Below are 121,896 nucleotides of genomic sequence, written 5' to 3'. Positions count from 1 at the left end.
TAGCCCTAGGTTAGTGTGACTTGGCAAATTATTTACCTCACCCTCTGTATCTGTTAAGACGAGGGCATTGGCCTACATAATTCTGAACATCCAGTTTCATTCAAGTCACCAGTGAATCTGGGATATCATGCTTAGTTCATAGAATCTTAAACAGAGCTGAGTCACTTGAAATTTGATGAACATGCAGTAATTTTTTTTTTGTATGCATTTTTTCCCCCCTGGAAGGTGTACCTATAGCTTTCATCAGAGTCTCAAAGGGGTCCGTGATACAGAACATCTAGCGTCTAAGGATTTTTTTCTTTTTCTCTTTTTGGCAGATATGCTGGGGAATCATATTTCTCCTTAGGGAGGGGGCTAAAGTTATAAGAATGGTGTGAGAAAGCTATTTGGAGAAAGGAAACAAGGGAAACTTATGAAGACAAGCAAAGCTAAAAGATGAAAGCTATATCAATGAGTAAGAGCCTGTGAGCAAGTGGGCAGTACTATTTAAGCTCCTGGATCCAGCCATGCCTGATACCCCAACACTTTTCAGCTAAATAAATGACTGCTCCTCCCTTCTTAAGGCATTTTCTATTTCAATCATCTATAGGATAAATAACTGATGTGCTAATATTATTGGAAGAAGCTATTGCCATTTAAAAAATTAATGAATCACAACATAGAAAAAGCAAAACAGGAAGAGAAAGGGATTGAGGGGGTTTCCTCTTAGGTTTTTTGTTTTCAATTTCAGGGAAGAAGAATGCTCCTTATTTTGATCCCCATCCTTTATTCTTTTAGCAAACCAGTGCCTTTTAGAGGCAGAAAAGACCTTAGAATCAATCTTGACATTACACAGATGGGAAACCAAGATCCAGAAGAGATGTGACTTTCTCAAGGTCATATACTAAATTGGAAGCAGCACTGAGAGTCGAACAGAAGTTACCTTCTGCAAGGTATGCTCCTCCTCTCCGCAAATCTTTCCTCAGTGATTCTTTTCCAGGCAGGCTTTTCAGCTAGCAGAGCTTAGGAAAGTTCTTACACCCACACGTGTTGTATCCACACATGGATCCTTATCTTGTCCAAAAAATTCTGCAGTCTGGCTTTCTTTTTCCAGTTCCATGGGCACAGGTGAACAATGCAGTGTTTTGTCCAAAGATGTTGGAGGAGGTAAGGGACCCAAGCCCTCACAGGTGACAGGCCCACCTAGGTAGCCCCAGCTAGGATTGGGGTCCTGGGGATCTGGACCAGGGCAGGCATTGCCCATGGCAGGAGGATTTACAACTGCTAAGGGTCAAAAGGAGACAAGCGGGATTTATGGGACAAGTCCAGGGGTCACTTTCAGCCGCAGGGTTAGATTAATGCAGCCCTTAAAGGCAGGAATAGCAAAGGCACAAACCCGGGCCAAGCCAGGGCCAGTACAGCCATTACCCATAGGGTCGGCAGGAGAGAGGGGCATACCTGAACGCGAAGGTAAACGAAAGTCAAGGGCCTACCTGTCACTGCATTCACAAACCACTCAAAGCTGCACAGGAGAAATGACCTTTAATGTCCAACTTTTGTTTCCAACCCCGCCAAAGTGACACCCTTCAGGGAAGTACAGGAGGGGCTTGAGAGGTAAGAAATCAGGAGACAGACAGCGCCCCGGCGCCTCCTGGGCGCACGCACACTCGCTCTGCCCCCCTCGCGGGCGGCCCCACACACGCACACACGCAATACACGCACATCGTACAGACACACGCACGTGACCCCACAGTTAAATACATGTACAGAGGGACTCGTTTAGATATATACAGAGAGAGACGGAAATCCCGGCCGGCGTCGGGTCCCCCAGGCTCTCAGCATGCTCGGCCCAGCTCTCCGCGCTGTACCTGGCACCCATGCCCCTGCCAGAAAAGCAGCTGCCCCTCTTCCCGCCCCCCTCCCCCCGTTTCCCGGTGGGGCCCCGCGTCTACCGGGCACCGACACTCCCCTCCCCCCGCCACCCGCCCTCCCCCCGATGATGGGCTCCCCAGGGAAAGGAAGCGGTGCGCGGGGACCCTAAAACTGCCCGGGCGCCAGGGGCATGTTGCTTTTGAAGCCGGGCTGCCCGTTGGCCACGTCGGCTGCGGCCTCGTGGCCGGCGTCCCCGTCAGTCCCGGGGCTCTCGGGCTCGGCAAGGAGCTTGAAGGTGAAGAGCGGACCCGAGTCGCGGCGGCCGCGGCGGCCCGGGGGCTCGGGCGCGGGCAGGCTCAGGAGGGCGCCGGGCGCCTTCCACTCCGGGAAGGCGCACAGCTCGACGGGCGGCGGCGCGCCGCGGCCCAGGTAGCCGGGGCTCGGCGAGGCCGAGGGCAGGGTCCGCTGGCTGCCGCTCAGGCAGCTGCCGCTGTCGTCCAGCGAGTCCTTGCGCGACTGCGAGCGCTCCAGCGAGCCGCCGCGCGTCCACGGCCGGTAGGTGTAGCCGCAGCCGCCCAGGCGCCGCCGACGGCGGCGGCGGCGGCGGCCGCGGCACTGGCACCCGAGGATGCGCACGAAGGCGCGCTTGAACTCCTTGCTGGAGCACGGGTAGATGATGGGGTTGAGGCAGCTGTTGAAGTAGCCCAGCCAGAAGACCACCTTGAACACGGCGTCGGGGGCCTTCAGGGTGGAGAACAGGGAGCCTGCAGGGGGAAGGGGTGGGGTGGGCACGGGCAGAAAGACAAATAATCGGTGAGCAATCAGACCCTCTCTTCCGCGTGATTTGCCCACAACTGTTAACCGGTGGTATTCCTGTCTCCTGCCTCCTTTGCCCAGGCCAGTTCCTCTGCCCGGAATACTGCCTTTCCATCTCAAAACACATGACTCCTACATGCTTTTTTAAAGTCCAACCTCCATCTCTTCACCTTCGCCCATAAAATCTTTCCTGATTTAGCTAAACAGGATTCAAACAACCGCATCTATAACGTTCTTAGGACAGCGCTTACCCCTTTCTTCGTGAATGATAATAATAACCACACACAGCTCTTGTACAGCTGTTGGAACGGCACTGTGTTGGTTCTTCACCTATTTTATCCTTCACAGAATGCTATGAAATATGAGATGTGTTAAAGACCTAAAGGTGAAACCTTTATAAGGTAAAAGAAGACAAGGTAAACGACAGTCTTCGATGGAGAGGTGAAGAAAAACGACTTAACACTTCAAAAAGATAAACTATGGGGCAAGAGTCGCAGAAGATATTTACAATGTCTTAAGACTAAGGTCCATCTAGTCAAGGCTATGGTTTTTCCAGTAGTCATGTGTGGATGTGAGAGTTGGACTGTGAAGAAGGCTGAGCGCTGAAGAATTGATGCTTTTGAACTGTGGTGTTGGAGAAGACTCTTGAGAGTCCCTTGGACTGCAAGGAGATCCAACCCGTCCATTCTGAAGGAGATCAGCCCTGGGATTTCTTTGGAAGGAATGATGCTAAAGCTGAAACTCCCGTACTTTGGCCACCTCATGCGAAGAGTTGACTCATTGGAAAAGACTGTGATGCTGGGAGGGATTGGGGGCAGGAGGAGAAGGGGACGACAGAGGATGAGATGGCTGGATGGCATCACGGAGTCGATGGATGTGAGTCTGAGTGAACTCCGGGAGTTGGTGATGGACAGGGAGGCCTGGCGTGCTGCAATTCATGGGGTCGCAAAGAGTCAGACACGACTGAGTGACTGAACTGAACTGAAGACTGTCAAGAGATTGGTATTTAGAGTATATTAGGACTCCTGAAAGTCAACAAGAAAAAGCATTCCTAGTAGAAACGTGGGCAAAGAAAAGGAACAGGCAATTTACAAAATAGAAAACTTGAGGGCTAATGAGCATATGCCAAGGTGCTCAAAATATTAGGCAGTCAAATACAGTGAGAGCCACAAAGTGAGAGAACATATTTGTTACATTGGCAAAAATTAGAAAGCTTGATAGTGCCAAGTGCAGACAGGGGTGTGGAAACATGGGGAGTCTCCTGCTGGTGGCAGATACAGGCTGTGAAGACCTGATCCCATTAAGTATACAGATACCTCCTGACCCAGCAATTTTGCTCCAGGGCAGGGATCTGAAAGAATTTTCACACAGGTCATCAGGGGCCATGTGTGACTATGCTCAGGGTGATGATGTTTATGGTGTTTATGGTGACAGAGTTGGAAAACACTTGGGTGCCCCTCACTGGGAATTATGGAAAAGTAGAGTTTGGACATGCATAGCAGAGCAATTACGCAGTACCTAAAAGTCCAAATAGCAATATGGAAAGATCTCAAATACCTTGTTCTTTGTAACAACAACAACACAAAGTAGGAAACAGAATGAGCTTTATAACATAACATCTTTTAAGTAACACACCAAACGACCAAACTCATTTGCAAAAACACTTTCAAGTTAAAAAATACATATCAAATGCAAAATGGGTGTCTGTGGGTGAGGCAAGAGGGTAAGGGGAATAGGGGATAGGAAAAAAAGGAAAATGAATCAATAAAATAAGAGAGACGCCAGACTTAGACCTATGATGATGGGGTGCTGATAACTGAGAAACATGACTAACTCACGCGTCTGAATCGAGGTCCAAAAGCATTTAATGCAAAATTAAGTTCAAAACTATTTCCATTTAAAATACAAGACAACTGAGACTTGGAGAGGTTAAATAACTTGCCCCAGGCCACATAACATGTTTGTAATATAGCTGGGAATTAAACTCAATTCTGTTTGAAGATGAAACATTTTTGTTTGTTTGTTTTGAATGCTCTTAATTTCCCTTTGTGGAAAAATGAGAAGCTATTAGAAAGCAAAAAGAAAAGAAGAAATATTTTAAAAGCACAAATAAACCAACAATGTAGAGATACCACATTTTGGTATATAAACTTCCAGATTTTTTTTCCTGTTGTATATACTATACACGTAAATACATACGTAAATGTTTGCATATGTACATGTAAATGTTGTAGATACATATACATATGTAAATGAATATATTTGTTGTATATACATATGTAAATGTTTTAAAAATGCAGTTATACTTCACAGAACATTCTGTAACTTCAAACCATGTCCCTAAACCAGCCACTCCACCTGTAGCACAGTGACTTCCATATTCCTGTCTAACCTCCCCTGTTACCCTGTGAGCTTCCTAAGAGCCTGGTCTTTGGGATCACCTTTTCATCCATTTGAAAGAAGAGCGTATGAGTGGGAGAAATCTTAGCAAATCTCGGAATCCAACTTCCTCACTTGATCCATGGAGACACTGAGACCCAGAAAGTGGCTGAAGATCCCACAGTTGTTGCATAGATGCCGTAAGAATCCCAACTTTGGATTGCACTTGAGTTTCCCCCCTGCAGTACTTGACCTTCTTGATTATTGAGCTCTGGCTTGTTGTTACAGGGAGCCTCCTGATTCTCTGCTTGGTGATAGAGGGATGGTGGCTGGCCAGGGTTCCTGCTGCAGGGTTAAGTCAGAGAGGGCTTAAACTTGGAAAGGTTATCCATACTTGTTGCATGCGCGCCAAGCTGCTTCAGTCGTGACTGACTCTCTGTGAGCCTATGGACTTGTAGCTCACCAGGCTCCTCTGTCCATACGATTCTCCAGGCAAGAACACTAGAGTGGGTTGCCATGCCATCCTCCAAGGGATCTTCCCCGACCCAGGGATCAAGCCCGAGTCGGCTACGTCTCCTACTTTGGCAGGCGGGTTCTTTACCACTAGTGCCATCTAGTGTTAACTATAAGTATGCTGACTTCTCAACTCTGGGTTAGGGCTAGGTGAGGCCAATGAGGGCGCCACCTCGTGGTCTGATTCGTGAAAAGGTCTGCACCGTTGGGTTTTTGTCCCAATGTTGGCATCACCGACTCGATGGATGTGAGATTGAGCAAGCTCTGAGAGTTGGTGATGGATAGGGAAGCCTGGGATGCTGCAGTCCATGGGATCGCAAAGAGTTGAACACGACTGAGCGACTGAACTGACTGTCCAGGATTATCCTTTGGTTAGAAGGCTCCAGTGGAAATGCAAATATGACGTGTGGACCTCAGATATGCAGATGACACCACCCTTATGGCAGAAAGTGAAGAGAAACTAAAAAGCCTCTTGATGAAAGTGAAAGAGGGGAGTGAAAAAGTTGGCTTAAAGCTCAACATTCAGAAAACGAAGATCATGGCATCTAGTCCCATCACTTCATGGGAGATAAATGGGGAAACAGTGGAAATAGTAATAGACTTTATTTTGGGGGGCTCCAAAATCACTGCAGATGGTGATTGCAGCCATGAAATTAAAAGACGCTTACTCCTTGGAAGGAAAGTTATGACTAACCTAGATAGCATATTCAAAAGCAGAGAAATTACTTTGCCAACAAAGGTCCATCTAGTCAAGGCTATGGTTTTTCCAGTAGTCATGTATGGATGTGAGAGTTGGACTGTGAAGAAAGCTGAGCACCGAAGAATTGATGCTTTTGAACTGTGGTGTTGGAGAAGACTCTTGAGAGTCCCTTGGACTGCAAGGAGATCCAACCAGTCCATTCTGAAGGAGATCAGTCCTAGGTGTTCTTTGGAAGGAGGGATGCTAAAGCTGAAACTCCAGTACTTTGGCCACCTGATGCGAAGAGTTGACTCATTGGAAAAGACTGTGATGCTGGGAGGGATTGCGGGCAGGAGGAGAAGGGGACAACAGAGGATGAGATGGCTGGATGGCATCACCAACTCGATGGACGTGAGTTTGAGTGAACTCCGGGAGTTGATGATGGACAGAGAAGCCTGGCGTGCTATGATTCATGGGGTCGCAAAGAGTTGGACACAACTGAGCGACTGAACTGAACTGAACTGGACACCTAGTATCCAAGATGGGGCGAGTTCTTTCTGCCCATGCAGATGGTCTTGTTTCTGTCACAGAGTCTAAAGGGAATAGTTAAAATGGTCTTGACAAAAATGGGAAACTGGAGAATAAATCTGGGAAGTGGAGAGAGGGAGCTAACAGTTGGAAACCTTGTGCATTATTCTGGAGGGTAAATGTTGGTGAGCATGTGCACAGGTAGGCACATCATCCATGAGGACATGTTAAGGCCTGGGACTGAGCTAGGGGGAGGGCACAGACAACTGTGGCAAAGGCGGGGAGGGTCCAGAGCAGGAGAGCATCCTTGCTGAAAACAGACTTGCAACTCTGCTTGCCAACCCTGTTGAAGATGGTAGTAAAATGGCCTAAAGGGGGTGTATCCTGAAGGACCAGCTTTTAAAGGATACACGAATTACAATAATACTAATAGCTAATGTTCATCAGAACCATCAGTCACATTGTGTGTGCTTTATGCACATCCTGCACTAACCCCTTTACCCCATTCACCTGTTTAATGATCACAATAGTCTCTAGATGAAGGGACTATAGTTGGTCCCATATTATGGATCAGGACACCAGCATATGAGTGGTAGCTTTTTACATTTTTATACATTCTTTCATTTGTTCATTCATTCATTCCACAAATATGGAGCTCTGCTAAGTGTCAGGCATGAGGCCAACCTGTGGGGATACAATTAGGGGTGTTTCTGTCCTGTGGCGGTCCACAGGCTTCTGAGGAGGCAGTTCATTGCACCGGAACACAAACAGCATTGTGATAGGGGCATAGATGCCATTCTCTCCTTTTGTGCCATACGGCATTTCTCCCTTCTTCTTCACCTGCATCACACTGAAAGCACCTTGTTAGGGATAAAGATGGGCTGGAAGTTTTTATTTTTTCACAAAGCACTCTCCAAGGACCAGTGGGCTGAGATGTGCTCAGCCAAAGGGAAGGGGGATGATGTTGATTTTCTTATGGCGTTCACTTACAGCCACAATTTGAGCTTGGGCTCCCTGAGATGCCTGTTCCTCTGAGAAGAAGGTCATTCTTTGCCTTTAGCCAATTTAGGCAATGTGGCCTGGTGAATTGAGCTCAGAGTTTGGGATCACAGAGGCCTGGTTTTGCATCCCTTTTTTTGGAGTATTGGCTGTTTGACTTTTGAAAAGTTAATTGGCTCTCTCAGGCTAAATTTTCTTATCCATAAATTGGGGATAACATCTGCTTCATAGGATTATTCTGAATACATGAAAATATCCATGTGAAAATACTTGATATGGGGTCTGGCACCTTGAAAATTGATAAATGGTGGCCATTTTCCAAATATACATTATATCCTGGCCCATTCATTGCCATCCTCCAGGAACTCTGCTGATTAACCCTACCCGACTCAGAGTGACTCCTTTATTCTGTACCCCTCAGAACATATACAATCAGATCTTATTCTGTTATTTTATTGTTTGTCTGTTAATGTTGCTGAGCCATCCCAGGGCTGACTAAGTCCTTGTTTACCACCCAGACTGTAAACTCCTTCTGGGCAGAAACCATATCTTTATCTCTTTTCCATTCCAGGAAAAGAATATTTTTATTACATTTTATTAATATTTTATATTTTTATTATAAAAGTGACACAATGGAGAATGAATAGGGGGAGCACAGAGAATTTTTAGGGCAGTGAAATTTTTGGTATGATACTATATTGGTTGATATATGTCAAACCCATAAACTGTACAACACTAAGATTGATCCCTAATGTAAACTGTGGACTTTGGGTGATTATGTGTCAATATAGGTTCACCACAGTACCTTCCTGTCAATTTGGACGTGAACCTAGAACTGCTCTAAAAAATTAAGACTATTAAAAAAACCTCACATCCTTAAAAAGAGGGTTTCCCCGGTGGCTCAGATGGTAAAGAATCTGCCTGCAATGCAGGAGACCCAGGTTCGCTTCTGGGGTCAGGAAGATCCCCTGGAGAAGGGAATGGTAACCCACTCCAGTATTCTTGCTTGGGAAATCCCATGGACAGAGGAGATTGGTGGGCTATAGTCCAGAGGCCCCAAAGAGTTGGACACGACTGAGCGACCCACACACAATACACATATCTTCACAAAGCTAAAAATAGAGTTTCCATATGATTCAGCAATCCTATTTCTAGGCACATATCTGGAAAAGATGAAAACTCTAATTCAAAAAGATACCTGCACTCCAATGTTCACAGCAGCACTGTTTACAATAGTCAAGCCATGGAAGCAACTCAAGTGTCCATCACCAGATGAATGGATGAAGAAAATGTGGCGGGCACACACGCACTTGCACACACACACACACACACACAGAGGAATATTGCTCAGTCACTAAAAAAATGAAATGATGCCATTTGCAGCAACATGGATGGACCTAGAGACGGTCATATTAAGTGAAATAAGTCAAAATGAGAAAGACGAACACCGGATGGTGTCACTTACATGTGGACTCTAAAATATGACACAAATGGGACTTTGTTGGTGACACGGTGGTTAAGACTCTGCACTGTGAATGCAGCGGGCCCGGGTCTGACCACAGGTCAGGGAGTTGGATCCTACGTGCTGCAACTAAAGCGCCTGCATGCCACAACTAAGACCCAGAGCAGCCAAATAAAGTGATAACACAAATGAGCTTATTTACAAAACAGACTCACAGACACAGAAGACAAACTTACAGTTACTAGATGGGAAGCAGGGCAGGGATGCGTTGGGCGTAGGGGACTTACAGATCCACACTACCATATATAAAATAAATAAACAACAAGGATTTACTGTATAGCACAGGGAACTATCTTCAATAGATTGTAATAAACTATATGTAACAGAATTGAAAAAATATATATATCTATATTATATATGTAGATATAAACAAATCACCTTGTTGTATACCTGAAAGTAACAAATATTATAAATTACTTAAACTTCTACTAAAAAAATCTGTCATATTTAAAAAGTGACACCTGCTAAATTACACACTACAAAAAAATCTATGGCAGAGCCTGGTGGGCTCTTGTTTATGGGGTCGCACAGAGTCGGACACGACTGAAGCGACTTAGCAGCAGCAGCATAGAGTGAAAATTTTTTCTCAAGTAGATAGGACCAGAGTTAACAGTTCTGTTTTTATCCTTTCAGATGGATTTTTAAAATGGGGTCATACACATACCTTTCCCCAAATTTATTTCTTCACTTAGAATATATAAAAGACATTTCCTCATGTCATAACATTACATCCTGCTATCTGGATATATAGTAGTTCACTTAACTCTTTCCTGATAGTAGTCAAATAGGTAATTTTCAATTTCGGGCTATTACAAACTGCAGTAATGAAAAGCCTTGTGCATCTTGTGTTTTTGCTCACTTGAGGGTTTCTGCAGGATAACATTCTTCATGAGGAATCACTGGGTAGGTTCCCCATTTAACTCCTGACAGCTAGCCAAACCGCCTTCTGACTGGCTGTATCAATTTACTATCCCATTGACTGTGTAATGAGTGTGATATTTTCCCCACATCTCCACAACTTTGTGGTGTGGTCAGTTTTGAATCCTCGTGTATCTGGGAGCTGAATAATGACCTTGCCCACCATCTTGTTCCATTTGCATTTTCCTTTATTTTGTCCTCCAGCAGACCAGAATGGCTCTCCCACCTTGAGCAAGCCCTCAGTGATTTCTGGCCCTTTTCTCATTAGATTCTGACTCTTGGGATGGAATCCTGGTTCTCTCACCAGACCCATGACCTTGGGCAAGCTTCATACTATCCCTAAGCTTCTTCAGTTTCCTCATCAGTAAAATGGGTCTAATAAGAGTATCACCTTCCCTGGGTTGTTTTGAGGATTAAACAAGATAAAACATGTAAAGCTCTTATTAGCATGCTGGGTGCCAGGTTCCTGCCACCTAAATCAACTCTGCATTAATGCTAATTAACCAAATGGTAATTATTCCTATAAACCACTCATTGGGCTAGAAATCTAATTACAGGAAATCGATGTTTGTTAACTTGATGTATCATTTTGGGTCAGTTGCTTTCCCTTTCTGGGCCTCAGTTTCCCTCCTTGAAAAATGTATTTATTTATTTTACTGAAATAGAGTTGATGGACAATATTATGTTCGTTTCAGGTTCAGTACCTAATCACTTGACGTAGTTTCCCTCCTTTAGTTGAGTGGTTTGATCCAAGTCCTGTCCAGTCGTATCATTCACAGTCTCTATGCCCATCCCTGCTTCTCCAGACCCACCACAGAGGGGCAGTGCGGGTCAGGGACTGGACTGCCACGCGCCTCGGATTCCACACATATTTCAGCCCCTTCCTTCCTCTCTCTCCTGCCAGCAGCACAGTAGCCATCGGGATTAGGGGCTCTGTGTGCAACACCAGCATGCCCTGGTGGGAGCCAAGAGCCCTCATTAATTAGGGAAGGTGCCAAGCCTCCTCGGGCATGAAAGCATGTTGGTGACAGGAATCCTTTTTTCTCTGGGCACAAAAACAGACCTTTGGGCGCCAGTGAAGATGCCAAGGGGCTTCCCTGATGGCTCAGTGGATAAAGAATCTGCCTGCAATGTGGGAGACACAGGAGACGTAGGTTCTAGCCCTGGGTCATTTGGAAAATCCCCTGGAGAAGCAAAGGGCAACCCACTCCAGTATTCTTTCTTGGAAAAGCCCTTGGGCAGAGGAACTGGTAGGCTATAGTCCATGGGGTTGCAAAGAGTCAGCCACAACTGAGCAACGAACATGAAGATGCTAAAAGAGGGGGCACATATCAATGGGAAATGTAGGTTCCTGGAAGCCTGCTCTCTCTGCTGGAAGTAAGGCTGGTGTCTGCTCTTTGCCAGGGTTACCAGCTTTCAATGCATGTCCTTGAGCCTGGCTCCACATCTCCTGCCCATGAAATGTTCCCATGTGCCTTAGCCTTGAGTCTTAGCATCATGGCTTGGCATAACTGAGAAACCTTCTTCCTTAAGGGAAGGTCAGTTAGGGTGAGTGACTTTTACAAGGTCACTTGGCTGGTGAATGGCAGTACGAGAGCCAGAACCTGTTCAAGTGTCCTTCACTTGATCCAAAACAACATTTATCGAGACAGTGGAGCTCAGTGATTAAGGACCTGTTCAGCTAACACAGGCAGGTGCACCTGGGTTCAAGACCCTGACTTCTTAGCTGAGTGAACTTGGAGAAGCTGCTTGAGTTCTGTTTCTTGGGAAACAGGAATGGTGATAATTCTTTTCTGAATGGATGAGTTGAGCTTAGGCTTGGTAAATGCTTGGCATGTTAAAAGTACTCAATAAGTACAGCTATTTGACTGCTGCAAACACAATTACTGTTACTATTGCCAATGCTGCTGTTGCTGCCAGTACTACTGCTATCAAGATGAAGGGAATGGAGAAGAAGACGAGATCTCCTGTGTAGAGCAGGTGTCAGGACTCTCACCCTGCTGCTCTTCCCAGCACAGGCCCAGGGATAGGGCTCCAGGTGGTTCTGGAACTTGATGAAACTGTGTGTGATATTCATGCAATTTTCTGGGGGAGAATCCTTAGCTATCATGGGCTTGATGGGGTCAGCAGCCCTCAAAGGTTTAAGCCTCACCCATCTCAAGTCTAGAGCTTCCTAAGCATCAGTCACTCTACTCCTTGGACCACCCATTACTTAATGTTTTTCTCTAAATCAACTCACTTTTGGTATCTAAAATTTTTTTTTTAAAGAAAGCTTTTTAGTACTGTTTAAAAACCTGCATTATTTGCTATAAGCAATGCAATGGCAGAGAAAAAGAAGATGAAGACAAAATGTTATTAGTAGCTCTGGATGGCTCCATAGTGTAGTGTGTCTGAGCCTCCTCTCTCTTTTTCAAAGAGGGAGATTAGCTCGGGTTGAGGGGTGTTGAAGACTTGCTGGCCTTAAACTGAGGGGCATTCATTCCTCTTTGAGGACCTGAAGGATTGAAAGAGAAGTGAACAGGGAATATTTCCTCACTAGAGAACCCAGCCCCTGGCACATAATAGTGCTAAATAAGTATTTGTTCACTGATTGACTGACTGACTATGTGAGTCAGTTTTTTGGTGCCATCTCTGGCTCGCATCTCAAGCCATCTTGCACATCACTCAGATCTGTAGTCATTTTGAGCAGTGTGGGCACAGCTCTGGGAAACCACTTGCAGGAGGCCCCGTGGCTCCATTAGGGTGCCTCTTGCTAGTCTCTTACTGAGGTTTTTTAAAGAGATCAAATGAGACAACACTTCTGAAAGGGCTGGGAGGGGTTGAAAGCTTCACATCTGGGTGGGGCAAGTAAGAGGTAGAACTTGAGAGGAAAGGGATAAAGCAGCAAGCAGATGGTGCAGTGAGCCCACTCATATCACATGGGCTTTGCCTGCTGAAGGGTGACTTAGAGGGATGAAGTACAAGGTTCCAAAAGCTAAAGTGAAGCAGGATCAGCAGAAGGAGAAGTTCTTCTTGGCTGGACCATGGTCCGGGTGGGTCATCCTTAAAGTGCTATTCAAGAATCTGAACAGTGAATCCCCACTCTTCAAAACCACAAGGTTTGTTTCTGGAATAGTAGCTCCTATGAAGATACCCTGGGGAAGGAAATGGCAACCCACTCTAGCATTCTGCCTGGGAAATCCCAGGGACAGAGGAGCCTGATGGGCTACAGGCCATGGGGTCACAAAGGAGTTGGACGTGACAGAGGGACTAAACAACAACAACAACAAATTCTGTGTCAGTCACTGGCCACACGCCTAACCATCTTTACACTCTTTTTAACTTTGTCACCCGGCTCTGTTGCTAGGACAGCTCAGCGTGACTGCACCCTGTCTGGCTCTAGGGGGCGCCATTCTGCCCACTTGGACTCCTTGGTGTCTGAGGGTCCAACCTAAGGGCACTCACTGGAGGCCACGACTATTACACTTGAGGGGACGGAACTAGCTCCAAGTCACAGAGCTAATGGGGGCAGAGTTTGAATATGAGTCCAGGAAGCCCTTACAGAGGCTGTTAATCACTTTCAATACAATGCATGGGGAAACAAAATACACATGCTGATGTGTAAAAAGGCCTGGAAAAATAGACATGAAAGGAGACATCAACTGTGTTTATCCTTTGGTGTTGAAATTATGGGTGAATTTTTATTTTCTGGGCATTTTGGTGTTTTCTAACATTTTCTCCATAAACATGAATTACTTTTGTAATTGGGAAAAATCCAATGAATATTACTTAAAAGACGAAAAAATGAACCAAAAGACACTTTTTTAATGTTCCATTTAAATATAATCCACATGACAGTTCTTTGAGAAAAGTGGGATTATCCATACTTTTCAGATGAAGAAATAGAGCTGTAACTAGAAGGCAGCGCTTGTTCAAGGCTCTCTACAGGTAAGGTGGGGAGGGGGGTTGAAATGAGACCTTTTGTTGTTAAGCCCAGCAGCCTCCTTTGTTAGTTCCTGATGTGTCTGTGGTCCCCTGATGTACCTTATTCTTTTACTATGAACCCTGTAATATTCCTTCATTAAATACTGGTTGAAGGAATGACCAGCGGGTGGGGATTGCACCAAGGCATAGACAGATGCAGAGCATCATTTGTCTGGTCCCCCCAGGGCTAGGTGGTTTGTAACATCCTTCTGAGTTCTGACAATCTGGGTCTCTAGGATTATAAATTTGATTTGACTTATTTCACAGTCAGCATCACACAAGCAGATGACCTCAAGGGAGCCAGTGGGTGGTAAAACCATTTTGATCAGCTTGTAAATAGAGTGGAACTCCCTTTCAATGGGGCTGTTATTAGGAGCATTTGGCTACACCTTCAGCCAAGCCAAGTCTTCCCAGTGCAAACAGTTTGCCCAATAAAAACAAAACAAAACAAAAAATGTCAAATACTAGTTACTAATTCTTTCAGCATTGAGAAGGAGGTTTCCTTGGATTTGGAAATTCCCTTTGAGGTTTTTCCATTTTCATTTGCCACTTAACCCTGGAAAGAGATCACAAAATTGTCCAACAAATACAATATCCTCAGGGCCAAACAGACCCATGTTAAGTTTTAAAGCAAATGCTGAAAACAATGATAATCACCAGAGCCACCATTTATAATGAAATAAGAACCAGTTATTAGGTACTATGCTTACAAACATTCTTTCATCCAATCCTTCCAGAAGCATTGCTATTATTATATTTCACTCTATGGATGAGGAAACTGAGGTTTAAGAGATCAATGAAGTCACATGTCTAGTAAGAGGTAGAGTTAAGATTAAAATCTAACTCTAAAGTCTGGGTTCTTACTCATTGCTTAATAATAAGAAAAGCTTCTATTCATTTCTTTAAGCACTAGGCATTTCCCCCTCAACTGGAACAATCTTTCTCTTCACTAAACTGTCACAGTATTTTATCTGAAGCTAAAATATGGCATTTATTACTCTCTATCTTGAATTACAGTTGCTTAGGGCTATGCCTCATCTAAGATTAGACTGTGAGCTTCTAGAAAAGAGAGTTCATGTCTGATTCTTCTCTTTCTACTCAGGGCCTCGCACAGTGCCTGACACAGAATAGTCACTCAGTCAGCATGTGTTGCAAGGATAATAATTAGTAATAAAGACAGCAAGCCAAAATACGTTAGCCCTTGGCGACTCAAGGTGAAGTTCATGGATAAACAACATCAACACCACCTGAGTGCTTGCTAGAAATGCAGAATCTCAATGATCCAGTGAATCTGCTATTTAACAAGATCCTGAGATGAGAAGCATTGCCTTAGTCCACATTACAATTTTATTTTAAAACTTGTTTTCCTGGGTATCTTGGAATTTATGGATGAGCAAAGGCTGGGCCGAAAGCCACCTCAACATGGGACTGACTTCCTTGTCCCAAGCCCTCCAGTGGCTCCTGTAGTTTATAGGAGAAATCTCAAACTGTTTAGGTTGGAATTTAAGACCTGTTCAACCCGGCTGCAATGGACTGATTCTTCGCAACGTAAGAGTTGACTTTTCTTGCTCTTTTCCTTTCATCTACTCTGTCCACTGATCTGAAATGTTGGTTCCTTTCCCCTCCTCCTCTCCATCCCTTCTAGGCCTGGCTCAAATTCCTCCTTCTCATAACCTCAGCCCACAATGCCCAGCTTCCTCTGAAATGTGAAAATAGAAGGAAGGAGCAGGCTGTGAAGACCTGCTCAGATCCAGGTAACTGACACAGCTTAGCTAATTTCGCTCTCACAGTGAGGCAGGAGGGAGAAGTGGGGTCTGTAATTAACTTAATTTAGAGATGAGGAAATCACGTCTTCATGTGTATGGAACTCACTCAATGTTACACAGCTATTAAACTGAAGAGCTGGGATTCAAACCCAACCCTGCTTGAGCTTCCCTGGTGGTTCAGACAGTAAAGAATCTGCCTACAATGCAGGAGTCTCGGGTGTGATCCCTGGGTTGGGAAGATCCCCTGGAGAAGGTAATGGCAACCCACTCCAGTATTTTTGCCTGGAGAATCCCATGGACAGAGGAGCCTGGAGGGCTACAGTCCCTGGGGGTCACAAAGAGTCGGACACGACTGAATGACTAACACTTCACTTCATTGCCGGTCCCAAAGCTGGGCATTTTTCATAACAGACAATACAGCCTCTGAACTCTTAAAACACTTCTAAGTTGGGGGAAGACCAGAATTATTTACTTTCTATTTGTAATGGTGTCTTTATCTGGCCATTAAAACACAGAAACCAAGAATTTTGTGGCACTGTACCTCAGTGGTTCTTAACCTGAGTATTCTGGTTATGCAAGTAATTTAGCACTGCATAATTTCAGGAGTTCACAGACTCACTGAATCCCATCCATCGGTGCCCAGGAGATGCAGTCACCAGATTAAAAGTCTCTGCTATTCTCTCCACAGAATTCTATCACAACAGCTGCTGAACTTATTTATCTAAGAGTCTGTCTCCCTTGTTCACAAGCTCCTCAAGGCCAGGGTCAATCTTCCTCGTCTTGTTTTTCTAGCACCAAACACAGAGCTTGGGTTATAGTGAATGCATAAAACTATTTGTTGAGCACATAACCTCCTCTTCACATGCCTAACCCAGTATCTATGTGATTTATGGTAGGTGTGGGGTGATTTTCTTGCTTATAATGTGCTTCCTTCCTCTTCTCTATTTGTTTAAATGGTAACCTCAGGGACTTCGCTGGTGGTCCAGCGGTTAAGAATTCACCTTCCAATGCTGAGGACATGGGTTTGATCCCTGGTCAGGGAACTAAGAGCCAACACGTCATTAGGCAACGGAGCCCATGCACTGTAGAGTCTGTGCACCAGGCCTATTGAGCCTGCACACTCTGGAGAGAAGCCAATGTGCTACAACCAAGATCTGCCGCCCCCAAACAGAGAACTATTTTTCAAAAGGTGACCACAGGCCAAGGCCCAGTTCAGTTTTTGTCCTCTTCCTGAAATCTTTCCTGACTGCTCCAGGCATCTTCTCCTGTATTTTCCATCAAAACACAGGCTATGTCACATAGATCAATACGGAATGTCATTCTTAAGTGCCATTTGTCTCTTTAGACAGCATCAAAGCTGTTTGAAGATGGAGTCTGTCCTGTATTTCTAGCACAGGACTGGGGATCAGGTCAGGGACATCAATTGCCACTGGTTAATTGATGGACCCATTCCCACTTCAAAGAGGGAAGCTATCTCTTGGCTTAGGCCAGAGTTGGGAGCAGATGGGATGGAGTGGTTTCTGTGGCACTTAAGGGTCTATCTTTGATGCCAAACTGAGTGTGTTCCACACTTTGACCTTAATGGCAAATTCCCAATAGAACCCTTTTGAAACTGAGCTTTGATGGGATCTATGTGAAGGAAGCCATACGACTTCATGAATGGACATCAAAGGAAGACGTGTGAAGGGAGAGACGTAGCTTGCTTCAGTATGTTGCTGTTGTTCTGTTGTTAAGTCATGCCCAACTGAGACCCCATGGACTGCAACACACCAGGCTTCCCTATCCTTCACTATCTCCTGGAGTTTGCTCAGACCTGTGTCCACTGAACTGATGATGCCACCCAACCATCTTGTCTTCTGTTGCGCCTTCTCCTCATGCCCTCAATCTTTCCTGGCATCATGGTCTTTTCTAATGAGTATAGAAAGTCTCTATCCAAGACAACTTCATTTCTCCTTGAATTCATCCATAAATTCAAGACAATCTCATTAAAATACCATCAGGGTATTTTTTAGGGACTAGCGTGGGTAGAGAGAAAACCTAAATGATCCCAAACTAAATATATGGAAGAATATAGATGATAAAAGAATAACCATGAAAAAAATATCCAGGTTAATTAAAACAAGTAAAGAGGGATGACAGGTATGGTGTGTGGAAGCTTATGTGTATAGATAGTAAAATGTACCAAAAAGTCATCTCCCATTATAAAAGTATTTAAAAAACTCTAGGGCAGGAAGTGCAAGAAAAGGCAGATAGATCAATGCAATTATATAGTTTATAAAGAGAACCAAATATCCACAAGAATTTGATATGTCATTTCAATGCTTGTGGGAAAAAAGATTATTCTGTAAGTGGTGTTGGGACAACAGTCTAGCTATTTAGAAACAAATAAAGCTGGATCCTTACTTTATTTCTTACATTAAAATAAACCCAGATGGATCTAATATATTAAATATTAAACATTATTAAAAATATCATAAGATATAGTAAACATTTTTATATGATTTTGAAATAGGAAAGACCTTTTTAAGCATGACAGGTGAATTCATGAAAACACCATAAAATTCCTTTACCAAGCAAATAATGCAATTAGGAAGCTGCAAAATATTTCAGGTCTATTAGTTTGGCAAATATATGAAAGATTTTCATGTGGGAGTGCAAATTTTGGGTAAAAAAACTGGAGTTATCTAATACAATTAAAATGATCTTAGCTTTTGCTTTTGATGTAAATACTCCACATCTAGGAATATATCCTACAGAAGTACTCATAAACACAACAAAGGTAAAAGTACAGAGGACTCCCCTGGTGTTCCAAAGACTAAGACTCTGCACTTCCAATGTAGGGAGCCCAGGTTTGATCCCTGGTCAGGGAACTGGATCCACCTGCCTTGAGTAAGAGTTAGCATGCTGCAGTGAAGATCAAAGATTCTGTGTGTTGCAACTAAAATCCAACACAGCCAAATAAATAAATAAATATTTTTTAAAAGTACAGGATACTCCAGTAATGTCCCCCCCGCCCCCCAGATGGGAAATTACCTACATTCCAGCAATAGGGGATTGTGAAATAAACCATGAAGCATTCATGCATTGAAAGACCATACATCTATTAAAATGGTAAGCTAGGTCTACCTGGAATGAGGCTCATGACCCAGTTAAGTAGAAAAAAGCAAATTTCAGGAAAGAAAGTCTAGTATGATCTGATTCTTGTAAAAAAACATGTGTGCATGTGTCTGTGCGTATGTTCATAGGGCTTCCCAGGTGGCTCAGTGGTAAGGAACCCACCTGCCAATGTAGGAGGCGCAGGTTTGATTCCTGGGTTGGGAACATCCCCTGGAGGGGGGCATGGCAATCCACTCCGGGATTCTTGCCTGGAGAACTCCATGGGCAGAGGAGCCTGGCAGGCTACAGTCCAATACGGTTGTGGAGTTGGACGGACATGAGCACATATACACGCATGTTCATAGAAAAAATCTGGGTGGAAAAAACTTCGTAACAGTTATCTTTGGAGGAAGGCTTTAGGGGAAGATTTTCGCTTTTTATTTAAAATTATTTTCGCAATGAATAATCATTACTTTTGTAATTAGAAATAGGGAGAGAGGGGAGATGGGAAAAGGAGAGAGAGAAAGAGAAGTCGAAAATATTAGCAAAAAGAGCCAGCCTAGGGCTAAATAGCTGACTGACATTTATGCACGGTCATCATATTTCTGGGTCCCACTTTCTCCTGTATGAAACAAAGGGGTTGCATTAGCACTCGTGCTCCCTGCTTCTTGGATTCTCAGCTGTGTTCACCCCACTGCCGAGGTGAAAGGGAGACTAGAGGAGAAGGCAGGAATATACCTGTGGCCAGAGTGCCTTCGAGCCTGTAACAAACAGGCAGTGAAGTACTAGAGCCTACCCTCTGAGGAGCAGATAGCTTGCTGCCTGGCTGAGATGCTCAGAGCAGTGGGATGAAAGGCTCCAGAGAGAATAGGGACCATTACTGGCCTTGGGGAATCAGGTGGTAAAACGCTGAGATGGGACCACTTAGGCCATTAGGCACTGTGCGATGCCTTTCATCCCTTCTCTGAGCAGCTGTCTGCTGACCCCCACTGCCTTCCTCTTTCTGACTCATCCCTCTGTTCTGTCCTTTGGCTGGTGGGAGTCCAATCTTATCTGCTGGCTTGCCGGGTCCAGGCTGGGACCCCTGGACAGCTCTGCATCTCCTCTCCACTGGTCTGGCCTGGTTTAGGACACACTGCTCCAGAGGGGACCAGACCCGGGCGTCTTGCCTCCCTTGTCACCTGCGGCTCTCAGGGTGCATGGTGCCAGCCCGCTCTATCTAGGACGTCTTGCCTTCTCACCAGAGCCCTCGCCTGTCTTTCTGTATCCCGAGGGCCAGGGACATTGCTGGTGTCATGAATATTGTATGATGAAATGATTAGTCTTTGCTGCTTAATACGTGCTGCTGTCCAGATTTCAGCAAATCCTCGTCCTGCTCCTCAGCCCAGGTTCACAGACCTGCCATAAAAGGACCCCCAAACTGCTGCCCTTTCTCACAGCTCAAAGGCTTCTCGCTGCTAGGAAACTTTGCAGATCCAAGTGCCTAGGAGACCGTTCAGAGCTCAACTTGGAGATGGCCTGTAGGCCAGAGAGCTGGCTGGGCTTGCTGAGACCCTGGAAGAATGTTTTCTGAGAATTTCCGTGAAGGGACAGGATGTAGTTGTGCGGTACTTACTGCCTATGCTGTTTATATACATATGTAGGCCTGACATAAATTGGAGCCTTTCCTCCCCTTGAAAGCTAGGCAAGGTGATCTTGAATGTCCCTTTTCCATAACCCCGGGATGTCTGAAACTCTCCCTCAGTGTTCCTGGCTCCTGGGTGGGGCAGGGGGGATATCTTCATCCCTCTCTCCCCTGTTTCTTGGCTCTATTTCCCTAGATGCCTGCTGTGCTTATAGCACCCTGGAGCAGTGAAGAGAAAAGTTGCCTGCACCAAGTATTTAAAGCAGTGCTCAGGGCTGGGCTCCCTGCCCCTCTCCTTGCCCTCTCTCACCTCAACTCCTTTCCTCCCACATTGCTTCAGGGGTTCCTGAAGCAGCTGAAGAACAACAAATTCTTATTGTTTTTAGGGCAATAATTTCTGTGCTCTCTTCTGGTAGCTCTGGCATCAGCATTATTGAGGGCAATGAGGAAGACAGGATGTGGGTAGTGATGTGAGGAGATGGATTTCACTTTCCACCTTCAGCTCTAATTAAGATATTTTCTTAAAGACAGTTCCCTTCCTCAAAGAACCATATTTTCAGAAAATACAATTTCTTTACCTCTTTCATGTAAACAAATGCTTCTTTCTCAGTTTGATGTAGGTTTTTAGGTTACTGCTTGCAGTGGGAGGGCCCCAAACTTTGATCCATTTCACAGAGTCTTTATTGAACAACATCTCCTAGGTGTCTGGAACTGGTTGAGAATTTAATCCAGGAGATTAACACTGACTGGGAAAGCAAGGAGATTTAAGCCACTGAGTTTAAAACAACCATCATGCCCATTTTATGGATGAAGAAAACTATGGTTTAGAGCAATTAAAGATTACATAGTGGTGGAGATAGGATTCAATCCCAGGCATAATTCCAGAGCATCTGATCTTTCTGCATCTCAGTGCTGATTCCCACAGACCAGAGACTTGCTATTTCCCTGGAACATTCTTTGTGAAGGGGCCTAGAAGAAAACCAAGAGATGCTGGTTACTTGCCAAAATGGAGAGGTGTTTGTTGGTGACAGTTTGGGAAAGGGTCATTAGATTTTATGCTTCCCTGATGGCTCAGCTGGTAAAGAATCTGTCTGCAATGCGGGAGACGTGGGTTCAATCCCTGGGTTGGGAAGATCCCTTGGAGAAGGGAATGGCTACCCACTCCAGTATTCACACTGTAGAATTCCATGGACTGTATAGTCCACGGGGGCGCAAAGAGTTGGACATGACTGAGCGACTTTCACTTCACTTCATTAGATTTTGCTACTTTCAGAGAAATTTCCTGCAAAACCAATTCCATCTTTGCACATTTTGAGGAGATAGGAGCTGAAAAGACAGGGAATTGCTTCCCCTTTGTGAGTGAGGGTGTAACAGCAGTGGGGCAGGTGTGTTTCTGGGGGCAGGTGTATTTCAGAGAGCTGGTGACCTTAGACTATTTAGTGCTTGAGTAGGGAGGTCTGATGTCCTATGCAGTGTCCTGATCACAAGGAAGGTGGAGAAGTTGGGGTGACTCTCATGATAGCCAGAAATGGACTCAATCCTTATGATGTTGCCCAAGAAGATACAGAAGATGGTGGTGATCTGAATTTAACAATAACAACAACAATAATAGCCGTTACCATCTACCAAGAGCATATAAGAGACAAGGGCTGTTTTGAACCCCTAACATGCATTATCTCAGTACCCAAAACAACTCAGTGTGGGAGGTACAATTACTGTCCCCATTTTACAAATACTGAAATTGAGGCTTAGAAGAGAAGTCACTTCTTCAGAATCACAGAGATATTAAGTAGTAGTCTCTGTTCTCCTATCTTTTGCCATTTGGACCTGGTGAGAAAGGCCACCAAAACAACAAGGACTAAAAGGACATTTTAAAAAGTGGAGCAAGAGGATACAAGAGGGTGCAGGGGAAACAGAAGAGCTATGTTGGGGTGTGAATATATTAGTTTTCAGATGACTCATATTCCCAGCCAAATCCAGGAGGAACTGTAATTATTTAGAATTGAAAAGTCATTGTCTGTCAGCTCCTGGCCTTGTGAAAGTAAGCTCCAGGGGCCCAAAAAGGTGGGGGGTAAAGGGACATTTAACCCACAAACCCTTCCATCGCCTGCAATGCTGAGAACAAACGTGAGAGGATAGGGCCTAGGATGAACAAAAAGTAATAAACAGAGATAAAAAGAAAGAGCTAAGCCAGACATTCCAAGGACAGAGCAACTCCCTTTTCATTACCACTCCTCCTCATGTTTCTGACAAGAATATGGTTGTCCTGTGCAGAATAAGACTTCCAAGGTGGCCATGGACAGGCAGCAAGGACAGGGAGCCCAGGGTTCAGCCTGAGGAGCTGCCTGCAGCCTTCGTGTGTGCCTCCTGGTGGTCTGGTGGCCCCAGCCTGTCTATCCAGATGGAGCTAAACCTTCCACTGGGTCACCCCAAAAGGCAGTGCACTCAAGAGTGCTGATTCCTCTGTCCCCCTCCTTCCTTGAAGGCTTGGACCAGATGTTCCACCCCTAATTCTGAAAATGCCACTGAGCCTCAACAGATCATTATTAAAAACAGCCCCCAAAGCATGTAATCTGGCCAAAGGAAGTTCCCAGAAAAAACCTTCCTGGCAGAGCGGCATCACAGCAGATGGATGGGCGAGATCCCGGCCCTCATGCTCCCCTCCCCTCTTGTCTTCCTCCACTGCTGGTGATAGGAGAGGCTTGATGGATCTGGGATGAGGTTTTCCAAACCATAAAGGAGCAGGATGCGAGGGGAGATCGTGAAAGACACTGGTGTGTGAAAAAGTGCATTTGGCAGAAGGAGCCCAGCCTTGTTCTTTGGAGGCTGCTGAAGCGCAGGAATGGGGGCAGGCCAGGGCTGGCCTGTCCATCTGTTCTGAGGTCTTGCTGGTTTGGTGGAGGACAGCACGACCTCAGAAGAGAGTTTTGATCTGGGTACCACCCCTCCACAGGGCAAATGGACTATTATTGTCCCCGGGCATTTTATTCCAGCTTTTTCTCATCTGGTTCCTTACACTGCAGGACTGTTAAAAAGAATCACCTGGTCAAACCAGCATTTGACGAGGTTCATTAGCCCTGTTTTTAGTTTTAGTTTCACTGAGAGCATAGGAGTCCTTAATGGTGTCCGTGAATTCCCAAAATACACAAGGTCATCTGACGTGCATGTGTGTGTTTTCTGTGTAGCTGCTTTAGAGCTTCCATTAGATTCTCAAAGGGGCCCACGTACCAAAAAAAAACGATAAGAACAATTGGTTTAAAGAAAATCAATGTTTTGATTGGGAACCAGATTGCACACATGCTCTAAAAAGCATGAATAAGCTATCAGAAGTCTGGACTTTATTTCTCTAAGGACAACACAGATTAATAATGCTCAGTGTTGGCGATGATGCAAGTGAGCGGGCATTCATATCCTGATGGTGGAAATATGAACTGGAACATGCTTTCTAGAGGGCAATTGGGCAATATGACTCAGAGATCTTACAATCTGATGTATTTAGTTGTCCTGAAATTACAATCCTAAGAATTTATCTTAGTGATTAAGGACGTTGCCTCTGGAGTCATTATCTATGTCATTGTTGGCAAATTACTCAATCTCTCTAGGCCTCAGTTTCCTCACCTACGAAATGAAGGTAATATTATTTATTCATAGGACTCTTGGGAGGGTTAAATTTGATAATACAAATGAGGTACCACCTCATACTGGTCAGAATGGCAATCATTAAAAAGTCTACAAGTAACAAATGCTGGAGAGAGCATGGAGAAAAGGGAAGCCTCCGACACTGTTGGTGGGCATGTAAGTTGGTGAAACCACTATGGAAAACAGTATGGAGGCTCCTCAGCAAACCAAAAATAGAATTACCAGGGACATATACCCAGACAAAACTACAATGTAATTCAAAAAGATACACACATCCCCACGTTCACAGCTGCACTGTTGACAATAGCCAGAACATGGAAACAACCTAATTGTCCATTGACAGATCAACGGATAAAGAAAATGTGGTACTATACAATGGAATATACTTCCCTGGTGGCTCAGATGGTAAAGCGTCTGCCTATAATGCGGGAGACCTGTGTTCAATTCCTGGGTTGGGAAGATCTGGAGAAGGAAATGGCAACCCACTCCAGTATTCTTGCCTGGAAAATCCCATGGACAGAGGAGCCTGTAGGCTACAGTCCACGGGGTCTCAAAGAGTCGGACACAACTGAGTGACTTCACTTTCACTTTCATACAGTGGAATACTACTCAGAGGTTTGACAGAAAACAACAAAAGTCTGTAAAGCAATTATCCTTCAATTAACAAAATAAATTAAAAAAAATGAAATAATGCCATTTCCAGCAACATGAATGCAACCATAAATTGTCATACTAAGTGAAGTAAATCAGAATGAGAAAGATGAATACTATATGATATTGCTTGTATGTGGAATCTAAAGCATGGCACAGATGGACCCATCTACAGGACAGAAACAGACTCACAGACATAGAGATCAGACTTATGGTTGCCAAGGGGGAGGAGCGGGGAAGAGGGATGGCCTGGGAGTTTGGCATTAGCAGATGCAAAATAGCATATATAGAAAGGATAAACAACAAGGTCCTACTGTATCACACAGGGAACTATATCTAGTCTCCTGGGATAAACCATCATGGAAAAGAATTTTTTAAAAATGTATACATATACATGTGTATAACTGAGTCACTTTGCTGTATAGCAGAGAGGGGCACAATACTGTAAATCAAGTATACTTCAATAAAAATCAATCAATAAATAAAGATAATACATGTAAAATGCTTAGTACAGAATCTGAGTAATAAATGCTCAATAAATGTTAGTTATTATTATTTAGATAAAAGAATTTTGTTGCCACATTATTTATCATAACTAAAATTTTGTACCAATCTCAAATATTCAATATAAGTGTTTGGTTTAATGATCCATATATCTCAACCATTAAAGATTAAATTAGTGAATATGTTTGGAAAAATGTTCACAATAGTAGGTTACAAAATAGCATGTAGGGTATCATCCCATAGAAAAATGTCTGAGTAAATAAATATACATCAAACATTTCAGTGGTTATGTGTGAACAATGGCATTTTATTACCTTTTTCTTTTTCTGTATCTTCTAAAAATGAACAATAAGACAAAACTAACCCAATAAAGGAGAAGGCAGTGGCACCCTACTCCAGTACTCTTGCCTGGAAAATCCCATGGACGGAGGAGCCTGGTAGGCTGCAATCCATGGGGTTGCTAAGAGTCGGACACGACTGAGTAACTTCACTTTCACTTTTCACTTTCAAGCATTGGAGAAGGAAATGGCAACCCACTCCAGTGTTCTTGCCTGGAGAATCCCAGGGACGGGGGAGCCTGGTGGGCTGCTGTCTATGGGGTCGCATAGAGTTGGACACGACTGAAGCGACTTAGCAGCAGCAGCAGCAGCAACCCAATAAAAGTTACTTATATAAAAAATAAAAACAGATGACTAATCTTAGTTGAGAAATACTGCATGGCCTTGAGTAATTATTTCTGTGAAGGTTCCTTTCTTTGTGTCTAAAGTGAGAACTGTGCCTCTTTCTTCCTGAGAAACTGGGAAACCCAAATGGATGGGTGGGGTGAATGTGCTTTGTGAAGGGTGATACCTGACGTGCACAGAAATGCAGGGGCTCTTAACCAGAATAGCTTTCCCCAAATAATCTGCGTTGTCATGCAGGAGGGCCCCGGAGACCCAGTTGTCTGGACTCCGAAAACCTGCCCCCAGCTCTGGACCAAAGTCCTGTTATGATTATCTCTGGGGAACTTGGTATGGATTGAGGATGAGAGGCACAGCGACTTTTAGCTACGAAAATTGGTCTGCAGTCAGGATCCCAAGTTTAATCTCTGTGAAACGGATGGGCAAGTGTGGCCATGCTTACTAATTAGGCAGCAGCAATGTAATTGATCAAATCAATTCCCTTCATGACGCAAAGCCAAAGAACCTAGGGACAGCTTGAGCTTGGAGCTTCCAGAAAGCCAGAGAACATGAATTGCTCTGCCAGAGATGTTAACGCGGTTAATTTAGATTGTTTGTAAATTGCTGACTCCCTTCTCAGTAACAGACACACTGTGGCTCCTATGTTCCTCGAGTGGCCAGGCTCTGAGTTGGGGGATTTAAATTGTGCTCATTCATTCTTTTTCTGGATTTACAGCAAGCATTAAACTTCATCAGGTTTAAAGAGCCCTTGTTTTCTGGAAGAAAGCAAAGTTATAGCCAGGTTTCCCATTTCATTTACAAATTGTTGTTGTTGCCTCACCGTTAATTTCAAACTCAATGCATTAAAAAATGTAAATAGGAAACCATTAGAAGAAATGTGGCTTATTTCAGGAACAACATTTTCAGTTTATTAAGTACAGATCAGAGGAAAAAAACTGAGAGAGGCTGCTTTGGTTGAGTGAAATGAGCATGGGGATGTGGAGCCAGACAGAGCTGGTTCCAAGTCTGGCCACTATGAGTCCTGAGAACTTGGCCCAATTATTTTGCCTTTAGCCTCAGTTTTAGGCTTCCCTGGTGGTTCAGACGGTAAAGAATCCACCTGCAATGTGGGCGACCTGGGTTCAATCCCCGGGTTGGGAGGATCCCCTGGAGAATGGCATGGCAACCCACTCCAGTATTCTTGCCTGGAGAATTCCAATGGACAGAGGAGCCTGGTGGGCTACAGTCCATGGGGTCGCAAAGAGTTGACAGGACTGAGCGCCTAAGCATAGCATAGCACAGCCTCAGTTTTCTTAGTTGTTCAATGGAGAGAATGACTTCATCCTCAAAGGGTGGTGAAGGTTAAATAAGAAAACATACTGCAACACCTAGTTCAGTGCCAGAGACACAAGTGTTCAGTAAATATTGGTTCTCTGCCAGTGTCTTGTCCCCTGAACAAACCCTGGAAATCATGGCTTTGTTCTATTACAGACTCATGTATCCGAGTCCTATTGTCTGTGCTGTTAGATTTCCAGACTGTTCTAGACAATGGCAACTTGCAGTCTTAACAGAATTTGGACGTATGATTCTCAAGAGAGGGGAGCCTAACAGAATCTGGGAGTGGGAGTTTATGTCAGGTTTGAAAAAAGCACATTCAACATTATATTAGAATTTTTGTTTATACGAAAATACTGTTGTTTTCATACTACCCATCACAGAATGCAAGGCTCAAATCTCTTGGTTGGCTGCCTAAGAGAATCTCTGATGGCAGAGGGCATGCAACTTTGAGTTTGGAGAAAGGGGTCATAGGTTAGGCAAGACTGAGAAAATTGATTTCCAGAATGTCATTCTGGAAGAACATACTTGGAATGCCAGAGACTGACAGGACGGGGAGCTTTGGGGTGTGGAAAAGTTTTTCTTTCTTGGTCTGGGTGCTGCTTACAGCAATGTGTTCACTTTATGAAAACCAACAGGGCTCTGTCCTTATGATTGGTGCGCTCTTCCGTATGTATGTCACACTTCAATAAAAAGTGTAAAGAAAAACAAGTAGTATATACTTGCATACATTTAGTATGAGATGGGACAAGGCCTAAAGATGTCTCAAGTCATTTAGTAAGGACGGAAGGGTTCTCTGTAAATCCTACATCATGTTTATGGTTCCTGGATGGTTTCACTTTTTATATATAAAAACAGAGCACAGTCCCAAGCCATCATCACCTCTCTCCTGGACCATTTTTTAAACTGCCTCCCAAAAGTGTCCTTCCTGCCTCCACTCTTGAGTCTCTAAAATCAATTCTCCATTTATGCACAGAGGTCTTTAAAAAACATAAATCAACCTATATTATTTCCTGTAAAACCTTCCAATGATTTTTTACTACATTCAGAGAAAACTAAACTCTTTATCATGACCAGGAAGACCATACAAAATGTCCATGCTGTCTTTCAACCTGGCATCCTTTGTCACCTCTCTCCTCTTTCTCTTCACTCTAGCGCTCTGGCTGCCACTTTCTTGTACCCTTCTAGTCCACCGCTTTGTTTTATTTCCTCTCTCGGAGTTACAGTCACCGGACATATTGTTCACTTGCATATGGAGTATTTGTCCAGACCCACTCCCCAAGAATGATGGCTTCAGGGAAGTGGAGGCTTTGCCTGTCTCATTAGAGCTGCAGTGCCTGGAAGAGACTTTGACACAAAGTAGGTACTTAACATGTGAGCTGACTGTGTGATTTTTTTAAGCCTTTCAATCTCTGAACTTCAATGCGTCCTCCCTTCCTGCCTTTATAGACATCTGTAAAATTAGGTTACTAATAAGCCTCTCTTCTCATCTCTAGGGTTGTTGTAGAGACCGCAGGAGATAATGTATATAAGGCACTTAGCACAGGGCCCGGCACATCGTACAAATGGTGACTGTGCTGGCTGGTGCTAACAGCAGGGTCTTGTTAATCTGACACCTACTAGAGGGCTCTGATTCATTTATCATGAGCAAGCAGTCATCTTTTATTAGGGACACTTTGACAAAACTGTAACACGGTATGTCGAGGGGCCAGGTTTCCCAACATCATCCTGATGTTTCTTTGGCTGTTTGCCATTCTCTCTGCATGTTAATCAATTATTGACTGATTAACAGAGACTCTGTGCTGCAATCATCCTTCAAAAGGCAGGGCAGATGAAATTTGTATCTAGAAGAATGAGCAGCCTGCGGGACACTGTGCCAGGGTCAGATGTAAGAAATGAAAACACAGAAGCAGGAGACTCCAGCCAGGAGATGTTGGCCGGTGAGAAAGCAGATTGCCAAGACTCTCCACTAACAAATGGGATCATTTGTTCTTGGGACATTCTGAGTAAACTGGTATCTTTAGAGCTGTTTTGTCAAAAAAAGGAAAGGCTGCTTGAAAGGTTCAGAGGAAACAGAACTTGTCTGTTTTAAGAAGTTCCCAAAGGTAAACATGCTGTCTGTAAGACGATGATGTAAATAAATGGGCACATCTTGAGTAAAGATCCTCATTGAATGATAAAGAGCTACTGATCTGAAAGGAAGAGAACACACAGAAAAATAAAACTGGAGAATGAGAGTCAGAGAAAGAGAGAGAGAAGGAAGGAGAATGGGAGCCACCTGTGGTCGTCAGTCAGTCACTCAGTAATAACATACTGATTGGAAGAGAATCACCATGGCATTTTAGCTACACAATGAGAAAGTATTCCTTTGTATTCTTTCTCATTTTACCTTTTTTCCTTGTGATTTGGGGAAGAAAAGATTGGGAAAAAATTTCAGAAAAATCGAATGAAAAGGATCTCTCATCTTCCCAAACTCTGGGGAAAAAAAAAATCCCCTAAATAGGGTCACGTGCAGCATTCTCAACCATCTCAGCAGAGGCACAAGGCTACAGGAAGCATGAAAGAATCTCAGGGTTTCACCGAGATAGACCTCTTAGTGAGAGGTGATGTCGGTGATAGAGAGGAACTCACCCAGCTAACAAATCTAATCAGGTTGGAGTGCAGGCCCTTCAGGTCTGGGGCTCCCTCAGCAAGGAAACCAGAGGAAGGAGCCCCACAGGAGAATTTCCAGCCCTAGAGAGTTCAGGGGGAGGCAGAGTTGAAGTGTTGTGCACAGCAGCTTCCCACGAGTTATTTGTTTCACACATGGTAGTCTATATACGGTGAATGCTAATCTCCCAGTTCACTCCACGGTCCCCTTCCCCCAGGGGGCCCTCATGTCCGCTCTCTACTTCTGTGTCTCTATTCCTGTCCTGCAAATACGTTTATCAGGGAGCTCAGCTCAGTGCTCTGTGATGACCTAGATAGGTGGGATGTGGGGAGCGTGGAAGGGAGACCCAGGAGGGAGGGGATATTTGTATACAGACAACTGAGTCACTTCATTGTATAGCAGAAACAACATTGTAAAGCAATTATACTCCAATTCAAAGAAAAAAAAAGTAGTTTGCTTTACCTGGGAGAATATAAGAGGTTAATTAACAAAGTATCTGATTATACTTAGGTAGTTTATTCCTTTGAAGCAAGCTCTTTGTTATATTTTTCTTTATTCCTATAGGGATGATCTAATTTATACTTTTATTTTAATACAGAGAGCTTTAAAAATCATTAATTACATACACAAATGAGAAATTTTTCTTTGTAAAAATTAAGAACCTATCTTTGACAACTGCCTCAATTTCAGAGTCCTTCCTTTATGTAGCTATTGATATCTTTTTGGTGAATAACCTTACAGTATTATTCCCCTTTGTACAGGTCTTTGGAGATATTGCAGGTTTAGGTTCAGTCCATTGTGACAAGGTGAATATGCAGTAAAGCGAATCACCTGATTTTTTTCCCACTGTATATAAAAGTTATGCTTATATTATACTCTATTTTAAAGTGTGCAATAGCATTATGTCAAAAAAAAACTACATATAGTACCTTAATTAGAAATATTTTAATGCTAAAAAAATGCTAGCCATCATCACCATGAACCTGCAGTGAGTCATAATCCTTTTGCTGGTAGAGGTCTTGCCTTGATGTCATTGACTGAGGTTGCTGAAGGTTGGGGTGACTGAGGCAATTTCTTAAAATAAGACACCAGTGAAGTGTGCCACATCTACGGCTTCTTTTCAGAACGATTCCTCTGTAGCATGCAATGCTGTTTGACAGCATTTTACCCACAGTAGAACTTCTTTTAAAACTGAAGTCAGTCCTCTCAAACCCTGGTGCTGCTTTATGAACTAAGTTTACATAATATTCTAAATCTTTTGGTGTCATTTCTCTTCCTTTCATGAATGATTTTTCTGTAGCTTGCAATGTGGTTTGATAGCAAACTGAAGTCAGTCCTCTCAAACCCTGATGCTGCTTTATGAATTACGTTTACATAATATTCTAAACCCTTTGGTGTCATTTCAACCATATTCACAGCATCTCCACCAGAAAGCAGATCCCATCTCAAGAAACCACTTTCTTTGCTCAATCATAAGAAGCAATCCCTCATCCATTAAAGTTTCACCATGAGACTGCAGCAATTCAGCCCATCAGTCACATCTTATTCCAGCTCTCTTGCTGTTTACACCCCATCTGCAGTGAACTCTTGAACCCCTCAAGGTCATCCATGAGGGCTGGAATCAGCTTCTTGCAAACTTCTGGGTTTTGGAAAACTTTTAAAATTGAAGTATAGTTGATTTACAGTGTCGTGTTAGTTTCTGATGTACAGCCAAGTGATTCATTTATACATAATTATGTATATTGTTTCTCATATTCTTTTCATTATGGCTTATTAGAGGATATTGAATATAGTCCTCTGTACTATACAGCAGGACCTTGTTGTTTATTTTATATATAGAAGTTTGTATCTGTTAATTCCAAACTCCTAATTTATCCCTCCCTTACCCTCTTTCCCCTTTTGTAATTTTGTTTCCTATGTCAGTGAGTCCATTTCTGTTTCATAGATAAGTTCATTTGGATCATATTTCAGATTCCACATGCTAGTGATACTATACAGTATTTTCTCTTTCTGACTTATTTCGCTTAGTATGATCATCTCTAGGTTCATTCATGTTGCTGCAAAAGGGATTATTTTGCTATTTTTTATGGCTGAATAGTATTCCATTATGTATATGTACCACGTCTTCTTTATCCATTCATCTGTTGATGGACATTTGGGTTGCTTCCATGTCTTAGCTATTACAAATGGTGCTGCTGTGAACACTGGGGTGCCTGTTTATCTTTTCAAATTACAGTTTGATCTGGATATATTCAGGAGTGGGACTGCTGGATCATAGAACAACTCAATTTTTATTTTTTTAAAGGAATCTTCATATTGTTTTCCATAGTGGCTGCAAAACTTATATTAATACCTACAACATTGCTAGCATTTCTCCAAACCCTTTCCAGCATTTGTTATTCATAGATTTTCCAATGATGGCCATTCTAACTGGTGTGAGGTGATACCTCATCGTAGTTCTGACTTGCATTTTTCTAATAATTAGCAGTGTTGAATATCTTTTCACGTGCCTATTGACCATTTGTATGTCTTCTCTGGAGAAGTGTCTGTTTAGATTTTCTGCTCATTTTTCAGTTGGGTTGTTTTGTTTTTGTTGTTATTGAGTTATATGAGCTGTTTGTATATTTTAGAAGTTAAGCCCTGTTGGTCACATTATTTGCAAATATTTTCTTCCAGTCTATAGGTTGGTCTTTCATTTGTTTATGGTTTCCTTTGTTGTAAAAAAGCTTATAAATTTGATTAGATTCCATTTGTTTATTTTTGCTTTTATTTTTATTGCCTTATGAGACTGACCTAAGAAAACCCTGATATGATTTATGTCAGAGAATGTTTTGTCTATGTTCTCTTCTAGGAATTTTATGGTGCCATGTCTTATATTTGAGTCTTTAAGCTATTTTGAATTTATTTTTATATAGGGTGTGAGGGTGTGTTCTAACTTCATTGGTTTACATTTGGCTGTCCAGCTTTACCAGCACTACCTGTTTTAGAGACTGTCTTTTCTTCACTGTATGTTCTTGCCTTCTTTGTAAAAGACTGACTATAGGAATTTGGATATATTGAGTATATGGGTTTATTTCTGTCCTCTCTATTCTATGCCATTGATCCATATGTCTGTTTTTGTGTCAATACCATGCTGTTCCAAACTTCTGTTAATATTGATTAATGACCTCTTCCCATGAATCATGAATGTTTTTCACGGCATCTAGAACAGTGAATTTTTTCCCAAAGTTTTCAATTGACTTTGTCTTGATCCATCAGAGGAATTACTGTCCATGCTGGTTACAGCCTTATGAAATGCATTTCCTAAATTATAAGACTTCAAACTGAAAATCCTCCTTGATCCATGGGCTGCAGAAAGGATGTTGTATTAGCAGGCATGTAAACAGACATTAGTCTCATTATAGATCTCCATCAGAACTCTTGAGTGACCATGTACATTGTCAATGAGCAGTAATGTTTTGAAAGGAATCTTTTTCTGAGCAGTACGTCTCAACAGTGGGCTTAAAAAATTCAGTAAACCATGTTGTAAACAGATGTGCTATTATCCAGACTTTGTTGCTACCTTGATAAAGCACAGGCAGAGTAGATATTAGCATATTTCTTAAGGGCCCTAGGATTTGCAGAATGAGAAATGAACACGGATTTTCACTTAAAGTCACCAGCTGCTTTCGTCCCTAACAAGAGAGTCAGTTGGTCCCTTGAAACTTTCAAGCCAGGCATTGACTTCTCCTCTCTAGCTATGAAAGTTCTAGATGGAATCTTCTTCCAATATAGGATTGTTCTTTCTGCATTGAACATTTGTTGTGTAGTGTAGCCACCTTCACTACAGTCTTAGCTAGATCTTCTGGAAAACTTGCTGCAGCTTCTACATCAGCACTCGCTGCTTCACCTTGTACTTTTATGCTGTAGAGTGGGCTTCTTTTCTTAAACCTCATCAATCAACCTCTGTTAGCTTCAGGCTTTTCTTCTACAGCTTCCTCACCTCTCTCAGGTTTTGTGGAACTGGTGAGACGGTCTTGCTCTGCATTAGGCTTTGGCTTAAGGCCATGTTGTGACTGGTTTGATCATCTCTCCAGAATACTAAGTTTCTCCACATCAGCAATAAGACTGTTTCACTTATCATTCTTGTAGTCACTGGAGTAGCACTTTTAATTTTCGTCAAGAACTTTTCCTTTACCTTACAACTTGGCTAACAAAAGGCCGAGCTTTTGGCCTATCTTGGCTTTCTGCATGCCTTTTTCAATTAAGCTTAATCATTTCTAACTTTTAAGTGAGAGATGTGTGACTCTTCTTTTCACTTGAACATTTAAGAGGCTACTGTAGGGTTTTAATTGGCCTAATTTCAAGATTATTGTATCTCAGGGAATAGGGAGACCTGAGAAGAGGGAAAGAAATAGGGAAACAGCCAGTGGGTGGGGCAGTCAGAGCACATACGATATTTATCAATTAAGCAAGTTATGTATGGATGTGAGAGTTGGACTATGAAGAAGGTTGAGTGTCAAAGAACTGATGCTTTTGAATTGTGGTGCTGGAGAAGACTCTTGACAGTTCCTTGGACTGCAAGGAGATCAAATGAGTCAATCCTAAAGGCAATCAACCATGAATATTCATTAGACGAACTGATGTTGAAACTGAAGCTCCAATACTTTGGCCACCTGATGCGAAGAGCCAACTCACTGCAAAAGACCCAGGTGCTGGGAAAGATTGAGGGCAGGAGGAGAAGGGGGTGACAGAGGATGAGATGGCTAGATGCCATTACTGACTCAATGGAAATGAATTTGAGCAAACTCCTGGAGCTAGTGAAGGACAGGGAAGCCTGGTATGCTGTAGACCCTGAGGTTGCAAAGAGTCACACCTGACTTAGTGACTAAACAAAAATAAAGTCTTACACAAGCATGGTTTGTGCTTTGCCCCGCTCCTTACTATAGTAAACATCAAAGGTCACTGATCACAGATCACCATCACAGATATGACAATAATGAAAAGGTTTGAAATATCGTGGGAATTACCAAAGTGTGACACAGAGACACAAAGTAAGCAAGTGTTGTTGGAAAAATGGTGCCCATAGACTCAATGCAGTTTTGCCACAAACCTTCAATTTGTAAAAAGCACAGCATCTGCTAAGTGCAATAAAGAGAAATGCACCAAAATGTCTGCATTTTTAGATATACATTCATAGAAAAGAAAATATTGGGGATTAAAAAAAAATGTTACATTTTACACTGTATGCAACAGGCTTCAGCAATACATGAACCGTGAACTTCCTGGTGTTCAAGCTGGTTTTAGAAAAGGCAGAGGAACCAGAGATCAAATTGCCAACACCCGCTGGATCATGGAAAAAGCAAGGGAGTTCCAGAAAAACATCTATTTCTGCTTTATTGACTATGCCAAAGCCTTTGACTGTATGGATCACAATAAACCGTGGAAAATTCTGAGAGAGATGGGAATACCAGACAACCTGACCTGCCTCTTGAGAAATCTGTATGCAGGTCAGGAAGCAACAGTTAGAACTGGACATGGAACAACAGACTGGTTTCAAATAGGAAAAGGAGTACATCAAGGCTGTATATTGTCACCCTGCTTATTTAACTTCTATGCAGAGTACATCATGAGAAACGCTGGACTGGAAGAAACACAAGCTGGAATTAAGATTGCCAGGAGAAATATCAATCACCTCAGATATGCAGATGACACCACCCTTATGGCAGAAAGTGAAGAGGAGCTAAAAAGCCTCTTGTTGAAAGTGAAAGAGGAGAGTGAAAAAGTTAGCTTAAAGCTCAACATTCAGAAAACTAAGATCATGGCATCTGGTCCCATCACTTCATGGGAAATAGATGCGGAAACAGTGTCAGACTTTATTTTTTGGGGCTCCAAAATCACTGCAGATGCTTACTGCAGCCATGAAATTAAAAGACGCTTACTCCTTGGAAGAAAAGTTATGACCAACTTAGATCAGTTCAGTTCAGTTCAGTCGCTCAGTCGTGTCCGACTCTTTGCGACTCCATGAATCGCATCCCTGTCCATCACCATCTCCCGGAGTTCACTCAGACTCACGTCCATCAAGTCCGTGATGCCATCCAGCCATCTCATCCTCGGTCGTCCCCTTCTCCTCCTGCCCCCAATCCCTCCCAGCATCAGAGTCTTTTCCAATGAGTCAACTCTTCGCATGAGATGGAAAAAGTACTGGAGCTTCAGCTTTAGCATCATTCCTTCCAAAGAAATCCCAGGGTTGATCTCCTTCAGAATGGACTGGTTGGATCTCCTTGCAGTCCAAGGGACTCTCAAGAGTCTTCTCCAACACCACAGTTCAAAAGCATCAATTCTTCGGTGCTCAGCCTTCTTCACAATCCAACTCTCACATCCATACATGACTACTGGAAAAACCACAGCCTTGACTAGACGGACCTTGGTTGGCAAAGTAACGTCTCTGCTTTTGAATATACTGTCTAGGTTGGTCATAACTTTCCTTCCAAGGAGTAAGCGTCTTTTAATTTCATGGCTGCAGTCACCATCTGCAGTGATTTTGGAGCCCAAAAAAATAAAGTCTGACACTGTTTCCCCATCTATTTCCCATGAAGTGATGGGACCAGATTTCATGATCTTCGTTTCTGAATGTTGAGCTTTAAGCCAACTTTTTCACTCTCCTCTTTCACTGTCATCAAGAGGCTTTTTTAGCTTCTCTTCACTTTCTGCCATAGGGTGGTATCATCTGCATATCTGAGATTATTGATATTTTTCCCGGCAATTTTGATTCCAGCTTTTGTTTCTTCCAGTCCAGCCTTTCTCACGATGTACTCTGCATAGAAGTTACCTAAGCAGGGTGACAATATACAGACTTGATGTACTCCTTCTCCTATTTGGAACCAGTCTGTTGTTCCATGTCCAGTTCTAACCGTTGCTTCCTGACCTGCATACAGATTTCTCAAGAGGGAGGTCAGGTGGTCTGGTATTCCCATCTCTTTCAGAATTTTCCACAGTTTATTGTGATTCACACAGTCAAAGGCTTTGGCATAGTCAATAATGCAGAAATAGATGTTTTTCTGGAACTCTCTTGCTTTTTCCATGATCCAGCGGGTGTTGGCAATTTGATCTCTGGTTCCTCTGCCTTTTTTAAAACCAGTTTGGAAGAAAAGTTATGACCAACCTAGATAGCATATTCAAAAGCAGAGACATTACTTTGCCGACTAAGGCATCTAGTCAAGGCTATGGTTTTTCCAGTAATCATGTATGGATGTGAGAGTTGGACTGTGAGGATGGCTGAGCGCCGAAGAATTGATGCTTTTGAACTGTGGTGTTGGAAAGACTCTTGAGAGTCCCTTGGACTGCAAGGAGATCCAACCAGTCCATTCTGAAGGAGATCAACCCTGGGATTTCTTTGGAAGGAATGATGCTAAAGCTGAAACTCCAGTACTTTGGCCACCTCATGCAAAGAGTTGACTCACTGGAGAAGACTCTGATGCTGGGAGGGATTGGGGGCAGGAGGAGAAGGGGACGACCGAGGATGAGATGGCTGGATGGCATCACGGACTCGATGGACGTGAGTCTGAGTGAACTCCGGGAGTTGGTGATGGACAGGGAGGCTTGGTGTGCTGCGATTCATGGGGTCCCAAAGAGTTGGACACGACTGAGCGACTGAACTGAACTGAACTCTCTGAAACTTGTTTATGCCCTGCAACAATTTGTCTTGCAGATCTTTCTTCACTAGATCAAATCCAGTCTTTCTGACTGCTGCACTGAAGTTCACTGTATGGATGTGTCAGGGATATTTTCTCACTTGCCTACAGGTGGACATTTAGGTTGCTTCCCAAATAGAAGAGTTTTTTTTTTTTTTTTAAATTACAGGTTCACTAAGACGTCACACCATAAAATTCTTCCTTTTAAAGTGTACAATTAGTGGTTTTGTGTGTATGCACAGAGTCGTACAACTATCACCACTATTTAATTCCAGAACATTTTCATCATCCTCAAAAAACACCTAGTACCCATAGGCAGTCACTTCCATTCCCCCTCTCCTCAGCCTCTGGCAACCACTAATTTACTTTCTCTCTCTGTGGATTTGCCCATTCTGGAGATTTCGTATAATGGAATCACAGAACATGTGACCTATTTGGCTTCTTTCCCTTAGCCTTTTCAAGGTTCATCCACGTTATGGCATGTATCAGTACTTCATTCTTTACTTTGGCTAAATAATACTCTATTGTATGTATTTATCAAATTTGTTTATCCATTTTTCAACTGGTGGACATTTGAGTTATTTCCAATTTTCATCTATTATGAATAATGCTGTCATGAGAGTTTTTCTGTGAGCATATGGTTTCAATTCTTTTGGGTATATATAAGAAGTGGGATCACTAGGCCGTAAGGCATCACTATGGTTAACTTTCTGAGGAACTGCCAAACTGTTTCCCAAAGTCACTGCATCATTTTACATTGCAATGAATATATATAATATATAATATAAAATATAAAATATAAAAAATATGTATGTATATATTATTTTTTAAGGGCTTCCTGGTGCTCAAATGGTAAAGAATCTGCCTGCATTGCAGGAAACCTGGGTTTGATCCCTGGATCAGGAAGATCTTCTGGAGGAGGACGTGGTAACCCACTCTAGTATTTTGCCTGGAGAATTCCATGGACAGAGGAGCCAAGCGAGTTACAGTCCTTGGGGTTCCAGAGAGTTGGATAGGACTGAGCAACTAACATTCATGCATATTTTTTAAAGTAAGAGGTAACATATTCATGGGGTAAATGGATGCGTTTATTCTCTGGAGATATCGCCAACCACGTTGACAGCAAGCTGAGAAACACACTAATGCAGCGGTGCCTGGTAGAACCTTCTGAAAGATGTGCTGTCCAATATGTCAGCCACCAGCCACATATGGCTACTGAACACTTGACATGGGACACCGGTGACTTAGGAACTTTTAATTTTGTCAACTTTTAATTGTATTTACTTTTAGTGAATAAATAAAGTATGATTCATGTTTTCTGACCAATGGTTACCATATTGGACAGCAGAGTACTTGTTCTCTCCTTCCTGTAAAAACTCCAAGTTCCCCCCAAAAATCTCCTTGAAGATACTGAGAAAGTGACCTTCTGCCTGATCTGTACCTGATCTGAGCTCCAAACTAGCTCCGGTCACAGACATGATAGAGAAGAAATTCAGAGACCTCAGGGTCTTAAATCAGAACTGCACCACACTGAAATGCAGCAATCTCCCAACTTTTTCAGAGATGTATTTGGAAAACCGGCCCTTTGCATATCTCCTTTATGCTTTCAGCTCACTCAATTTGAAGAACTGTCTTTATTATTCAGTTCTTATTACAAGAGCAACACATATTTGGCATAGAGAAGCATGAGAAGAAAACACAAACTACAGGTAATTGCTGCTAATATCTTGTGTGTGTAAGTGTGTGTGTCTGTGTGTGTGTTTGAATGTGTGTGTGTGATCATGAATGGAATTTATTTATATTTCAGTTTTGAGGACAGGAATAAAAGTGACAGTGGAACCAACCAATCTTGTTTTCTTGTTCACAGCTCCTTTTTTTAGTTCCTGCGATAAGGTGCTATTCACTTACTGTGTTCTCATGTGTGCTGGGCTTGTGCTGGGCAAGACCCAGTCTCCTGGGGGAGAGGGACATCAAGAATCCACTCAGCCCAGGGTGACAAAGTTCTGATGGGGTGAAGCAAGGGTAGGGGAGCACAGGACAGGAGTGTCCACTACACTGTGGGGAGCTGTAGAAGATGGCAAATGTACATTTGATTACATTTGAGTTGGAAGAATTCACGACACAGAGAAGAGGGGGAGGGGTACTACAGGCAGAGAGAAGAGCGTGTGCAAAGGCTTTGTACACGAGGGAGCAGGCATGTTCAGGGAAGGGAGAGTGCTCTCGTGTGGTGAGAGACGTAATACCAGGGTCCCCTGTGGCTCATCTGCTTTACTGTCACTTAATCCTCCTATTTCCCTGATGAGAGAAGTCAAATGTCATCCCCATGTTATAGGCAGAAGGTGGGAGCTGAGAGAGGAAGTAATTTGCTCAAGGCTGCCCACTAGTGAGGGCAAAGCTGGGACTCCTGTTTGTTGGGCATAAAGCTTAGCTTTTTTTTTTTTTTCTATTTAACTTTTATATTTAATATTTTTTAATGAGACATCTTTGTGACAGCAATCCTGGTGCATTTACTGGCAGTTCAGGAAATTCAGTCTTCAGTTCAGTTCAGTTGCACAGTCGTGTCTGACTCTGCGACCCCATGAATCGCAGCACGCCAGGCCTCCTTGTCCATCACCAACTCCCAGAGTTCACTCAAACTCATATCCATCGAGTCAGTGATGCCATCCAGCCATCTCATCCTCTGTCGTTCCCTTCTCCTCCTGCCCTCAATCTTTCCCAGCATCAGAGACTTTTCCAGTGAGTCAACTCTTTGCATGAAGTGGCCAAAGTATTGGAGTTTCAGCTTTAGCATCAGTCCGTCCAAAGAACACCCAGGATTGATCTCCTTTAGAATGGTCTGGTTGGATCTCCTTGTAGTCCAAGGGGCTATCAAGAGTCTTCTCCAACACCACAGATCAAAAGCATCAATTCTTCGGCCCTCAGCTTTCTTCACAGTCCGACTCTCACATCCATACATGACCACTGGAAAAACCATGGTCTTGGCTAGACGTACCTTAGTTGGCAAAGTAATGTCTCTGCTTTTGAATATGCTATCTAGGTTGGTCATAACTTTCTTTCCAAGGAATACGTGTCTTTTAATTTCATGGCTGCAATCACCATCTGTAGTGATTTTGGAGCCCCTCCAAATAAAGCCTGTTACTATTTCCACTGTTTCCCCATCTATTTCCCATGAAGTGATGGGACCGGATGCCATGATCTTTGTTTTCTGAATGTTGAGCTTTAGGCCAACTTTTTCACTCTCTTCTTTCACTTTTATCAAGAGGCTCTTTAGTTCTTCTTCACTTTCTGCCATAAGGGTGGTGTCATCTGCATATCTGAGGTTATTGATATTTCTCCCAGCAATCTTGATTCCAGCTTGTTTTGTGCTTCTTCCATCCCTGCATTTCTCATGATGTACTCTGCAGAGAAGTTAAATAAGCAGGGTGACAATATACAGCCTTGGCGTACTCCTTTTCCAGTCTTGAGTGATGGGGTCCAACTGTGGAAAAATATTTATGCCATGCTCAGAAGCTCAGAAGCTCAGAAGTTACCCGCTGGTAGTTCAGCAGGATGCTAGTGTGACTGGATCTGCATTTTAGGAAGATCGTTGTGGCAGCAATGCACTGGTGGTTTTGGAGAGAGCTCAACCCACACTGTAAGTAGGTCTTCAGTTACCTGAGACTGAACTACTTTCAGCACATCAAACACACACACACACACACACACACACACACACACACACACACACACACACAGCTTCAAAGACAGGAGCCTCTGAGAAGCCAGTGCCTTTTGTTTCTCTCTTCCTTCCCAAATGAAAGTCCATACTAGCAGCTCGAGTTCTATGTCTTTTCCAGACCACAGCAGGAGGAGGTTGTGGAGAGGGGACATTGCTCCTGGCTGGAAGACCTTGAATAAATCATTTCTTAGGCCCTCTTTTGTAATACGAAGTTCTTAGAATTTCCATCTTTAAATGCCCTTTCCATCCTTTTAAACTGTCTGGCTCCTAAGAGCAGTGGGACCTATTAAGGGCTTTCACTCTGGCCACACATCATGGTTTTTGGAGAGCTGAGATAGTCTGAGACCAGCTGCCCTCAGATTCAGAGCCTCTCAGCATTTTCTGCATGAGACTAGGGATCTGGCTTTCTAGGGATCATGGAGGACATAATAGAATCTTCTTTTGTTCCCAGGCTAGGCCAATGGCAGCAAATAACCTAATTAGGACCTCACAAGCAGCTTGCCCAGTGAAAGGTAATTTAATTAAAGACTTATTAGTTGTTATAACTACTTTTTAATGAAGCTTTATTACATTCAACCACGCAGATACCAAGCAATTGTATTAAATGTTGGCAAACGGCTCATTAGTCTTTGATTTCACTTTTTTTTTTGTATCATTCCAACCTATCCTGATCTTCAGATGCCAGTAGCTCATTGTTTCTCTTCAAAGCCAGATGCAACCTTGAAGGCATACTTCCCTCTCTTGTCCCATTTCTCATTTCTCCAGGATTCCCTGTCTATTAGAGTTGCATTGGAGCAATATGAAGGATAGGGAAAGGCTCCCCACTGGCCTTCCATATTCCCTAATATTTCCATCCTTAATCACTCCCAAGCTGCACAATTTCAAGGACTAAGGGCCTCTGGTTGAAGTGTAAATGGTATGGTGGAGGCAAACACAGAAAACCATTATTATGAATTAATACCTTAGTGAAGATTAGCTCCTCATAGTAGCTAATTGGCCAATAAATGAGACTGCAATAGAATCAAGCCTGGACTGAGTAGTTTTGATAGCTGTTGGTGTGTAAAGCATGGGGAAAAAAAAATAAGAGTTAATTAGTTTTTACTATGCAACAGGCACTGGGCTAGATGTTTTCATATTTATTATCTCATTTAATCCTCTTAACAACCTTGATATGAATGTATTACAATAACTGATTTACATATGAGAAACAGGAGCACAGAGAGGTTAAGTCAGTTTCAAAGACACACAGCTAGTAAGAGGAAGAGTGAGGATTTGAAGTCCCAGGATATGAGGCAAGGGCTAGAAGAACATGATAGTGTGGGCAGCCTTGGCTTCTAGGGGGAAGAATCAGGTCACTGGGGGTTAAGCTTCCCAAGGGATTACCTATGGCCAGGTGAACCCCAGGACAGGTGACGGGGACACTAAAGACTAACTTGGCAAGGCTTACAGTTTGGCCCCAGCAGGGCTGAGGAGTTTGTGTTCTGTTTCTCTTCATCATTAGTGGGCAGTGTGATAAGAGGATAGGATTTGGTGGAAGGTTGACCTAGATTCAGATCCTGATTCCAGTCCTTTTCTGTAGCTATGACCCTGGGCAAGCTGTTTAGCTTTCTCAGCTGAAATTTTCTCATCTGGAAAAAGGGATAACAGTATCTCCCTCATATTCTTATGCAAGTTAAAGAATATATGTGAAGCTTCCAGCCCAAGAGAAATGCCAATAAAGAGTAGCTCCTCCACTTTTGAACAGGTATTAGTGAGCTCTGTGAGCTTTGTTGCAGCAGTGAGGGCCATGGGCAACAGGAAATGGACCCACAGGGAATGTGAGATGTGGCCTTATTAGGTTGTGCGTATGCTCAGCCGTGTCCGACTCTTTGCGACCCCATGGACTGCAGCCTGCCAGGCTTCTCTGTCCATGGGCTTCTCCAGGCATGAATACTGGAGTGGGTTGCCATTTCCTCCTCCAGGGGATCTTCCCGACCCAGGGACCCAACTTCAGTCTCCTGCGCCTCCTGTATTGGCAGGCAGATTCTTCACTGTGACCCATTTTATTAGATTGCTGTTGCTGCTGCTAAGTTGCTTCAGTTGTGTCCGACTCTGTGCGACCCCAGAGATGGCAGCCCACCATGCTCCCCCGTCCCTGGGATTCTCCAGGCAAGAACACTGGAGTGGGTTGCCATTTCCTTCTCCAATGTGGCTCTTAAACTTGAGAGTGCATCTGAATCACTTGGAGTACTTGAGAACCCAGACTGCCTGGCTGAACCCCCAGTTTCTGACTCAGTAGGTCTGGGGCATCATCTCCACTAGCTCCTGGGTGATGTGGATGCTGCTGGGCCAGGGACCACACTTAGAGACTCGGAGCAAAAGCCTTTCCTAGTGGGTGCTCTCTGCACATAGCCCAGACCTGAGCCTGCGGTGAATCAGAGAAGCAGTGCTACGGCCTCTCTCCTTTTCCCCATATTCTACCCCGCTTCTGTAGTTTCTTGGGGTTTTGGGAGCCAGTCCTCGTGAACAGGAGCCAAAAAGACTAGCTTAATTACGATGCTTTAATTTTTTGCTATGCTAGTCCCTGGGCTTGCTTAGGTTGAAGGAATATTTGTGGTTTAAATGAACCCATTTTGTGGCTGAAAGTGCTGATACAATTTGTTCTTTACAGACAGCAAGGAAGGGTTAGAATCTGAGTAACAAATTCCAGTTAATCTATTAGCCTGAAATTTTATATTTTAAGTTTACCACTTTAACACTTAGAATAAGATATCCTCAGATAAGCAGAAGCAACAGTGTTTGCCTTCTATCATTCTTTTTACTAAGAAGCAGCAACTCACTAACTACTAGTGAGATAATGCATGTGGAAATGTCTAACACAATATTGTAACAAATAAAATTATAATTTATTATGTTTATTGAATAAATGTTTTAAAGCCCTTACAAAATGATAAAATGCTTTCTATTAGGATTTCTCTACTTTGGCATAACCAAGATCTTGGGATAGGTTATTCTTTGTTGTGGGGGGCTGTTCTGTGTTCTGTAGGGCTCTTAGTTGTATCCTTGGTCTCTCCCACTAGATGCCAATAGCACACCCTAGTCATGACCATCAAAAACATCTCCTGACACTGCCAAGTGTCCCCTGCGGGGCAAACTGATCCTTGATTGTGAACCGCTGCTTTACATGAATAGTCTTATCTCATCCTCACAAAACCCAGTGAAGTGTTATTTGTCCCAGTTTTAGAGAATACTGGGGAAGAGGAGGAACAGAGAGGTTGAGCAATTTGCTATAGGCTACCCAGCTAGTAAAGGAGCAGGAGCAGAATTTGAACTCAGAACTGATCTAATCCAAGGCCTCATTTTGGACCACTCTCCTCCTTCCTTTTGAGAGGACCCATTTAGGAAAATGTAGAGAAGAGAATCTACTCAATCAGAGGCAGCCTGGTGATTGCCTCTGAGAAGGAGAGAGATGAACAGGACAAACAGTGGGCCCTTTCAGATGTACTTGCAACATTTTATTTCTTAAGAGAAGAAAGAAGATAGGTAGCAAATTCAGCAACATGTTAACATTGGTTAAATCTGGATGTAGGAGTCGTGTGTGTGTGTGTGTGTGTGTGTGTGTGTGTGTGTGAGTCTCTCAGTCACGTCAGACTCTTTGCAATCCTATGGCCTGTCCATGGACTTCTCCAGGCAAGAATACTGGAGTGGGTTGCCACTCCCTTCTCCAGGGGATCTTTCCAACCTAGGAATCGAATCAGGGTCTCCTTCATTGCAGGTGGATTCTTTACCATCTGAGCTGCCAGGGAGGTCCCAAGGAGGGCTGTCAAAGGTACCAGTTCAGTTCAGTTCAGTCGCTCAGTTGTATCCGACTCTTTGCGACCCCATGAACCGCAGCACGCCAGGCCTCCCTGTGCATCCACCAACTTCTGGAGTTCATCGAAACCCATGTCCATCGAGTCGGTGATGCCATCCAACCATCTCTGTCGTCCCCTTTTCCTCCTGCCCTCAATCTTTCCCAGCATCAGGGTCTTTTCCAGTGAGTCAACTCTTCACATCAGGTGGCCAAAGTATTGGAGTTTCTGCTTCAGCATCAGTCCTTCCAATGAACATCCAGGACTGATCTCCTTTAGGATGGACTGGTTGGATCTCCTCACAGTCCAAGGGACTCTCAAGAGTCTTCTCCAACACCACAGTTCAAAGGCATCAATTCTTCGGCGCTCAGCTTTCTTTATAGGTATCATGGTGTCTCAAATTATTTTTGATCTCCTAATCTTTAAATGAGAAGGAACTGATCCCATTTTTATTTCCCCCAAACACATAGTCCATCTTGTCAACAGATACTTATTAAATGTATTCTGCAAAGTTGATATTATATTAAAGGCTTCAAAATGTTAATAGCTGAAATATTCATAGTTAATAGTTTTGAAATATTTACAAGTGTCTGGGACTCAGCTGAGTCCTTTTCATCTATTTTCTTATTTATTCCTCACTCCAATCCCACGAGATGGTCTCAGTCTCGTTTGACAGATGTATTAACTGAGGCTTAAAGAGATGAGCTGCAGAGTCAGGACTTCAGACCTGGATTCATCTGATTTCAATGTCCCTGTTCTTTCTAGTACTCTCAGCTGCCAGTCAAACATAACTTGTGAAGGGCTACCAAGGATGTCGCAGAGAAGGGAAGGTGCCAGCCCTCTTTAGTGGATGAGAAGGGAGCAATGGGCATGACAGAGACAGGTGACTGGAAAGGCTTTCCTGAGGTTCTGAGAATCCCTGGTTTAGGATCTTCTTGATCTCCCAACTTGGTGGCAGTGGGTCAAAGTTCACCTCCTCCCTTCCCTGTCCAGGATGCTGGTTCCAACACCTCTAGATTTAGTACAGTCTGAAAATAACCCTGCCTCTCCATCCAGACCAGCAGTTCAAAGTCAAGAGTACATCACCACCCTGATGACCAGGGCCCCTGGACTGCCTCTCAACAAGCCTTCTTCCCCAGCAGGATCTGCTTGACAGGCCTTCTCCTTGCTTCTTAAGTAATGCTCAATTCAATTTTCACTTCATGAGGCTGGCATTTTCCAGAGTCAATTTGAATTTTGCAGCTAAAATGCCCTCATCTAAATATAGACTGTCCACTCCTATTTCCTGGATCCGCATAGGCCCTCATGGTCGGGTGTGGCAAGCTTGTGTGCCTGAAGGAATCCTTCCTTATTAACTCATCCTTGAGTGCCTCAAAGCTGACTGTTTTTCTGGGGTGTGTGGGCAGGGAGGTGGGGGAGTATCTTGTTTAGTTATTGTTTTTAATGGGTACATGAGCCCCAGGGCCTTGAACTATTGATGTGGATCGCAGTGGGTCTGCCAGCCCTGTGAAAGATCAAATCTGTTTAAATGCTGTGGGTGACTGCTTTTTGTTCTTGGATCCTGTATGAAATATACACATTCCAAGGCTGCCGCTTGCTCGGCTCCCCTGATGGATGGGATGTTGCGTTCCAAGAGGGCGGCTTGCTAGCCTGAACTTTGGAAGGCTGACACCAAATTAGTTGGAAGGATTTGAAACTTTCAAGCCATCTTATCACCTCTGAGGGGAAGCTGACTTGTCACACAGATGTCTGAAGCTTCCCCAGGCAGTGAGGAGCTATCAGCATAAAAAGTGGTTTCTTTAGCTATGCTGAAACACACTTAGTGGGAGTGCAAATAGCTACATCCTTCCCAGAGGGTAATCTGATAATGTGTCTGAGGTGTTTCACAGGAGTCTACCTTTGGATGCTAACCATTCAAAGTGGATTTTATCCTAAGGCAATCCTGAAGAGCAAGTGTACAAAAGATATTAAAGGAAAAATACATGTATAAGAAAATCTGTCACAGCTAAAAACTCAAAGCAATCGTACATCAAGAGGGGATGGATTATCAAACATACAAAAAGGTGTGTAACTTCATTCACAGAAATTTCACCTATCAAGTTGGCAAGATCAAAAAGTTTGGTAGCAAACTATTAGGGAATGAGTGGTCACTCTCAAATGTCAGTCAAGGAAATACAAATTGGTACAATCACTATGAAGAACAATTTGAAAATGTTTATAAAAAATTAAAAGTTTCCTCAGAATAGTCCACTTCCAGGATTTTAATCATATTATGTGGGAAACAATGAAGTATGTATAGGAATATTCACTACAGTGTTGTTTGTAATAATAAAAGAGTTGAAACAACCTAAATGTTCTTCTATTGAAGTCTATTGGGGAAAAAAGGAATACTGTGAAGTTAACAAAAAGAATGAAGTTGCTCCGTTTATCTTGAAGTGGAAACATCTCCAAGATGCACTATTCAGCGAAAAAGCAAAGTGCAAAACAGTATGTTATTTCTATTAAAGAGAGCATATAAACATATTTTTATATGCTTAGAATATTTCTGAAAGGATGTGCAAGAAACTGGTAATAATAGTTGCCTCCAGGGAGGAAAATTAGATAGGTGGAGGGAAATTAGGTAGGTAGGAACCAAGGAAGTGAGAGGGACATGCTTTGCATTCTACACTCGGGCCTTGTGAATGTGATACCTTGTGTGTGTCATCTGACCACTACTGTCATAAGTGGATTGGTTAATCACATTATGGTACTTCCTAGCCTGGTGGGCTGCTGTCTATGGGGTCACACAGAGTTGGACACGACTAAAGTGACTTAGCAGCAGCAGCAGATGGTGCTAGTGGGAAGTATCTGCCTACCGATGCAGGAGATACAAGAGACATGAGTTCCATCCCTGTGCTGGGAAGATCCCCTGGAGAAAATGGCAACCTACTTCAGTATTCTTGCCTGGAAAATCCCATGGACAGAGAAGCCTGGCAGGTTACAGTCCATGGAGCCAAGAAGAATTAGACATGACTGGGCGACTAAACACACACACTTTTCATTATGGATTGTGATACATCCTTAAAAAGATGTGAAATATAAATTAGAAACTGAAATGATTGAGATTTATTGAAATGGTAAGAAGTCCATACTTTATATTTAGTGATAAAAGCACTATGTGGTCCTATTTGTGTATATACACACAGGCACACACGTGAAATAATGTGAAATATGAAGTAACACAGAGGCGTATAAAAGTTAAAATCTACTCCTACTCACTTCATGATACTCCTGCAGGTGACTAATTTAATAGTTTTTAAAAATAAGATTATATATAATTCTGTGAATTATCATTTGCACTTCAATATCATGAACAACCCTCCTGCCTGATAAATCTAACCTACTCATATTAACAACTTTACATTTTAAAATATTTTAAATTCCTTAGACAGTAAATTTTTGAACATAATCAGGTTAAACTCAAAATACCAAATGTTTCTTGCTCCAGTGATTCCATTTCTCGGAATTTATCCTGAGTATGTGGGCACAGACACAGAGACAAGAGTCCTCATTGCGGCACTGTTCTCAGTATGAAAAACCCAAAATTAACCTCATGTCAATGAACGGGGAAAATGCTAAATAAAGTAGGATACCCCATAAACGGATTACACAGCCATGAAAAGGAAAGCAGTAACTATAGAATTCTGACAGAGAACTATGTCCAAGATACGCTGTTGAGAGTAAAATGTAACCTCCACTCTTGTGTTTATAAAATGATACCGTTTGGAAAAATACACAGGAGGCACACACACATTCCACACACATACAACTCAACTATTTACACATACACACGTATGCATGTGGGTGCTTACAAATAAACAGACTATTTCTGGAACTATATGCAATCTGGTAACAATGTTTGCTCCTGGAGAAAAAGACTGAAGGTGCTGGATAGAGGGGGACCTGGGGTCTGGTGTGGTTAGAATAATTTTTCTATCTTTTTCTTCTTTCTGTTTTAAATAAAAGTCTATATGCTATTATAGACTTTTTTATTATGGTGCTTAAATAAAGAAACGAGATTTAAGAATTGCTACGAGTAAACATGCCAGATACTTATAAAGCACAAAGGTGTACAAGTTCCCTGTGGTCCCAAGATTATACAATTTGAAAGAACACAGTATAGAAAACATCATGTCCTAAAGTACCTCTTTATAATGTCCTAAGACACGGTCCTTGTTCTGGGGTTAGGGAGTTTCTGAATTAGGGTAGGAAAAATGACCTCTCTCTTTTTTTTTAAAAAAATTAATCTTTGGTTGAAAGTTAGCATTTTCTTCAGCAGGAAGGCAGGCAACCAGCCACAGAAGAATTAGTAGGGTTTGTCACCCGCAGAAATCAGATTTATGATGTTATATTACATTTGTTGCAGATATCTTGACATATTCCCACTTGTCACTACCTCAAATTATAGTAGTTATTTATTTGACTTGCTGCTAGGTCTTGTTTATTTAATATGTTAATAAAGAAGAACATTGTTTTACTCCACAATAAATTTGTTTTTTCAACATTATAATAGCTATTTCAACATAATTGATTTTCTTTGAAATCCTGTGTATCTTATTTTATGTATCTATTGTGAGAAGGGGCTTCACCAGATTACCAAAGGGGTCCATGGAACAAAAAAGCTCAAGAGCCCCTGTTTAAGATAAATTCTGAAGAGTTGGGGACAAGGAGCCGCAAATGACTCTCTGAGGGTGTACCTGGGAGCAGGTACCACTTTCTCATGATGCCAGGGGGTGATTGATGGCCTGAATATAGAAATCAGAGATGCAATTTTTTTTTGTTTGTTCCAGTTGGTGGCACCCCGTCCTCCCCCGCCAGCTGCCTCTCTGGATCTCTGCCCGGCCCTGAGCTGGTGGTGTGAGCCCTGGGGCCCGTGCTTGCGAATGACAGTGAGCCCGGCTTGCCCTTGGTCCTATTTTAACCTCCTTCTGGGGCATGGCCAGGGTGCTGAGCTCAGCCCCTAAGCGATGCATGTTAGCTTGGCAGGAAACTCTGTCGTAAAGAGGAATTTTAAAAAGTGTGCTAAGCCAAGCCCCAAATGCATCCCAGCTTCAGGGGAACAAGACACTGTGGGCAGATACCCCTGGAAAAAATTAAATGGGGCCCTGAAAGGAACGGTCCGCTTGCCTGTGTTAGGACATTCTGTTTCTGAACGTTTCAGTGTGAACTGTTCATTGGTGTGACTTTTATAGTGCACTTTGTGAGCTCACACCACAGAAGGGCACTTGAGTGCTCCGAGGGGGCTCACGTGTCCTGCCCCTGGGTGTGGTCACGAGTGTGTTGTTGACAGAATTCTAAGAACACAAGCCTGCCAGTGAGGATGGTACCCTGAGCTGACCTATACTCTGTTGTCCCAGGACAGGCGTGAAGGATGGTTGGAGATGCCCCACCCCTACTGCCATTCCAGCCTGCCAAGTCCCTAAGACATAGCTCGCTTTTCTTTTCCTCCCTCAGATATCGTTTTGGCCCACCTTATTTCTGTCTCCTCTATTCTGGAGACACTCATCATTCAGATAACACCATTTGCCTTGTGCTGAAATGGATGCGCTCACGAAGTCTTTAGGGTCAGACAGCCATGGATTCAGATTCCAGCTCAGTGACTCACTTGTGCACAAATGGTAAACTCACTGATGAAGACAAACATTTACAACCAACTTTTACATTAATCCGTTTCCCACAAAAACACACACATGAAGTTGTGTCTTTCCTCCTTAAGTTCATGCCCAGTTCGTTCTCTCATTATTAATCTTTCTCTGTCCTGCTGAGGCCTGGGTGCCGTACTCCTCCCACCCCCATCTAAGGTTTCTCAGGGAAATCAAGGCATCCTCAGCTGTTACTTTAAACACCATTACTCCTGGAGTTAAAATATCAAGGCACTTTTATCATTCAAACTGAGACACTTTTGAGAATAAGAGAGGGTTACAGTAATCATCAGAGCCCTTGGTAACAGAGGAGACTGGCCCAGGCAAAGTGGGATGTCTGGTCACCCCATTATGGAGCAATGCTATGTCACCCACAAACAGACTCAGTGTATCTTTAGAGTGTTAGCAGAGCTGCTGGGCACCTTCACTTTTTTAGGAGATGCTTGGGTTTGATCCCTGGGTTGGGAGGATCCTCTGGAGAAGGGAAAGGCTACCCACTCCAGTATTCTGGCCTGGAGAATTCCGAGGACTGTATAGTCCATGGGGTTGCAAAGAGTCGGACATGACTGAGAGAGTTTCCCTTTCACTTTGATGTTAAAGAAATCAAAGTAGACTTCCTGGGAAAAATTAGAATCTTGGCTTTCTTCCCATTTATTTTAAGGCTGTGTGTGTGTGTGCCTGAGGTGAATTTAGACTTTACATTTGGAATTGGGGGCAGCGTTCACTTCTCAGTATCTCGGACCTTTCTAAAGGTCTTAATTGGGCCCTGATGTGGAGTCACCAGAATCGTGCCCTCCTCTCCCACTTCTGTGGTGATCAGCTCTGACCACAGCCCTCCCAGAGGTGAGAGGGAGGTGACAAGGGCTGAGAAGGTCAGGGAAAATGGGGACTGACTGGCAATAGACAGGTCTCCCAGAGGCAGTGGAATGGCAACCTTTCATAAAGAATTAAGATGCTGTCTAATTTTCAAGCTCATACCTTGTGTCCATGCTGGTCTTCACCTATCTAATCTTTCTTCATTGGCCCCATAAGCAGACCCATACTGACATCTTGGTTTCACAAAAGCAGTCAAGGCAGTTTCCTTTCAACATGCTTGTGGTGGTCTCAAGGAATGGGACAAGTCACGTAACCTCTAAATCTGTTTCCTCAGTTGTAAAGTGACCAGAACATTAATACCTATCTGATAGGTCATTGGCAGGTTCAAATAGTAGGTGAAGTCTGGTGCATACTGTATGAATCAGAGCTGCAGTTGCTGTTCTTATTGGGAGTCTAGCAAGTACATGTCTCTGGGCCTGAAGGACAGGAAGATGAGTGAAACCTGGACCCTTTCCTCCAGAGGTTTGCAGTCTGGTAACACTGCTGAAGATGTACCTGTCAGTCCTGATTCCCATGAACAAACGTGACAAGCACCACACACAAGGTATAAAGGCAACCATCACTGCCTGGGAAAGAGGTGGGGGCCAGGAAAAATTTCTAAGAGAGGTGTCCACAAAATCAGGGGTCTACAGGTGGGCAGGATATGGATATTCAAGGGTACAGGAAGAGCATTCCTGCCAGAGGGGACAGTATGAAGAAACACATGGGGGAGGAAAATACAAGGTGTTTTTGGGGAAACGACAAACGATTTGAGTCACAGCACTCACCTAGCACTTGTATTAGGCAAGATGGAAAGATGTGGTCCCTGCCTACAAGAAGTTCTCATGTAAGTCGCGAGGTTGCTAGAGAGAGCATTGCTGCAGTGTTTGGGGTGGACCATGGGCACTTCCTTAACCTCAGGGCTCCTCTCTTCATGGGGCCCTCCAAAGCCCCAGGAAGGATCCCAGTGTGTCTCCTCCAGGTTGAACTATGTTGTAGAGTTCTCATGAGTAAGATCTATTACTTGCAACGTGTTAGGACCACTGTGTATTTCCACTCCGACTTCCCTCTGCTGTATTTCCCTTCATGTGCATGTTAGTATAGGGGTCATGGACATTTTAGGGAACCAGCTAAGAGTTAAAGATTCACTTGGGTTCTTTTGAAAATACATATGCGGTGTGCAGTATTTTCTTTTTGTATGGCTAGGTTATCACTAGTCAGGATTACTGCAAAGTGGAAAACCAGCTTTTAGAAATACTCTCTTGTCCATGATGCCAGCCTTTGTGACTTCAAGAGGTAGGACCAGAGGCTGATTCAAGGGAGGAGAGAGTCCTATGGTGCATGTGGTCTCAACCACACCTATGTGGAGCAGAGGGGAATCCAGCTCTGAAATGTATACAGCCAGAAATTAGGCTATGAAAAGTGTTCTAGATTTTATGTGTTTAACCCAAAGCCCAAATTTGATAAAAGCCTTAAAGGGTATATGGCATCACTCATGTGTTGAGAAGCTGAAAAAAGTCTAAAGCACTCATAATAAAAGAGAAATCGTGACTTAGCTTGCTAGGGGAAAGACCCAATTATTTTTATATTCTTTATGTTCTCACCAGGATATGATGCCTCTTGGTGGCTGAATAATAGGCAGCTACTCGCCCTTCCTTTCCACTTTCTCAGAATAGACTCTGCTTTCCCTAGGGCCTCTTTGAGCTTCCAAAAATCAGGGCTTAGAGTCCCACACCTAGGATCCCCCTGATAATGAATCCTTTCAGTCTTATCTTATTGCCTAGATGTGAATTCAGGTTCTGGCATTAATCAGCTGAGTGAAAAAAGTGAAAAAGTAAAAATGTTAGTCGTTCAGTCATGTCCGACTCTTGTGACCCCATGGGCTACAGCCCACCAGGCTCCTCTGTCCACCGGCTTCTCCAGGCAAGAATACTCCAGGCAAGTGGGTAGCCATTTCCTTCTCCAGGGGATCTTCGCAACCCAGGGTTTGAACCCAAGTCTTCTGCATTGCAAACAGATTCATTACTGTCTGAGCCACCAGGGAAACCTCAATCAGCTGCGTAGCTCGAGGCAAATCACTCAATCTCTGAACTCCAGTTTCCTCATCTGTAAAATTAAGGCAACAATAGTATCCACTTGGTAAGTCTCTGGAGAGGAGTGAATGAGAGAATGCATGGAAAGCACTCATTGCGGTGTAAGCCAGGCACACGGCAAGACCTAATAAATGGAGCTATTAGTATTATTATTAGCAGACATGGTTAGGGAGCACAGTGACTGCGGAAACATCCTGCAGATGTGGGAGAAAGCAATTTCCCAGTGTGGCCTGACGGCCATCCGTTATTTTTACGAGCCACGCACACTCAGGTAAAGGCATCGCCTGCATTACAGACCTTACGAGGGCCATCTGTGATGGCACTGCAGCTACACACACGCCCGCTGGCATTTCTGTGCTGTTTCATCCCAGCAGTAATGGGTGCTTCCACAAATGGCCCCCAAACTATCATATCTGACAATCATGACCCTACACACATCACCCTTCCCCATCCCCAACCCCTGCCCCAGGCCTCTGACTATTACAGCAAAGCTGAGGCTAATTTGTTTATCCATCACTGAGAGGATAAATCCTCCTCCTCCTTTCTTCCACAAATATTTTTCATGTCTAATCATCACGATGTCTTCCATGATTCTAAGACTTTAGGAAACTCATAGAGAAATTTCAAAAAAATTTTGGTGGGGACAAACATAGGGTTACCAACTTTTTATCTTGTTAAGTAAACACTGCATACACACACACACACACACACAGACACAGTGACTATCATCATCACTCATTACCATCATTCCATTAAAGAAATGTTACTTCAGTTTCCCAAAATAGGACATAGTCTTTAGAATAAAAGAACAGTCATTTATATTGAGTACATTTGGAAAAACACAGAATTTTCCTAACTTTTTTTTCTCATTTTTGTCATGAGCCAGTACAAATTTTATCACTCATGGGCACTAGACCTCAGATAAATGTCTGGAAGTACTGTAGCAATAGCAAGAATAATATAACAAATGTTTACTGAGTGCCAAATATGGAGTCCGATAGACTCCATTTGCTAGCTGTGTGACCTTGGGAGATGTTATGAACCTCTCTGAACTCTAGACACAGGGTGATGATACTGGCTCTGCAGAGGGGCTGAGAGAATCATAAGCTGTACAGAATATTCAGTGTTGAGCAGTGTACCCGCTACACTGGAGACCGGCTTCCACAGTGCTCACTCAACTCACCTTCCCCAGGCAGGCTCTAGCCTGAAGATTTCACTTTCCCTTCAATCTTCTGCCATATGGACTGGCCTGAAGGACTGGGCAGGATTGAGGATGCTTCTGGCTACACTGGGCGAAGTTTAACCAAACTCTCTTGGCTCCCCATGGAGTGTTCATTCCAGGTACCAGGCATCGGGGGGACTGGTGCTATGCTGGTGATATAATTGCCTGTGGGAACTGGTTAAAAGTTGAGATTCATGGTCCCATATGAGAGAGTCTGATACAAAGGGTCTGTAAGGGGAATTCCAACAATCTATGCATTTGAAAGCAGTTCCCTGCCAGATGTTTCTACTGAGCATGGGGGTTTGCTGATGGGTTCTGACTTTTGCGTTGGGACATTTTGTCTGCTCAACTCATAAGTGTTAATTGCTCAGTTGTGTCTGACTCTGGAACCTGATGGACTGTGGCCCGCCAGGCTCCTCTGTGCGTGGAATTCTCCAGGCAAGAATACTGGAGTGGGTAGCCATTCCCTTCTCCAGGGGATCTTCCCAACCCAGGGGCTGAACCCTAGTCTCCTGCATTACAGACAGATTCTTTACTGTCTGGGCCACCAGGGAAGCCCCTACTCAACTCAGAAGAGTGTCTGGCATATCATGGTGTCTTGTGAGCCCTGATAAATGGGGTCTGAGGAGAGCCTGGGAGGAATCTTGGTTGTGTTTCACCTAGTAACCTCAAGGATATTCCAGATATATCTCTTGCTCTCCTGTATCATAACCAATCCATCCCCAAGTCTCTGAACCATCTTCCTTCCACCTTCACTGCCACCAGCCTAGTCTAAATTGCCATTAGCTCTCACTGGGATTATGTTCCAACTGCTTCATCTCTGCTCTGTGCCCCATATGGCTGCTTGAGCCGTCTTTTAAACACATAATTCATACTGTATGCCTTGTTGGCTTCAAATCCTTCAGTAGTGGCTGGTGCAATTTATCATAAAACCTAAAATCCTTAATGTGGCTTAAAAGCCCTGGCGTGGCCTGGCCTCTGCCCACACCTCCAGCCTTGATTCGTACCTGTGGGCCCTCTATTCTCCAGGCTCTGTTAGTTCCTTGCCAGCTCCTGCCTCAGGACTTTCAGGTGTGCCCTTCCTTCTGACTGGAGCTCTCTTTTTCTCCCTGCTCTGTCACTGAATTAACTCTTCCAAACTGTTCAGGGTTCTGCTTAAATGCCACTCAGGAAGCCCTGTGATATACTGATCCCTGGTGTATACTTCTAATAGCAGCACACCCCTTTTCTTAAAACCATTTATGTTTATTTGCATGTGGGTATTTTTCAGATTACCTGTGTTCCCCACTAGAACTAAATTCTATGAGAACATGGAATAGCTGCTTTGCTCACCACTGGATCTGCAGCACAATGCCCGGACCTAGTAGGCTTCCAATAAATATATAACTATTCAGTGAATGAATGAATGCATGATAAAGATGTGGAACCAGGTTTCCAGATGAAGGTCAAGATCCCACTTTTTCTTCCTAGTTGGGGTGACTAGATGCCCAGCGTAGGGAGACGCATATCCTACACAGTACAGGAGGTAAGAGAAGGCCTAGCCTTGAACTAGAATGTGGATGATCTTCTCTAATATTTTATGAGTCAATCTTTTTAAGGGGTGAAAAGGGAATACAAGGTTTTGTAACAGGGTTTTGTAACAGAACTAGAATAATCAGCTTTTGACAAGGTGGCTCTGGGGTTCCTGGAGAACATTTGCTATGAGAGCAGGTTGGGACCCGAAAGCGAAAAGATCAGACATCGCCTTTGTGCACTGGGCCAAGTAAGTACCTGTTCTGACAGACATGGATTCAAGTTTTGTCTCTATCATTTACTGGCTGTGTGAATTTGGGCAAGAAGTCTAACCACTCCAAGCTTCAGTATCTTCTGTCAAGAAGGAGCTCCCCTGTCAGGGCAGCTGAGAGGATTAGTGGGATAATGTCTGTAGAGGGTCTAGCAGAATGCCTGGTACATAGTATGTGCTCTATGATAATATGACCTCACTGGGCTATGAGCCTCCTGTAGGCAGGGACCATGTTTGCTTTGGCACAAGAACCCAGGGATTAGTACAGTGTCTAGTACATAGTAGGTGCTTTAGGAAGTCTTCATTAATGATTTCAGAGGTGGCTGAATATATTTTCTTTCAGTAAGATTTCCCTTTTCTAGGAAACCTTGAATGCATATAAGTTGCTTCTCTGGTGTCTGACTCTGCAACCCCATGGACTGTAGCCTACCAGGCTCCTCCATCCATGGGATTCTCCAGGCAAGAAGTGGAATGGGTTGCCATGCCCTTCTCCAGGGGATCTTCCTGACCCAGGGATCAAACCCATGTCTCTTATGTTTCCTGCAGTGGCAGTTGGTTTCTTTACCACTGGTTTCTTTGCCACCTGGGAAGCCCCTAGGAAGGGTTCCCTGTGTATAAAATTTCCCCTCACTCAAACCCAGTTACTTTCCTTGTGAGCAACTCAAATCTCTGTGTTTTGAAACCTCAGAACCAGAAATTTCTTGTGTTTGTCAGGGTGGCTCTGTTCTGAGTCATCCCTGGGACCCCCACCCTCCCTTATGCTCCTGTGGGAGGTGGAAATTTATCAGGCCTGATCTGAATGAGAGAACTAGAGAAACAAATCAATGGACAGAAGGATTCCGATTTGGTTCCAGTACTACAGAGAGCACAACTGTTTCTTTGAAATTGACCTTCATTTATTTGGAGGGAAAAGCAGTTAGTTCAATAATGGCTTCCTGGTGCCTTTCAGCATTTTAAAAGACGGAAGAAAGATTTGGACCGAGGCAAGGTTCCAGTGTTTTCTAAACAACACACCAAGCTCAGCTACCAGTTGGCTGCCCAGCGCTTCCTGCTACCCACCCCCACTCCCATCTTAAACCCCTCCCCCACCCTCCCCAGTGCGATGCACATCCCTCAATAGCCCAGGCACTTCTTGAACCCTGACCACCCCAGGCGGGTGGGAGTTGGCCTTCATTATAATGCCAGGCAGCCGAAGACTGCTTGGACATCTTGCACATGGCCCATCAAGTAGAAATGCTGCTATATTATATTCCAATTATTTCCTGTCCCTCCGTGGCCTGATTCCAGGGGCTGAATAAAAGCGTTCTTGTTTGGTGGATCCATCCCTGCTCCTGAGTAAGTGAGAGCTGGTCCCTGGCCCAACCCTGTTGAAGCCACAGGGAAAGGGTGGGGAGGAGATAGGGAGGGTGTTACAGGTGGGGAGGGCTGCACAGGAGATAGGAGGCCTGTCTCTGCAGGCAGCCCAACCATGCTCTCCAAAATAAAAACAAGGGAGGAAAGAAAACAAATGGAACCCCTAACCAGGACCCTGTAGGGGGCAAAGCTATTTCCTTCCCAGGAGGAATCCCAACCCTCCTCTCCCATGGAGAAGAAAAACACAGAGACAGAAATCTGGTGCCACCCAGGCACCTGGCTGTCTATCACCACTGGAGGTTTACTCCTACCTGGACCTCTCTGTTTGCCAGCCGCTGTCTCCCCCCAGATCTGCTTTCTCCTCTTCAGAGTGAAAAGCCTTTCATGGAAAATTTAGAATTTGGAATCTGCTTCAGATTCCAAAGGAATTATTGTTCTACGTCATGTTACTTTTATTTGGGTGTTATCTGAACTCAGAGCAAGCAGAAGTCCATCTCTCCATTTCGCTCAGATGCTCTTTCTAAATTGGTAAGAACATGTTAATCAAATACCTTCTCTGTTTGAAACTCTTGAGTAACTTTTGAAGTCCATCCCAAACTCAATGCCTGGAGTCCACATTCCTTACCCTCCAGGGGCTGGAGGTCCTCCGGAGAAGCGTGTGGATGGAGTCTGCTCAGGAACAGCACATTGGGAGACAATGGCCGGCCAGAAAGTGTTCAAGTCAAGCAGAAGAGAAACAAGCTCTGATAAATCTCTAGGTGGCAAGAACGCCTCACTTTCTGTGGCGTGGAAGCCAAGGACCTGAGCTGTTAGGAAGATAAGATCTCAGAAAGAGGGCAGAAGTTGAAAGCGTATAAAGGGAGAGAAAACTGAGGGTGGGCGTGAAGAGCGGAGTGCAGACAGCAGCCACACTGTCCTGCACCAGCATGTGGGTGGGCAAGTGCTAACCTGTGCAGTGTTTAAAAACCTCGGTGTCCAGGAGGCTGGCGGCTAAAGGGAACTGAGAGATCCCCTGGCTGGTGCTTCTCAAAGTCTCATGGTGGGCTGGTTAAGCATGTGATTCCTGGGATTTATTGAATTAGCTTCTCTATGTGTTAGGCCTTAGAAGCTGAATTTTTATTAAGATCCACAAATGATTCTGATCTTTATTAAAGTTTGAGGGCCCTTGATTTAGTCCAGCCCTTGGTGTTCCCTGGAAGTGAGACTGGAAGCCCAGAAGGTAAAGCAACACCTAGGGTCACAGAGCTAATTGATGGCAAAGCTCACATACACACTATTGCTCCTGACCCTCAGAGCAGTGCTCTTTCCATTGGAACATGTTGGCAGCCTTTTCACTTGTTTCCCTTGCCCCTAAAGTGAAAGTCTGCAACTGTGATTCATTCCCGCATCTTGCTGGGACCTTGTCTTTCCTGAGGATGCTCTGGTCACAGCCTCTGTCAGTTGAGGATCAGGGGAAGAAGGAAGAAAGGATAAGATCTAGTCAATAGTTCCCTTCTGAGCCTTTAATAACAGGGATAGGATTATATCTATAATCGAGCATTTGCTGTGTACCAAACACTGTATTAAGTCCTTTCCATGCACTAGCGCAAACCCCATGGAGCAAATAGCAATTAGCCCTACTTTACAGGTGAAGAAACTGAGGCTCACAGAGCAGTCATCATTTGCCCAAGGTCACATGGCTAATTAGTAGCCAAATCACCCCGTGTGACCATGACCTTTGTATGGTCCAGTGCAGTGTGAACTGTTATGCACTTTAACTGGACAGGCCTGCAAAAGGGCCCTGAGACCTCAGGAAAGAAAAGAATGCTGGGCAGTGGGATGTGACCACTACTCTGTATAGAGCTACGAACCCTCTCAGCTCAACACAATGAAAATATTTCTGAAAGGCACTAGCTCAAAAGCTAGCCTTAGAAATTACAATATGAGAGTAGGTTAAACAGCTTTTCTTCTTTGTCATTCTTAAACGGAAACTCCTGACATCTGCTTGCCCTCTTTCTATTTGGCTCTTTCTTTTGGAAGCAGTGTGTCTTTAGGATTTTTGTGACTTGAGGGATTGGTTATGTTCGGTTGCAACTGAGCCCCTGGTGTGACTGCAGCATTAGTGGTCCATGGCACGTAGCAGCCGTTGGCCTCTTCTGATATCATAGCACATGACTGCCATGATCACCTCCCTCCATTCATTTTCTGGAGCGTCCCCCAGGGACAGGAAAAGAAACTAAAGCAAATCGCTGCCTCAGAGAAGGGACAAGTGTTTCCTGAGCTATGTGGACACGATGGCACAGTATCCTCTTCTAGGTTTACCTCCTAACCATACCTCGGCTTCATCCTTAGAGGAAGTCAGGTAGCGTTTTGAACAACTCACTTAGTAGGACTCCCCAGTCAAATGAAGATGGGCACATGCTTATAGGATAGGAAGGGCTCAGTTTCATACTAGCAGGATTTGGTATCTAGCAGCTGAAGGTGAGGGGCAACTATAATTTAATTCTGAGCATTCCATCAATCACCAGAGTTTGGGACATTTTGGGATATTTTTGGATAATCCTCTGACCATCAACCTTCTCTTTCAAATCTCAAAGCTTTAGATTAAGGTTGGTTGGGGGTGTGAGGCATAAAATGCTCTTACTAACTCATAATGAAGGGAGTACGTGGAGGTGAGAGGAAGTGGTAAGGGATGGGGGCAGAACGCAGCCTCTGCAAAGCTTTAGAGGACCGTGGGTCTCTGCAAAAGCCCTGGACATGCTGAATGAAAACTGCCTTCCCATGTCCGAGCTGCCTCTCTGCTTCCCAAATGCCGTGTCTGCGGTAACTACAAACTATTTTGTATGCTGCATTAGTGACAGACACTGCCTTAGCCGACACATCATTACAACTGAAATAATGCTGGTATGATGTTCAAGTCCAGTGTCCTTTTTAATTATTAAGCCAAGGCTGTTGAATGAGTCATTCCACATACCAGATTTTCCTCCCATGGTTCTATTTCGAGTAACTCGTACCTCCCCTTAGCATGTTCTGCTAACACCTGAGTTGGTTCTTAGCCAGCTACCCATTCTGCAAAGCCTTTGCAGAACAAACAATATTCCCCAGCCTCCAAACACACACAGACTGCATTAAAAACCCCAAACCCATGAAAACTTTATAGTAAGCTCATCAGTAATCCCAAAAGCTGAGGATGCCCAGTTCCCCTCGGCCAGTCCCCAACTTACCAAGTGGCAGAGCGATGAAGAAGGGTAACCAACACAAGATGAACATGCCGACCACAATGCCCAAGGTCTTGGCTGCTTTCTTTTCCCGGGAGAACTTAAAAAGTTTGACAGCTATGGAACTCCTGGGGTTATGGCCCTTGGCCTTGGTACTGCTGAGGGTATCCTCGTGAAAGTTCTTGGAGTGGATCCTCAAGGTCAGCTCCTTGGAGTTGGACATCTCCTTCATGACTCCAGCCTCCAGGTTCTTGGTGGTCCTCTTGGCAACGATGTATACGCGGCAGTACATGACCAGAATGACCGCCAGAGGGATGTAGAAGGAGCCCAGGGAGGAGAAGAGGGCGTAGAAGGGTTCTTCAGTGACCCCACATTCCCTGTCATCGTTGGGTGCCGGCTCCTTCCACCCAAGAAGAGGCCCAATGGAGATGACTGTGGACAAGACCCAGACACCAAGGAGCGCCAAGATGGCCTTCCTCCTGGTGACCAGAGATGGGTACTGCAGAGAGTAGCGCACCCCAATGTAGCGGTCGATGGAGATGGCGCACAGGCTCAGAATGGAGGCTGTGCAGCACAGGACGTCCACGGCGGCCCAGATGTCACAGAAGATCCGGCCCAGCACCCAGTAGCCAAGCACCTCCAGGGCAGCAGAGAAGGGCAGAACGGTGAAGCTTAGCAGCAGGTCGGCAATGGCCAGGTTGACGATGAAGTAGTTGGTAGGCGTCCGCAGGTGACGGTTGCAGGCCACAGACAAGATGACTAGGATGTTGCCCACGATGGCAAAGAGGATGAAGGCGCCCAGCACCAGGCCCACGGAGATGGCCCTGGTGATGTCCAGCTGAGGCAGTGTAGAGTTGGTCGAGGTCTGGTTGGGGCCAGTGAAGTTGGCATTTTTCAACTCTCCCCAGTGGGCAGGTGCTGATGTGTTGTGGCCGGTGTCCAGATCGGGATTCATTTTAGAGTCCGCCCTCCATAGCCAGCGGGGTGACAGGGCTCAGAAGGCTGCGGGGAAGGCTCTTCAGCTAGCTGCCCTGAAACTTTGCTTCCCCCGTGGTCTTCTTCCCAGAGGTGCCCTCCTGGCGAGAAGTCATCTCCCCCGGGCCGCCCAGCCCGGCAGCACGTCTCCTGCCTGCACCGAGCCGCTCGCTCGCCTGTCAGAGGGAGGAGGAGGAGAGAAGGGACGAGGCGGCAGCTCCAAGTTTAATGGTCCACGTCAGGCGCGCCAGGCCGGGCTCGCGGGGAGCGGCGGGGAGGAGAGGGTGGCGGGGCAGGGGGCGCCCGGCTCTGCCCGGTCCGCGGCGGGTCTGCGGACAGCGGCGCCTCCGCCCAGCCAGCGCCGAGGAGGGTCTGCTTTCAATGAGCCGCCTCTGGGCTGACTGCACGGCGGTGACATCAGGCGGGGGAGCCCGGCGCCCTGACTCCGCGCGGCACTAGGGGGCAATGCGGGTCCAGCGAAGGCTCCCGCTGCCCCGACGCCGCCACCCAGATGAGCTCCGAGGCCGGCTGCGCCCCCCGCCGCCCCCGGGGGGCAAGCCGGTAGGGTGTGCAGAGAGGGGGGCGGGGTAGGGCGACCTCAGCGTGGGGATTCCCCCTGCCCTCCATTCCTCCCCAACCCCCCACCCCGAGTGGCCCTCTGGGGTTCTTTTGCCTCCTGTTCACCGCGCAGTTTTAAAATGGGGGTAGGGGTGCTTGTTTTTAATGAGGGGATCTGGAGTAAGCTTTGCAACTTGCGTGGAACCTAAAAGAGGCAGAATTCGATGGTTAAGCAGGTTAGAGGGCCTTGAGTCAGGTCTGAGACCAACCCCCATCCTTACCTCCCTGTGCAGCCTTTCTGGTGGAAAGCTTCTTGTCATTCATTCATTCGCTCACTCACTCATTCATTAAACAGGTTGTTAATCGGGCGTCCACTGTCTGCCCTGGGTTCTCTTCTAGGTGCTGTGGGTATAGCAGCTGAACCAAGTAGATAAAGACCCCTCTGTCCTTGGGGAGCTTATATTCTAGTGGGAGGAGACCGACAAATAAGTAGGCAAATTCTGAGATGTGCCCTAGGTGGACAGGTGTAACAGAAAATAAGGCAAGGTTGGGGAAATGGAATGGTTTGGGGGCACATTTGAAATTTTATCTGGGTGCTCAGGATTTTACTGAAGTGATGTTTGAGTCACGACCTGAAAGAAATGGCAACAAACTGTAGGCTATCTGGGGGTGGCAGTGGGGGTGGGGGTAGGGCGGCGACTTGGAGAATCCATATTATTTGTTGATTTTTTCCTCCCTTTCTGCCTGATATCCACGTTGGACATTCAGCTATAGGGACACACTCTCCAAGGTGGATGAATGGTACCTAGGAGAGAAGGTGTGGCTAAGGATGCTGAGGGAGAGCCTCATGTTAGTTAACATTTATCCATATGTCCCAGTCCCAGACAGCGTGCTAAGTACTTTTCCTATTTTCTTACGACACTAGGAAAGATAGACCGTTCTCATAACCATTTCATTCTGCAGATGGGATGCTAAGGTGCAGCAAAATTGAACTCTTTGCCTATGTTCACACGGCCATCAAGCAGAGAATTTGGGAGCTGAACTCAAACGCACATCTACCCAAAGTTGAGCCCTTAGCTGCTATGTCACACTTTTCCTCCAGAAGAAAGAAGGGGGTGAATCCCACCCCCAGCTTTATTGAGATATAACTGACATATAACATTATGTAAGTTGATTTGAGACCCTTATAAATTGAAAAATGATTACTATCATACTGTTAGCTAATACCTCCAACATATCACATAATCACCATTTCTTTTTTTGCGATGAGACATTTAAAATCTGCTCTCTTAGCAACTTTCAAGTATATAATATAGTATTACTACAATCACCATACTGTACGTTAGATCCTCAGAACTTATTCATCTTATAACTGGAAGTTTGTATATTTTGACCAACATCTCCCCACCCGGTCCTTCTCTGCCAACCCATGGTAACCACCACTTAACTCTGTTTCTATGAGTTTTTTTTTTAAAGATTCATATATAAGTGATATCATGTAGTATCTGCCTTTCTCTGTGTGATTTATTTCACTTAGCACAATGCCCTCAAGTTTTATCCATGTTGTTGCAAATGGCGGGATTTCTTGCTTTATCTTGGCTGAATAATACTCCATTGTGTATGTATATCAATCTTCTTAATCCATCCATCAGTTGATGGACGCTTATTTCCAAGTGTTGGCTCTTGTGAATAATGCTGCATTGAACATGGGGGTACAGATATCTCTTTGAGATCCTGTCTTCATTTGCTTTGGATATATACCCAGAAGCAGGATTGCTGGGTGATATAGTAGCTCTATTTTCAATTCTTTGAGGAACCTCCTTATTGTTTTCTATAGTAACTATACCAATTTACATTTGAGATAAATGTTAATTGATTGTTATAGATGGAGCTATCTTCGAAATAGTCAATTTTGGGATCCGAGCCACTAGTGGCGGGAAGAAACTTACATTTATTGAGTTTCCACTGATAGTCAAGCATTTACTCAATTTCTTATTCTTCACAACAACCTTTAAGAGAAACATACCACGCTCCACTGAAAGTTGAGAAAACCATGATTCAGAGAAGGTTAGTGGATTCCTGAGGTTGTATGGCTAGCAGACATGCAGCAGAGCAATGGGTAGTGATAGCTGGAGATTGAGAAGTAAAGCCTATGCTTTCCTTTATTCTCATCCAGAATCCTGCATCTTCCTACTTCCTGCCCTTGATAATCAGTATAGCCTGGTGTTCAGGGATAGGGAACCGGGAAACCACTCAAGATGATTTACACTTCAGTTCTTCATCCTAGAGGTGGGTCCCTAACCTCTTCTGGGGAATATTGTACACCTATCTAAGGATTTACTCTTCTTCCACCAAAATTTACAGACTCTCAAATGCATAAAATATAAAATTTCAAGGAGTTCCCTAAGATTAAGGAATCTGTGGTTGAGAGAACCCTGAAAATACTCTTTCTATTTCAATTAAACTGGCTTAAGTTGTATTTGAAGATTTTAAAATAAGAGATTCACAGGTTTATAGTGATTCAGGTCTTCCAGAGCTGGCAGAACCCTCACTTGCCCATTTTCTCATTTTGGAGGTAGTCCAGGAGGTAGAGGAAGTTGGTGAACTCCCGTAACTACTCAGGTGCAGAGCTGGTTCTCAAACTCCATTTCCCTGGCCCACAGAGCAGAGGGAAGCCACACATGGCAGCTACTCATGACTTACACAGTGAGATGCGAGATGGGGACAACTCAGGCAGGCCTCTGCCAGGGTCCTTGCGAAGAGAAGAGACTGTCCTTTGTCTTGGGTGGCTCATGTACTAATCTGTCTGGAGATAGGGCCTGAGCTAGACGGTCTTTTGAGGTTTTCTAGTTTCCAGTGGTCAGCTTCCTTTGCTGGATAAAGTGGCCTCTTACAGCAACCTTGCTGCCCCTTTCTCCCATGCATCATCCATAGTGGGGTGGGAGTGGGGTTTCATATGCTCAGCTCCCATCATCTTCATGTATCTTCAAGTCTAGGATGATGGCACTTCTCTTGAACTGGTTTACTCCCAAGGCAGAGTGGGAGGAGGAAGAGAACGCCAGTAAGTCGGCAGAAAGCTGGCGATTAGCACAAAGTCAGGGATGTGGGAGGGAAAGAGTGGGGCGAATGAGAAGCAAGTTTGAAGTCCACATTTTGATTGTGGTGGCCCATTTCCCACTTCCCTGGGCATTAATTTTACCAGCTATTGAGCAGCCAGCAACACATACTGAATTTACAGAGACTGTGTCTACATAATCACAGTAACCAGCTGCAGTGTGAAAACTTGGCCTATCTGACATTTTTCTACAGTGGCAAAAGGCCAGGGGGGGGAAAAAAAAGAGCAAGTATGAGATACAGATTTGGTTTATACTTGTTACAAAAGAAGATAGTTTGTTACCTAACTGAGAACTTATGGCTTGATTTAGGTGTCCGGATGTGGATTTCAGACACGCTGTCATTTATCAGCATCTTTCACGAAAGCAAAACACACATCCCATCATAAGGCAAACAGGGATTAGCCTTAACAGGAGCCATGTACCTGGACTCCACTAAGCACCGTGTTCATGATCTGCTGCTCCTTTCCTCCCTTCACTGGAGACGCCTCTTAACCCCTCTGGCTGATATTTGACCCACGGAATTGACCATTTGTTTAGGTGTCACAAGGATATTTCATTTTCTTGGTACTCCCCGGGGCAATGCCAGGCACAGAGCTCTGACTCACTCAAGGCTCAGGGAAGAAGAACCTTTTCATTATCTATCTGATTACATTAGAAACCTCTGATGTTGCAAACTCCCATTTCTGTGGGCCCTCTAGGAGAAGATGCCACTGCGTTTGACCTGTGGGGAGACCAAGGCTGTGGGAAATTCAGAGATCTGCTTAGAGACCTGTGGGAAGAGACCTCTCAACTGTGGTCGTGCACTTTTGCATGGTACTCCCTCTCCACCTCTCTCCAGTTTTTGGTTCAGCCAGCCATACACAGGAGCACCTACTCTGTGTAAGGCATCATGCTAGGCACTGTGGGTGAATCAAATCAAGCAAATAATAACCTAGAGTGAGCTAAATGCCTTAGGAGATGATGATGATGGTAAAGCACCCTTCAGAGAGGACCTACTCTGTGGGAGGCACTGTTTTAGGTACTCTGTGTGCACTTACTCAAATCTTTACAACAATGCAAGGTGGGAAATATCTCCTTTTACATATGAGGATACTGAGGTTCAGAGAGGTCCTGTGACATGGCCAAACCCATTCAGTGAATAAGCGGCATGAGTGTTCAAAGCATTATTGTCTGGCTCCAAAGCTTGCATCATTCTCTCTGCATCAGATTGAGATTTAAAAAAAAAAAAGGGGAGCAGAAGGTTCAGTGTTAGCCCTGAAGGAAATTAGAAGATAGAATGTGATCAGGCTCCTGAGCGAGGCAGAGGTCAGGCAAGGGACGGCATGGCAGAGTTGTCTGGGTGAAAAGGTTCTGTAGAGGAGCTCCTTGGGTCAGGCTTTCCTGCCTCCCAGGACAGCACTCAGTCTGCTGAAGATCTAAGAGCCAACTTGGTGACTAATCCTGCTTCCTTTATTTAGTAGCTGCTAGTGTGGCCTTGCGCAGGCTAGTAAAGTAACTAAGAGTCTGAACACTGCCACCAAACAGACCTGGGTTTATGTCCCAGGCCCATTAATTTATTAGTTGTGTGTCCTTGGGCAAGTCACTTAACCACTCTGAGCTGTGGTTTCCTCATTTGTGACATGAAGATCATAATAGTGCCTATCTCAGAGGACTGAAGTGGGGATTAAATGTGATACTGTGTCGAGCGCCTAGCACAGTGTAATAGTCTATCAGCCAAGAGCTTTAGTGCTTACCACGTGCTAGAGTAGACACTGTGCCCCAAATGCCTTATGTACATTTTCTGGTTTAATTCTGATAATAATGTTATAAATGCTGTTATTATTGACATTGTAGAGATGAGCAAACTCAGTCTCAGAGTGGTTGCCCAAGGCGACAGCTGGCAGGTGGCACAGCTGGAATACAGAGTACTCAGTAAATGAAACTTAAAATGAAAAAAGAATTGGAGGTGTGAGGCCCCTGCTTCATGAGGTACACTAGGGTCTCTGGGGACCTGAAGGAGGATTTCTGTCCGGGCTGTGGTCCAGGAGGGAGAGGAGAAGCACCCTTTCTTCTGAGCAGGAGACACTGGCTGCTGTCGAGGCATCCTGTACCTCCAAAGTCAGCAGGTCAGAGGCTCCTGGGAGTGAGGGATTTCAACTCCCTCGGGGAAAACTTGCTTTTCTCTCTGGTGATTATAGTTTGTCAATCTTTGGTGAGCAACGATTTCCCCAGCCCAAATATTCTAGTTGCACTACATCTCCTGGTAAGCGAGTGAGTGAGAGAGAGAGAGAGAGAGGGAGAGGGAGAAAGAGAGAGCGAGCGAGCTCAGAGCAGCCCTTTGCAGTAAGTTGGTGAAGATTAATTGCCAAGTCACCAGGGGCTAAAATCACATCACATGGTCCAGGAGAGCCCAGGAGCGCTGAACTGGGAGGGGTGGTGTGGGGTTTAAGGGGGTCAAAGCACAGAGTGTGAAAAGCCTATTGGGTCTGGAACCAAGAAAGTGTCCTTTCTTCCTTAAGGGGAGCGCATGCCGTTTTCTTGAGAGATTCTGGTTGTGCCATTATCATCCACGGGCTTTGCCCATCACTTTGTTCAGAAATCTGTGGTGGCCCTCACATTTCTCAAGAAATGGTCTTTGGGTTGCAGTCTGGTTTAAAAGCGGGCACACAGCTGTGTTTGCACCATGCTCTTCACAAGACAGATGTATTAACAGTTGTCCACATCAGGTGTCAATGGAGATTTTGCTGGAGCTAAAGCTCGTCTGAGCTGCTTTGTATTGCCACTGCCAGGATTTACTTTTTTTTTCCCCTTGAGCAATGGGTTTGCTTTCTTTCTTTTTTAATGTGGGTGTGTGTCTATATAATTTCATTTATTTATTTTTGGCTGTGCTGGGTCTTCGTTGCTGCAGGGGCTTTTGTCTAGTTGTGGCAAGCGAGAGCTACTCTCTAGGTGCAGTGTGCAGGCTTCTCATTGTGGTGGCTTCTCTTGTTGCAGAGCACAGGCCCTAGGAGGCGTGGGCTCAGTAGTTATGGTTCCTGGGCTCTAGAGAACAGGCTCAATAGTTGCAGCACACAGGCTTAGCTGTTCCATGGCACGTGGGATCTTCCCAGACCAGGGATGGAACTCGTGTTTCCTGCATTGGCAGGCGGATTCTTCACCACTGAACCACCAGGAATCCCCAGGATTTACTTTCTAACCACACTTGTTGACATTGTCAAACACGACAAAATAAAAGTTATGGGAACAACCTCTGTACAGCTGACTTTTCAAGGCATTGGTCCCTTTGGGCTCCACTGCTAGAATCAGGGCCCAGACTTCTGAAATGTCAGACTCAGAAGGACCCTACGGATCATCTGGTCCAGGGTCAGCAAAGCACAATCCCATGGACCAAATCTAGCCTTGAACCTATTTTTGTACATAAAGTTTTATGGAACACAGCCATGCCTGTTCACTTGGGTATGTCTCTGGGTGCTTTCACGGTACCATGACAGAGTCGTGGAGCTGTAACAGAGACAGGCTGTCTTGCAAAACTTAAAATATCCGCTCTCTGACCCATTACAGAAAATATCTGTTGCATACTTTGTAAACACTGTTGCATCAAATGTTGATTTAGTCTCACTCTCTTATTTTACATGCAGGGATACAAAGGTCCAGAAAGGGGGAGGGATTTACCTAGGGCAGAACCCGGGTCCATAGCCTGAAGGTTTGACTCCTCCCCCATGGCTTTTTATGCCACTGAGGTCATCAATTCCTGCAGCTTGGCATGGACTCAGAGTTTGAATCCTAGCTTTGGTTGACCAGATGTGTGATCTTGGGCAAGCTACCTAAACTCTTTCAGCCTTTGTTTTTTTCATCTGAGACTTGAGAATAATGCTTTCTATTTCTTGAGATAATGCACAGCAACATAGGTGGTTGCAAGAACTAAGGGAACTATAGTCTGTAATGATTTAGCCTGGGACTTGGCTCATAAAAAACACTCATCCCAAAACAGCACTACTATTATATTGATGTCCTCTGTAATATCGAGCTTCCCAGTGGTGCTAGTAATAAAGAATTCTCCTGCCAGTGCAGGAGACGTAAGAAACACGGGCTCGATCCTTGGGTCAGGAAGATCTGCTAGAAGAGGGCACAGCAACTCACTCTAATATTCTTGCCTGGAGAATCCCATGGGCAGAAGAGCCTGGCAGGCTGCAGTCCATAGGGTCCTACAGAGTTGGACATGACTGAAGCCACTTAGCACGCCTGTAATTTTATATGCATTAATCTTATTCCTTGCCCTCACTCCAAATTTCAAAAGAAAAAGTGATATCCCTTCCCAGTTGTTCTTTATCTTTTTGGGTCTTAGACCTTATTGAGAATCTACTGAAAGCAGTGGATACATTGCTTTACTCCACACTTCTTCTGAATCCCTAGTAGGGGCTCCTTCAGTGACAAAGTCTTGGCAGGGCCCCTTGATCAGTTGATCGCCACCCTGTTGCTTCTTATTTTTGTTTGCTCCTGCTAGCTTTATCTTGGTGTAACCTCTTCTACTGTTGAGCAACAGAACAAATTCAGTGGTTTACCATTCATTGTGGAGGAGAACTTGCATAGAATAAAGTAGATGGACGCTGGCCTTCTTTGTCCTCCTGGAGTTCACAGTGTAAGATGGATAAAGGAAATGTGCATCTGAGGATGTAGAGAGAATTGTGCCTGACATTGAACAGTAATATGAGTTAAATAAGGAAACACATAAATATATGACATAGGTCTCGTGTTTCTCTGACTTCCTCTTCTTCCTCTTTTGGGTTCTTTGAACCAAACCATCAAACCTCTTTTGGGGGATTTTCACTTGTGGTGGCCACCAAGTTCAGAAAGGTCTGAAAGAAGTGGTGGGAAACTTTTTCCTTGGGGGCATCTAAAAATTGTATCTGGACAAAGTATTAGAGCCAAGCTTTGGAGTAGACAGACCGGGCCCCTAGGGAGCAAGGCAAGGAAGTGATGTCATAGAGTGATCTCTGCCTCCTCTGGCAGAGGTGACTGGGCAGGACCCAGGGATTGGGGTGGACATGTTTGGGAAATGTGTGTGAGATCACGTCAGGCCCTGTGGACATGGTGGAGGAGGGAGGCGTGTGAGAAAGAGGCAGTTGGCTTTGCCCATCTCCATCGAGTCCTGAGGAACTCTGGGACAGGAAATGCCCAGCGTTTCTCCACTGTTTACTGGACGCCAGACCCACAGATTTGGAAGGTTGCCTTGGGAGTCATGAAACGATGAAGGGAGAAGGAGGAGGAGCATTGGTTTTCTGCCTCTTGTGGGACTGCCCTGGTAAGTGCTCGGGAATAGGGTATGTGGAAGATTTTGTAGAAACTTCTAGATAGGGGCTTCCCTGGTGGCTCAGACAGTAGTAAAGAATCCACCTGCAACGTGGGAGACCTGGGTTTGATCCCTGGGTTGTGAAGATCCCCTGGGGGATGGCATGGCAACCCACTCCAGTCTTCTTGCCTGGAGAATCCCCATGGACAGAGGAGCCTGGCAGGCTACAGTCCATAGGGTCGCAAAGAGTTGGACACGACTAAGCAACTGAGCACACAGCACGGAGCAGTTAGGGCATGGTGTGAATTACAAGTTCTTGGAAAAGCTTCCAAATGTCTCCCTAATTCTTTAGAGTACTATCCGTTTAGACATAAGCATTGCCCTCTTCCAATAGCCCTACGTTAATTAACTATGAGTATAGTTACGAATCAAGCCTGTGTCAGGCATCATCTTATTTAACCCTGCAAATAACACTTTTGTAGAAGACATTATTGGCTCCAATTCACAGGTGAGGAAACTGAGGATAAGAGTGATTTATTAACTTGCTCAATATTATTCAGAGATGGGATTAGAACAGATATGGTTTGACTCAAAGGCGGCACTTTTCACCTCTCAGATAACCTGAGTTTGACTGTAGGCTGACCTCACAGATAAAGTGACAGGAATTTCTGGGTATCTCAGCAGGTCAGAGAGACAGAATTTGTTCTGGTTTGTGTGCTACCACACAGTGTGGGGCCCTTCTCTGGGTGAGATCTGAGGACTGCATCTTTCCCCTTTCCCCTCCCTGGGAACCTCAAGTGAGGGCAAGAGCTTGTAACAGGCTTGAGCCTTACTTCTTCCAAGAAGAAGTGTAGGGGACGTGATTTAAAAATTGCCTTTAAGGACTGCAAAAGTTATTGATTTTGTGATGGAAATCAACTGTTGTTTATTTGGCTATCTCAGAGAGAGAGAGACAGAGAGCAGATATAGCCTCTTAAGACAGCATGAGAGATATCAGTTAGACCTAAGGAAGTAGCTTATTAAACATCGGATTAAATTCAAGTTGCTGCCATTTCCTAGCTTTGTCACTTTGGGACTTTGTTTAGTTAAGCTTCTGTTTATTTGTAAAATGTGGATTTTAATAATTCTTATGAGGATTAAATGAAACTTTGCCTGGTCCTAGAAAGCTCTCAGCTAGTTATTATCGATGTTTTGTTTATCTTAAAAACATACAACAGGATTCTCAGTATCTAGAACACGTAGGTACAGATTTTCCTAGCTGATCTCTCACTGATACTTTCAACCTCTTACTTGCCAGTTGATATAACTGATTTCTTTTTTCTTCCCTTATAAATACCCCTAAACAAACAGTGGCTGGAAAAACAACATAAATATAAAGGACACTAACATTTCTTGAGAGTTTTCTGAGTGCTAGGCTGGAGTTATGTGCTTTATATACACTATTTCATTTTAATACAAGCATTTTGGCCAGTAGGTGGAAATAATATACCTGGCCTTTGAAAGGCAACTGGTGAGACTGGCTCTACCACACCTAGAGAGCTCAGGGCCTGCTGGAAATATTTCTTCACACAGAGACGCAAAATGAGGTTGGAGACCATCAGTATGGGTGTTAGTGCCTTGGGGGTGGGTGGGGTATGTGGGTGGTGGGTTCTGTGAGCTTGCTGTGCAGAGGGAAAGGGAAACAGCTTGGCCCAGCAGGCAGGGCAGCCAGTAATTCTTGGTCTCCGGTAGAATCAATGTCAACAGGAGTTTTGTATATCAGACCAAAGCGGCTCACAGACTATAATCCATCACATCAGAGGCGACTATTCATGCCCTAGAAAGGCAGGGAAGGAAGGGGAGACCTATGTGAAACTCCACTGGCTCCCCAAACTGCAGAGAACCAGAGTCATGAGAAGGGAAAGAAGAAGGGAGGGAAAAGTGCAGGGAACAGACCAGTAAATATATATTTTCAAGTAAATCCCAGGAGTGGCGTGGAAGGTGAAAAGAAAAAAAAAAAAAAAATTCAGGGACTTCCCTGATGGTCCTGTGGCTAAAATTTTGCATTCCCAATGCAGGGGGCCCTGGTTCTATCCGTGGTCAGGGAACTAGATCCCACATGCCTCATCTAAAGATACCACACACTGCAACAAAGATCAAAGGTCTCATGTGCTGCAAATAAGATCCAGCATAGCCAAGTAAATTAATAAACAAAAATAAATATTAACAAAACACTCATAAACCTTAAAAAAAAAATCAGTCTAGAGCTATTTCCTCTCAAGTCAGTCTGGGGAACTTATCCCTAAAACAGCTGGACCAACTCCAGGTATAAAAGCTCAGACCTTTTGTTGTTACCTGAAAACTTTAGTAGGTTCCTTCACTCAGTCTGGAGGACTGCCCACTTTACCTCTTCTTGGTGCTGCTCCACTGGGAACCTAGAAATTTAGAAAGAAATAAAGATCCACTTAGCAGGTAAAAGTTTGCCTACCCAGATGCTCAAACTTTACTGAGCATAAGAGCCATCTAGAGTAGCCTTAAAATGCAGATCTTGGGACCTAGACCCAGATATATATATGTAATTTTTTTTTTTGATTTGTGGGTTAAATTTTATTTAGGAAGATATCATTTTAGACAGGTCTGAGAAATAGCTCCAAAGAGTAGAAGGGAAGGTCAGTACATATATGATTTTGGTGAAGGGGGAGCACCTGCAATCAAGCACATATTTTTTTGCAAAACGTTTCTGTTAGTCACAAGGAGCAGACATCACCATGAAGAATTTTAGTTCTTTCCTAGATATGAGGAGGTATAAGAATTGTAGCCCAAGATACTTTGATCCAGTAGGTATGAAGTGAGGTCCAGGAATTTATATTTTTCACAAGTAACCCATTTTTCATGTGTCTTCTGCTGCAGAAGATCAGAAAACCACATTTTGAGAAATGTCATTTTAGTCCATCATTCCCATTTTACAGATCATCAAATGGAGGCCCAGAAAGTACAAATGACTTTGCTGAATATCTCATAGGTGGGTTCTTGGAGGGTGTAGGTCTTAACCTTAGATTGTCTGCGTACCAGTACTACTAATCTTGCTTTGGCTAGACCCATTAAAAATGACTCGTCTCCACTTGCTGTGGTTTATTCCTTGCCAGGGGCCCATGGTTCTCCACATCTCAAGTCAGGGGTCAATTCCTCAGGGAAGATTGTCTTTCCCCTCCCCACCCTAGTCTAGGTACGGTTCCTTTCTTCTCTGCTCTCAGAAAACCACATCTCTCTCCTTCATGGCATTCCCCCTGGTTTGTGTTTTATACTCACACCTTCATGTGATTATTGGATCAATATCTGCCTCTCTCTCTCGATTTCAGACTGAATGAGAGCAGGCACATTGTTTCTTTTTGCTCATCTGAGGAGCCAGTACACCGTCTGATGGATCCTATGTGCTCAATAAATATTTATTAGATGAGTAATAGAATGAATGAGTGAGTGAAAAGGGCAGGTTGATTTCAGCCTTAACTGAAACTCAAAATAAGGAAAACTTTCTTCCTTCAATGGACTTTCTCTAGACGTTTTTTTTTGTTCTTGTTTTTGACCCACTTTTTTGATCCCAACATCTAATCCCATCCCTAAAACCAGAGCTTCTTGTAGGCAAAATTGTGTAGAAGGAAGTTTGATCTGTTCGATGGTCTTTCTTTTACTCTTTCTATTTTTCCAGTGAATTTTGGGTTGGAAATCCACTCTCCTCCTGCCATCTTCCCTTCCTTTCAACTCTAACCCTTGTCCAAGATCCCAGTGCTCTCTGGCAGGTGTGAGATGATATCTCACTGTGGTTTTGATTTGCATTTCTCTGATGATTAGTGATCCTGAACATCTTTTCATGTGTCTGTTGGCCATTTGTATGTCTTCTTTGGAAGAATATCTATTTAGGTCCTCTGCCCACTTTTAAATTGGGTTGTTTATTTTCTTGATATTGAGTTGTGTTAGTTCTTTGTATATTTTGGATATTAATCTCTTACTGGATAGACTGTTTGCCAATATATTTTCCTATTCAGTAGGCTGCCTTTTTATTTTACTGATAGTCTTTGCTGTGCAAAAAGCTTTTAGTTTGATATAGTCCCATGTGTTTATTTTTGCTTTTGTTTTCCATCAAAAAGACAACAAATAAGTGTTGGCAAGGATGTAGAGAAAAGGGAACCCTCTTGTGCTATTGGTAGAATTGTAAATTGGTGCAGCCACCATGGAAAACAGAATGGATCTTCATAAAAAATTAAAAATAAAATTGCCATATAATCCAGCAATTGCACTTCTGGGTATTTACCCAAAGAAAACAAAAATGCTAATTAGAAAAGATATATGCACTCCAATGTTCACTGCGGCATTATTTACAATGGCCAAGATACAGAAGCAACTTAAGTGCCCATAGATAGAATGGATAAAGATGTGATATATGTATACACACAAACACACACCCAGTGGGAAATTACTCATCTAATAAGAAAAGGAAATCTTGTCATTTGTAACAACATGGATGGATCTAGAGTATATTATGCTCAGTGAAATAAATCAGATAGAAAAAGACACTGCATGATCTCATTTGTATGTGGAATCTAAAAACCAAACCAAACAAAAGGAAAACAGACTAATAGGTATAGAGGAGAAACAGAATGAAGAGAGATGACAGGGTAGACAAAATAGGAGAAAGGGATTAAGAGGTACAAATCTCCAGTGATAAAATAAACAAGTCACAGGGACGTAATATCCAACATAAGGAATATGGTCAGTACTGAAGTAATGACTCTGTATGGGGACAGATGGTTGCTAGCCTTATTGTGGTGATCATTTCATAATGGATGTAAATGACAAATCATTATGGAGCATACCTGAAACTAACATAATATTGTACAGCCATTGTATTTCAATAAAAATAAAATTCCCAGTGCTCTCAGATTGCTTCCAGACACCCCTAATCCTGACCTTTCTAACCTGTTCTTGATCAAAGTCTACCTGTCCAATGTCCTATTTCCTGAATGCCCTGTGCATACCAGGACAACTCTTTAAAGTGACAGCTTCCTGTCAACAGTGGATAATCACCTAATCTGTTGTTCCTTATCCTCCCCTTTAATGTGATCATCGTTCTCTTAACCTAGGAGCTGGTCAAACCTTTGATATTAGGAATAATCCTCTATGAAGCCCAAAAAGCAGTGATAGGAGGAGGTTTCTAATGATCAGCAAGTGTTTATCGAGCCCTGTGTTAGGGTCTGAGGGACATATGAAGATGAACAAAGAGCATTTCTTCCTCCCAAGGATCTTTATGGGAAGGCAAGCATTCAATAACGGTGCAGGAGACTTTAGTATTTAGTTGCTTGTCGAATAAATGATGGCAACAACATTATGAGTTTAAATCAGATGATGTGTATAACACACTTTGTATTAGGCCAGACACATAGTAGGCCCAGTCAGTAATGTTAATTCTTCTCTCTTAGGGATGGAGAGATTTCTCAGGGCTGGAGTCAGCTAACTGGTCTCCACTGAGGAGGGCATTCTTTTAGTAGCTCTGGGAGCATGTTCAACTTCTGAAGAAACTCTCTCAACTACATAAATGCACCCATTTTTATTCAGAACTGATTTCTATTAAGCAATAATTACAGAAAAAGAATATATATATATATATATATATATATATATATATATATAGTTGAATCACTGAATGGCTTTGCTATATATATGAAACTAACACAATGCAGTAAGTCTACTACAGTTAAAAAAAATTACAAACAAACGAAAACAAACTGAACTTCCCTGATGATCCAATGGCTAAGAATCTGCCAATGCAGGGGACACTGGGTAGATGTCCACAGGCCTGGGAGCAACGAAGCCTGTGTGCCATAACTACTGAAGCCCACTTACCCTGCAGCCCATTCTCTGCAACAAGAGAAGCCACTGCGACAAGAAGCCCATGAACCGCAATGAAGAGTAGCCCCTGCTTGCTGCAACTAGAGGAAGTAGCAGTTGGTTCCAGAACAATGGGGCTGGGAGAGGGGCTGAGGAGGAGTGTAGGGGTCAAGACAGAAGGGTTTGCAGTCAGCCCTGGCCTTCTGTATCCACAGATCAATTGGGGATTTTGTAGTTATGTTACATAGTACATATTCACTGAAAAAAAAAATCTGTGTACGAGTATCCACAGAGCTCAAAGCTGTGTTATTCAAGGGTCTCTTCACATTCAGGCGGATCTCCTAGGACCCAGCAGATCTGCACCTTTTCACTTGCTGTATGTACACAGAAGGGGAGAGAATCATAACTGGAAGAGACTGCAGAGGTTGTGTGACCCTTCTCTCATTTACGGATAGTGGAACTGAGGCCAGACAAGTGACATGACCATGGTCATTCAGAGCCAGAACTGGGACTGAGGCTTCAAATATCCAGCCCCAAACTCTTAAAATTCAACGTATCTAATATAACTGTATATTATTTGCATTATTTAACCACTAAATAAAAATAGCTTTAAAAAAATATCAAACTATGTGCTTATTTATGGTAAACCTCTGGAAAAGATAGAAAACAAAAGAGAAATCAACTTCTTATTCCACTATCCAGAGAGAGCATCTCTGTAAACATTTTGGCAAATGTTTTAAGACCACACACACACTCATCCTGCTTGGGCCCTTAGCCTCCCTCCATTCCACATACCTTTGTGCCCACTGCTGTCTGCTGGGCTTACGCTGACCCTCCCTTCCAGCTCTAGAAGTGGACACTCTGACCCAATCAGAGCCAATGAGAGCCCAGGGCCTCCTTGTTCATAGGACTTGAGGATTCGACTACAAAGCGTTTAGAGTAAGTTCTGGAAGCATTCCAGCCATCACGCAACAACAATGAGGGCATCTGTCTGGCTCTGGAGCTGAATGGAGCTGAATAATAGTGTCTGTCCTTCCCCTAGGACTTAGTAGAATAATCCCTGTGCATTATAGTAACTAGCTGGCTATTAACCAGTGACTTTGATTCTCAGTAGAAGCACTTTGAGTAAGTCACTTTATCTCTTTGGTCCCCGTTTCCTCATCTCTAAAGTGGGATAAATGCTTTGGAGATTATAATGAGAACAATTTACTATTGCTGCTATCAGTACAAATAATAATAATGACATTTACAACTGCCTCTGTTAATTGTTTGCTGTGATCAGGACTTAAGCCAAGCAGTTTAATATAATGTTTCATTTACTCCTCACACCTGCAGAGAGGAGAAGGGGGATCTGCCTATGCTTGCCTGTGTAATGGTGAAGGAATGAAATACAGAACCAGATTCCAGCTGCCCTGGTTCCTGTCAAAGTCATTTTGCTAACTGATCCCTTCTGTCTCTCTGAATGTCTGGTAGGAGGATCTTGGTGCATTTCAGAACCTCTTGACTGGAGGCCACCTTTGCCCTCTACAGGGACAGGACTTTGGTTCCAAACTAAAGAGAGGGAAGTGCTGGCTGGGCTGTCGCCGAGAGGCTGGGACACTGGCCAGAGCCTTCTCTGTCTGCAGTGCCCCTCTTTCTGGCTGGGCCCCAGGGTTCCCTAAGTAACCACAGGGACGCAGCATAGATTTATGGCCCCGCTGCTCCTGAGCAAGTACCTGACATGTTCTGTCTGAGAGCGATGGTGTCTGGCTCCAGATGACTCATCAGGAGGAGAACAGACATATGCAGGCAGCACAGAAGGAAGGAAAACCCACTTCTCACCTCCCCAAAGCCAGGAGACCAAGAGGAATCACTCTGTCACACAGGCTGTTCAAAGGGCAGATGTTCAAGACTCCCACTTTATAGATGAGGACATCTGCTCCTTCATGGAGTACAGGAGCATTGGTTGAGCTTTGTGCCAGGCTGGGTTAGATCATGTGGGGAACACAAACATGGACAAAACATAGACTCTGCCATCAACAATGCTGAACTAAGCAAAGGGAGAAGACATGAAACAGAACCATCACCAGGGAGGGATGTCAAAGTGTGGCAGGGCTCCAGAGAGTCAGCGGGTCAATCATTTGTATTTAAGTAGGTTCAACTTCACTTTGCCTCACTTCACTTCATTCTTTTAGCATCCAGTAGGTGCTGAGGACAGCCAAGATAAACAAGAAACCCCTCAAGGAACTTTTAGAAAAGTGAAGTGATGAAGCAGAGAAGTCAGGACATTTCTCTCTCATCCTCTTTCTCAGGAGTTCTTCCATAGCTCCTGCTGCACCAGACAGGTTCAACAATGTCCATCTCAGTCTCTGTTACCTCCACCTCCATCTATACATACATAGTTCTCAATGGCTTGCTAGATACCAGCATGAACTTTCTATAAAGTATTATGCCAAAGAGACATAACTCACAATAGCAAATAAATGTGTAACACCCAGGAATAACTTTAACAAGAAATGTACAGGACCCAAATGGAAAAAATGACAAAATTTTAGTAAGGAGCATGAAAGAGGACTTGAACAAACAGGAAGATGTATTGTGCTTCTGGAAGTCTTGTAAAGATGTCAATGTCCCACAGTTTAATCTATTAATTTAAGGCAATTCCATCCAAAACATCCATGGGATTTGGAAGGAACTTAACAAAATGATTCCAAAGTACTTCTGGAAGAATAAATGCTTAAGAATAGCCTTTTTTTCCCCCCCCCCAAAAAAGGAAGGCTACATGGAGGGAATTGCCCTACTAGATTCAAATGCTGGATAATGAGATTGGCAGAGGTTAGGCTGGCAGATCACTGGAAGAGCATAGATCATCTGAAACAAGATCAACTATGCATGAAAATTAATATGTGATAAAAGTGACATTAATATGCGATAATATTGACACAAATGGTGTCAGTTTTGGATATTTGGGAAAAAACGTTAGAGCCTTATTTCTCACCTTACATAAAATACAAATTCCACACAAATGGAGATTGAATGCAACCATCTAAATCATGAAAATGCTAAAAGAAAGCATAGGTGCCTAGTTTTAGCTTCTTAGGGTTAGGGAAATTCTTTTTAGCAAAGGCATTAACATCAGAAACCGTAAAAGAAAGATATGACTATAAATAAAAATGTAAAACTTATGTGGCAAAACCTCCCACATTATCAAAGGATATATTTGAAACATACATTCAACTTGTTTAAATAATAGGTAATTAACATTAGATATTTTAAAAATTCTTTTGATCCATCACAAAAAGGGAACATTCATTATAAAAATGTGAAAATGATATGAATGGATATATCATAAATAAAGTACATGAGTGATCAATAATCATATAAAATTTGTATATTAATCAAGGACATGTAAATTGTATACAGTGGAAGTGAGAAATAGATTTAAGGGACTAGATCTGATAGACAGAGTGCCTGACGAACTATGGATGGAGGTTGTACAGGAGACAGGGAGCAAGACCATCCCCAAGAAAAACAAATGCAAAAAAGCAAAATGGCTGCCTAAGGAGGCCTTACAAATAGCTGTGAAAAGAAAAGAAGCAAAAGCAAAGAAGAAAAGGAAAGATATGCCCATTTGAATGCAGAGTTCCAAAGAATAGCAAGGAGAGATAAGAAAGCCTCCTTCAGCGATCAATGCAAAGAAATAGAGGAAAACAATAGAATGGGACAGACTAGAGATCTCTTCAAGAAAATAAAGATACCAAGGGAACATTTCATGCAAACATGCGCTCAATAAAGGACAGAAATTGTATGGACCTAACAGAAGCAGAAGATATTAAGAAGAGGTGGCAAGAATACACAGAAGAACTGTACAAAAAAGATCTTCACAACCCAGATAATCACGATGGTGTGATCATTCACCTAGAGCCAGACATCCTGGAATGTGAAGTCAAGTGGGCCTTAGAAAGCATCACTACGGACAAAGCTAGTGGAGTTGATGGAACTTCAGTTGAGCTATTTCAAATTCTAAAAGAGGATGCTGTGAAAGTGCTGCACTCAATATGCCAGCAAACCTGGAAAACTCAGCAGTGGCCACAGGATTGGAAAAGGTCAGTTTTCATACCAATCCCAAAGAAAGGCAATGCCAAAGAATGCTCAAACTACCGCACAGTTGTACTCATCTCACATGCTACTAAAGTAATGCTCAAAATTCTCCAAGCCAGGCTTCAGCAGTATGTGAACCGTGAACTTCCAGATGTTCAAGCTGGTTTTAGAAAAGGCAGAGGAACCAGAGATCACATTGCCAACATCCACTGGATCATCGAAAAAGCTAGAGTTCCAGAAAAACATCTATTTCTGCTTTATTGACTATGCCAAAGCCTTTGACTGTGTGGATCACAATAAACTGTGGAAAATTCTGAAAGAGATGGAAATACTAGACCACTTGACTTGCCTCTTGAGAAACCTATATGCAGGTTAGGAAGCAACAGTTAGAACTGGACATGGAACAACAGACTGGTTCCAAATAGGAAAAGGAGTACATCAAGGCAGTATATTGTCACCCTGCTGATTTAACTTATATGCAGAGGACATAATGAGAAATGTTGGGCTGAAAGAAGCACAAGCTGGAATCAAGATTGCCAGGAGAAATATCAATAACCTCAGAGATGCAGATGACACCACCCTCATGGCAGAAAGTGAAAAGGAACTAAAAAGCCTCTTGATGAAAGTGAAAGAGGAGAGTGAAAAAGTTGGCTTAAAGCTCAACATTCAGAAAACGAAGATCATGGCATCCCATCACTTCATGGGAAATAGATGGGGAAACAGTGGAAACAGTGTCAGACTTTATTTTTGGGGGCTCCAAAATCATTGCAGATGGTGACTGCAGCCATCAGTTAATTAAAAGATGCTTACTCTTTGGAAGGAAAGTTATGACCAACCTAGACAGTATATTAAAAAGTAGAGATGTTACTTTGTCAACAAAGATCCGTCTAGTCAAGGCTATGGTTTTTCCAGTGGTCATGTATGGATGTGAGAATTGGACTATAAAGAAAGCTGAGCACTGAAGAATTGATGCGTTTGAACTGCGGTGTTGGAGAAGACTCCTGAGATTCCCTCGGACTGCAAGGAGATCAGACCAGTCCATTGTAAAGGAGATCAGTCCTGGGTGTTCATTGGAAGGACTGTTGTTGAAGCTGAACTCCAATACTTTGGCTACCTGATGTGAAGAAGACTCATTTGAAAAGACCCTGATGCTGGGAGGGATTGGGGACAGGAGGAGAAGGGATCAACAGAGGATGAGATGGTTGAATGGCATCACCGACTCTATGGACATGAGTTTGGGTAAACTCCGGGAGTTGGTGATAGACAGGGAGGCCTGGTGTGCGGCAGTTCATAGGGTCTCAAAGAGTTGGACACAACTGAGCAACTGAACTGAACTGAACTGAAATTGTATAAACACGATATCTGGATTTTACCTACTGACAGATAGTAAAGAATAAAACTGAGTCTAAAAAGTCTGTAAAGAGTGAGGAAAATTGATTGTTTCATACAGTGATGGTGGGCATGTAAACTGGCACATAGCTAAGGGCATTTGACAATATATATCAAAGGACTTGAAAATATGAAAGTCCTTTAACACAGCAATCCCACTTATTGAAATTTATCTTAAAACAAGCAAACAAATGTGTAAAGATGTGTCATCATGGTTTTTTATATAAAAGCAAAGACACACACACGTATACTTGCAACCTGATTGGAAGCAGCTTAAATGTCTGCCAAGGGGGAACTGCATATCTGAAGTTATTGATATTTCTCCCGGCAATCTTGATTCCAGCTTGTGCTTCTTCCAGCCCAGCGTTTCTCATTATGTACTCTGCATAGAAGTTAAATCAGCAGGGTGACAATATACTGCCTTGATGTACTCCTTTTCCTATTTGGAACCAGTCTGTTGTTCCATGCCTAGTTCTAAATGTTGCTTCCTGACCTGCATATAGGTTTCTAAAGAGACAGATCAGGTGGTCTGGTATTCCCATCTCTCTCAGAATTTTCCACAGTTTATTGTGATCCACACAGTCAAAGGCTTTGGCATAGTTAATAAAGCAGAAATAGATGTTTTTCTGGAACTCTAGCTTTTTCGATGATCCAGTGGATGTTGGCAATGTGATCTCTGGTTCCTCTGCCTTTTCTAAAACCAGCTTGAACATCTGGAAGTTCACAGTTCACATATTGCTGAAGCCTGGCTTGGAGAATTTTGAGCATTACTTTAGTAGCATGTGAGATGAGTACAACTGTGCGGTAGTTTGAGCATTCTTTGGCATTGCCTTTCTTTGGGATTGGTATGAAAACTGACCTTTTCCAGTCCTGTGGCCATTGCTGAGTTTGCAAATGGTGATTGCAGCCATGAAATTAAAAGATGCTTACTCCTTGGAAGGAAAGTTATGACCAACCTAGATAGCATATTGAAAAGCAGAGACATTAATTTGCCAACAAAGGTCCAAGGCTATGGTTTTTCCAGTGGTCATGTATGGATGTGAGAGTTGGACTGTGAAGAAAGCTTGGAGAAGACTCTTGAGAGTCCCTTGGACTGCAAGGAGATCCAACCAGTCCATTCTGAAGGAGTTCAGCCCTGGAATTTCTTTGGAGGGAATGATGCTGAAGCTGAAATTCCAGTACTTTGATCACCTCATGCGAAGAGTTGACTCATTGGAAAAGACTCTGATGCTGGGAGGGATTGGGGGCAGGAGAAGGGGACAACAGAGGATGACATGGCTGGATGGCATCACTGACTTGATGGACGTGAGTCTGAGTGAACTCTGGGAGTTGGTGATGGACAGGGAGGCCTGGCATGCTGCGATTCATGGAGTCGCAAAGAGTTGGACGTGACTGAGCAACTGAACTGAACTGAAGGGGGAACTGGTTAAGACATTACTGTAAACCCACACAGAGAATGCCGTGAGGCCTTTTAATGATGATGTAGAATCATGTTGTGTATATTTAATGATATTTTGCTCATAAAATATTGAAAGTGGAAAAAAACTGGGATGCCACACTGTATAAATGGCTCAAATCTACTTTTATATAAATGTTTAGATGCTTTAAAAAGAGGCAATAAGCAGATAGACAAATATTAGTTGAGATTGTATCTGAGTAGGTGGAAAGATTATAGGTGGTTTCATAATTTTCCATATTTTCTGAAGGTATTTTTTTTTTTTCAAACAGCAGGCCTGTAATCAACTGTCTCCCTCCCCCTGCAAATATTTTTTGAGAAGGATGAAGTCAGCTGGAGTCAAATCTACTGAATAATATAGGAATCAAGATGGAAGGCTTTTTTTACTTAGGATTCCACTAAAGCTGGACTTACCCATTTCCTCACAAACAGTTTGGCCTCTTTTGTTCCTTCTGCTAGAAGTATTCATTTCAAGTTTCCTTCCACTTAATAATCCCAGTCCTCTCCACTGATTAGAGTCCCACCAGTCTTGGAGGGTTAGCTAAATCCCTGTGGACCTCCCTGGCCCTTGTAGCTGGATCTGCTTGCTCCTTCCTCAAACTCCCCCACAGCAGCTCTGGCACCATCTGACACAGCTTCGGCACTGTCCACACCTGCCCCTGGGTGTCACAGTTTCTTTGAACCTGTCCTATACCCCTGTCTTCACAGGAGATTCAAGGTGGAGTTTTGCAGAATGGGATGAGGGTGGGGAAGCCCCAACTGAGAGAACAGGTAGGTCAATGCTCACATCCAGGAAGGTCTAAATGCAGGAATCAGGCAGTGACCAAATCTGGCTGGGTGGACTTAAACTGGAACCAGAGATGTGAGACCTACCAGGACCATGTGCTTTTAAGGACCCTTGGTTCTAGAAAACTAGTTTCAAGTGGATTAAGAGAAAACAGCAATTTACTGTGTTAGTTGAGTATCGTAAGCAATTTAAAACCTGGCATGTATCTGTGCTTCAGGAGCAACTGGACTCAGGGTTCAAGACCCTTTGAATAACTCCTTACATACCTTATTTCATCTTTGTTTCTTTCCACAGGATGAAACCCTCTTCCTGTGATTTAGAAGATGAGAAACAAGGCCACAAAAAGTCCTAGTTTTTATACCTTAGCACGTGGGCAGCCACAGAAAGCCTGGGTCCTTTACATCAGTCTTGTCCCAAAACTCCCATGGAAGGGTTCAGGTAAATCTGAGGCTCGGGGTTCATATCTGAACCAATCAGCTGTCACTGGGCAATGGCTTCTGTTGTTGGACAGGCTTTGGTAGGTGACTAGCCCTGAACCATCAACACTGGCCAGGGAAAGGGCATCACATTTTTATGGGATGGCACCCATGGTGACCATATGGATAAGAGAGGGACAGTTCTTAGTAAGGAGCCTTGTAGGTGTTTACTTCAGAGCACATAAGGATCCAGAATGGAATGAAGGAAAGAAGAGCTTGACAGTTTGCCTAGAAAACCACTTAACATTTGAAAATTACTTTTATGATCCATCTAGCATATAACGTTTGATTTGATTGGACATCTGCCTTATTTTTTCCTTCTAAATTGTGAATGCTTTGAGGGTCTGGACTTTTTTGTTGTCATTGTTGCTGCCCATCTCTCAGTGAGAGTGTCTCTCCCAAGTCTCTAGCTTAGCTTCTATTCATTGATACTAACATCAGATAGTGAGAAAACTCTCAAGCAAAAGGAGCAGTCAATACTGCCAGGATAATGTCATAGAATGTTTTAAAGATTAAATGAGGTAACATATAAAATCCTTGGATAGTGACTGGCATCTTGCAAATGGTCAATAATTAATAATAAAAATTATAATAAAATATTAAAAATTCACCTTGTTGGAATATATAAACATATGTTTAATGTGCTAACAGCCTCTAATGTCTATATTCTTGATTTAACCTCTAGGTTACGAATGTAAGTCAGAGGCATAATTTGCTGAGTATAATTGATAATTAGATGCTTATCAGATGGTAGGAATGTAAACTGATACAGCCATTATGGAGAACAGTATGGATATTCCTTTAAAGGCTAGGAATAAATCTACCATATGACCCAGTAATTCTACTATTTGGCACATGCCCTGAGAAAGCGACAATTCTAATAGACACACATACCCCAAAGTTCATTGCAGCACTGTTTACAATAGCCAGGACATGGAAGCAATCTAGATGTCCATCTATAGGTAAATGGATAAAGAAGATGTAGTACATATATACAATGGAATATTACTCAGGCATAGAAAGACTGAATTTGAGTCAGTTCTAGTTAGGTGGATGAACCTAAAGCCTGTTATACAGAGTGAAGTAAGTCAGAAAGAGAAAAACAAATATTGTATATTAACTCATATATATGGAATCTAGAAAAATGGTATCGATGAACCTATTTGCAGGGAAGGGATGAAAATGCAGAAGTAGAGAATGGACTTGTAGACACAGTTGGGAAAGGAGAGAGTGGAATGAATGGAGAAAGTAGCATCAATATATATATACACTATCAGGTGAAAACTAGATAGCTGGTAAGAAGCTGCTATATAACACAGGGAAGCCAGCCTGGTGCTCTGTGATGACTTAGAGGGGTGCAATGTGGGAGGGTAGGGGGCTCAAGAGGGAGAGTATATATGTATAATTATGGCTGATTTGCACTGTTGTATGGCAGAAACCAATGCAACATTGTAAAGCAATTTTCCTCCAATTAAAAAAAATTTTTTTAAAGTATATAAAAAATCTGTTAAGCATATGGCTCCCCCACCAAAAAAGATGCTTATCATAGTTTCAATTGTCACACACACACACACACACACACACACACACACACACACTCTTTCTGGGGATCAGGTTCTGTGATCTAGTGACTTTTAAAATTTAAGGGCATAATTCTGTTATTATGCTTTATGACTATCTCAGGAGTCTCTCTCTCTCTTTCTCTCTCTCTCTTTCCCTTGTTTTCTGTGTTTGCAGGAAACCACTGAACTTGTTGGGTTGTGGTGGTGACAGGGGTCAACAGGGACAATTCTTCAGTAGTTCTTACAGGTGATGCAGAAGCAGCCAAATACGTTCAACAGAATCACAGACCAGCATAATTTGTTTCTTTCTTTAGAAATGTTTAAAAATATTATAGTTGATTTACAATACTATATTAGTTTCAGTATTTTAATAAATTATAATCCATTTAAAATTATTATGAAATCATGACTACATTCTCTGTGCTGTATAATATACCCTTGCTGCTTATTTATTTTATACATAGCAGTTTATGTCTCTTAATCCCATACCACTATCTGGATCCTTCCCCTCCTTCTCCCCACTGGAACTACTAACTTGTTTTCTGTATCTGTGAGTCTGTTTCTATTTTGTTATATTCGTTCATTTATTTTACATTTTAGATTTTACATATAAGTGATAACATATATCAAATATAGTATTTATCTTATTTTACTAAGCATAATATACTTTAGGTCCATCCACATTTTTGCAAATGACAGAATTTCATTATTTTTTATGTCTAGGAATATTTCATTGCATATATATGTATATATATGCAGTATATATATATGGTATATAAGATGTAGTATGTATATATATCCATTCATATGTTGATGGACACTTAAGTTGCTTTCATATCTTGGTTATTGTAAATAATCCTGCATGTATCAATAAACATTGAGATGCATATATCTTTTCAAATTGCTGTTTTCATTTTCTTTGGCTATATACTCAGAAGTGAAATTGCTGAATCATACGGTAGCTCTATTTTTAGTTCTTTGAGGAAATGCTGTACTACATACATTAGTTGCTGCACTAATTTACAATTTACATTCCCACCAACAGTGTATGAGAATTCCTCTTTTTCCACATCCTTGCCAGCATTTGTTATTTGTAGACTTTTTGATAATAGACATTTTGACTGGTTTGAGGTGCTATCTCATTGTGGTTTTCATTTGCATTTCTCTGATGATTAATGATGTTGAGCATTTTTTCATGTGTCTGTTGGTCATCTGTATATCTTCTTTGAAAAAAATGTCTATTCAAGTCTTCTGCCCATTTAAAAAATTAGGTGGTTTCATTTTTTGATATTGAGCTATTTATATGTTTTGAATATAAGCTCTTTATTGGTCATATAATTTGCAAATATTTTCTCCCATTCAATAGGTTGTCTTTTCATTTTGTTGATGGTTTCCTTTGCTGTACAAAAGCTTTTAAGTTTAATTAGATCTTATTTGTTTATTATTGCTTTTGTTTCTTTTGCCTTAGGCTGCTGCTGCTGCTACTAAGTCATTTCAGTGGTATCGATTCTGTGCGACCCCATAGACGGCAGCCAACCAGGCTCCCCTGTCCCTGGGATTCTCCAGGCAAGAACACTGGAGTGGGTTGCCATTTCCTTCTCCAAAGCATGAAAGTGAAAAGTGAAAGTGACATCGCTCAGTTGTGTCTGACTCTTTGTGACCCCATGATTCGCAGCACGCCAGGCCTCCCTGTCCATCACCATCACCCGGAGTTCACTCAGACTCACGTCCATCGAGTCAGTGATGCCATCCAGCCATGTCATCCTCTGTCGTCCCCTTCTCCTCCTGCCTCCAATCCCTCCCAGCATCAGAGTCTTTTCCAATGAGTCATCTCTTCACATGAGGTGGCCAAAGTACTGGAGCTTCAGCTTTAGCATCATTCCTTCCAAAGAACACCCAGGACTGATCTCCTTTAGGATGGACTGGTTGGATCTCCTTGCAGTCCAAGGGCCTCTCAAGAGTCTTCTCCAACACCACAGTTCAAAAGCATCAATTTTTCGGTGCTCAGCTTTCTTCACAGTCCAACTCTCACATCCATACATGACTACTGGAAAAACCATAGCCTTGACTAGATGGACCTTTGGTGGCAAAGTAATGTCTCTGCTTTTGAATATGCTATCTGCTGCTGCTGCTGCTAAGTCACTTCAGTCGTGTCCGACTCTGTGTGACCCCATAGATGGCAGCCCACCAGGCCCCCCGTCCCTGGGATTCTCCAAGCAAGAACACTGGAGTGGGTTGCCATTTCCTTCTGCAATGCATGAAAGTGAAAAGTGAAAGTGAAATTGAAGTCGCTCAGTCGTGTCCAACCCTTAGCGACCCCATGGAATGCAGCCTGCCAGGCTCCTCCATCCATGGGATTTTCCAGGCAGGAATATTGGAGTGGGGTGCCACTGCCTTCTCCGATATGCTATCTAGGTTGGTCATAACTTTCTTTTCAAGGAGTAAGCGTCTTTTAATTTCATGGCTGCAATCACCATCTGCAGTGATTTTGGAGCCCCCCGAAATAAAGTCTGACACTGTTTCCACTGTTTCCCCATCTATTTCCTATGACATGATGGGACCAGATGCCATGATCTTCGTTTTCTGAATGTCGAGCTTTAAGCCAACTTTTTCACTCTCCTCTTTCACTTTCATCAAGAGGCTTTTTAGTTCCTCTTCACTTTCTGCCATAAGGGTGGTGTCATCTGCATATCTGAGGTGATTGATATTTCTTCTGGCAATCTTGATTCCAGCTTGTGCTTCTTCCAGCCCAGCATTTCTCATGATGTACTCTGCATATAAGTTAAATAAGGAGGGTGACAATATACAGCCTTGATGTTTGCTTTAGGAGACAAATTAAAAAAAAAATTGCTATGATTTATGTCAAAAGTGTTCTGCCTCTGTTCTCTTCTAGGAGTTTTATGGTTTCAGGATTTACATTTAGGACTTACATTTAAATACTGAGAGTTTTTTTTTTGGTATATGGTGTGAGAAAATGTTCTGATTTTATTCCTTTACATGTAGCTGTCCCATTTTCCCAGAACCACTTATTGAAGAGACTGTCTTTTCTCCACTGCATATTATTGCCTCCCTTGTTGTTGGTTATTTCTGAGTTCTCTGTTTTGGGAGAAAATATCAGGGAGCATAATATCTCCAACTTTGTTCTTTTTTTCTCAAGATTTCTTTGGCAATCCAAAGTCTTTCATGGCTCTATATAAATATTAGCATTATTTGTTCTAGTTCTGTGAAAAATATTATGGGTATTTTGATAGGCATTACATTAAATCTGTAGATTGCTTTGGGTTATATGGACATTTTGACAATACTAATTCTTCCAACCCAAGAGCATGGGATATCTTTTCATTTCTTTGTATCATTTTCAATTTCCTTCATCAATGTTTTATATTTTTAAGAGTATTTTATTCTTTTTGATGCAAATGTAACAGAGTTATTTTCTTAATTTCTCTTTCAGACAGTTTATTAGTGTATGGAAAGGGAACAGATTGTTATATATTAATTTTGTATGCTAAAACCTTACTGACTTTATTTATTAGTTCTAACAGTTTTTTGATGGAGACTTTAGGGTTTTCTACACATAGTACCCTGTCATCTGCAAATATTGACAGTTTTACTTCTCCCCTTCTAATTCAAACCAGTGCAACTGGTGGAATCATAGACAGAACCAGTGGAGATACCACAGATCAGCCTTGCCCAGGGCTTCTCTGACTGTGGTTTGCCATCCTGGCCAGGCAGGAAGAGGAGAGAGGGAGGGAGAGAGAGAGGGAAAGAGGGAGGGAGAGAGAGAGGGAGAGAGGGAGGGAGAGAGAGAGGGAACAGGGAGGGGTGGTGAGCGTTATTAGCTTGATGGCATTGGAAGTGGAGCTATGCCAGCCCCTGGGCTCTCAGGCATACTTGTTTTTTCAGGTGCCAGTGTCCCCTGTTCTTATCCTGCTACTGAGCATTTTATAACTGGATAAGGAAGAGGTGGCCAAACTACTTATATATCCATGTAGATCAGAGTGACAGAGAAGGTCCCAGCAGGAGGGAACTTTGAAGATCATGGACCCAAACTATTCATTTTAAAGATGAAGGCACCGGGAGTCTGGAAGGAAAATCTTGACTCAAATGTTTACCAGCATGGACAGGTCTGGGTCCTTTTGAGGACCTAGCTGGGACAACTCTGTGAAGAGTTACCTGTTGGCATTCAACCTTGAAGAGAGGTGGACAAAGATTTCAGGAAACTTGGAAGATCATTGGAGGAGACATTTCTGGAGGCAGAGAAAGTTTAAAAAATCTGCTTAAATGACTACCTGTTTCATCCACAGGTGGGGCTGGTCAAGACAGTCATAGGAGCCAGTGGGAGAGGCCAAGGAGTTCAGGGAAATAGCCCCTGGAGTCCAAAGCTTCAGTTCCAGCTCTGCCACCTCCTTGCTGTGTGACTTTTGGTCAGTTGCTTGATTTTCTGAGCCTTGATTGCCTTCTCAGCTACATGGTGATAATAAAGCTGTTGTCAAAGGTTTCAAAGGGTTTCTGAGGGAAAAAATGAAAGGAAAGAAATGCAGGCAATTTCTAAATTGCCCATATTATATAAATAATTATTTGGGACTTGGATAGAGTTTGGTTACATGGAGCTTTTTTTTTTTAATATATTTTTATTTATTTGGTTATACCAGGTTTTAGTTGAGGCATGTGGGATCTAGCTCTCTGATGAGGGATCAAATGGTGGCTCCCTGAATTGGGAGCACAGTCTTAGCCACTGGACCACCAGGGAAGTCCCACATGAATTTTTTTTTAATCACTTCAGAAGGGAATTCTTGGATTCTTATGTGCTGGGCACTGAGTTAGACACTTCCCCCAATCACTGAATATGTTTGATGATCCTGCATCTGTCTTAGCAACCTGGAGGAATAAAATGCTTGATCTGTCCTGTCCTAGGCAGTACCCTCTGCCCTTGAGAATTTTGTCCAGGAGGATGTTACATCTGAGATTCCAGTGGAGCATGGCTGATGAATATGTTTCCTGAGATGATCACGTAGGAAAACAAGAATGAATTTGACAGATAACTTAATGTGCTCTTCAACATGTGGTTGGTTTTGCATTATATTAAATTTTCAAGCCCTGTGAAATAAGGGATTCATGGGTCCCTCTCCTTGCTCCCCACCCTTCCACACCCACATTCACTGAACAATAGAGATTGTCAGATATTCCCTCCCTTCCCTGAGTCAGGAGTACACTGGAGAATTCCAGGAACACATTTAATCACTTAAAATTGGTCGGTGCCATCAATCTCTGGGGAACTGATACAAAAGCTGGGAATTATAGCAAATGTTCTTCCGGAAGCACACTGCTGAAAAGATATCTCTTTTCAGGCTCAGGTTTGGTTTCAAATCCAAGGCTTTTAACATTTTAAGTTTATCTGAACTAATCTTGAATAACTGAATTGAAAGTGTTTTCTTTCTTTGCCTATTGATAGCTTGCTTATTGAAACAGAAGAATGTTCCATTTAAAATTCATTTTCTTTTGAATTTTAGATAACAGAATCAGAAATTCTTAGTTCTGTTTAATCTGTAAGTAACAGGAGTGTTCTCTTATGATTCCACAAATCTTTACTGAGATCTTTCTATAAGCCAAGCACTATGCTGGGAACTGGGATACAAGATTCATGGGTAGATGCTCAGCCATTCTTTCATCAATCTATTCATTAATTCAACAGGTATTTACTGAGTACCTCCTGCAGGTGTCAGGCACTGCGCTTTGTGAAGGGGACACAGAGCTGAGCAAGACAGAGATGATCCTTGCTTTCTTAGATCTTACAGTCTTTAGGAAGCACTAAAACATGGGCTGTGCCTTCTAGGAGCTCTCAGCTTGGTGGATGAAAATGACAGAGCCACACCACCTGCAAACTGCTATGTAAGAACTTTAGTAGAGCCGTGTGCAGAGCACTCTGGAATGCCAAAGGGAGGATGGGAATGATACTGGGGAAGGCTGCAGTTACAAATATTGAATGCAAGCTTTCGATGTCTGAGAGGTGAGTATGAATTCCAATTCTACCTCTGGTTGCTCTGTGACCTTGGCTGCCCCTTGTCTTAGTGTCCTTTTCCTTATTTGTGAAATGAAGGTAGTTGTGTCATCTACCCCAGGGTTGTCAAACTTGAACAAGGCCCTATTTGTAAAGCACTTAACACAGTGCCTTGGAGAAGGCAATGGCACCCCACTCCAGTACTCTTGCCTGGAAAATCCCATGGATGGAGGAGCCTGCTGGGCTACAGTCCATGGGGTCGCACAGAGTCAGACTCGACTGAACGACTTCACTTTCACTTTTCACTTTCATGCACTGGAGAAGGAAATGACAACCCACTCCAGTGTTCTTGCCTGGAGAATCCCAGGGATGGGGGAGCCTGGTGGGCTGCCATCTATGGGGTCACACAGAGTCGGACACTACTGAAGTGACTTAGGTTAGCTTAGCTTAGCTAACACAGTGCCTAGAGGCTGCTTCTTTTCTTCAACCCTCAGAGTTTATTCTAGACACATTCCTGGGAAGATGAAGACTCCTTTGGGTCTAAGATGTGGGGTGAGCTGGGGAAATAGGTCCATTTGGTCTTTGCTGCCATCCTGGTCTAGAAAGGTAATGCCTGGCAAGAGGAAGAATACTGGGCTCAGGCTGAGTTCCACTTGTTGGCCGAGGTCAGCATTTCTCCAAGTATGGTCTACATAGATAAGCTTAGATAGTGTGGAGGCCAACATTTTTATGTGTACTGCAAAGATACCATCTTTCCATTTATGGTGGTTCTATAATGCTTCCTTTAAAAATAAATTTATGTAAGTTAAAAAAACTGATTTGATATAAAGGAGAACCCTAAGGACAAACCCTAAGGTATATGAACATGGTAAAGATGGTACTTTTCTGTGGGGATCTGGGAAACACTGGCCTAGAACAAGGTTCTGAGTACCAGTTCTCCAGTCCCAGTTAAGTGGAAGTTATAGCATTACATCCCAGGGAGTAGAGGCTTGACCCGAGACAGTGTTTTTTAAGGCCCTGCACGGTGCTTCGGGTAAGAACCCATCTTTGAGAGGCTGCTCTGTTGCTGCCTCACTCAGGATTATATGATCCTCTTTTGGTTATCTGCATTGTCTGTATCACTATCTAAAATTATCTTGTTTACTGTCCTCCTCAGTGATTCTGAAATTCCAAATGCCCTGAAAATGGAACATTAAAAAAAAATGGGTTTGGCACTCATTAGTTTGTTCTTGATATAAATTTTCAGTTTTTGTAGCAAAATCGGACCTGAACGGATGTGAAACGATCTGTCTCCTTAATTTATCCATCTTAGTGTAAATGTGGATATGTGCAGCTACAGAGCTGCTAAAGTGTTTGGTTATGAAGAGCTGGCCCAGACTCTATGGGGTATAAAGTATGTTATGAAATTTGAACAGCATGACCTCTCTAAAATGTGAAAAATTGTCTATCCCTCCAGAAAACATCTGGTGGTGACTGTTTCAGATAAGGGATTGTGGCTCTCTAGTTGTTTGTTTCCCCAACCTGAACATATACCCCAAGGGGCAGGGACCTCATTTGTTTTATTTAATACCGTATCTCCAGGCCTAGACCAGAGACTGGCAAATAGTAAGCTCTTGGTACATGTGCATGGACCAAGACACTAGATAGATGTCTCCCTATGAGCCTGGCTCTGGTGAGGGAGTGTCTGGCAGTTCAACAAGGACGGTTTTGGGCTGGCAGTACAGAGCACCTCACATGTAGCAAGGGCCGGGGAAATATTTACTGAAGGACTGAATGGATGAAAGAAATAGTGAATTGTATCTTTCTTGATATTTGACCTTTTCCCTTCTTCCTAGCTTGGTGTCACCCCAAATCTTTACCTTTGAGGTGCTGACATGCATGTGTTGTTCCCCACTTTGTTTTACAATATGCTCAGCTCTCATTCTTGGTTTCCAGGCTGTGACTGTCACTTGGAGACCCTCCTTCTAGGCTGCATCTTCATCCTCATCTTCATCTTTGTTAAGCATTGCACGAACACTTCTTGTGGACCAGGGACAATATTTAAGCTCATTGTCTTATTTAATTATTTTATCTCATCTCACGTGGAGTCAAACCTAGCCTAAAGCAAAGGACTGAGGGAGCAAGTTTGCGGGAGAGTGTTGTGAAAATTCTCAGCAATGAATCACTGATGCTTTGCCCAAGAGCTAAAAGCAGTCAATTTATTTGATATCTTTTCACTTCCAAATCATCCACCTTCTGCAGGATCCTTTGCTTGGGAACGTTAATTCAAGTTTAGGGCCCCCTTTTTCTGTTGTGGAAGCCACCATCCTACCTGGTTTCTTTTCCCACCTCAACAAGTTTGCTGATGTGGAATGTATTTTATGCTGAGGTGTCAGCCCTCGAGGCGCTAGGTCTTCATGAATATAATTCAAGGTGGCAGAAGTTGAGTGGAGAAAGTGTAGAGTGAGCAATTTTCAAGCCACGTTTGTCCTTAATACTGTGCAGTTTTATTTATTTTTTTATTATAAAAATCATCTTGGAGTTTATTGATTAAATAAGCTATGCAACTAAAAGTGCAGTGAGCCATAAATCAGTGCACAGCTCCAAGGCGTTACTGAAATCAGTATCTTCAGGTTCATGCGTGTAGCAGAGAGCTCTATTGAGATGACATTTGCATTTACTTGCTTCTTCTCAGAAGAAGGATCCACAAGAACAGCTGGGACTCACTGAGTATAGTCCCCTTCCTAGAAGGTGGATGGACTCACTGAGGATGGGATACTTAGAAGGTCAGGTGCAGAGTGAGCTGCTACACAACCAAAGGAGAATAAATCCAAAGGGGCCCTTTTAACTTGAGAATTACTTAAGGTGACTGGGCAGAAAGTATTTTCAAGGAAACCATGTAAATGTATTTCCCATTCCACAGGCTTGTCTTACAATGTGACATTTCTCCATTGAGAAGTGGAGGTCTTTGTTTTCTTCCCTTGAAATAAGGTGGATCTTTGTAACTACCTTGACTGACAGAATGTGGTAGAAGTGATGCCACATGGCTTCTGAGGTTAGAATGTAATACTGCTTCCACCTGGCTCTTGGAACACAGTGCTGTATTGTAAGGAAGCCCAAGTTGTGGAGAGTGCATGCATGGGTAGGAGGTGTTTCAGCTGGTCACCCCAGCTAGGTCCTCAGCCAGCAGACAGCATCACCTGCTAGATATATGAGTGCATGAGCCCTTAGATGTATGGACCCTCCAACATTTGAGTTTTCTAGCTGAGACCCTCAAACATTGTGGAGCAGATATAAGCCATACCTATTGTGCCCAGACTGAATTCCTGACCCTCAAAATCCATGAAAGGTAATATACTACTCTTGTTTTAAGCCACTAAGTTTTGAAGTGATGTACCATGCAACATTAGATGACTAATTTAATAGATGACAATTTAGAATAAGAGGAGTGGGGTGAATGTCCTACTCCTTAGAGATCCTTGGCTAACATTGCAAGGAGGCTGGAGGTTCTGAAATTGCAAGGGGTTAGAGTTTAGTAATTGGGGAAGGCAATGGCACCAGTACTCTTGCCTGGAAAATCCAATGGATGGAGGAGCCTGGTGGGCTGCAGTCCATGGGGTCACTAAGAGTCAGACACGACTGAGTGACTTCACTTTCACTTTTCACTTTCATGCATTGGAGAAGGAAATGGCAACCCACTCCAGTATTCTTGCCTGGAGAATTCCAGGGATGGGGGAGCCCTGTGGGCTGCCGTCTATGGGGTTGCACAGAGTCGGACATGACTGAAGTGACTTAGCAGCAGCAGCAACAGAGTTTAGTACTATATATGATAGTGCTTGGTCTGGGAGGGGGAGATGTGATAAATCCAAGAGCTTCCTGGATGGGGTGAATCTTGTGGGTTTTGAACTTAACCTTCAAGGACAGTGACTTTTCTTCAAAGTCGTGGCTGGAGATGGCTTGCTTCTACACCTCTGGATGTTGGAAGCTGGTAGCACACTTTAGCCTCTGAGGACTTCTAGAGGATTCTAAGCCAGTATGCTTATTTGCCATTGCCTATTTCTCTTGGATATTATAGGAGATGAAACTCCCTAAAACTCATGGGCAATCTTACATGCTAGACTGAAGACATAAAATCTCTGGTTACAAAACAACGAAGGAGCTTATGCTAGCAGAGGTTCGTGGTTGCAAGCAACAGACAATTATTCTAGAAGATTTAAGCAGAAAATGAATTTATTAGAAAGATTTAAATAGTTTTCAAAATCCCTGGGCATCTAGATCATGTCTAACTAGTTTTGTCAGGACATAATTGCCACAGCACTGGAAAATCTGGATATGGCTACTTCTCCATCAGGATGGAACCTCCCTGTCTCTAATTCTTTGTGTCACTAGCTCCTGGTTCCAAGTCTAAGAATAGATGTATCTGATTGGTGGAGCCTTGGTCATATGTTACCTCCCAGTTACAAGGGAAGCTGGGAAATTCAAGATCTAAAGTTTCATCTTGTACAGTGGGAGATTCCCCCTCCTAAAAAAGGAAGATACTTCAGGTACTGGACAGATTAAAAAAACTGCAATGTTTACTACTGGGTTGCTATTGTGGGTATATCACTTTGTCAATTATAGGGAGAGCACAGACCCTGGCAAAATTCGTAGGAAGAAGGTAACATTCAAAAAATGTGGTGTGCTGATTATTTCCTGCTTATTCTCAGCACCATTCTTACCTTTCCACACCTTAATCTTCATTACAGGGCCTGGACTTCTGCAAACCACAGTTTCCATATCCCCTGTGTAGCTTCAGCCAAGGGAAAGCAGTGATAGGATGTTGGAAGGTGGGAGGAAGTGACAAGATATGTTCTTTGTGCAATTTTTGGGAGTGACTGCATTTCTGAAGATTCTAACCTCAGCCACAACAGTTCAGTACCAGCTTGGAAGAACCCTCCCTGGTGGTCCTACGACAGACCCAGAGGTCCCTCCTTCATGATTCTATCACTCTTTCTGGTACCCCTAGAAATGCAGTCATAAGTACCTTCCGGCACTTGGATAATAACATGCTGTTGTCTGTCTGAACCCTTGGAGTAGTAGCTGCTTTCTGCTTTTTCCTAGTCTCCAGCTTACCTCAACTTTTTCTATTTATTCTTCTAGCATTTCCAACACTTTGTAAGTATTTCATTGGATTAAATCCTCTGATTTGAAATATTAATATGCTTGGTGTTTCCTGACTGGTCTCTGATTGATACACTTGGTAATTTGGTCAGAAAAATAGGCTTTATATTTATAACATAGTTCTCAATTTCAAAGAGGTTTAATGTTTGGAATTACTCCCATTTCTTCCCCTTTCCAACTGGTTAACTCGTATGTACTATTCAAAACTTTGTTCAGACATTAGTTCTCCAGAAGCTTTCCTGATAGTTCCCCTGCATTCTGCCCCTCTAAGCCCTACAGTACCACACACTTATAGGGAGGTATATGACAATGGTGTTGGTTGATATTCATAGTGACAGTTATGTAGATTAGAAGTGTATATTTGTAATAGAATGCTTCAGTAGCTTTCCTTAGGCAAGAGTGCTGATCTCTGAGTCTGGAATTCTAGTCCTGATTCCATTAGTAGCTACTGTGCAAACTTGGAAGTCAGATGACTTCTCTAGGCTGTATTTTCCTCTCCTGAAAAATGAGTAGGTTCAATCAGGAAAGTGATTTCCAAACTATAAAAAAATTTTTTGGGTAATATTACATGAAAGCCCGACATGGAAACCAGAAACAGATGATCTAGTGGAAGTCAGGGGTGGGCATTCTGGAGTTTTATGAACTCTGTTCTTCCTCTAGCCCCAAACCCTTGGTAGCGCTTTCACCATTCCCCTAGGGCTCCATGGAGCAAAGTTATAACTCTGCACTAGATCACCTCTTCTATGTATTTCAGCCTTACACATATAGGCACAAGTAGGTGATCCAATTAAATATGATGCCCACACATTGCTCAAATTATAATCTGCACATGTCCCTGCTTCATCTTTATTGCCATCATCACTGTAGCCAGTTTCATTATCTTCAAAGGCATCGAGCATTTACTATGTGCCAGGCAGAACGCTCATCACGTCTAATCCCCACAGTCATCCTATCCTTATTTTTCTGGAAGAGGAAACTGAGTTTCAGGGAAGCTCCATTACTCACTTTTTTGCATTCACTAGTTAACAAGTAACTGTATTGGCAGTCAAATCCATATGGACTTAATTATGAAACTATGCTCAAAATCATGACATCCTACTGCTTATTTACTTCTAGAACCCCACGGTGTAAGGAGGGGCTCCTTGTTTCTGTGTGTCCTATTAGCATGGTGATATCAGTCTGTCAAGCCATTGCCAGTCTGTCTTCTTACTCATGGACAATGGGGGGCCCCTGATGACCCATTCTCAGCTTGAAGCAGTCTGCCTTTTTTCCATATCTGGGACTTCTGGCCACTACAGAGCTGTCACGTGACTTGGGAGACCCACTGAATCATAACTGAAATCAATTAGCAGGGGAAACCTGCCAACTCACCCTCCAAGTCCCCAGCTGACAGCCTAATTTCCCTGGTGGTGAGAACTTCCCACTGGCAATGATGTTACCCCTGCTATGGGGAGTGTTCCAGGATTATCATGTCTTTCTTCAGTGGCTGCAAAATAGTCACTTAATGAGCTGAAAAGGCTGAAATGAAAAATGAGGTGGAAGGGCATTGAGAACCAGGTAATGTGCCAATGATTAAAGAGAAGGGCCAGACATTTAAGCCAGAGTATGGGTCCCATGGAAAAGGATGTCTTGGTTAAAGGAGAGACCACACTGTCTCCTGATTTCTGAAATCCTCACCATCCACAGGGGCATTGAAAGAGCACTGGACCTCTGTTTCAATTCCAGGATGATATTGACTTCTGGTGCTTTTGGAGCAAATCTTTTCCTTCTCTGTTATAGAGCATAAAGGCTAAAAGTGTAGGCCCTGGAATCAAGTGCTTAAATTCTGAATCTAGCTTCTACCACTTAGCAGCTGATTCTGACCAATTATTTAATCTCCCCAAGACTTAGTTTCCTCAACCATAGAATCACATAACAATGATATTCATCTCACAGGATTGCTACAAGGTAAATAAGAGAAAATTATTTCCCTTTGGCTTATAGGGCACCACAAGGTAAACAAGGGAAAATTATTACTCTTTTGCTTATAGGGTACCAGGCACAGTGACTGGAACATAGTAAGCACTCTCTAACTTCGGATGTTTTTGGATGCAAGTAATTGAAACTCTATCCAAGAGTGGTTTAAAGAAGGAAGTGTAATAGCTCATATAACTGAAAGTTTAGGGAGAGGATATCTGCAGGATTAGTTAAACTAGTTCCTCAGTGACATCATCAAGAACCTGGCTCTTTCCATATTTCTATTTGTGATCCTGAGTGTTGGTTCCACTCTTAGGCTGGTTATCAGGATGGCTGCCTTACTTTCAGGCACCGTATCTAAATACATCAACGCCCTGAGGAAGAAGGATGTCTGTCCTATGACTCTCTATTTGAAGCAAATAAATTTTTGTTTTTTTAAAAATCTCACCAGCAAGCTTTTGCATATATCTTATTGTTAAGAATTGGGTCACATGCCCATTTTGACCAATTACTTATAAGAAGCATTTAACCAGTGGAACTCACCTTGGCTCTGAGGGGTTCAGTCAGCTTCGCCTGAGGCTACATGGAGGGAGGTTGGGTGTCCGAAGAAAACGGAAGTTCTGTTGGGAAAGAAGAAGGGACATATGGATGCTGGCTAGGCATTTGACTAAAATCTCTACCATTCATAAGTTTCACTATTATTGCTTTTATTATTCCTTTTTTTAATCATCAGCTTTTGCTTTGGACTGCTTGTTCTCTGTCTCTTTTCTGTTCTGAGAGTCATGAGTCTGATCTTACTCAGCATTCTCAGTGTGTGCTGGGCTGTTTGATCCCTGCCTCTTCTAATGAGAGGGCAACTGAAATGTACCATTTCTATTTCCAACTTTTATTCCCTTCTCAGAAATACTTCAAGCCAAACACTCCAGGTGTGCAGAGTTACTCAGAACCAGCCAACGGAAATTGATTTCAAGATCCCAACAACTGTCACTTACAACAGTGAGTTGTGTAACTGAGCTGATGATACAGTTGACTAAGTGCCAATGTGTCTGCCTTTCTCTACTTCAGAAACATACCTGGGAATCCTTCCTCCACCCAAGATGGCAAGCCCACCTCAAATAGTGTTTTGGATTGAAGAGTGGTACATTTGAACAATTCTAGTGCCTCTGTGTGTTGTGGTCATATATTGTATGGCTAATACTTTTTTTTTTAAAAAAAGAAGAATCAGTGTGGATGATTGATGAAAAAACCATTCCCATTTTGGAGAAACAACTCAAAACATACTGGCATGCCATTTGGAGACTGGGAAAATATTCTTCAGTTATGTGGGACAACAAATTTCTTTTTAGTTCTCTCATCATGAAACACAGCTTAGTCACATGCATAATTAAATTGATTTTTTTTTTCTTTTTAATTTACCCTTGGCTTTTGGCCACAATGAAGGCTGTTTGTTGAGCAGATGGCATAGACCATTTTTCTGGTCTGTTCAATCAGCTATCAGCAACTGCTCAGCCTCTGGTCAATTGGCCTGAGTCAACCAGAAAGTGATGTTTTTGGTTCCAAGGGTAGACAGAGTCTATCACCTCATGGTTTAGATAACATTTTTCCTCCAAGGGTCAGGTCAGACTCTGCTCTCTGATGTCATAAACTCCCAAGCAAATGGCAGAAATTCAGCATTATGGTAGTGTTCTCAATGATCAGCCAGGAAGTCTCCAGCATCTGGCACAGTGAATTATGGCTCATTGAGTAAGAAATTCATCACCCTCTTCTTAGAAATAAATTCCCTTTGTTTCCTTAGAGAATCACAAACACTTAGAGCTAGAAGTGACTTTGGAGGTTATGTGTTTAAATGTTTCTGCAGCAAAATCCATGGGGTGAACCTAATTGTGTCTGCTGCAGGGACTCTGAGGTAGGGATTCAGTCTATATGAAGTTCCCATAGATCTTCTTGGAGAACTAGTGAGGAAATATGTTGGAGCTGACTGTTTGCTCTAGGCTAGAATTCATGAATGGAGATGGGGAACAAGAGTTGCCCCTTAGCTCTTGAATTGAACCAACTCTAAATTTGAGTCCAGTTCTTAGATGGTCTGTCAAAGAAGGGGGATAATTCTGAATGCTATGCTTTTTTGCATCTTGCCCTCTATTCTGGCCCCAAAGTAACCATCCCCAGATTCCCAGAAGAGAGGGCACAGTAAGAAATTGTATGTTGAGTCGAAGGAATCATAACACTAGGTTCCAAGATACTGAGACAGCAAGGAAACTCTACGTGGGGGGATCTGACAATAGTTTGGTGTTATGATTCTTAGTGATGAAAGCCTGACAAAAGCAGGTCAAGGCGGGAGAGGTGAGAAGGAACAAGGGCCACTTGTGAAATAGGTAGCCTGTGACTGCTTGAGCCATGCTACCCAAGACTTGGCTCAAGGGAAGCAGTAAATAAGGTGACCTGGAGAGCCTGGAACAAGCAGTTGTACAAACGAATATCAGTGGATACTAAGGAGGTGGTCATGTGACCTATGTTCATCCATCTGTCTCCTCCCATGACCTTGCAATCTTGGGAAAATTGATTGACCTTCATTCATTCCATCCATGGTGACTTGACATTGGCAGTTTGGAAGGCTCTTCAATATTCTCTCTCAATCTCTCTTTCATGCTAGTTAGAGTTGGGCTCTGTTGATTGCAATTAAATTACCCTAACTGCTATGAGGTCCTTTTATGAATTAGGTAATTGCAAAATAGACACCTAAGGAGTGATTTGGCCCTTTAGGGGGTTTGAGCCCTGAAGCTACCAGTTCATCACTGTCCTCCCGCTTGAACATTGCCAAGCACAGCTGTATGTCTGGGCTACTGGGTGATGGAAAAGTGTCAGGAGTGAACGCCTGACACTTTGCTGTAGGAAGAAAACACAGATGGTTAGCTGTTATGATACTTATCCCTGTCAAAAATCATTGTTCCCTTTCTTGTCTCAGTATGACCTGTGCCAACAGAGAGAGAGGACTCTGGGAGTCAGCATAGCTGGAAGCAGCTCTGCTTGGACTCTGGCTATCTGTGTGACCCTGAGCAAGTCACTCCCCTCTCGGCAGTCAGTTTACTCACCTATAAAAGAGTGAAATAGCACACAGAAATGCAACATATAATATTAAGAACAGCAGAATTGCTGTGCTGCTGGGAAAATGCAGGTGAGCTGCTGGGAAAATGCAGGTGAGCCAGGTGGTGGTGGTGGTGGGTGGAAATCTGCTTACTGAGCTGCTCCTGTTACCTCTTCCTTTGGTTTTTAAGGAACCCTAGAGGTCTGAGAAACACAGTTTGATGTCTACAGGGCTAGATGGTCTCTAAGGGACTTTCTAGTCTAGAAGTCAATCAATTTTAATTTCTTTCTACAAAACAGCCACATTCCTCTTCTCTCTAGCCCTTCCCTAACCATAATCCTCATCACTCCATGTGCACATACCTTCTCTCTGCATACAGGGAAGAAGAAAATGGGCTGTTTATGTGTTTATTTGCTGACTGAATCTTCTGTATTAGATGGCCAAGATTACTGATAAGATCTAAAGAGCCACAGTAACTCCAGTAGAACATCCTCCTGCAGGTGCAAAGCTTGAGCCCTCTCCAGGCCACCTATGGCCACTAGTCAGGCTTTTCAGGGCCTTATGGCCCTGAAGTGGAATTACAGAAACACTAGAAGTTCTGAAAGTCCCTAGTCCCTATAGCCCATGTCTAGACAGCCTAAGGATAAACTGCTTCTCTGAGAGCGTCATGTGCCATACAGATAGATGTATAATCTGATACTTAAAGGTGTACAAGAGGTACCATCATTTCTATTCACCCATATTCCTTTTTCAAAGAATCTTCCCTCCCTTTTAAACATGCTCTTGGAAGCTTTGCTACAGAGGTACTAAAGGATGCGTGTTTGTACTTGATGATCCCTCCCTGTTGCCTACTAGCCTTTGCTGACTGGCCTAGAATTAGTCACCTGACTCAAGTATGACCAATCAGTTCCTCTCTACTGAGACACAGACTCCCTGATACTTATGCTGATGGACATGGAGCTATATGGGAATATGGCTATGGGACAATCATCATGTTGGACCATGAGCAATAGTGGAAACCAGCATGCCAAGAAGAGAACATAGTAGATACAAAAAGTGAAAGTACAGATCAGAGAACATGAGGAAGCAGAGAGAGGGGGTGGTAGGTGCTCTCCGATATTGTTCTCATTCCACAAGTCCCTTTAATACTTTCATATTTAGCTTACTTTAGAGTCCCTTGGATGCTTCCTTTAAACCTGAATTTTCAGTTGAACTAGTCAGAATAGGCACACTGGCAATGGAAAATCCTTAATTAAGATAAAAATCTTAATGAAAAAAGTCACGGTGCCATCTACCCTGAAAGGGCTTGTTTTAGTCATTGAACTGATATTTACTTAACCAAATTGTGTCAGTACTGTGCATACTAGCATGATGGATACAGTGATGAACAAATATTTAGAGATTCAAAATTATCTCAAGTGTGGAATGGCTGAAGGAAACATTGGTGAGGAAACAGTTTGACAGTGGTCATCCTTTATTTGAAGGGAAGTGATAGAAAGAGGAATTAGACTTTGTTGGCCCAGAGGGCAAAAGAGTTGACAGGCAGAAATGAGATGAAGGTTGATGGGGATTCAACATAGGAGAGAACTTTCTAGCAGTTTGGCACTGTCTATAGATAGAACAGTTTGTCTAGAAAGTTGAGTTCTCTACCAAGGGGCCAAATGGTGAGTTTTAAGGAATTTTATAGGGTTGATGCAAATATTAGATGAAAGTTTAGATGCTGCTGCTGCTGCTGCTAAGTCACTTCAGTAGTGTCTGACTTTGTGCGACCCCATAGACAGCAGCCCACCAGGCTCCCCCGTCCCTGGGATTCTCCAGGCAAGAACACTGGAGTGGGTTGCCATTTCCTTCTCCAATGCATGAAAGTGAAAAGTGAAAGTGAAGTCGCTCAGTCGTGTCTGACTGTTAGCGACCCCATGGACTGTAGCCTACCAGGCTCCTCCGTCCATGGGATTTTCCAGGCAAGAGTACTGGAGTGGGGTGCCATTGCCTTCTCCAGAAAGTTTAGAGGAGAGGACCTCTAAGAACTGCCCCAAAGTTCTAGGTTCTTATTTTACCTTGGACCTTTAGGGTTTGCATGATTTCAGGTAAGCTATCTAACTTCTCTGAGGCTGTTTTCTCATTTGTGGGATGTTCTTGTTATGAGAAATAAATGATGGGGCACTTAGTAAAGATCTAGTACAGAGAAGGAACTCAGTAATTGTTTTCTTGATTCTCCTCTGCCTCAGGTGAGGCTTTTCTTGAAATGCTTTCTCAACTGCCACTGCCAATTCAGGGATCTTATTTGCTTTAAGCAGCTGTAGTTAAGATGATATAGCTATGTCTTATTCTCCTTGCTTAGCATAGGGCTGCGCACAAAGAAGGGTCTTAATAAATACTAGTAGATGTGACTTAATATGGAGGCTTAGCTAACAGTCCTTATGGCAAAATTTATGTGAGACTTCATGGTCTTTTTATCCTCTAAAATTAAATACTGAGTCACAAATAGATATAGTATACACACAGAGTTCCATGCACAGATAACGCATGTGTGCACCCAGACTGCACCTACAAAAATGCACACAGCATGCAGACAAGCATGGCCATGCACACTCACTCACACAGACAGGCACAGACTTTCACTTCCCCCTCCCTATAATCAAGAAGATGGAAGAAGAATCTGCCTGTGGGATGAGTCACAGAGGCGATTGGGATAAAGGGCAGGATTCAGCATCCCTGGGGAGTCTTTATTTATAGCCCTGGCTTCTGGAGAGGGGGCTGAAATCATTCCTAAGGAGCTTCAGTGATGGAGAGCGATAAGATAACCAAGAGATGTCATTCCCACCACTGTGCTCTCTTAGAAGCAGGCGCCTGTTGCTGCCGGAGCCCACAGAAGTGCTGTGTCACTCCAAGGCTTGTTGTCCACGGGGAGGAGTTGAGCTGACTGTGTTCTAGCTGGGCTATAGGCAGCCACTGGGCCCTTTTTCCTGGTGCGCAGACAATCTCTATGCTAATCTGAGCAAATCCTCCCAGCTCCAAACAAACAGAAGCCTCTCTGAGCCTGTAGAAGCCTCTGATCACAGAGGATGCAGTTTAGATTCAAAATGATCCAGTCTAATCCACTCACCCAATGGTCCTGCACCTGTCAACACCATGGTTTCATAATGGGCAGAGCAAGTTCATGGGGGCAAATGCAACACCAGACTCAACCTGCCCTCCCAAGGGCCAGGGAAGGATAAGGAGAGGCAGCTGGCTTTTTGCTGGGCTTTGAGGGACACTGGCAAAGTCCAGTGGGAGGGGTGGGCAGGGAGTTCTTCAAGTGCAGACTCTGTGTCTCATCTCCTGTTGCACTTGAGGCACCCAGAACACTGCTGACAGAGGCAGTATCTAGAAGATTTTATCTTGAAGATCTTAGCTGACAACTGGATACATGCAGGATCTCTTTAGTTTCCTGGTGTATGAGGATGCCAGTTATGGTTCTTGGGTAAGAGATATGCTAGAAACGAAAGAAAATTTTCTAGGGAGTCAGGAAGACCAGGGCTCCAATCCTGTCTCTTCTCCTAGAAGACCTGGGGTAGGTCACCTAAGCTCTTCAACCTTCAGTTTTCTCATCTGTAAAATGGTAGCTCACTGATATCTACTATGTTTCGGGGTTATGCTAAGGATTTGAGATGGTACAAGTATATTGCTTATGTGCCCCCTGAGAGAGATGAATTTGAATATGAAGCAGTCAATAATACTTTAGTTGAACTAATTGGTCAGATTGTACCCGGCAGAACAGGGACTGCCAAATTTGTCTGAGACTGTTTGTTCTATTGGCCCCTTACTTCTGAGCCCTCTGCATGGCCCAGAGTTCTGCTTTGAGTGTGTGTCCCCCTCTTAGCTCCCATGGCTCTCAGGTGGCTTACATGTGATCCTAAGCCTTTGCTCCTAGCTGAGGTGGGCAATCCCTTGGACTAGATACCTGTTGTCCAAGTACAGACCCTGTGTTCTTCCCTCATATGCTCTTCTTCTTGGTCCCTGAGTTTCACATTGGCTCCTGGCCCTGAATGTGGCATAAGTAGGAGATGTTGCTCACCTATGAACTCTTGATTCAAGTGGGTCCTTCTGGGCCTGCTGGTCCTGACCTCCCCAACATGTCAGGATTGCCTGAGACTAGTCTGGTGTTTGGTCCTGCCAGTTTCCACCTCTGATTCTCAGGCCTAGTGCAGTCTTGGAGTCCTGATGGGACAAACTTGAAGAGCCCTGGACCTGTTCTTCCAGGATATAGAGAACCCAACCCAGAACTTGAGTCTTGAAGGTTTTCCCAGGGAAAGTCAGAGGGCAACAGAAAGCAGGAAGTGAGTCCAGGGAGAGAAGGAAGAAGCAGGAAGTGGAAGGAAGTCACATTAATGGTATAGTGCCCAAGCTTATGCATGAGATGAAGAGCAGTCACTCCAGCCACCATTAAAACACCACTGAAAGAATAACATAGTGATTACTAAAAGCCCAGGCTTTGGAACCAGACAGACCTGAGCTTGAAACCTGGCTCTGTCGCTTGCTACCTTGGGCAAGTTGCACCATCTTTCTGCGTTTGGGGTCTCTCACTTGTAAAATGGGGTCAGTAATGATACCTGCCTCTTAGGGCTGTTGAGAGCATTAAATGAGATGGATGTAAAGTGCTTAGCACAGTGCCTGGCATGCAGCAGGCAGTCAATAAGATGGTGGCTATGATGAGAAACTTGTTCTTTGATCCCATCACTGGTGGCTGCTCAGGGTCATCAGCAGTATCTGATGAGGCAGTGGGTTTGAAGGTATTCAGAAGCCTGGAGAGCATGATGTCAATATAGAATATAGAAATAATTATTTTATTTCTCAGTTTTTGAAATTTGCTAACTGATGTGCTATTTTGGATTGGGCATCTGGCAAATAGTGCATGAAGGACTCCCATGACTAGGCTCCTAGTCTGATATTTTAATATGCAGTGGGATGGAAAGGGCTTTGACAGGGTCTTCCTATTGTCCTGGGGCCTTCTAAGACCATCAACATCATTCAGTCTTTCCAGTTTAGCAGAGTAGGTTATAAGAGGAGAGGGTACATAGGACCAGGAGCTAAAGCTTTACTTGCTAACCATTTCCCAGAGCCTGGGACTCTGAGGATGCCTGGGACTGACTGAGCCAGGGAAGAGGTGACAAGGGACCAGGCAACAAGCTCTGATTTATGACCCGAGGCTCTAATTCCAGAAGCCACATCATCGGTTCCTTTGGGAAAGAGCTTTAGCCAGATGAACTGTCCTTCCAGCTGCAGGACTGAGTCCCAGCCTTGCTCCCAAGGGCAATGGTGTTTTACGCACCCTTAGGGGAAAGAAAACCTGGAGAGCAAATTCTGGGATGAGGTCAGGATGGGAATCAACCCTCCCAATGGCCAGATGAATATCTGAACGAAATGCCAGGCCCTTAACTGTGGAAAGGGGTGATAGAATTCATAACAAGATGATCTTACTGTCAGCTAGGCAAAATGGAGTCCATAAGAAGGGGCAATGGTCCTTCACTGTGTATTCCATCCTTATCTTACCACTCCTACAGACACCACAGGGGCTGATTCTGCTCAGCCATATTTTAGGTCTTTCCCAGCATCCCAGCTGACATGGAGCCATCTTAGTAGAATCTTGGGATGTCCTGTACGGCCACATCTTTCACAGGTGGTAGGTTTTACAAACACCTACATTCTTCCCTTCTTTTTGGCAGAACTGGTTGGGTAGCAATATACAAAGTGGACCCCTCTACTAGATCCAGGGATGAACCATGTTTGGGCTCATTCAAACATGATGATCCCATTCTCATTTGCAAACAGTTGGCTTAGCAGTGGTCATGTTGTTTTGCTCCCACCAATGAGACCTGTGACAAAGTCCTCTGGAATCTTCTGGAAAGAAGTTTGTCTTTGATGAGAGACATGAGAGGAGAAACTCTAGTCTCTCTTTTCTTTCTTTCCTATGTCATTCAGTCAGGATGTGGTATTTGGAGCTGTGGCAACCATCTGGTCACCATGAGGAGAGAGCAACAAAACACTTCAGAGAAGCTGACCCAGAGTCTTGAAATTGTTGAGCAACTGATCTAACCCTGCATCTGCCAACTTGCCAATTTCTGTTAAAGCATTAAAAGTCCTTACTGTTTAAGCAACTTTTAGTCAGATATGTTGTTATATATGTACATGTATCCCAAAGCATTTTAACATACATACATCATGGATATACATATTGTATAAATAGTACCTCTTCTCATTTGACTTTCTCTCTTTTCTCTCTGTTCCCTGCCTTAACCCAAGAGACTCAGACTTGGTTGCCTGTAGGAGCCATATAGAAAGGTGAAACAGGCCCTGTGTAAGAGAAGCAAATTGGAGAGTGAGGATTTCTTGTAAAGTGGCTGGGGTCAGTCAACCAGCTCTAGCTGGTAGTGGCCATCAGCAATTCTAGCATGATGTGGTAAGATGATTTTATTTTTCCAGAGAAATCAGGAAACTATATTTTTATGTCTAACTTCACAATTTTATATGCACATTTAAATTTTAAAGAAAGGTACTACAGATGGTGACTGCAGCCATGAAATTAAAAGACATTTACTCCTTGGAAGAAAAGTTATGACCAACCTAGATAGCATATTCAAAAGCAGAGACATTACTTTGCTGACTAAGGCCGTCTAGTCAAGGCTATGGTTTTTCCAGTGGTCATATATGAATGTGAGAGTTGGACTGTGAAGAAGGCACAGTGCCGAAGAATTGATGCTTTTGATCTGTGGTGTTGGAGAAGACTCTTGAGAGTCCCTTGGACTGCAAGGAGATCCAATCAGTCCATTCTGAAGGAGATCAGCTGTGGGATTTCTTTGGAAGGAATGATGCTAAAGCTGAAACTCCAGTACTTTGGCCACCTCATGCAAAGAGTTGACTCATTGGAAAAGACTCTGATGCTGGGAGGGACTGGGGGCAGGAGGAGAAGGGGATGACAGAGGATGAGATGGCTGGATGGCATCACTGACTCGATGGATGTGAGTCTGAGTGAACTCCGGGAGTTGGTGATGGACAGGGAGGCCTGGTGTGCTGCGATTCATGGGGTCCCAAAGAGTTGGACACAATGGAGTGGCTGAACTGAACTGAACTGCATGGAGTAAACCAACACATTTGAGAACTAGTCTAGAGGTCACACATTGTGTCCTGGCTTTAGCCCCCAAATTATATCTCTTCCTTGGTTTGATCTCAAGTGTGGGATGTGAGTGACTGCTTTCAGATTTTGCTGTTGGATGGGGTTGTGTTTGTGGCTTGGAAGATACAGAGATGGGAGCTAGAGGATGGGGGAAGTGACAGCAAATGCTGTAACTGTTGTCTGCCATCACGCACTACATCTGCAAGACTGCAAACCTTCGCCCTGCAGGATGGACTTCCTCTTTTTATACTGCTTGTGATTTTACTAAAAGGGTCACTGTCATTCTCTCTACTAAGTCCCATTACCAGAGACCCCCTTCTCTTATCCACACATCACTATGGTTCAGGCTGTAAGGATGGTAGTGAGGAGAATCTATCCTACCAAACAGTCAAGGGCTGATAAGGTTAGGGAGTTGGATGCAACCTCCTAGGAAGTTGCCAACCTATATGATGTCATTAGTGCTGTGGAGACACAAATTTTATCTGGGAGTAAGCCTCCTCAGTTCCATCTAGCCCAGTAAGTTCTCAGTTCTTTTTAGGAAAAACATATCCCATGGAAAATCCAAAGACATTGTCTGCAGAAAGAGGCTTGCATTGAAGTATCATTCCTCTTCCATGCTAAGAGCATTTTGGGGGTGGGTGGATGTGTTCAAACACATCCTCCAAGCAAAGGTAATGGACATTTTAGACTCTTGCTAAACTAACCTGGGGACTCTCCTCCGCCAAGGCAAGTCCAGAGTCCTTGGGTCCCTGCATGACCCAGGAAGGAGGCTTAATTTAAGTCTACAGGCTATAAAATTGAAAATCTTTGTGTTTTTCTTTAGGTCATCAAATTAAAAAGTTTCCAGGGAGCCTCTGTTGAAAGGCATCAGAGAAGAGCTAGCATGGATTTCATGTGGTGCATTGTACACAGCCCAATGATGCCCTTCAGCGACAGGAGAGGATGAGTCACCACCAGCTTTGGGGATTGGGAAGAAATGTCAATGAAGCCATGAATAATAGGTGTTGTACTGACACCTAAGAAGGTTAAGGGCAGGAATTAGTTGGCAGGGAAGAAAACAGGGTGTGTGGGAGGTTAGCTAGAGTCCTACAGAGCTTCTGCACCTCACTCCCATCTGATCGGAGAGCCAAGAAAAAAGGAAATTTCTTTCATTTTAAAGGAAAAATATGGGTGTGTTGGAGAGAGGGGTCCTTCTTCAAGGTCAGAGAGGCAGACTTGATGTCTTCTAGAATTCCCTTCATCATGGCTGAGAGGGCTGGGGGTCAGAAACCAATGAATTTAAGCACACCTTCAAGCATTTTGCAGAAATGCAGAGTCCAATCTTGGCCACTTCCAGGCAGATTCTAACATGCAAAAGTGCTAAGGGATGCTAGAGTGGGTTTCAGTTCCTGCCATCAAGACAGTAGAGGGTTCTGAAGGCATTTCCTACCCTCTGCACAAGAAACAAGCCACGAGGTTAAAGAGCTGGGGGATGTGCTTCTACAGAAGTTCTGATCAAATGCTTTCCTGGTGATTCATTCTGGGAGGACCAGCATAGGATGAACATGAAGAAAATGACCAAGTGCCTCCCCATCTGAGAGTTGTTCAATTGCTTGTCAGTCTCAATCAGAACAATCTCAGTGAGGGCAGATTTAGAAGCCTGTAGACACAGTCTAAGAGGAAAGTAGGTGACATTACCCCTATTGCTTCCACTATATTGGATGTTTCCACACCATCAACTAGTATGTGTACATTGAGGCGTTATGGGCCAAGGTGAGAACAATAACAACAAAAGTCATCATAGGTTGAGTTCTCTAAAAGCTGGTACAGAGACAGGGTTGGTGTTAGGGACCAACACCTGTAGGAGGGAGATGGACCAACACCTTGGGATTGGGCAGTGGGAGAGGTAGAACTCTGATGTTCATTTGTGTTGTTCTGCTGCAGTGTGTCCAAAAAAAAACCAGCCTTTATCAGTTATTGGACATGGGCTGCCAGGGAAGGGCACAACTTTGGGCAAGGTGGCTCTCTGATGCTGACACAGTCCTGCTTGAGCTGATAGCATTCACAGCAGTGGGTATGGCAAGTCCTTCCATGAAGTGAGAAATGAAGCAGTACATTTCTGTGTCCTTCAAAAAATCCAAATCTCAAATCCAGAGAAGGTCCTCTTAAAACAGCCTCTCAGAACCCTAAGCTGCCTCTGTGCTTAATTGCTCAGTCATATACAACTCTTTGTAACTCCATGGACTGTAGCCCACCAGGCTCCTCTGTCCATGGGGATTCTCCAGACAAGAATACTGGAGTGGGTTGCCATGCCCTCCTTCAGGGAATCTTTCCAATCCAGGGATCAAACCCTGGTCTTCCACATTGCAGGCAGATTCTTTACCATCTGAACCACCAGGGAAGCCCAAGAATACTGGAGTGGGTAGCCTATCCCTTCTCCAGGGGATTTTCCCAACCCAGGAATTGAGCTGGGGTCTCCCGCATTGCTGGCAGATTCTTTACCAGCTGAGCTACAAGGGAAGCCCCAAACCTGCCTCTGGAGCAAGGCAACTGGACAAAACAAAACTGAATTGTCCATGATGGTAGAGAGATCAGACCATGGCAACAACTCAGGGTTTGGATTCAGATAGACTTGGACTCAAAATCCACACTAATACTTACTAGCTATGTGACTCTGGGCAACTAATAACTTTTGCTGAGTTCCATGACCTGCTCTATAAAATGGGGATGATAATACATGTTGGTCCTGGGCCTGTGTGTCTTCAGATCCATGCCTTTTCCTCCCTCCCCTGTTCTATGTCTCAGGAACTGATTTCTGCAAGCTGTTATTTCCATGCTTCTGTGGTAGCTAGCTTCTAGCTGGGTTTGGCCAATGGTGAGAGATCTGGGGGCAAGAAGAAGGGGCTAGCCAGGGCATTGGCTCCTTCCCATCAGCTTCAGGTGGTGTCTCTGGCAGCAGCTGCATCTCCCTAGAAGGATCTGGTATCACACTTTCTGGGCGATGCATATAGGGATTAAAATTTTTTTTATTAATTTATTTTGAAATTTTTTATATTTTTGGGGTGTGCTGGGTCTTTGTTGTTGCCTGTGGGCTTTGTCTAGTTTCGGTGAATTGGGGCTACTCTATAATTGCGGTGCATGGGCTTCTTATTGTGGTGGCTTCTCTGGTTGCAGAAAGCAGGCTCTAGAGCATGCTGGCTTCAGTAGTTGCGGCTGTATGGCTTAGTTGCCCTGTGGCATGTGGAATCTTCCTGGAGTAAGGATTGAATCTGTGTTCCCTGTGTTGGCAGGTAAATTCTTAACCAGTGGACCACCAGGGAAGTCTGTGTATAGGTTTTTTAATAATGTTGATGAGCCAGTGCTTTCCTAATGAAGATTATTTCACTTGATTAACCATCATTAGAGGGGCCTGGCAGGCTACAGTCCATGGGGTCCTAAGAGTCAGACATAACTTAGCGACTAAACAACACCACCACATGTAGAGGATGGGATATGGGATGGGAGTTTTAATTAGGACATGGAAAAGCAGACACTGAAGTATGTCAATGCTTCCTGAACTGCAATGATCCCAATGAGTAATCAAAGTAAGGGAAGAAGGGTTGCAGGGTGTCAGATAGTGGTGGTGAGGCAGAGGTGGGGGCCCTATAGTATACGTGTTTGAACAGTTGTTGAAGTCAAGGTTGCTAGCATTACAACTCTGCAAAGAACCCTCAAAGACATTTGAAATTGGCATTCAAAGCTGGTCAAAATAGGGCTTCAATCTGCTTTTATTACTCTCTTTCTTAAATCTTATAGTGGTTTAGATGGTGGCTCCCCAAAGATAGGTCCAAATTCTAGCGTCGTGTACCTATGCATGTGATCTTATCTGAAAAATGAGGTCTTTGAAGATGTTAATAAAGGATTTCAGGGTAAGATTATCCTGAATTTAGAGTGAGCCCTGAACCCAATGTCATTTTAAGGCAAGGAAGAGAGAAGATTGAGATCCAGGGAAGATGGCCACAGGAAGACAGAGGCAAAGATATGGGAACTTTGCTGCCAGAAGCCAAGGAATGTGGAGCTACCAGAAGCTGAAAGAGGCAAAGCCCTAGAGCCTCCAGAGAGTATATGGTCTTGCTGACACCTGGATTCCAGACTTTCAGGCTTCAGAACTATGAGAGAATAAATTTCTATTTTTCCAAGACAGTTTGTGGTAGTTTCTTATGGCAGCCCTAGGAAACTAATACAGACCCGCAAATTTCAGCTATCTTGTGTAAGTAAGTTATTTCCTGAAAGCATAATTCTTTGCTGACCTCAGGTCTTTGATGGTGTTATATTGGATACACATCATTTCTATATAATGCATGCAAATTTAACTATTTATTTGGCAAAAAAAAAAAAGGCTAATTGGTAGAGAGAGGCAGAAAGTAAGAGTGAACTAATAGGTAAGCTCTTGGGGCAGCTCTTCCCCTTTCCACATGTGAAGTGGTGAGTGCCATTCTGGAAGATGTGGGAGGTGTGGCAGTGACTGCTTCTCGCCCCTCCCATGGACCTCACACCATGTGATTTAAGAATTCATATGTAAAAATTTAAGAATTCATATTTTTTATCCAATGTAGCACTTTATTTTTTAAAATTAATTTATTTATTTTAATTGGAGGCTAATTACAATATTGTAGTGGTTTTTGACATACATTGACATAAATCAGCCATGGATGTGCATGTGTTCCCCATCCTGAACCACCTTCCCACCTCCCTCCTCATCCCATTCCTCAGGGTCACCCCAGCGCACCAGCTCTGAGCACCCTGTCTCATGCATTGAACCTGGACTGGTGATCTGTTTCACATATGATAATATACATGTTTCAGTGCTTTTCTCTCAAATCATCCCACCCTCGCCTTCTCCCACAGAATTGAAAAGTCTGTTCTTTACATCTGTGTCTCTTTTGCTATCTCACATATAGGGTCATTACCATGTTTCTAAATTCCATATATATATATGTTAATATACTGTATTTGTGTTTTTCTTTCTGACTTACTTCACTGTGTACAATAGGCTCCAGTTTCATCCACCTCATTAGAACTGATTCAAAAGCATTCTTTTAATAGTCGAATAATATTCCATTGTGTATATGTACTACAGCTTTCTTATCCATTCATCTGCTGATGGACATCTAGGTGGCTTCCATGCCCTGGCTATTATAAACAGTGCTGTGATGAACACTGGTGTACACATGTCTCTTTCAATTCTGGTATCCTCAGTGTGTATGCCCAGCAAGTGGGATTGCTGGGTCATATGGCAGTTCTATTTACCGTTTTTAAAGGAATCTCCACACTGTTCTCCATAGTGGCTATACTAGTTTGCATTCCCACCAACAGTGTAAGAGGGTTCCCTTTTCTCCACACCTTCTCCAGCATTTATTGTTTGTAGACTTTTGGATAGCAACCATTCTGACTGGTGTAAGGTGGTACCTCATTGTGGTTTTGATTTGCATGTCTCTGATAATGAGTGATGTTCAGCATCTTTTCATGTGTTTGTTAGCCATCTGTATGTCTTCTTTGGAGAAATGTCTGTTTAGTTCTTTGGCCCATTTTTTGATTGGGTCGTTTATTTTTTCTGGAATTGAGCCGCAGGGGTTGCTTGTATATTTTTGAGATGAATTCTTTGTTAGTTGCTTCATTTGCTATTATTTTCTCCCATTCTGAAGGCTGTCTTTTCACCGTGCTTGTAGTATCCTTCATTGTGCAAAAGCTTTTAAGTTTAATATAGGTTCCATTTGTTTATTTTTGCTTTTATTTCTATTGCTCTGGGAGGTGGGTCATAGAGGATTCTGTTGTGATTTATGTCAGAGAGGGTTTTGCCTATGTTTTCCTCTAGGAGTTTTATACTTTCTGGTCTTACATTTAGATTTTTAATCCATTTTGAGTTTATTTTTGTGTATGGTGTTAGAAAGTGTTCTAGTTTCATTCTTTTACAAGTGGTTGACCAGTTTTCCCAGCACCACTTGTTAAAGAAATTGTCTTTTCTCCATTGTATATTCTTGTCTCCTTTGTCAAAGATAAGGTGTCCATAGGTAAGTGGATTTATCTGGGCTTTCTATTTTGTTCCATTGATCTATATTTCTGTCTTTGTGCCAGTACCATACTGTCTTGACTGTAGCTTTGTAGTAGAGCCTGAAGTCAGGCAGGTTGATTCCTCCAGTTCCATTCTTCTTTCTCAAGATTGCTTTGGCTATTCAAATTTTTTTGTATTTCCATATAAATTGTGAAATTATTTGTTCTAGTTCTCTGAAAAATACCATTGGTAGCTTGATAGGGATTGCATCTATAGATTGCTTCAGGTAGTATACTCCTTTTCACTATATTGATTCTTCTGATCCATGAACATTGTATATTTCTCCATCTATTTGTGTCATCTTTGATTTCTTTCATCAGAGTTTTATAGTTTTCTATATATAGGTCTTTTGTTTCCTTAGGTAGATTTATTCCTAAGTATTTTATTCTTTTCATGGCAATGGTGAATGGAATTGTTTCCTTAATTTCTCTTTCTGTTTTTTCATTGTTAGTGTATAGGAATGCAAGGGGTTTCAGTGTGTTAATTTTATATCCTGCAACTTTACTATATTCATTGATTAGCTCTAGTAATTTTCTGGTGGAGTCTTTAGGGTTTTCTTTGTAGAGGATCATGTCATCTGCAAACAGTGAGAGTTTTACTTCTTCTTGTCTAATCTAGATTCCTTTTATTTCTTTTTCTTCTCCAATTGCTGTGGCTAAAACTTCCAAAACTATGTTGAATAGTAGTGGTGAGAGTGGGCACCCTTGTCTTGTTCCTGACTTTAGGGGAAATGCTTTCAACTTTTCACCATTGAGGATAATGTTTGCTGTGGGTTTATCATATATGGCTTTTATGATGTTGAGGTATGTTCCTTCTATGCCTGCTTTCTGCATGGTTTTTATCATAAATGGATGTTGAATTTTGTCAAAGGCTTTCTCTGCATCTATTGAGATAATCACATGGTTTTTATATTTAATTTGTTAACGTCATGTGTCACATTGATTGATTTGTAAATACTGAAGAATCCTTGCATCCCTGGGATAAAGCCCACTTGGTCATGATGTATGATCTTTTTAATATGTTGTTGGATTCTGTTTGCCAGAATTTTGTTAAGGATTTTTGCAACTATGTTCATCAGTGATATTGGCCTCTGGTTTTCTTTTTTTTTGTGGCATCTTTGTCAGGTTTTGGTATTAGGGTGATGGTGGCCTCATAGAATGAGTTTGGAAGTTTACCTTCCTCTGCAATTTTCTGGAAGAGTTTGAGTAGGATAGGTGTTAGCTCATCTCTAAATTTTTGGTAGAATTCAGCTGTGAAGCCGACTGGTCCTGGGCTTTTGTTTGCTGGAAGATTTCTGATGACAGTTTTGATTTCCATGCTTGCGATGGGTCTGTTAAGATTTTCTATTTCTTCCTGGTTCAGTTTTGGAAAGTAATACTTTTCTAAGAATTTGTCCATTTCTTCCAGGTTGTCCATTTTATTTGCATGTAGTTTCTTATGATCCTTTGTATTTCTCTGTTGTCTGTTGTGATTTCTCCATTTTCATTTCTAATTTTGTCGATTTGATTCTTCTCCCTTTTTTCTTGATGAGTCTGGCTAATGGTTTGTCTATTTTATTTATCTTCTCAAAGAGCTAGCTTTTAACTTTGTTGATTTTTGCTATGGTCTCCTTTGTTTCTTTTTCATTTATTTCTGCCCGAATTTTTATGATTAATTTCCTTCTACTAACCCTAGTGTTCTTCATTTCTTCTTTTTCTAGTTGCTTTAGGTGTAGAGTTAGGTTATTTGTTTGATTTTTCTCTTGTTTCTTGAGGTAAGCTTGTATTGCTATGAACCTTCCCCTTAGCACTGCTTTTACTGAATCTCATAGGTTTTGGGTTGTTTTGTTTTCATTTTCATTCATTTCTAGGCATATTTTGATTTCTATTTTGGTTTATTCTGTGATTTGGTGGTTGTTCAGAAGTGTGTTGTTTAGCCTCCATATGTTCGTTTTTTAAACAGTTTTTTTCCCCCTCAGTTGACATCTAATTTTACTGCATTGTGATCAGAAAAGAGACTTGAAATGATTTCAATTTTTTGAATTTACCATGGCTAGATTTATGGCCCAGGATGTGATCTATCCCAGAGAAGGTTCCATGAGCACTTGAGAAAAAGGTGAAATTCATTGTTTTGGGGTGAAATGTCCTATAGATATTAATTAAGTCTAACTGGCCCATTGTATCATTTAAAGTTTGTGTTTCCTTGCTAACTTTCCAACATAGTACTTTAAAGGAAGCTCACAGATTCATCGAATGTTCAACTGAAGCCAACAGTAAATGACTTCAAGATTAGAGGAAACACTGGCTCTACTGGATTTCTTGAGAGATGGTATGTCATTCTCCAGAAGGGCTCCTGCTCAAGGGATTTTCAAGGAATGTTGACTATCATCTAGTTATGATTTTTTTTGCATCAAATCATGCTTTATGCACTGATTTTAGAACCCAAATGCTGAATAAGATTTGATTCCTTTAAATTCACTTTGCTTAGAATTTTCCAGCATGCTTCAACAGTGGCTCGGCTGGTAAAGGATCCACCTGCAATTTGGGAGACTTGGGTTCGATTCCTGGGTTGAGAAGATCCCCTGGAGAAGGAAAAGGCTACCCACCCCAGTATTCTGGTCTAGAGAATTCCATGGACTGTATAGTTCATGGGGTTGCAAAGAGTTGGACACAACTGAATGACTCACTTTTGCTTTCAACACACCACTTTTTCCAAACAATTCTCCCTTTATTCCCTCATCTGTGCTGAATTTCTAGTTTCTTAAAATTTCCATAACATTTCTCTCCATCTCCCTGATGTATCTTCACTTATAGGAATTTGTGCTCATATCAGAATCCCTTATGGCTCAGCTGGTGAAGAATCTGCCTGCAATGCAGGAGACCTGGGTTTGATTCTTCTGTTGGGAAGATTCCCTGGAGAAGGGAAAGGCTACCCACTCCAGTATTCTGGCCTGGAGAATTCAGGACTTTACAGTCCATGGGGTAGCAAAGATTCAGACACAACTATGTGAGTTTCACTTTCACTTTTCAGGCTCCCTTACAGGAGCTCCTTAGGATTGGAGTCTACATATCTTTGAATCCTTTGATAGAGATGGATGAATAGATGTATGTATGATAGATGGATAGACTGATGAATTTATAGATCCAGAGAAAAATCAAATGGGAGCTAATAGCCAAAGCAAAGAGAACCTGTTTATACTAAGGTGAATCTTGATACACAAATTGGGACTCAGATGGACAAGTGACTTCATACCCTAGCATATAGCTGGTTTTCTTTCTTAGCTGACTTAAAATAAGGCCAGGCATTTGGCACCCCTTTAAATTACTGGTGCTTGGATATGTCTCTATTATAACAGGTTCTCAAAGAACTTTTCCCTGTACCTCCCAGTCTAAATGAGTCCTCATCTTCTCTCTTGTATGCTATCATAGCATCCTCTTTTTTTTTTTTCCTTCATAGCAATTGTCATAGTTTGAAACTGTATTTGTATTTTTTGACTTTTTGTCTAATATCTTTTATACCCTACTGGATGACATTACACTCAAGAAAGATAGGATTAATGTCTGTTTTCCTAACCCTAGTGATTTAGTGTCTAGCTCAATGCCTAACATATACTAGTATGGTTAACAATGTTTGCTGTTTATTGACTGTGTATAATATGTCAGACATTGTTCAAAAGCGCTTTACACAAATCATCTCCTTTCATCTTCACAGCAACTCTATGAGCAGAAACTATTACTATTCCCATCTTATAGATGAAGAAACTAAGATACAGCAAAGCTAACCTCCCCAAAGTCTTATAGCTAGGAAGTGGCAGAGTTGAGATTTAAACCCAGCCATGCTGGTTCCAAAGTCAGAACCAGTCACTAAATATTTATTGGGTAAATGAATGAACCATGATAAATATTTCTATATATGGTGGGACTTTGGGATTCAGAACTGGGAGAACATTTATACATTTTCTGGGCTGACATTGTGGAAATGTCTCCTACAGCAACTCTGAGAACTAGTTCTCCAGATCCTTCTGAAATGCTTCTGGTACTGGGGACTCACTAACTTTTCTAGTGGGGCAACTCTTAACTATTGGGATGTTCTTCCTTATACAAGCTGAAATTCACTTCTGTGGAACTTCTACCTGTGGATATTTGTTCTGCCCTAAGTAATTTAAAAGAATTTTAGTTCCTCCCACATAGCTCTGATAGGAGTTTTGAATTAGATGACAGCTTCTGACCCAGCAATAGGTCCAGCTTCTCCCCAAACCATAGGGTATTCAGTACTGGTATCTCTATTAAACTGTGATGTCCATGTCTGGATACAAGGCTTCTAATGCATGCCAAGTGCAGGGTGGGATTATTCATCTTTTGTATTCCTAGGGATTTGTGTGCTGCTTGTTGAACTGAAATTGGGCGATTTCATAGCAGTAATAAAAATCTCTTTATTTTATAGTTGAAAAATTACCAAACAGTTTTATGTGTTCAATTTCAGTTGATTTTCTCTGCAATGTGATACTTGATTTCTGTTATATTTTGAATCAAAGGTTTAAGGATATTAGTGCTACAAAGAGTGTGAGAGGTACTCTGAGGCTGAAAGAGAATGAGTGGCTTACCTAGTGTCAAGCTAGTAATAAAATTAAGATTCCTTTAAAAATTATACTTTTTGGAAGCTTTGTCCTTCTTACCATGATCTTTCATAAACCTGGTGTATTTCCCCTCTTTTGGTTCTTTTCAACATGTTAATTGTGGTCAAAATTGTATTGGCGATGAACCTCCTTTAACTGGAGCTGTGGGAACTGATAATTAGAGGTATCTGGCACAGGGATGTTGTGCCCACACAGTTGCGACATCTACTGAATATTAGTCTAAATGTTTCCTCAGGCAATGTAATGTCTAGGCTTATACTTCTGTGTCACCCACAGACTGCATAGGCATCAGGTAGAATTTCAGGCATAAAACTTTGAAGAGTTCTACCAACCAAATCATTTCTGAATATAGCAATACTGCTTCAGTAGGATCCAAGATCATTACTTTCAAGACTAAACCACTGCCAGAAATATACAACTTTTCAACACTGATCACCAACTCCTTGTGGGAACCTCCCAAGACCATTTGTTCAAATCCTACTCATTTTTCATGCCTTCCTCAACTTCTATCTGCTCTGACTAGTCTTTCTCAATCCTCTGAACTAGAGTGAAACGTTCTTTCCCATGTACCACCCTAGTACTTTGTATCACTCCAATAAAAGGTATCCAAGTCTGCCTTATATTGTGCATGTTTTCCTGTTTCATTCAGCAATCTGTATTGAGTTTTATTTTTGCCTTCCATTTATTATTATTGTTAGCCACGTGCCAAGTCAAGAACATTACTTGTCCTGCCTTTTTTCCCTTTATTTCATTTACTCCTTGCAGTGACCCTATGAGATAAATGTTTAGGACACCATGATATTATAGATGAGGAAACTGAAGTTTGGACACTGTCGTTTTCCTAAGATTTCATAGT

The 121,896-nt window shown here is 43.1% G+C and overlaps 1 protein-coding gene across 1 annotated transcript; it reads right to left on the bottom strand.

Moving 5' to 3' along the window:
* Positions 1–1,502: 1,502 nt before the first annotated feature.
* ADRA1B (adrenoceptor alpha 1B) lies at positions 1,503–63,235 on the bottom strand. Its single transcript, XM_069592528.1, has 2 exons — positions 61,504–63,235; positions 1,503–2,615 (listed from the first exon to the last, which is right to left on the bottom strand). Exons 1-2 carry the CDS (start codon positions 62,450–62,452, stop codon positions 2,017–2,019), a joined length of 1,548 nt encoding a protein of 515 aa, XP_069448629.1. The 5' UTR covers positions 62,453–63,235; the 3' UTR covers positions 1,503–2,016.
* Positions 63,236–121,896: the final 58,661 nt, after the last annotated feature.

Source organism: Ovis canadensis, chromosome 5, assembly GCF_042477335.2.
Source record: "Ovis canadensis isolate MfBH-ARS-UI-01 breed Bighorn chromosome 5, ARS-UI_OviCan_v2, whole genome shotgun sequence".
Classification (NCBI taxonomy): domain Eukaryota; kingdom Metazoa; phylum Chordata; class Mammalia; order Artiodactyla; family Bovidae; genus Ovis; species Ovis canadensis.
This window is presented reverse-complemented; position numbering and strand designations above follow the sequence as displayed.

Excerpts from the sequence above, each read along its gene's own strand:
- ADRA1B (XM_069592528.1), bottom strand. The coding sequence starts at position 62,452 with ATGAATCCCGATCTGGACACCGGCCACAACACATCAGCACCTGCCCAC. Across the intron at positions 2,616-61,503 it reads CTTCATCGCTCTGCCACTTG|GCTCCCTGTTCTCCACCCTG; the intron begins GTAAGTTGGGGA and ends TTCCCCCTGCAG.